This window comes from Monodelphis domestica, chromosome 3, assembly GCF_027887165.1.
Source record: "Monodelphis domestica isolate mMonDom1 chromosome 3, mMonDom1.pri, whole genome shotgun sequence".
Taxonomy (NCBI): Eukaryota; Metazoa; Chordata; class Mammalia; order Didelphimorphia; family Didelphidae; genus Monodelphis; species Monodelphis domestica.
The window spans coordinates 344,056-486,723 of record NC_077229.1 but is presented as its reverse complement, the minus strand read 5'-3'; the positions used below and the strand labels follow the sequence as shown (position 1 = coordinate 486,723).

Genomic DNA, 142,668 nt, shown 5'->3' with positions numbered 1-142,668 from the left:
CTCTTTTCTTCCCCCCACGTTTGTAGAAAAGAAATGTGGGCGTGGCCAGGCTCGAACAGCAAGCCTGTGCCGCCTCCTTTGGCCACGCCCCCTGTGGGCCGCCCTCTGGCCACGCCCCTCTCGCTCCGCCCACGCTCCAACTCGCTCCAGGACCAGAGAGAGTAGTTGTCAGCGAGGAAGGACCGAGAGCGAAACTGGGAAGGAAGGAACGCGCTAGTCCTGAAGGGCTTCGAGCACCGAACGGCATTTTGTCTTTGACCGCGGAGGCAATAGGGAGCCAAGGAGGGGGGGAGGAGGCCAGCCTTGCTGTCATACAGAGTCCCTTTGGGGGCTGAAGAGGGCGGGGCGAGCCTGGCGAGGGGCGGACCTTCCAGCAGCTCCTGTCCCAGTCCGGGGGTCACGTGGGGGCCCTGCTGCAAAGGGGGCGTGGAAGGCCTTGGCCGCAGCTTGGGGAGGGAGTCCCGGCATCCTCTCCTCTAAGCAGGACAGAGAGCGGAGTGCGAGGGGGTCTCAGCCCCGGAATGGGAGGCCCCACTGGCCCTCCGTCCCGAAAGCAGGAGAGGAGCGCTTTGGGCGTGGAAGGGCGGAAGGGCCTCGGGGGCTGCTGGGATCCGGCTTGCCTAGCTATGGAGGCCCGGATTCCCAGAGCCCTGGGTGGCCCCGTTAGGGCCGGGAAGTCTCACTGCCCCTCTGGGACGCCTTCATCCAGGGGGACGGCAGGAAGGTACCATGTGAACAGTGCAAGCGGCCATGAGCAATTGTGAACAGAGGTAAACTGAGGCACAAAGCGGCCTGACCGGTCTGAACTAAGGCACTGACCATCGTGACCCCGAAAATGTGGGTTTCAAGGCTGTGAATTGCCCAAACTGTGAAGCTTTCGGCCAAACTGTAAAGATAATGTTTAGTCTTGATTTAAATCAAAAATAAGTGGTCGCCATGGGAAAACTTCCCAAATATGAAAATAGCCAAGTCAGCTGGGTTTTTATTGAGATTTTAATTAATGAAAATGAAGGAATGAAGGGAAGGGATAGAGACAGAGCAAGAGGAAATAGTAGGAAGGGCCTCGGCCTGAGCTTTAAGAGAGACTAGTCAGTCTTTGATCCACTCACCACAAGATTTTGTCCTAAGGAAAACTCCAGCTGAGTTCAGAGAGCTCCTTTTAAAGAGAATTTTCTAGTATGTCAGCTCCCTGTTCATATCTACCAATCACAGAGATGTATCTCCTGTGTCGCCTCCCCTAAACGTTCACATCTACCAATCACAGAGATGTATCTCCTGTGTCGCCTCCCCTAAACGTTCACATCTACCAATCACAGAGATGTATCTCCTGTGTCGCCTCCCCTAAATGTTCATATCTACCAATCACAGTAGAAGGTTTCCCCAGGACTGTCCATTCTTAGTTCTCACCTTCTCTGAGTAGACAAACTTCACAGCTCTGGCTGAGCTCGCCCTGTGTTAGTTGTTTGACCATTTAGTGATTCATTCACCTTCATAGGTACTGAGCACCCTTTTGTATTAGTCCTAAAAATAGGCCCAGCTCAAGAGCTTTTGCCTTATTGTAAGTGTGGGTTTAAGTACTTCTCATTGTTCCATCAGGAGTTCACAACTTTATCTTCCCCTAAATTATGCTTAAGTAGGGGTGGAGTAGAGTTCCCACATTCCTGGTCAAGTACTTTCATTGTTTAAATGGGGAATGGTCTTCACCAAGTGTTCTGAGGTAGAGTCTGAAAAATTTTAACATTCACAGTACCTTCCTCAATGGAAATAAACTTCTACCCAAATTATCTAGAGTTCCTGCTTCTAGGCTTCTTGCTCCGTTTTCAATGGGGTAGCTAAGAGAAGGGAAAGGGTTGGGATGTTTGGGTGTCGGAGCAAGGGGGTTGGGGATGGGAGCATGAGTCTGGGGAGGGCTGAGGGGGCAACTTAAAAGGTATGGATGGGAGGGACTGGGACTGAGGGGGGGAAACAGGGGGTGGGATATGGGGCAGGAACAGGGGGCAGGGGGCTGCCATTTGGTCAGCTGAGGGAGTGGGTATCCGACAAGCAGGGCCCACAAGAAGGGGTTCTCCTTTGCGGTAGGGACCTCAGGAGAGGCAGGGAATCAGAGAACCAGGGTGAAGAATGACAGACACAGACAAAAAATAGGGCAGACAAAACCCCTATGATATTCTCCTTGGAAGGAAAATATGAGAATCAATGGAACACGAGGTAGAGGAAGAGATTAAGTCAGAGAATGCAAAACTGAGAGAGGCTCGGGTCCAAGAGAGGAGAAGGTTTTCTAGAGAGATTCCTAGAGCAGAGAGGTTTCCAAAGAGGGGAGAGGTTCCAAGAGAACAATCATGGGGCCGCCTTCTGTTTTAATTGCAGCATGGCTTGGGAGGCACTCTCAAGCACGTAGCAATCACATAACAAGGCATAGACAATTCAGATTGGATGGTAATATAAAGGTAACACCTTTTTGGGCACATTTTTTATCTAAGTAGAGTTCTCACATTTTAGATCTAAGTAGCTTCACTGTTTAAAATGGGGAATAGTCCCAATAAAAAATTCCCCAATGGGGAATTTTAACATTCACAAGTATGAGAAATTTCAAGATTCACAATGAGGGATGGCATATGCTACACTGGAGCTGCCGTAGTCTCAGAATTTGCCACTGAATGGTCAGCTTCACTACCTTCTAACATTAGCGCTCAAGGAGCAGAACTCATAGCTCTAACACAAGCTTGTATAATTGCCAGGGATAAAAAGGCAACAATTTATATGGATTCTAGATATGCTTTCGGCATTTGTCACTCAGTCGGGATGCTATGGCTCCAGAGAGGATTTTTAACCTCAGCTGGAAAATCCATAGCTAATGCAGAAATTATTAATGAAGTCCTTTCTGCTCTCAAACTGCCTGAAGCCCTAGCTGTAGTTCATTGCTCTGCCCATACAGGTGGCTCTGACCCTGTCTCTAGAGGAAATGACCGAGCAGATGCAGCTGCAAAACTAGCAGCCATAGAAGGACCTGGATTAATTTTAACATTAACAACCACTGATAATTTAAATTTATCACTTTCCTATAATGAAAAGGAAGTGGAAAAATGGAAACAAAAATTTAAAGCAAAACAGATTAATGGAGTATGGGTGTCACCTGAAGGAAAACCCCTGCTCCCTAGAAGTTTCTATCACCAAATTTGCCCATGTGTTCATAATAATAGCCACTTTGGTATCCAGGGCATTGTGGACTCAGCCTGCTCTACCTGCCAGGCATATAACCAACACGCCTCTCGTAGCAAAGCCTTTGGGGGACGTCCTCTGGCTTTCACACCTTTTGAGCACCTGCAGATAGATTTCATAATGATGCCAAAAGCTGGACAATATGAATTTTGTCTGGTCATAGTAGACCAACTGATCAGATGGCCAGAAGTATTTCCTATAGCCCAAGCCACAGCGGCTTTTGTTGCTAAGGTGCTTTTAAAATAAATTATACCTCGCTTTGGCCTACCAGCACGTATTGATTCCAATAGGGGGAGTCATTTTACTGATTCTGTCCTAAATCAGATATATTCTTGCTTGGGGATAACTCCCAAATTCCATGTTCTATATCATCCCCAGAGTTTAGGCCAAGTTGAGAGGATGAACAAAGAACTTAAAACTATGATTGGAAAATTATGCACTGAGACCCATTTAAAATGGCCTGAAATTCTCCCTTTGGCCCTATTTTATCTTAGAAGCAGGCCTAGAGGAGACTTACACATCTCACCATTTGAGATGCTTTTTGGACATCCGCCTATACAGGCTAAGCCTTTCTCCCCAGCTTATACATCACTATTAGGGGGAGATACTACTATTGCTTCCTATATACAGGAATTACAGCACAAACTACGAGAACTACATGAATCCGGAGCTGCAGTATAAGCCGGACCACTAGACTTCTCACTTCATGACCTGAACCCAGGAGACAACGTATATATAAAGAACTTCCAGCGTATGGGAGCAACCCAGCCTTCCTGGGAAGGACCATTCCAAATATTAACTACTCCAAGATCTATAAAGGTTGGAGAAAAGGACTCTTGGATTCACTGCTCACATGTAAAGAGAGCATCTTCTGTTGAGACTGATTGACTGTATCCTGTACATGCATTGGAGATAACTACCCATTGACAAGTGGAACTGTTTTATTCTGCTTTTCACACATTGAATTCCTAAATTTATTTTTTTCCTTTTTCTCTTTTCCTTATTTTATTATTATTATTCTTTTATTAAAATATTTTATTTTTTAATTTTTCCCCTTTTTCTCATTTCTATGTACTTAAGGGACATACAATCAATATTAATTTTTATTCTACAATAATATTAGTTTAAATATATATACTTGCTATTATTATTAATACGCACCCAAATAGCTTTAGACTATGGGAACCTGCCATTTATTGATAATTGTTGTGGGACTATGATTAATGTTTGTGTCTGATTCTAGGAACGGGATCAAACAAGGAGCACAGAGATAACCTGGATAATGCCAAAAGAGCTCACAGGTCTAAAAATCAAAGACCAATCCAGGTAGGATTAATGCACTTCTAAGCTAATACTAAGGACTTGAACCTAGTGTGAGACTCGGGGTTGCAACACTTAACATACATTAAGATGTAGACCTTCCCTGTATCCACACTCTTTGTGAATATACCTATAGACAAGTACCAAAGGTTGGCTACCATCCTGACTCCCTCCATCCCTGAGAATGAAGGAAAAATCAGATGAGGGAATGACACTTCCCTATGTCCTTTATTCTCTCCTATAGTATGGCAACTTCCTGTAGCCTTGGCTGCAAATGGGTAAGTGAAATTTGCTGCATTCTATCCTACAGACTTGTGGGATTAGAAATTACTTAATTGGACCCTAGTATAGGGGCCTGTGAGAAAATTTTATTCTTGCTTTCTTAAAATCTTGTACACATAGATTTTTTTGATAGTTTGATATTGATTTTGAATTCTTCTTTAATATATGTATATGTATATATAAAGGGTTTATATTTTTTCCCTTAATTTTTCCTTTTTTTCCCTTTCTTTTGTTATTTTGGTTTTTTATTTCATTTTCATTTTGTTTTTGTTTTCCTTTTGAATTAACTCACACCCCCCCACAACTAAACCTTGCATCCTCAGCTGGACTCAGTGTTTTTTCAACACTTTCTTTAGGGGGGATTGTATTTCATAAAAACCAAGATTTAAATTTTGTTCGAGATAGATCTTCAGAGAAGAAGCTGCTAACTCCTAAATCCAGAGAATGAACTGTTTGCAGAAAGATATCTAAACCTTTTCACTACAGGAAGATCCAGAATGAACCTTGGGGTGTGGTTGATTGAACATCTTTTGAATGTACACTCTTATGCCAAAGGGGACTGCCCCCTAATTGGCTTTTGTCAATGCGCCCAGCAAAACATTGGTTTGCTGTCTTTCTCTCTCCTCTATTTCCCCATATCTACAACTATTATAGTTTTCCTCTTAGAGTGAAAAATTTTGTATACACTTACAGTTAGAATTTTTTGGGGTGCAGTATGCTTATATTAGTGATCAATTGGGGAGACTAGTTCCCCAATCATCATCAGGGGGGATTGTGAATTTTAAAATCTCCATCTTGCTTGGTCTAGCACCCAAAATTGTGCACAGCCACACTACACAGGCATGTGCTAGTCAATGACAAATCAAAAATAACTAACTGCCCACCTGGGCTGTCCTAAGCCAAGCTTGAGCCACCACTGGCACTTGTGAGGCACAGGAAGTGAAGGAAAAAGCAGCCTCTGGAATTTGCTCACTTCCTGTGGACAGGGCTAGACGGCAGTTCGTGCTAGGAGCTTGAGCAGGGTGGAGGCCCACAGACAGCTTCCCTTCAGATTGGTCACGTGAGTCAAGGACTGATTCCTTCTCTATCTTGGCCTTTTTTGGGCCTAACTCCCTCTGGCTCCCTGCCAGAGGTTGAGTAACCCCTTTCCCTTTTCTCCTTTCTCCTTCTCTCCTTCTCCCTTTTCTTACTCCCATTGTGATTAAACCACCATAAATTCCATTCTGACTTGAGTGTTTCATTTTAGGAATTTCATTAGTAAATTCCTTGGCGGTCATAGTTTTAATATTGTAACAATCTTCAAAGGTGAAATTTTCACTACAACAGAGGATGGGTCACCTGGGCTGCACCCTGAGTCCCCGAGCTCTGTAGAGCACCTTCTCTCCTTTGTTGTGTCTTCTACAGTGTTATAAGTAAAGGCTGATCTGGGGGCTCATTACCAGATTGGAGAATATTTATTAGGAGAGAGAGAAGGAGGGCAGGGGGAGGGGGAGAGGGGCCTTTCTAGATCTCCTTTTCCATTCAGCTTGCTCAGGCTGGGCTTGCCAGAGATCATTGATCCTGGAAGCTCAGAGACAATCCCCCATCCCAGAGAGCCAGTTAGTTCTGGGGAGGTACAAAAGCCCGTCTCCTCCCCTCTCCTGCCTTTGCCTTCCTCCCAACTCCTCCCTCCATGGCTCAGGCTCTGAGAAGTTGGTGTCTCCCACACTGACATTGGCAGGGATTACCCTGGAGCTGTCTATGGATCACTAATGGCTAATAAGTCAAGATGTTCCCTACCCTCTTCCTCCCTTCACCTCCCAGGTTTCAGCCAGCTATTTTGCCATGCTTTTCCCCTCCCCCGGTCTTTGTTAGCCATCTTCTAAGTAACTCAGAGGAAATATGAGACTTAAGAGAAATATTCTTTACTCTCCTATTCTCAGGTAAAGCGGTTTATTGGGAACAACAGGATGAGGACTGAAAGTGAGGTAAGAGGGATGAGGTTGTCCCTAATCTACAAGGAGAACTAGGAGGGCTTAGGAAATGTCAGTCTAGTCACAGTTGTGACTCAGAGACAGCCAGAGAGATGGAGGACAAGTATTTTTCTTCTTTTCTTCTTTCTTCAGTCAGATAATCTCTGCTCAAATAACTCAAATCCAGACTCTGTCAAAACCATGAAGGTCTCTCTCTCTGCCCAAGTCAGGAAAAGGCCAGTCTCTTTTTGTCAGGAATCCAGAGAAGAGGTTTCTTTCCTGCACAGTAAACCCAGAGCCAAAAGTCCCAGTGTCTTCTCCTCTGGCCAGGCTCTCTTATGATTAAAATTTAGCCAAAATGTAGCAGTTATTATTAGTTTCTCTGCTAGAAGTATTATATTTTTATGAGGTTTATTAAAGGTTAAGAAATAAAGAAAATACAAAATAAGAAAGCATGTGGCTAGGCCGAGCGAGAGGGAGGCAGAGACTGCCAATTAAATATTTGTTCTGATCTCTCCAAGGTGGAGACTCAGGTGAGATTATAGGGGATTCTGGGAAATACCAAGGACTTCTGGAGATTGATGTCTGGGGTTCAAAATCTCAATTTTTACAGCACTAACTTACAATTCTCATCCTAGGAGCCAACCATGGCTATCTTTTTTGCCAGGGGGCCAGTCCATGGGGCACTGCAGGGACATCACCCTGTTGTTGTCTCCTGATCTCTCAACTCTATTGCTGACTTTTTCTAGTTGCCATTCTATCCTCACTCAATGGTTTCTATCACAATCCTCACTGGAGTTAAGTTCAGGCTCACACAAGGTGTATACTGCTCCAGAAAGGGGGAGGTTAAATTTCCTTCACACAATAGCCAGATTGGAGCTGCATGTGAACATGTTTCCACATAGCTCTTATTATTAAGGTTTCTCCCCCGAGTGGATTCTCTGATGTACAGAAAGATTGCAGCTCTGACTGAATGACTTTCCACATTGGTCGCATTCATAAGGTGTCTTCCCAGAGTGGATTCTCTGATATACAGCAAGACTGGGCCTCTGACTGAATATCTTCCCACATAGCTTTTATTATTAAGGTTTCTCCCTTGTGTGGATTCTCTGATGTCTAGTTAGACTGGAGTAATGTGTGAATGTCTTTCCACATTGCTTACATTCACAAGATTTCTCCCCAGTGTGAATTCTGTGAAACTTGAAATTTCTCAGACTTGTGAATGTTAAAAATTTCCCCTTTGGGGATTTCTCCATTGGAACAATTCCCTACTGGGAATATTCCCCATTTGGACAGTGAGAACTCTACTTGGATTAGAAATGGGAGGACCTCTACTCCACCCATACTTAAGACTGATTTAGGGGAGAAAACTCCTTGCTAAACAATGAAAGTACTTAAACCCATACTTATAATGAGGCAAAAAGTTCTTTAAGCCATGCCTATTTTTAGAATTAATACAATGGGGTGCTAAGTACCTATTAAAGGTCAGGCAACTTGTAAACTTGCCAGGAGCAAAGAGGTGAAAACTTATTCAGAAGTTTTTTCTGGTTCAAACTTACTAAAGGGATTAGTCGACTCAGCTGTGAATTCAGAATGGGCTGTCCTTTGGAAAATGTCTACTGTGACTGGTAGATGTAAGAACTTAGGGGAGGTGACATAAGAGAAAACACCCTATATAAGAAAAGGCCTGCTAAGAAGAGGATCTTTTGAGATCACTTGGGAAGGAGCTCTTGAGAGACAGGCTCTAAGGAGGGTCTCTTGAGAAAGAATATTTTGGAGGAAATCTCTAAGGAGGTCTCTCAAGGGAGGTTGACTCTGGCTGTAACTCCCTCTGGGGAGACTGTCCCCCAGAATCCACGCTTGAGCAGATCTTATGGTGAGTGATAACTGAATAACTGATCCTTTCTTTTAGGACTTAGGCCTGGGTTGGCCAGGGCTACCCTGGGCCGGTCTATCTTTTTCTCATTAATTCCTTTTCTCTCTCCTTCTCTTTTTCTTTAATTCCTCATTGTATTATTAATTTAAAATCTCTATAAAACCCAGTTGACTTGGGTATATTCATAATTGGGAATATTTCCCTGGCAACCACTTTATATTTGATTTAAAACCAAGACACTGTAGTGAAACATATTTTCTGTGGTCACAAATTTACTCACCCACTCTTATATCTACTATAATTTATATCTTCCACTATTTTACTCACTACAGTTTATAACCTCAACCATTTTAACTCTTACAGTTTATGATCTTCAATGGCCATAGTTTATCGCAGACAACTACTTTTAAATGTTACAATTCTCTAAAGTCAAGCAAGAAGAAAACTGTGACTGAATATCTTTACACACTGACTACATTCATAAGGTTTCTCCCCAGTGTGGACTCTCTGATGTACAACAAGATTTGAGCTCTGACTGAATGTCGTTCCAAACTGACTACATTCATAAGGTTTCTCCCCAGAGTGGATTCTCTGATGTACAGCAAGACTGGAGTGATGTATGAATGTCTTCCCACATTCCTTGCATTCATAAGGTTTCTCCTCAAAGTGAATTCTCTGATGTATAGCAAGACCAGAGCTCAGTCTGAATGCCTTCCCACATTCCTTGCATTCATAAGATTTTTCCCCATTGTGGATTCTCTGATGTTGAGGAAGAGGAACACTGTGACTGAATGTCTTTCCACACTGACTACATTCATAAGGTTTCTCCCCAGAGTGGATTCTCTGATATACAGCAAGATTGCAGCTCTGGCTGAATGTCTTTCCACATTCTTTGCATTCATAATGTTTCTCGCCAGTGTGGATTCTCTGATGTCTAGCAAGATGGGAGCGCAGAGTGAATGTCTTTCCACACTGCTTGCATTCATAAGGTTTCTTAAGAGACTGCCTTCTCTGATGTCCCACACAAATGGCCCTATGCATAAAAGTCTTTCTGCACTGATACCTTCACTAGACTTTTCACCAGCTTCAATTCCTTGATGTTCAATATGAGATGAATTTTGAGGTGCAACACAGAATTCTCTGAAAGTAAAGTTATCGGGACCATCACTAATAAATCTTTGTAGGTTCATTTCTTCCACAGAGAGGCTCACCTCTGTTGCCGTCAGCTACTTTTCAGGTCTGATCTCTCTTTCTAAAAGAAACAAACAGTAAAACATATAGAGCAACATATATATACATATATAACTCTTATCTCCTTTCCTCAACTGTCAGAAAATACTCTGCTTTATGTCCTATTTTCTCAGGTCACAAAGCTTCCAACTCAAATGGGCACAATCCATCCTTTGAAAATACCATTGCCTCAAAGCTAAAGAACAATTTAAATAATAAGGAGGCTCTCATGTGATCTCACAGGCTCTTCATAACAAATCTGGGATTTGGGACAGGCTAGCTTTATTACATTCCTATCTCAGACCATAACCTCGGAAAGGTTGGATAAATGACTTGACTCAGAATCCTGGCAGCTGAGACCAAATCCTGTGGCTAGCCATGCTCTGTCCACAGTACTAGACAATTCACTTTCAATCTTTTTGCTTTCATTTTCATTGTCTATACATTCAATCCTCTCATTCTAGGTATTCATCACTAGGTACATGCAGAATTATTATTTCCATTTCATCATCTAGCTTCTCTGTAAGCATTGTGGAATCCCTTTGTGATTGCTTTTGACCTTATTATTTGTTCCAGTATCTGAGATCAGATGAAGAAATTCAGCACTTTTTTTGCATTCATTCAACGTACAAAAGATTTTGTTCTCTTCCCTACTCATTGAGAGTAGCCATTACTTTTTTAAAAACAAACTCCTACTAAATACAATTTAAACAAAAACATGGGATTTTCCATGTATAAAAATGTCTCATAGAATAAGTTGAGTCCTCGATCCATTTATAAGGAAACGGGCAAGAAAACTCCTACAATTCTCCTTTTCTTTCCCTCCTTATACAGATGCTGGCACTTTCATGATATTCTTCTTAAGAATCCCAATACGGGTGGTGCTGTGCTCCCATACCTCAGAAAGTTGCCAGGACTTTTAAGCCTGGCAAGTCACAGCAGCTCGGCTGGTCTCAGGCTCCGCAACTATAACATGAACGTAATAATATCAAGTGACTCCTGGGGTTCCTATGAGGATTTAATGATAATATTTATCAAGTATATGACACATAACAGGGCCCATATTCAAATGGTGTTTATGTTTATCTTTAGGATTTGGATTATTTCCTTCTTAGATTGCTTTTCTCCTTTAACTATCAATCTCTTCACTCCTCTAGTTCCTGATTTCCCTGTTGAACTAAATAGATTTCCATTCCCCAACACTTCTTCATCCCTGGATCCTCTCAGAGTGAAACTAGACCTCTCTAGTGCTCCTTCCCTTCAGAGCCTTCCCTCTTGTGATTGGTTTCCTTGCAGGTGGGATATAGTGATAATTCTGAAGGGAAGTGATAGGAAATGGAATCCAATAGCATCATCTTACAGAGAGGGAAACTGAGGCACAGGGGTTCAGTGACTTGCCCAGGAAGAATTCCAAGTCGGGTCCTCCTGCCCCTAAATCTAGCCCTGGCTTCACCAGAGCATACAGAAGCCTCTGGTCACCCTGGATCTCCCACAGCTAGTTTCCCCTCCCATATCTGAGCAGCAGCTACTCAGGTCATCTTGCTCCAGCATCCACAAGGATTCCCTCTGATCCAAAAGAGAACATGTCTTCTGGGGGTGTTGGAAGCCCTGAGCAAGGGAGAATCAGTCAGGGAGGAGGATGAGTTGTCTTTAGAGAAAGGCTGGAGAGTTCAGTGACTCCACTCAGAGACTCTGTCCATGAGGTTGCTGCAGGAGTCTGCCCTTACCTCTCAGGGTCTCTGATGCAAGAGCCCAGAGTAGGATGTGCCCGTTATCCTCCTGGGGGACCTGGAATGAGCAGTAGCCCCCCTCCCACCTTGTTCAAGTCCATTCTGGAAGAAACTCCTGAACTCCCAAAATGGGTCCAAGGGTCAGTGTTCTGCTTCAGTATGAAGCCCCAGACATAGGGACCTCAAGAATCAGCTCTCGTCCCATCACCCTGCCTGCTCTTCCCTCCTTGACACCTCTCTGAGCCTCCTGGACTCTTCTCTTGGGGAGTCTCTACCTCCTCTCCTGGGGAACTCAACAATCCTCCTTGGATTCAATGCTGTCTCTCAGGCAGTCCATTCATGTTGACAATCACAGAGAAGGGCAAGCAGGGCCTACAGGAGGCTAATAAGGACTCCTAGAGGACAGTCTCCCCAGCATTTAGGGAAGGGAGAGGAAAGGGGAAGACGTTCAGGGAACCAATCTAGAACCACAGTGGTAGGTTTTAGGGGATTTGCTTCAGAGAAGCCTGGACTCAGTCCATAGTTTTCCATTAGCAGGAAATGAGAGGCAGCCAGAAGGAGAGGGCTGAGGAGCTGGGAATCAGAGGCAGGAAGGCCTCAGTTTCCATTTCGCCACAAGCAGCTCCTATGTGGGTGTTTCAGAACAAGCCACCCAATTGAATCTATTTTCTCATCTGTAAAATGGGGTAATTGTGGCACTGAATGAGGAAGAGGAAAGTGAGGAAGAAGAGCCAGAAAATTACCGAGAAAACCCTTGTCAGAACCCCAGGCCAAGAGCAGGTCATTATAAATGCTTTGGCCTTTGCCTCCCTTCCTTACTGGCTCTGCTGGAGCCTGAGGGCAAAGGAAGGAAGACTAAGGACAAATCATGTCTCCTGGGGACACCGAGGGGCTGAGAGCTACGAGTTTATGCTGTTTGAAGAGAAAAAGAGCCCCAATAGTAGATCCACCCTAGAGGGGAAGAAGGTGGGAGGAACATCCTCCAGAACAGCTTTCCCAGAGGGGTTTGGGAGACAAATTCCGGCCCAGGGAGGGATGAGATGGATTCAACGCTGAGAATACTTCTGCGTCTGAGACTCTCCAACACGCATCTGATCTCGGACTTCAGGAGCACCAAAGGGAGCCCCAAAGTCCCATTACACCATGCAAAGTCCTTTTACAGGAGAAGCAGGCAGCAGGAGGGCCCTGGCTGGGGACCCACCTTACCAGCCCTCGTCCCTTCCTCATGTCTGAAAACTCCCCCCCCCCCCCCCCCCCCCCCCCCCCCCGCCTGCTGCTGAGGGCGACATTCCCTTGGATGGCAGACTCGGGCAGCAGGGAGAGGCTCCTTACCCACAGAGAGCAGGTTCCGGGCATTCTCCAGCATCACCTCCCTGTACAGCTCCTTCTGAGGAGGGGACAAGAGGCACCACTCCTCCCGTGTGAAGTCCACAGCCACATCCTGGAATGTCACCACCTCCTAGAGCAGCCCAAGAGAGAGCACAGAGGGCTGAAAGTCACATGACAAGGAAGAGCCCACCTCTGGTCAGTTACAGGAGGAAACTGACCCACAGAGGAGGGAGGGGCCCAAAGTCCCGCCCATTGTCAGTGTCAGAGGCAGCACTAGAAGCTGAGTCTGTAAGAGCCAAAAGGAGGCTTGAGAAGAGCAGCTCTAGGAGGCTGCGGAGGGAAGCCGAGGAGTTTGTAGTGTGTGAAGGGAAACCTCGAGGGGACCTCCAGGGCAGCCTGGATCCCAGGGCCCCAGGGTGGGATGGAGGAGTCAGTCACGTGTCTGTGGCCCTGTTGCTGTGTCCCAGGAGAGTCAGCGTCAGTGTGAGAGTTACCAACATGCCAGAGCCTGAGCCATGGAGGGGGGAGCTGAGGGGAAGGTAAAAGGCAGGAGAGGGAGGGAGAGGGGGCTTTTGTACCTCCCCGGAACTGACTGGCTCTCTGGGCTGGGGGTTTGTCTCTGAGCTTCCCTTATCTCTTGAACTCTGGCAGGCCCAGCCTGAGCAAGCTGAATGGAGGAGATCTAGAAAGGCCGAGATCTCTCTCTCCCTCTCTCCTCTCTCTCTGTCTCTGTCTCTGTCTGTCTCTGTCTCTCTCCCTCTCTGTCTGTCTCTCTCTCTGTCTCTTTCTCTGTCTCTCTCTCTGTCTCTCTCTATCTCTCTCCCTCTCTGTCTCTCTCTGTCTCTCTCTGTCTCTCTCTGTGTCTCTCTGTGTCTCTCTCTGTGTCTCTCTCTGTGTCTCTGTCTCTCTCTCTGTCTCTCTCTGTCTCTGTCTCTGTCTCTCTCTGTCTCTGTCTCTCTGTCTTTCTCTCTCCCTCTCTCTCTCTCCGTCTCTCTCTCTGTCTCTCTCTCTCTCCCTCTCTGTCTCTCTGTCTCTGTCTCTCTCTCTCTCTCTCTCTCTCCCTCTCTGTCTGTCTCTCTCTCTGTCTCTTTCTCTGTCTCCCTCTCTCTCTCTCTCTCTCTCTTTCTCTCTCTCTCTCTCCTTCTCTCTCTCCCAATAAATGCTCTCCAATCTGGTAATGAGCCCCCAGATCAGCCTTTACTTATAACTCTGTGGAAGGCACGACAAAGGAGAGAAGGTGCTCCACAGAGATCGGGGACTCAGGGTGCAGCCCGGGTGACCCATCCTCAGAGAAGGCTGAGCTGATCTCGCATCATTGACTCATTGATCCTCCTGACCAGTAACTGCTTTTGTCTGGTAACTGCCCGAGTCCTGCTTCTCTGCCTCCTGGCTCAGCTCCACACTCAGCCAGCCTGTAATGGGGGAAGTGCAGAATCCAGCTCTTGGGCACCTCATCACTGTTCCAGCCTCATTTCGAGGCATTTGCCGGCCTTGGAAGGTTCAGGCGAGCCCCAGGGAGTCCGTTTAGCCTTTCCACACCCCCGATCCACCTCAGACAGGGCTGGTTCCTGCCCCAAATCGGGGTCCTGACCTTGCCCTGGACGCACACCAGGATCTCTGCTTAGTCTGAGGACAGAAGGAGGGCTGGGGCGCTGCTGGCCCTTATTACGGATTATTCCCCTCAGTCACATGTCCCTGATCATCCCAGCTCCATAACCATTCTAGGACAGACATCACTTACCATGTCTGTTCTTGGTTCTTTGCTCCCCCAAACCTATCAAAGCGATCGAGCCTTCGGCTTAGGGAGCATTAACAGAGGGGAGCCTCTGACCTCTTTTGTTGACAGGCAGCATTCCCCTGCTTGTCGTCCTTGGAGAGCTGCCTCAGTTTACCCTTTGGTTAAATTTCTCTCCCAACACCTGTAAATGGGAGCTTCCCAATGCTGGACAGAACAGCAGATGTTCCCTAGTGAAGGGGAGTCTGCAGAGCTTTTCGGAAGACCCCGAAGGGAAGAGATCATTTGCTTCTTGAACACCCTGAGCAGCAGAAGTGCAGGAGGAGTGAATGAAGACTAGAGCAGCAGCAGCAGCACAGCAGAGACCAGGAAGAGGCTTCTTGTAGGAACAACAGACAAGGAGAAAGGGAAGAAGGAGGAAACTCTGGGGGGCTAAAGTTGAAGGCAAAGGCAGAGAGGATCCTGGGAAGATCCCTGTGGCCTCCCTTCTGCTCCAGGAGGATGCTGCTTGTGTTGGACTGCAGAACCACAGGGGAGAAGAGGAGGCAGATACAGAGAAGATGGGGTCACCCAGGGGCACCTCCAGGACCAGAGACTGTCCTTTCCTTCCCCTCTACATTCAGCACTTGTTCTGCCCTTCTGGGGATTCCCCAAGAGGCAAAGGTCAGTCCTTGTCCTCCAGGAGCTCTCAGTGCAGGGGGAGACAAGACACAGACACAGGGACACCCAGCCAGCTCTGCCTAGGAGAAACGGGGAAGAAAGGAAAGAATGGAGGCACCCTGAGCGAGAGGGACCCGGGAAGGTTTCCTGCAGAGTTTCTAGGCGTTAGCTGGGACTTGGAGGAAGTGCAAAGGGACCAGTGATATGAAATGTGGAGGGAAAATATTCTAGACATGAGGTAAAGCCATGGAAAATGCCTGGAACTAGAGCCAGCCAGATCACACGGTGGATAGTGCCACATCTGGAGTCAGGAAGACCTGGGTTCAAATGTGACCTCAGTCACTTCTAAGCTGTGTGACACTGGGTAAGTCACTAACTGACTGCCTGACCCTCATCAGTCATACTTATCTTAGAACTGATCCCAAGATGGCAGGTAAGAGTTAGCCCTTCCCCCCCCTCCCCCAATATTTTCCATTCTGGGGCAGTTAGGTGACTGTGAATAGAGAACTAGAACTAGAGAGATGGTCCTGGGTTCAAATGTGACCTCAGTCACTTCCTAGCTGTGTGATCCTGGGTAAGTAATTTAACTCTAACTGCCTAGCACTCATCACTCCTGTATCTTAGAACTGATCGTAAGATGGAAGGTAAAGGTTAAAAAAACAAACCACTGTTTCCATTTTGGGGTGTGTCAAGGAAGCTCATCCCCTCCCCCTTTCTGAGTAACTTTGCCTGTCCATCAAGCATTCCTAACACATCATAGTTGCACCAGGTTTGTGTCAGGATACATTCTGTATGCCAATAAAATTAAGGTTTAGGGCAGGAGAGGGAGACCAATGAGAGAATGGGGGAGACCAAGAAGAGAAAGGAAGAGATGGAAGAGAAGACCATGAGGGAACCCTGAGGAGAAGGGACAGTGCAGGAGGTGAAGAAAAATGAGAGAGGAATTGGCAGGCTAGCCTCCATGCGGCCAGGTCACTTAGGAAGGATTGTCTACCCTTCCTAATAAACGTCATCAAATATACACCTCTGGGGAGCAAGAAATATGATTTAATTTTAATTATTACAGTGGCAATTAGGTGACTCAGTGAAGAGAGAACTAGAACTAGAGACAGGAGGTCCTGTGTTCTGTAAGATGGTCATTTGACCAGTGACTGGGTTGAGACCAAGTCTGTTGATGGTGATTCCTCCCTGGCACATAGAGCAACATGGATACTCCATGTCCTAGGCCTCTTTGACCCACAATCTGACTCTAGTGTTCAAATAGAAACAGGTTTATTATAGATGATAAAATGGTTAGGTAAGGACTGAGGGCTAGGAAATTCCCTAACACTAGTCAAGTCCTACCTTTCCCAGACCATTGATCTTGCAAAAGGTTGGTTCGGTCCTCAACAGAGTTGGGACTATACTGACTCCCTCTCTGCCTCAAATCCCCAGTCCTGTCTAGCTACTGTAAAGATTAAAATATAGGAAACTGAGGCAGGTAGAAATTAGTTCTCTCTGCAAGGGGTATTATTTTTATGAGGTTTATTAAAGGTTAAGGATTCAAAGAAATACAGACTAAGAAAGCACATGTCTAGGCCCAGGGGCCTAGTGTAAGAATTAAAATAGTGGAAGACTTAAACTGTAATGATTAAAATAGTGGAAGACTTAAACTGTTACAGTGTAAAAGAGTGGTTGGTTAGAATTGTGACCACAGAAAATAAGGTTTCAAGACAGTGTCTTGTTTTAAATCAAATATAAGGTGGTCGCCAGGGAAAAATTCCCAATTATTAAATATACACAAGTCAGCTGGGTTTTATAGAGATTTTAATTAATACAAATGAGGAATTAAAGAAAGAGAGAGAGAGAAAAAAGAAATAATGAGAAAAGGGCTATACCAGCCCAGGCCAGCATGAGCCAGCCTCGGCTGAAAACCCATAAGAGAGGGATCAGTCAGTCTTTTATCAACTCACCACAAGATCTCTGATAGGAAGCCCTGAGAGAGTCCTTCAAGGCAGCTTTTCCCAGCTAAATCCTAAATGTGAATGCCAGAGCCCTTTCTCAGCTCCTTTTTAAAGTGAATTTTCTCCTATTTCACCTTCCCTAAGTTCTCACATCTACCAATCACAGTAGACGTTTTCCAAAGGACAGACCATTCGTAATTCACACCTAAGTAGACTTAAACTTTTGATTAAGTTCACACCTGAAAAAAACTCTGAGTAAGTTTCTCACCTCTTTGCTCCTTGTAAATTCACAAGTTGCCTGACCTTTATAGGTACTTAGCACCCTTTTGTATTAGATCTAAAAATAGGCACAGCTTAAGAACTTTTGCCTTACTATAAGTATGGGTTTAAGTATTTTCCATTGTTCAGCAAGGAGTTTACAACTTTATCTTCCCCTAAAGTATGCTTAAGTAGGGGTGGAGTAGAGTTCCCACATTCCTGATCTAAGTCCCTTCATTGTTTAAATGGGGAATGGTCTTAACCAAACCTTATGAAGTAGGGTCTGAGAATTTTTAAGGTTCACAATCCCCTCTCATGATCATTGGGAGACTAGTTTCCCCATTGATCATTTAACATAATCATCTTGTAATCTTAAATGTACTTCTAACTACACATGCATACAATATTCAATTTTTCTAAGAGTAAATTAGAGTAGTGAGGGAGGAAATAGAAAAGAAAGCAAGCAAAACCAATGTTTTGCTAGGTGCATTGACAGAAAGCCAAATTAGGGGCAGTCCCTTTTTGGCATAAATGTGTACATTTACAATAATTGTTCAATCAAAGTTCAGTTCAATCAACCATATCCAAAGTTCATTCTTGATCTTCTTGACGTAGTGTAGGTTTTCCTGGCATCTTTCTGCAACAGTTCATTCTCTGGATATAGAAATTAGCAAGCTTCTTCCTTGAAGATCTTTTCTCAAACAAAAAATCAAAATCTTGGATTTTAAACTAAAATACAACCCCCCCTGAATTAGGTGTTAAAAAACATCCAGTTCAGCTCAATGTTGAGTTATGGGGGTGTATGAGTCAATTATCACAAGAAGAAAAAAACACAACCAAAAACAAAAGTGAAAAAACTTCAAAATAGGCCCTTGTTTAGGTCCAATTTAAAGTAATTTCTATCCCACAAGTCTGTAGGACACAATGCAGTAATATTTCACTTATCCATTTGCAGCAAAGACTACAGGAAGTTGCCATAATATAAGAAGGAAAGAATAAGAATTTTTTTGATAGGGAAGCGTCTAATTTTTGTCATTTTCAGGGATATGGGGAGGCAGCATGATAGTCAAACTTTGTACTTGTCTGAGTACTTCACAAAAAATGTAGATACAAGGAAGTCCTACGACTTAACATATGTCAAACATTGCAACCTCGAGCCTCACATTAGTATTTCCTGTGTGCTCTTTTTGACACTTTTCAGGTTAAGTATGTGCTCCTTGTTTTTTATCCCTTTTTTGGAATCATACATAAACATTAATCACAGTCCCATAACATTTTATCAATAAATGGCAGGTTCCCATAGTTTAAAGCTTTTGGGTATGCATTGACATTATAGCAAGTATATATACATATATATGTATATATATATGTATTAACCTTCTATTACTGCAGAAAAATATTAATTATATGTACCTTTTGTACAAGAAACGAGAAAAAATCAAATATTCTAATCAAAATAAAAGAAAAGCAATAATAAAAATAAGGAAAAAATCAGTAATTCAATGTGTCTTTGAAAAATAGCATCCATTTGTCTATGGATTATTATCTCCAATTCATATGAAAGGATCCAGTCAATCAGTCTCAACAGAAGATGCTTTCTTCACATGTGAGCAATGAATCCAAGAGTCCTTTTCTCCAACCTTTATGGATGTTGGAGTAGTTAACAATATTTGGAATGGTCCTTCCCACGAAGGCTGAGTTGCTCCAGGACACTTGAAATTCTTATTATACACTTTGTCTCCTGGGTTCAGGTTGTGAAGTGAGAAGTCTAGTGGTCCGGCTTGTATTACAGCACAGAAAGCAATAGTAATATCTACCCCTAATAGTGATGTATATGCAGGGGGAAAAGGTTTAGCCTGTATAGGCGGATGTCGAAAAAGCATCTCAAATGGTGAGACGTGTCGGTCTCCTCTAGGCCTGCTTATGAGATAAAATAGGGCCAGAGGGAAAATTTCAGGCCATTTTAAATGTGTCTCAGTGCATAATTTTCCAATCATAGTTTTAAGTTCTTTGTTCATCCTTTCCACTTGGCCTGAACTCTGGAGATGATATGGAACATGGAATTTGGGAGTTATCCCCAAGCAAGAATATATCTGATTTAGGACAGAATCAGTAAAATGACTTCCTCTATCTGAATCAATATGTGCTGGCAGTCTAAAGTGAGGAATATTTTTTTTTTAAAGTATCTTAGCAACAAAATCCACTGTGGCTTGGGTCGCAGGAAATGCTTCCAGTCATCTGGTTAGTTGATCTACCATGACTAGACACAATTTATAACGTCCAGCCTTTGGAATTGTTATGAAATCTATCTGTAGATGTTCAAAAGGTGTGTAAGCCAGAGGACGTCCACCAAAGGCTTTTCCACGAAATGCATGTTGGTTATATGCTTGGCAGGTAGAGCAGGCTGAACACACTTTAGAGGCTATAGTAGTTATACCAGGGGTTATCCATACTCTCTTGACAGAGTCCACGATGCCCTGGGTGCCAAAATGACCATTTTTATGAATAGATTGGCAAATTTGGTAATAGAAACTTCTAGGGAGCAGGGGTATTCCTTCAGATGACACCCATACTCCATTAATCTGTTTTGCTTTGAATTTTTGTTTCCATTTTTCCACTTCCTTTTCATTATAGGAAAGTGACAAATTTAAATCATCGGTGGTTGTTAATGTTAAAATTAATTCAGTTCCTTCTATGGCTGCTAGCTTTGCAGCGGCATCTGCTCGATCGTTTCCCTTAGAGACAGGATCTGTGCCACCTGTATGGGCAGAGCAATGAACTACAGCTAGGGCTTCAGGAAGCTGTAGAGCAGAAAATACTTCATTAATAATTTCTGCATTAGCTATGGATTTTCCAGCTGAGGCTTAAAATCCTCTCTGGAGCCATAGCATTCCAACTGAGTGACAAATGCCAAAAGCATATCTAGAATCTGTATAAATTGTTGCCTTTTTTCTTTGGCAATTATGCAAGCGTGCTTCAGAGCTATGAGTTCTGCTTCTTGAGCGCTAATGTTAGAGGGTAATGAAGCTAACCATTCAGTGGCAAATTCTGAGACTACGGCAGCTCCAGTGTAGAGTATGCCATTCCTCATAAAAGAGGAACCATTGGTAAATAAAATCAGATCTGCATTGTCTAAGGGAGTGTCCAATAGATTATCTCGAGGCTTTTCTGACATGGACACTAATGTTCCACAATTGTGTAATGGTTTTCCTGAAGTTGGTAAATCTGGAAGCAAGGTGGCAGGATTAAGGGTTGTACAGCTTTTCAAGGTAATGTTTTCACTATTTAACAAGGTTATTTCATACCTTGTAATTCTCTGATCCGAGAATGCCTGTGTTCTATGCTTTATCAACAATGCTTCTACCTCATGTGTGCACATAATTGTTAATGGGCATCCCAAAACTAGATCAACAGTTTTTGTCACTAGTAAGGCTGTAGCAGCTACTCCTTTAAGACATAGAAGTGCTCCTGCTGCTACTGAGTCCAGTTGAGCAGAATAGTAAGCAATTGGGCGCTGAGAAGGTCCCAAAGTCTGCGTTAAAACACCAGAAGCTACTCCTCTTCGCTCATGCACATACAAAGTAAATGGCTTGTTGTAATCTGGGATGCCTAGAGCAGGGGCAGACATGATAGCCTTTTTTAGATCTGATAGAGCTGACAAGTGTTCAGGCTCTAATTTGAGGGGTTCAGGAACCGAATCCTTTGTTAATGCTATAAGGGGTTTAGTGATTTCCCCATAGCAAGGAATCCATTGTCTACAAAACCCTGTTGCTCCTAAAATTGGTCTCAGCTGTTTCTTAGTGGTAGGAGCACTCAATTTTTAAATATTCTCAATTCGTTTTGGAGAAATATAATGAGCATCTGCAGTCAGGACGAATCCCAAATATTCTACTTTAGGGAGACACCACTGAACCTTATCCTTCGAGATTTTATGTCCTTTTTTGTGCAATTCCAAAAGACGGTGTTTACTATCTTCCTGACATGTTTCTGCATCTGTTGAAGCCAAGTGTAGATCATCTACATATTTGATTAATTTGCTATTTTTAAATGTTATATTGTCTGTCTTGGCTCAAAATTTGTTCCAATAAATTCAGACTTTCTACATAACGCTGTGGCAGACAACTCCATGTATACTGTGAGCCCTTCCAGGTAAAAGCAAAAATATCCCTGGAGTTCTCATGTATGGGTATGGAAAAGAAAGCTGAGCACAAGTCTACTACTGTAAAGTATGTAGCTGTGCTAGGAATAGAGGAAATTTTAGTATTTATGTTAGAAACTACGGAGTGTCTCTTTATAACATGATTATTCATTGCCCTCAGATCCTGTACGAATCTATAGAGGTGCTTGCCATCGGGCCCTCTTTTTGGTTTTTTAATTGGCAGGATGGGCGTGTTGTATTCAGATTTGCAAGGGATTATTATTCTTTAATTAATGAGTTAATAACTGGTGTAATACCCTCAATTGCCTCCTTTGAGAGGGGATACTGAGGAATGGAAGGAGGTGGGCTAGATTTAGTTTTTATCTGCACAGGAACAGCAGATTTAAGTAAGCCTACATAGGAAGAAGATGTGGCCCAAAGAGACTCCGGTATATCCTTAGGTATTTCAAAAGTGGGAGGCTCTTTTGCCTCCTGGCTCTCTGAGAGAAGTACAGGGAGTAAATTTAAGGATTCTTCTGGTACTTCCAATGTTAAGGAACCATCTGGGGAGCAAGTTATTGTGGCTTTGAGTTTGCATAGAAGGTCCCTCCCTAGCAAATTTAAAGGGGAGTCAGGCATTAAAAGAAAGGAATGTTGTTCCTCTAGGGGTCCTACAGACACAATTCTAGGGGCAAGTTTTTTTAACTCTTTGGGGTATTCCTGATACTCCCACTACACTTTGTGAGTCAATGGAATAACAATTTAAATTGGATACATTCTTTAATACAGACCTGGTAGCTCCAGTGTCTAAGAGACAATCATAATAAGTGTTACCCACCTTTAAGGTAACATGGGGTTCATTAGTATGGGGAGGGCAGTGGATAGGGACAATGGGTAGTAGGACATAAGGGTCCAGAAAATCAAAGGTTGTATCCTCTGATTCCTGTGCCCCAGCCCCCCCCCAGACACCTTCATTGTGTTTGGGATGTTCCTTGAGCACCCCCCTGAAGGGCACCCCTCTGAGTGTCATTAGCACCTCGACTATTTTTTGGACGAGCACCATTTCTTATATATTATTGTTGAGTATTATCATTTTCTTAATTTGGAGCACTGTCATTATTTTACCAATTCCTATTTCTAAAATTCTTGTTTCTAAAGTTCTTATTTCTATATTCATTATAGTTATTTCTATAATCAATATTATAATTTCTAAATGTCTTGTTTCTATGATTATTATCATCATTTCTATAGTTATTATTTCTAAAGTTGTTATTAAACTGTGTATTCCTTCCAATCATCTTAAGAAAGGTTCTACATTCCATCATTTCGTGGCCCTTCTTCTCACGGAAGTGGCAGGTTACTGATTTATTCGTGAATTCCTGCAAAGGGGCTATAGTCTCCCCCTTATTTTTCTTTTTTTTAAATTTTATAATATTTTATTTGATCATTTCCAAGCATTATTCATTAAAGACAAAGATCATTTTCTTTTCTTCCTCCCTCCACCTGTAAACCTTAAAATTTCCCAGACCCTACTTTATAAGATTGGATTAAGACCATTCCCCATTTGGGCAGTGAACTCTACTTAAAGCAGGAATGTGAGAATTCTACTTTACCTACTTGGGTCTGCCCTAGGAGAAGATAAAGTTGTAAACTCTTTTCTGAACAATGAAAAGTACTTAAACCCATACTTTTCTTAAGCTAAGTACCTATAAAGGTCAAGCAACTTGTGAATTTACAAGGAACAAAGAACTGGAAAACTTACTCAGAGCTTTCCTGGTGTGAATTACTCAAAAATCCACACCTTCTTAGGTGTGGACTAAAAATGGGCGGTCCTTTAGAAACATCTACAGTGATTGGTAGATGTAGGGACTTAGGGGAGGTGACATGGGAGAAAAACCCGTATATAAGAAAAAGCAGAATCTCTTGAGGATATAGCCTTTTGGAGGATCTCTGATGAGGACCGCTTGGGAAGAATCTCTTGAGAGAGGCCTTTTGGAACAGTCTCTGGCTGGAAGGCTCTCTGGTGAAGTCATTCTGAAACATTCAGATTGGAGAGACTCATTCTGAGGAGACTGATTCTGAAACATTCAGATGGAGGAGGGAGCTGGTGAAAGCAGCTGAGATGCTGCTGGCCTGGTGTCATTAGAATCCTTACTTAGACAGATCTTATGGTGAGTGATAAAAAAAACTGACTGATTTCTCTTTTAAGACTCAGGTCTAGGCCATATTGGCTTGAGGCCCTTCATACTTATTCCTTTCTTACCCTCTCTCTTTCTTTGATTACTCATTGTATTGTTAATTAAAATCTCTATAAAACCCAATTGACTTGGGTATTTGAATAATTGGGAATACTTCCCTGGTGACCACCTTATATTTGATTTAAAAACCAAGACACTGTAGTGAAACATATTTTCTGCGGTCAAATTTACTCACCCTCCCTTATATCTATCACAATTTATATCTTCCACTATTTTAATCACTACAGTTTAAGACCTCAACCATTTTAAATCTCACACACCCCCCATAGCCGACGCGTGATTCCACTGGGTATCACATGTGTTCTTGATTCGAACCCATTGCCATGTTGTTAATATTTGTATTAAAGTGTTCGTTTACAGTCTCTCCTCTGTCATGTCCCCTCAGCCACTGTATTCAGGCAGTTGCTTTTCCTCGGTGTTTCTACTCCCATAGTTTATCCTTTGCTTATGAATAGTGTTTTTTTCTCCTGGATCCCTGCAGATTGTTCAGGGACATTACACCGCCCCTAATGGAGAAGTCATTACGTTCGATTATACCACAGTGTGTTTGTCTCTGTGTACAATGTTCTCCTGGTTCTGCTCCTTTTGCTCTGCATCACTTCCTGGAGGTCGTTCCAGTCTCCATGGAATTCCTCCACTTTATTATTCCTTTTTGCACAATAGTATTCCATCACCAACATATACCACAATGTGTTCAGCCATTCCCCAATTGATGGGCATCCCCTCGTTTTCCAATTTTTGGCCACCACAAAGAGCAGCTATGAATATTCTTGTACAAGTTTTTTTCCTTATTATCTCTTTGGGGTACAAACCCAGCAGTGCTATGGCTGGATCAAAGGGCACCCTTTGGGCATAGTTCCAAATTGCCCTCCAGAATGGTTGGATCAATTCACAACTCCACCAGCAATGAATTAATGTCCCAACTTTGCCACATCCCCTCCAGCATTCATTACTTTCCTTTGCTGTCATGTTAGCCAATCTGCTTGGTGTGAGGTGATACCTCAGAGTGGTTTTGAATTGCATCTCTCTGATTATTAGAGACTTAGAACACTTTTTCATGTGCTTATTAATTGTTTTCATTTCTTTGACTGAGAACTGCCTTTTCATGTCCCTTGCCCATTTATCAATTGGAGAATGGCTTGATTTTTTGTACAATTGATTTAGCGCTTTATAAATTTGAGTAATTAAACCTTTGTCAGAGGTTTTTATGAAGATTGCTTCCCAATTTGTTGCTTCCTTTCTGATTTTAGTTACATTGGTTTTGTTTGTACAAAAACTTTTTAATTTGATGTATTCCAGATTATTTATTTTACATTTTGTAACTCTTTCTAAGTCTTGCTTGGTTTTGAAGTCTTTCCCTTCCCAAAGGTCTGACATGTATGCTATTCTGTGTTCACCTAATTTTCTTATAGTTTCCTTCTTTATGTTCAAGTCATTCACCCATTTTGAATTTATCTCAGTGTAGGATGTGAAGTGTTGATCTAAACCTAATCTTTCCCACACTGTCCTCCAATTTTCCCAGCAGTTTTTATCAAATAGTGGGTTTTTGTCCCAAAAGCTGGGGTCTTTGGGTTTGTCATAGACTGTCATGCTGAGGTCATTTACCCCAAGTCTATTCCACTGATCCTCCTTTCTGTCTCTTAGCCAGTACCAAATCAACTCCCCCTTTTTGTTTAGCTGGAACAACTGTTTCTGATGAGTTATCTCAGAGGCCAATTTTGTGAAATTAGTACCGAATATCCTAATTAGGCCAGAAAGGCACATTAGTATAGTGCCTGGAATTAACAAGATTATAGCTATTAAGTCATGTCTGACAGCAGAGAAAAATCCTTTGGTATTTTGCAACCAATTAAAGAAATTATCAGCAATATGTTGAGGTTCAGGATTATCTTTTAGAGAATCTCCCATATTCTGTAAGAGTAGCCTGAAGTCAGTTATCTCCTCAGAAATATTGGTAGATACCCACAACCCTTGCATTCGTGCCTGAAATTTTCTAATTCTTGGGTATCCTTCCCCGATGTTATTGGCAATAGACAAAAATGAACATACCTATAATCATATCTCATCTGAGATTTGACATCCATATATTCCAATTCCAATGTTAAATCAATAATACCTTTCTGCAATGTCGAAATACTTTTATAAAAGGTTACATCTATTTGTCTCTGTTTTTCCAATGCTTTTGAGACATTTATGGCTGAGGCTTTCAAGTAGTGGTAGTCTCTCGGTGACCGAGAATGATGATTGTCTTTGTGCATTATCATCTATTGATGTACCCTCATGTGGCTTTGGAGTCCAAAGGCTGAGGCGCAGAGTTTGTGGCACTTGGGGCCTGGGACGCCAGTTGTTACGGGAGGTGCGGTTACGGCCTGGTGTCGGCGTTCACGCGCAGCGGCAAGACGTCGACGTCGCTCATCTTCAAAGGTGGTGGCGGCATGGTTAATGTGGGTTCGCCAGCAGCTTCTGACAGAGGCAGCGAGTTCTAGTTGCTCTGGTGTCATGCCAGCCCACTTCAAGTTGGACTTTAGCTGATCCTTGAATCTTTTCTTTGGTCGGCCTTGTTTCCTGAGTCCAGCTGACAGTTCACCATAGACTACCTGTCTTGGTATTCCGGGTGGGTCCATGCGGATGACGTGTCCAGACCATTGTAGCTGGGTTTTGAGGACCAGGACTTCGATGCTGGTGGAGTTGGCTCTGTCGAGGACTTCCTGGTTGGTGATTCGGTCCTGCCATCGGATCCTCATGACTGACTGGAGGGAGCGTTGGTGGAATTGCTCCAGCTGCTTCATGTGCTTCCAGTACAGTGTCCATGTCTCACACCGTACAGGAGCGAGCTGAGGACCCTGTGTTGTACACTTTGAGCTTCGTCGCAGTGCTTACACCGCTGAGTTGGAGGACTTTGCAGCGCAGCCGCCTGAGTGCCTGGCTGGCCTTTTGGATCCTGGCATTAATCTCGTGGTCTAGGGACCCGTCGTTGGCGATGGTGCTGCCCAGGTACTTGAAAGTGTTGATGTTAGAAAGCTGCGTGCTGTCGATTGTAATGCACGGCTGGTTCATTGGCCTCCCTGGTGCAGGTTGGAACAGCACCTCTGTTTTGCTGAGGCTGATAGTCAGGCCAAACAGTTTTGTTGTGGTCGAGAACCTGCCCACAATGGTTTGGAGATGATTTTCTTGGTGGGCCATGAAAGCACAGTCATCTGCGAAGAGAGCTTCCAGGATGAGTCTCTCTGTTGTCTTTGTTTTTGCAGTCAGGCAGCGAAGGTCGAATAGTGAGCCATCCAGTCGGTATTTGATGTAGACGCCCAGGTCTAGATCCATCACAGCATGTCATAATACTTGGGTGAAAAATAGGTTGAATAGCACTGAAGCAAGGATGCAGCCTTGTTTCACGCCATTGGAGATGTTGAAGCAACCGGAAGTCTCTCCACCAGATAGGACTTCCCCTGTCATGTCGACATGAAAGATCTGGATCAGTTTGACGAAATTTGCTGGGCAACTGAGCTTGCTGAGGATCACCCACAATGCGTCCCTGTTCACTGTGTCGAATGCCTTTGTCAGGTCTATGAAGACAATGCAGAGACTCAGGTTCTGCTCAAGGCATTTTTCCTGCATTTGCCTCACCGTGAAGACCATGTCGATGGTGCTGCGATCTGGTCGGAAGCCACATTGTGATTCAGGCAGGTTCTGCTCTGAAACAGATGACAGGAGTCTGTTGAGTATAACACGGGAGAGGATCTTTCCAGCAGTGGAGAGTAGTGAGATGGCTCTAGTTGTCACAGGCTGCTCGTGAGCCTTTGTTCTTGTATAGGGCTACAATGGAGGCATCTCTGAGTTCTGGGGGCATGTCTTCCTCTTCCCATATGCTGGTCAGCACTATGTGGAATGTCTGGAGCACCTTTCCCTTTAAGGCCTTGTACACCTCAGTTGGGATCCCATCTTTACCGGGTGCCTTGCCTGCACTCATTTGTTTAATGGCTTTTTGGACTTCCTCTATTGAAGGAGGGACATCAAATTGTTCAATGGAGTGGTTTTGGGGGATCTGGTCAAGGGCACTTTGGTCGACTGAAGAGGGTTGGTTGAGAAGCTGACTGAAGTGTTCTTTCCACCTGTTGCTGATGCCTTTTTTATCTTTTATGAGAGTGTCACCGTCAGAGGATAGCAAGGGAGTGGTGGTAGGTTTTGATGGCCCATAGACAGTCTTGAGGGCACTGAAAAATTGCTTGTAGTTTTTTGTATCAGCAAATTGCTGGATTTCTTCTGCCTTTTTTTCCCCACCGACAGTCTTGCATCTTCCTGATCTCACGCTGCGCCGTGGCTTGGAGAGACTTGAATCTGTCCTTTTTAGGAGCAGAGTTTGGGTTATTTTGTCACTCCATAAAGGCTTTGTTCTTTTTGCTCAATAGGTCTTCAATAGCAGTGTTGTTCTCATCGAACCAGTCCTGGTGGTTGTGTTGTTTGGGGCCTAGGACTGCCTTTGATGTTTCCTTCACTGCGTCTCTGAACTGGTTCCATTTCTTGGTTGAGCTTCCAGTGAGTGGTCCCTTGGCAGACACCTTGTGGTCCAGGCAGGACTGGAATGTTTGAAAATAAGATGGATCTCTAAGACGACTTATGTTGTAAAATGCGCTAACTGTCTGGGCGTGTTTTGGATGGTGAGGCGCAATGTGCATTTGAAGAGTCGCTCTAACCAATCGGTGGTCTGTCCAGCATTCAGCTCCTCTCATGGCTCTGGTGATCTGTACATCCTGGATGTCTCGCCGGCATACAATGATGTAGTCAATGAGATGCCACTGTTTTGATTGTGGGGGCATCCATGTTGTTTTATATTTGTTCGCCATTCTGAACAGTGTTTGTGATGGCGAGTTCGAACTCTGAGCATTTGCTGAGTAGCAGTAGGCCATTGTTGTTCATTTTGCCCACGTCGTGTTTGCCGAGCACTCCTTTCCATCTTTCATGGTCCTGGCCAACGTGGGCATTGAAGTCTCCCAGTAGTATCAGCTTGTCATTGGTGGGCACTGAGTGCAGGGCGGCACTCAGGTCAGAGTAGAACTGCTCGATGGTCTCCTCTGTGCTGGTCAGTGTTGGGGCATATGAGCTGATGATTGTGGCAAACTGGTCTTTGCTGAGAGGCAAACGGATCTTCATGAGCCTCTCGCTGATGCCCACAGGCAAGTCTGGCAGCTGTTTGAGCAAACTGGTCTTGATAGCCAGGCCAACACCGTGGATTCTGTCTTCATTTGAGGCTCTACCTTTCCAGAAGAAGGTGTATCCAGTGGTGGGTTCGCTGAGTGATCCCTCTTCTGGTAAGCGTGTTTCGCTTAGGGCTGCGATGTCGATGTTATATTGCGCCAGTTCTTTACCGATTAGAGCTGTTCTTCTCTCAGGTCTTGGGGTATTCTCTCTGTCAAGTAATGTCCTGATGTTCCATGCTCCTAGTAGGAGTTTCTTTGTATTTTTTCTTTGATTTCGACCTCTTAAAGGGATGACCCGCCAGCCGCGGTGTGCTGACCGGGTGTTTGTAGGGCAGGCAATGTTTGGGACACCTTTTCTAGTCCCCTCCCTTGAGTAGGGTGAGCCGTGCTGTCCTAGAGAGAGCTGCTCAGTCGCCCAGAATGCTGCCGAACGTCTCTGCTGCCCACAGGGCCGAACGACCACTGGTCCGTGGGCCGCCTACGTGCAGGATCGTGACTACAACTGCCAGTGGTCACCCCCACCTGTTGCGTCGCCCCTCCCCCATTGCCGCAGGTCCTGAAGAGGGTGGATGGGGTCAGGATAGATGAGTGCACAAAGACACTTGTGCGTGACGGAGATTTAAGTGGAAAAGCCGATGCACAGAGACAGTCCCCCTCTCTTGGCCTTGGAAGCCTGGGTCCAGTGGCACGAAAAGTCGTCACACCTGGAGACTTCCTCAGCTGCATTGGATGGCCGTGTTGTCTTTTGTGCTCCAACACGCCCTGAGCACTCCACAGTGCTTTGCTGCGTCGCCCTCTCAGCCGTTGAACCTTCTTATTGGTTTCTTCCGTCTGTTCGGCCCAAACAGTCTTCACATGCTGGGTGAGCAAAGCCCTGGTTCACCAGGGGTCAACGATGACCCGATGGCTGCCCTCACAAGGTTTGGCCGGCCTGTCGAAGCCGTAGCCTGGGGTGTGGCCGCTGCCACATGCTAGCAGCTACTGGGAGCGTATGGGGTGTATGGGGTGCTCAGGGAGGGGTAGTATCTCTGGTATGGAGGGCTTGTCGTGCCCTCCTAGGGCATCTCTCCAGCCTCTGACCCCCACCTGACACCCAGCTCTCACGTGTGGCTCCTCTGAAATACTTATTTTAATTATTACATGGGTAAGTAAGTCACTTAACCTTTCCTGCTTCAGCTCCTCATCTTTAATATGGGCTGGAGGTTTGGCCCTACAAAATCAGACAACTACTACTAGAGTTCTAATACTTAGGGCAACTGATAGGGTGATGGAGAACTCTGCACTTAAGCCCTCCTGAGGGCCACTATGGTCTCAACAAAGACCCCAACCCTGGAAGGGAATTGCTGGGACTTTGCACTGATCTTCAGATAGTGGGGGCTGCAGAGCTTTAGGACATGGTGGAGGGGATAACACCTTATTGAATACCCTGAAGCCCCTGGGCTGGGGTGGGTGGGAGTGGCCAAGATACAACAGCAGCTCAAGTGGCCAAAGAGGTGCTTCTGGGTTAAATGTCTTCCTGGGGTTCATCCTGGTGAAGAAAGCAAAGGTAGAGCCAAGTTCCTTCAGTCTCTGTGTAGGAGGAACTGGGCTGGCTGGGAGGAGATCTCTGCTTCTTCAGCTTCGATTGTCCTTCCAGTTCAGGCTTCCACGTTCTGGGAAGGAGACAAGACCAGATCCTGCTCACCTTAGGGAGCTCTGAGTTCTTGGTTTGACCTCTGGGAGATTCAGGCAGAGGATTAATTCAGATGGCTCAAGGAAATGGCAAAGAGCTCCTGTCTCTGCCCAGAAAACCCCAAAGCAGGGAAAGAAGAGTTACCAAAGCAAGAACAGGTGGGTTCATCATGGAGGTGGGTACCAGGAGGGCAGAGCTCTGCCTCAGCTTCGTCTTGGGAAGAGAAGGGAAAACCTCTGCCCCTTTGGGTCCTTTTTCCCTCCCTACCTCAGGGTGCAAAGGCCCAGGACCTGACCCCAGGAGGGATTGGTCTGATTCAGATCCCAAGCTGGGAGGGAGATCAGGGAGGCTTTCTTGAGTCCAACTAAAAGCAATTGGCCCAGAGAGTGAGCCCAAAGGTAGAGAGGAAGATGGGCTTTTCTACACTGGGGAAAGAGGAGATTGACTGTCCCAGGGGCTCCAGGCCATCTCTTGCTGCTCCAAAGGGCAGAGAAGGAAGACATTCCCTGGGCCAAGGGATTCCTGTTTGGAAGAGCTTTGGCTGGAACTCCATTCATAGGGTCATAAAGTGGGGTGAGGTGGGGACAGGAAGGCAGGGTCCTAAGTGGGGAGAGAAGGCCCAGGAAAAATGGAGAAGCTTCATCCGATGGACTCACTGGGGCTACTTTGCTGCCTCTACAGGGAGCCTGGAGTCCCAGGGAATGGCCTTGGAGAGGGACAGACTCCCAGCCCAGGTAAGTGCATTCCAGCCCCAGATCGGATTCCCATCAGCCACGGAGGCCCTCTCTGGGTCTGACACAAGATGGGCTGGGAAGCTGCTTCCTCCTTCCTGTTGGACCATTTTTATACTTGTATTGAAGGCAGGAGGAACAGCATTTCCTGACATTTCTCGGTGTTGGCCAATGATTCCTTGGTCCTTGGGCATGAATTTAGGTCAGGTCAGACCCCAAGAGCTCCCCCCAGGCGCTGCTTCCCTTGTTGGATTTCTCCCCATCACAAGTGAGTGCCAAGTACGACCGTTCACGCCTTCATCTTTCCTGCCAAGGGATGGAGTCTTTGCTCTCCCTCTGCTTGCCTGGCAACACACAGACACACGCGTGTGCACACACACACACACACACACCCTCTTCCTCTGTTTCTTTTCACCAACCTGTTTCCACTTGAGCCTTGTCTGGCCAGGCCTGGGCAGGCCTGGGTGTCCCAAGGTCTGTGCTGTCGTCCTCAGAGAGGAAATTGTCCCCCTGGTGCTGCTCACTTGCTTCTGCCTCGAGTCCTCCGAGTCTTCCCAAGTCAGCCGATCCGGAGGAACACCCCAGTCTGTGCTGGGTACTGCCTAGCCCAGCCGGGTACTGCTGAGCACAAAGAAAAGGAAAACCATCGGCCACCCCACCAACGTTCTGACCGGGGAGACCCGTCAGCAACTGTGTCCAAAGAACACTCTGCAGGTGTGGTGGAGGGAGGCATTCTGGGAGGGAAGGCTGTAAGGGTTCTGGGAGCACAGAAATCATTGGTTCCCAAGGGGAGGATTTAGCTGGGACTTGAAGGAAGCTCAGGCCAGAGGGAGGAGGGTAATCATTCCCTGCAGAGAGACAGCCCCTGGAAAGGCCCAGAATCGGGTCGTGGAAGGTCTTGGCCAAGGATCATCCTGGAGACCTGTGTCCCTGAGTCTGAGGAGGAGGAGGAAGGTGTGAGGAGATGGGAAGGGGCTGGAAGGTCATATGCCATTGGACCCTGTTGTGGGAATGGTCGGGGTCCTTGGCAGTGATAGCCAGAATCGGGCCGCTGGGGGGAGCCCAGGAACGGCCCTCACACAGAAAATGGGGCCTTTTTTTTTTTCAGAAGAGGAGCTTCGAGGGTTCAGCAGAGCTATTTGTCCCAGACCCAGGAGCTGGGTAGATGCCTTCTCTGGTCAGTAGAATGCCTCACTAGTCTAGTCCTTCCCCTTGTTAAGACAGGCTGAAGAGAAAGAGGTTTCTGGAAGGCCTGGGAATTTTCTTTGCAAAGAGGGTTAGAGAGGTCCTGAGGGAGACCTCCTGGCCTTGTCAAAAAGGCATGTCGCCCGCTCGACATCAAAGAGTGGGAGACAGACAGACTGGAGTTCTTCATGCTCTTCTGAAAACCTGCTTTCAGCCATTTATAGAATCACCCTCTGAGGTCAGTGTTCTTATTTTCATTATTTCCCAGTTGAGGAAACGGAGGCAAACAGGTTATGTGAACTTACAGTCATGCAGCATGTAAGGATCTGGCAGGATTGCAAAGCAGATTTTTAGGAATATCCTTTTGTAACGACTATCACTATGTTTGTGAGCCTACCTCAAAATCTCCATTTATACACCCCCCCCCCCATGATCCTGTGGGGAAACCAGTTTCCCCCAAAGGATCATGGAAACATCTTCAACTTAAAGATTGTAATCATGTGTGGATAAAAGGGAAAGAGAAACCCCGTGATGACTAGGTTGACAAGAAGCCAATTTGGGGGCAGTCCCCTTTGGCATAAGCGTCTCTATTCAAAACAAAGGCATTTCAGCCCCTCATAGTTCACTTCCCATCCCTCTGGATCTTCTGGTGCAGCATGTGGTCTCTGCAGGCCTCCATCTAAATGGCACATTCTGGATCCTGGGAGGGAGCAAGTTTCTTATCCTAAAATTGCTTCAATTTAAATCCTAGTTCACAGCAATAACTCCCCCCCCCCCCCCTGAATAATAACAAACATGGGGATCACTCAGGGATGCATGGCTGAGTTAGGAGGTACAGGAAGCCATTTGCAAAAGAAAATCAAGAACATGAAAAGATCCAAATAAAAGAGGAAAGTCACTTGTGAATGAAATACAAAATGTAAAAGTCTTATGTCTAAAAAATCCAAGTAAAGGAAAAACAAACCGATAACAGGCCCTTGAATCAGGGCCCAATGAAGATGATTGAAGCAATGATTCATCGACCCAATCCGTAGCCAGGACGATAGAACGTTTGCCACACCATGAAAGACGGACATGGTGACTAGGGTAGTGAGCTCATCAACTCCCTATGTCCTTCCTCTATTCCCCTCTTCACTCTCACCGCCGTGGTGCAATAAAGCTCCTAGCAGCTTCATGACTCAGTTTGAACTATTACACCCACATACCCAGCATGGCACCCAAACCTGTCCGTTTCCCCTTTGTAACATTTCTCGAAGACGCCCCATTCTGATCATCCCGGTGGAGGCCCAAAGCACCTCCTGCTCGCACTCTTCAGACAATGGGTGGCAGGTCGGCTCCCCTCGAGAGTCTCCGCTACAAATCATTGTCCATTCAGTCCCTGGAGTGATTTTTCTGTAGTGCAGTTCTGAGGGTGCCACTCCTCTACTCCATAGGCTCCAGGGGCTCCCTGTTGTCTCCAGGATCAGATACATCATGTTCTATTAGCCATTCAAAGATGACCGTCACAGTCTTTTCCTTATTCCCCAAGTGGTACTCTTCCCTCCAGTGATCCTGACCTGGATTCTTTCAACTGCAGAGTTACCTTCTCTCCTATAATGGATTCTAAGTATTGATTCAAAGGCAGAAGAGTGGTAAGGGTTAGGCAGTAGAGGTGAAGGGACTTGCCCAGGGTCACCTAACTAGGAAGTGTCTGAGGTCAGATTTGAAACCAGGACCAAGTCTTTCTTTCTAGATCTACTTCTGTATCCATTGAACAACCTAACAGCGCCCACCCTCACCTTCCACCTTAGTATTCATTCTAAGATAGAAGAACAAGGACGAAGCAATCGGGGTTAAGTGACTTGCCCTGAGGTTAAATTTGAACTCGGGTCCTTCTGACTCCACCTCTGATCCTCTGTCTACTGTGTGATCTCGCTGCCTCTGGCTCCAATGTTACAAGGGAATCACTTTAAAAGACTGATATATATTAATTTAAGGTCGCCAAGGAATTCAGCTATGTAATTCCTAAATGAAAACTCAAGTCAGCTGTCAACCTTTTATGGAGTTTAATTACAAATAGGAGGAAGAAAGGAATTAGAGATAGAGAGAGAGAAAAAGGGAGAGAAGGGAATAGGGCTTAAATACCCCTTCTGTTTAGGCTGGGCCAAAAGGCCCAAGCCCTTAGATAGCTGGGGCAAAGAAAAAAAGATCAGTCCCTATTACTCACGTGACCAAAATGGAGAAACAGTCTCAGAGGCCCCCACCTTCAGCTTCCTTCAGAGCAAGCTTCTCAGAGCACACCGCCACTACTTCCACAAACTCCTCAACCACCACGAGTCTTCAGACCCCCTCATCTTTAAGGAAAACCATCCAAGTTGCCTCCCCTCAGTTCTCACATCTACCAATCACTGTCCATCAATTTCCCTGTGCCAATGGAGGATCTAGCTTAACCCAGGACCGCCCAGAGGGCTTTGCACATGTCTGTTGAAGGTCATATTTTCAAATGATTAAATCTTTGCTCCTTTGCTACAGCCCTTTCTAAATCCTGTTAACCTGAGTAGGGTAGAGATTGGAATAATTAAATTTTGATCTAGGCTGCAGCCCTTACTCAATCCTGTTAGGACTGAATAGGGTGGAGATTGATTCCAAGTATCTCCATTGTATCAATTCTAAAATCAATCATGACTCGAAGAAATTCCTGTTCTATGCTTAAGCATAGGTCAAAGCCTTTCCATTGTTCAGCAAAAGGTTTCTGTCCTAAAGTAATCTTAAGAAGGGAAGAGAAGGAACCTCCCATGCCAATGGGGTTCCCATTCCAATAGACTATCAGTAAGAAATTTTCAAAGTATGAAATATCCCAATGGTGAAATTTCTAACATTTATAAGTCTAAGGAATTTTTAGGTTTACACCAAGCATGTTCAATGGCTGTCTCCCATTCCTGGAATATTTCTTTCTTTCCAGTTCAGAATGCTGACCCCACTTCCCTTAAATCCTAATGAAAACCCTTCTACACGAACTCTAACCCCAACCCCATGAAATTCGAGTGCCTTCATTCTCTTCATTATTTCCCATTTCTCCTAGGTAGACCTTGCTTGATGTATTTATTTTTTGCCTATGGTCTTCCTCCCTCATTGAATTGTCAGCTCCTTGAGGACAAGAGTTGTCTTTTGCCTTTTGGGGAATCCCCTGGGCTGAGCACAGGGCCCCGTATATAAAAGACATTGAATGTCGATGGAATGGAATCGAACATTTCTGGTCCTTATGAAAACCTGAGTATGTCGCTCTCTTGTTTGTCTTCTCCCATTTGGTTCTAAAAGATGCATTCACTTGTAGATGGGACATCACAAGAGTCTTTCCATGACACCCTGTGTCTTTGGCTTCACCCTAACCCTACCAGGTTTCTCTCCTTCTATTGTTATTCTGCTACGATTGTGGTCTGGAGTGACTCACTCCTCCTTTGTACGGTGTGGAGTTTTCCACAAACACATTTCAGGTTTTCATTCTAAAAGTAGGTCAGGCTACTTTTCATGGGTGAGCATTGACTTTTTGGGCCATGATGGTAGGGCTCCCATTGGCAGGGGTTGGGAGTGACATTTCACAAAAAGGTCAACGGAGGCCGTTCTCCAAACAAGATGAATGGGCATTCTGCCTGTCCATGAAGAAGTCGATGGCGTTACGTCCTCTACAAAGAACAGAATAGGTGCCAGAGAATGGAGGGCAACGAAACTGGTTTGGAGCGAGGATGTAGAAACAGTATGATTGATTGGAAGTTGAGTAAACGGGCGCCAGCCAGCCTTTGAGTTCAAATGCAAAGGCAAAGCCCTGACTTTGGACAGCAAAAGAAACCTCTTTGAGGGATTCTTGGATGGTGAAAGAATGCTACAGCGGAGAGGATGTTTTGGCAGAAGAAACGTGTCTGCAAGGAAATACCCAGGAGTGCCGTGGAGCAGTGATTGACAGGAGAGAACTTGCTTCGAGTCTTAGAACCTTGGAGGAGGGGGAGCTTGGAAGTTCAACAAGGGGAGTTACGAGGGAACTCCGAGACCCTTACTCCAGCCTTTGGCAGAGAACCCCACGGCGGCCAAGGATTTCCTCCTCGAACCTGACATCCACAGAGTCTAGACAGGTTTCCTGTCCCTAGAAGAAGAAGAAGACCAACGAGGGAGCAGAGTGGAACGGCCGAGTTTACCCTGAGGTAGACAGACTTGCTCACCAGCGTCACCTAATGTCTGGAGACTTATTCCCTCTGTGGATGAGCCTCCAGTGAGACAGCGTCCCCAAACCCCTAGGCAGAGAGGAGATTTCAAATGGGCCTTGGCTCTAGCCGAGGGCTGACAAGACCGGACATCGAAAACGACTTCTTTAGTTTAGGGAAAACGACACCCCTCTTTCCTGATCCTGCCCGTGTTTGCTGTACACAAATACATGTTAACACCCGAGAAGCCGTCACATTCATCGAAGAGAATCCTTATTCTTATGAATAAACTCATGCCACAAATTAATTCCTGTTTTTTGATTGAATGAGCTCCCTTCTCCATCAGAGCCACGCATTTTTGTGTCACGAAACATAAATAAGAAATAGAGGCCATATACAAATGGAAGGAATCGTGAAGCAAAAGGTTTTCCCTGTGACCCACCCTACCAAGAACCTCAAGGCCTGAATGTAACCACAGACAATTCTCCTTCGCTTGACTGAAAACCCTCCCAGATCACTCCTATCTCTTTAGAAACCTCCTCCTGTGTTCGCCCACATAAGACTCGGTTTTAGTCATGCCCCAAACAAACCGCATCTTTTCTTGAACTATGTTTCCTTTGGAGGCATCCCGTAAAACTCTTCCCTCCAGAATGCCCCTCACTTGCAAAATTCTTCCCAGATTTCAGGTGAGAATGTATCACTTATAAGTTTTGGTAAGAAAGAACTTTGCTCTCTCTTCTCCTCCACCGATCCACACAATTCCCAGAGAGAGCACAGACCCTCTCCATGATTTCATAGGGAGACGCCTGTTGTTAGACACTCCTCAGCGTTATTCCAATAAGAGCTATCTTCTTAAAATTCTTTGGGTCAGGGGCAGCTGGGTAGCTCAGTGGATGGACAGCCAGGCCTAGAGAGGGGAGGTCCTGGGTTCCAATCTGTCCTCAGACACTTCCCAGCTGGGTGACCCTGGGCAAGTCACTTGACCCCCCTTGCCTAGCCCTTCCCACTCTTCTGCCTTGGAGCCAATACACAGTATTGAGTACTCTAAGATGGAAGGTAACAGTTTAAAAAAAGAAATTCTAAACCCTTACCTTCCGTCTTGGAGTCAATCCTGTGTATTGGTTCCAAGGCAGAAGAGTGGGAAGGGCTAGGCAAGGGGGGTCAAGTGACTTGCCCAGGGTCACCCAGCTGGGAAGTGTCTGAGGACAGATTGGAACCCAGGACCTCCCCTCTCTAGGCCTGGTTCTCCATCCACTGAGCTACCCAGCTGCCCCCAAGACTATGTTTTTAAGGGCTGACCCTGACACTCCTAAAAGGTTGGGGGTCAGACCTTCTGTGTGCTTCATTTTTAATCCTGACATGGCTTTCAGCCCGCTGTCCTATGACTTTTGATGCTCTAGGAGGTGGTGACACTCAAGGATGTGGCTGTGGACTTCACACGGGAGGAGTGGGCCCTCTTGGCCCCTCCCCAGAAGGAGCTGTACAAGGAGGTGATGCAGGAGAATGCCCAGAACCTGCTCTCTGTGGGTAAGGAGCCTCTCCCTGCTGCCCGAGTCTGCCATCCAAGGGAGTCTCTTCATTAGGAGTTGGCAGGATTTGGACTATTTACCAGTGATGAAGAAAGGAAAAGCGCTAGTTTAGTCGGGTCCAAGAGAGGCCCCTCTGCTGCCTGGTTTTCCTACAGAGGACTTTGCATGGTGCCATGGGACCTTGGGGCTTCCCTTCGGTGCTCCTCAAGTCCGAGATCCAATCCAGGCACGGAAGTCATCTCAGAGTGGATTCCGTCTCCTCTCCCAGCCTGGAATGGTGTGTCCTAAACCCCTCTCGGGAGATGGTTCAGGCAGGTTTCCCTCTCGAGGGTGCAGCTCCTATTTGAGCTCTTTTTCTCCTCAAAGAACATAAACGTGTAGCTCAGCTCCTAGGTGTCTTTGTCCTTCATCTTCCTTCCTCTTGCCTTCCACCTTCAGCACACACAGCTCATGAGAAAGGGAAGGCAGGGAATACGCATTTCTAATGACCTGCTCCTTGCCAGATGCTCTGCCAACGTTGTTCTTTAAATGATGTCCCTTCTTCCTCCCCTTAATCTTCCCGCACGATTCTACCCATTTTACAGCTGAGGAAATAGAGAGGAGATGAAGTGACTTGTTCTGAGGCACACGCTTAGTACTCGTATGTGGCCAGATTGAAACGGAGGCCTTGTGGACGCTCCCCTCAGCTCTGTCCGCTCCACTTCTGGCTGCCTCTCATTTTGTGAGAATTGAAAACTATGGAGCGAGTGCACCCTGCTACAAAGAAAATGCCCCAGCTTTCCAAACTGGCTGATGATCTTGTCCCCCTTCCTCTCCCCCAAATGAATGCTTTGGAAACTTCTTCAGGAGTCCTTGTCAACAGCCTGTCGTCACTGCCTGCCTCTTCTGTTGCTGTCAGCACTGACTGACTGGCAGAGAAACAGAGTTGGGAACCACGAGGAGGGGTTGAGTTCCACAGCAGGAGAGGCACAGACGAACCAAAGTCCCATGAAAGGTCTATAGGAGGTTCAGGGAGTGAGGAGCAGGTAGGGCGGTGGGACAGGAGCCGATCCCTTTTCCCCAGCCAGAAGGGAACGTGACAGGATTGGCCACCAGGAGTGGGGGGAGGAGATTTGGCTGCTGCTCATGACATGCTCGCGGCACAGGAACAGGCACCCCCTAGCCTAGCATTGCAGACACTTAGGGTGAGTGCAGACCCATGTGGGGACCCCGTGAACCCCTCTCTAAATGGAGTCCCTGGATTCCCTTGGCTCTCCCAAAAGAGAACTCAATGACAAGTTTCTTTCCATCCTCTTCCCTAACTGATTCCTCATGCCCAGGGCTTGCCGTTCCCAGAGATGTGATCTCTTACGTGGAGCCAAGGGAAGCCCCGTGGAGGCTGGAGCAGGAAGGCCTGAGGAGCTGCCGTCCAGGTGAGTGAGGTGAAAAGTGGTGTGTGAGAGCCGTGGTGAGCAGATGTTTCTCTGCTGGGGTGAAGCCTGAGAGGGAAGGAGCCCTGGAGAGCTCTAAAGGGGCTTCAGGAGAGCCAGACTGAGGATGCTGGGGGAAAGCATGGCGGAGAAAACAAGGGAAAGGCATCGGCACAGCTCACCGCCAATGGCCTTCGCTAGCAGTTTAGCCCAGAATCTGAGGACGGACATTGGACAGTATCTCACGGCATGTAGAGATCAAGGGAGAGTGTGTGGAGGATCAAAGAGAAATGGCTGATTGGCTACAATAAGAAAAGAGCCATTATTTCATTAGTGTGGGAAAGACTGAAAAGTAAAGAAAAATATGAAGACTAGAGGAAAGAAGGAGCAGAATTGAGATGAGGGATGGGATGGGATTCTTTGCCCATGGAAAGAGATTTTCTTTAGCTAGGAGAGGAAGGACCTTTTCCTCTGATCCTGAGGCCAAAAAGGAAAAGGAGGCAGCTAAGTTGGGTGAGATGTGGAGGACAAGAGAGCTCTGCAGAGGTCCAGCTTTTGTGTCTAAATCATCAGCCTCAGACCCTTTCCCAGTCTCTGGACATCAATCTTTGTCCTGTTCTTGGAGAAGCAGGTGACCACTCGACTTCAATTTAGGGAGACGAGAGCCTAGAAAAAAGCCTCTGAGATCTTCAGGATTGGGTGTGCTCAGGTTCCCACAGACTTACTGTTGAATGCTGAGAAATGAGGGCCAGAAACAGAGAAACATGGCTGAGGCCGGAGCATGCATTTGCCTACCAGGAGAGAGACCAGAATGCAAGGACTCTGGTAGAGCCTGGGCCCAGCCAGTAAACATGGATTGAATATAAAATAGGTTCTAGGAACTGTGCTAAGGCCTGAGAGGATTCTAAGGAAGGACCAAAACAGTCTGGGCTGTCCTGGAGCTCCCAGTCTAGGATCTCAACATGGAGGTGGTTTAAAAAGATGATTGAGTGAGAAGATTGTTTTGGGGAATGGAGATGTATTTATTTGGAAGGGAGATCAGGAAATAGAGCAATAAAGAAAAATAATCAAAGGAAGAAGTAGTCAGAATTATAAGGATAAAACCACCATTTGCCGATGGCACCTACTATGTGTCACACACTTTGTAAATATTTTCTCACTTGATCCTCATGGGAACCCTAGGAGTGACTTTATCTTATTATGCCCATGTTATAGTTGAGGAGAGGGAGACAGAGCCCCTAGGAAGTACTAGCAAGTTTCTGAGGTAGAATGAGAATGCACCACCACCTGTATGTGATTTTTGAGAAGAATATCATGAAAATGTTGGCATCTGTATGAGGTGGAAAATAGGAAGAGAATTGTACAAGCTTTCTTGCTGAGGGATGAAAATTCTTTGGTTTTTTTTTTTTTGGTTTTACCTTTCTAACCAGTTAACAACATGCATTGCTAACTATCCTATGAAAGATTTGTTTTTCCTAAATGATAACTGTTCTTGGCAATCAATGGCACATATCACTTTTTTTTTGAAAAACAGTGTTTATATACAAAACCCCCTAGGTAAGGGTAGGTTTTTTCCTACCACTGGCAAATTGGCTACACTCTCACTGAAACCACTTACCTTAGTTACCAAACAATTCTTTTAAGAAACTCCCAGAGAGAAGAATGATCATATAAATGTAGGAAAGTTCAAATCAGAAAACAACCACAGCATTGCAGTGAGTGGTCAGTGAAGGACTGTTTTTGTAAAAATGTTGTCGATGAAAAAAAGCCTGTACTCTGCCTGTCTAGTGACCTGCATTTCCAAAGACTGCTGTCTGTGCTGCAAGAATGCAAACCCAAATAACATCTCGATTTTGTGATTATAAACTTGATGAGATGCAATTGGAGGGTAACCCAGGAAAGGGACTATTACTCATGTGTAGTGACAACCAAGGTCTCTGGATGCCTGTGAGCATGAATGAACAAAATTCCTGGGAGTTTGGAAATAATTTGATGTCAAATTGAAAAACTAAAAGAATATGTTACACTTAGAAGCAGTCAATTTAAGGTTGTCATTGAATGTACCCCAAAATATTCCCGGTTATAATTTGGAATCTCTGCAGGGAAAAAACCCAATATTTTGTTTGAAATACTTGTTGTCAAAGAGGAAAAATATTGTTACAACAAAATTAGGTTCCCATTTACTGCTTAAGGTGACAGTATCTAATTTTTAGCTCAAGTCTCTTTGAACATGATCTCACATATGCAAAGGGCTTATGAATCACTAAATGGGAAGGGCATGAAAGGACAAATAATGAAGCATGCAGTCCATTTCCTCATAAAAGGGTGATGGACTCAACTTACTATATAAACATTTTTTAAAATGGGAAATACCATTTCTTTGCTTAAATTTTATTTAGCAGAAGAATTTTATTTTAGTGAAAAGAGGCATCTTTTCTTTTATGACTTGTGTAAATACAAAAAAGAGCACTGATTTTCTTCATTTGATTTCAGATAATACAACAAAAACATAAGTTTGAATGCTAGATTATGAAATAATGAGAATATGTTGTATCCATGCACCCTGTGGTATCATACCTATGAAGAAAGGCAATGAAAATAAAAGCAAAAAGGAAAGATTGAAAGTGAATTGTTTAGTCCTAATGGCAGAGCATACCCAATCACAAGGTTGGTCTCAGCTACCAGGATTTGGGTCAAGTCACTCAGCCACCATTCTGAGGTCATAGTCTGAGTTAGGAATGTAATAATGCCAGCCTTGCCAAAATCACAGTTTTGTTATGAAGAGCCAATGTGGTCCTATAAGAGGCCCTTTGTTAATTAAATTGTTCTTTAGATTTGAGGTAATCGCATTTTCACAGTATGGATTGTGCCCAATTAAGTTGGAAGGTTTTTCTTCTTATCTGTAAAAGGGAATTCTTAATCCCTTTTTCTAATTTAACTGGGGACCTGGAGGTCCTTTTTACCATAGAGATGTGTAGGGATTAACCAGTTCACAGTGAAAGGAGGTAGAAATTAGAGAGACAGGAAGTGAGGTAAGAAGGGGATGGAAAGGGTCCAGTGTCAGTTGATCAGGAGAAAAGTCAGTGGCTGATGGGTGCTGGCAGTTGTGGGGAAGTTGGCTGTTGTGAGTGTGTTGGGTTGGTGGTTGGTCTTTGTTGATAGATGTAATTGGGGTTGGATTAAACACTGATTGGGTGGCTTTGATTGTGTGAATTGGTTTGGACCTTTTTGGGATGGTTATTAGCAGTAGATATATAGGCAGTTTTAGTTAGTAATTATAGGCAGTTGTAGAGCAGCTAGTTAAATATTAGATAATTTCTCTATCTCTTTCCTATATTTCCCTCATCTACTATATTCTTTTACTATCTCTATTAATAAAACTAAATTAGAAGTTTTCCTTTCTCTGGCTTAAAGGGTTCATATTAATTTACAACTCTACTATATTCTCATTAAAACTTAGCAACTATATTCTCATGAATAACTTAGTTATTAAAAGCTGCTCTTTTATTTTTGTCAAACCCCCAATTTAACCATTACATTTTTAGTTGGCAAGCCAGCCAGGAGTTTGACTAATCCTTTTTAAATCTTCTGATCACTTTCCTTACTTTTTTACTGAAACTATTCCCAATTCAAGTTCCTATCAGTTAATTCTGTTACAGCTGTTGATCCTTTATGTTAAAACAGTGTCATCTACTGACAGAAAGTAGAACTGCAAACAAAATGAACAGATTAAATATGATATTTAGTAGTCTGGTTCAGATTGGAATGCTGTTTCTTCTATATCTAAAGTGGTTATCCCATTATCCAACAGAAGATCACACAGTGGTTTTATATAGCCCTGTTCCTAGCTGTACTTATAGTGATAGGAGGCTTGGCATTCTGCCTATTCCTCCTCAGGAAGAGACAGAATAATTGTTTGACCGCAAAGCTGAACTAAAAGCTCACCTGGAAGAAAAACTAGTAACCTTGAAACGAAGCTGGAAGAGAGTCTGGGGGATCTCAAGGCTTATATAAAAAGCATTGAGAAAAGCCTGAGAAATCCCCAGAGTAAAAAAGAGAGATTTATTATCTCTCAACACTCCCTCATCATTATAGCCAACTCAGTTTCTGTTCAGTCCTGCTCCACGCATTTCTTCCCATACTTAAACCACCTCAACTTCTGGTCCTGTTCTAACGATCTCTGAATCCTCATCCTATTCTAACTATCTTAAAATGCCAAACCTACACTATTGCCACACAGACTCCCCAAATTTCTCTCACCAGAGTTATTTTCCCACCTACACCCATTACTTGCTTTATGGCAACCCAAACATCAAGCCAAGAGACAGAAACGGAAAATAATACAATAACAATTCTATTCCCCTTAAAAGAAGTACCCACCTTTAGTAAGAGTGGAGATGTAACTTACCTCCCAAGATATTGAGATTCAAGCAAAATACCTCTTGTTTTGAGGATAAGCCAGTTGTGATTGTTAAAGAGCTACAGAGCATTTATTGCACATATGATCCTGAATGGATTGATATTGAAAATTTGCTCCAAGCTTTTTTGACAGAAAGAAAAATAAAATTGTCTCTTGTCAATCGGGCTCAGGGAAGGGGAACAGTTCATTGGCCTACACAAGATCCAAAATGGAACCCCAACAATGAGCAAGATTGCACAAGACTATGCCAGGTTATAGAGTCATTATTAATCACGTGAGAGCTTGCTCTGATAGGCCTGGTACATGGACAAAATTTGAAAATCTTCAACAAAAATCCGATGAAAATTTGTCTCAATTTATGGATAGACTTATTGAACTGGGAGGTAGATATATAGACCTGGATCTTGCCAGAGAAAGGATTGTCAGATAAATAAGGAGACAGTTTGTGAAAAACTGTTGTAAAGTGGTCAAAGATTATTTTAAGACCAATTGTCCAAATTGGGCTAGTATGGACCTTGAAGAATTGAGGAGAGTAGCAGTTTATCTATTTAATGGCCATGAAAGGAAAGATGAGGAGAAGACTTTAATAGAGACATTAAGGAGAGAAATTAAAAGTTTAAAGGAGGAAATTGAAAGAGAAAAAGCAAATTGAACAGTGGTCTTAGCCCCTTTGCAAGAATACACATAAAGGTGTTACTTCTGTGGAAAAAGGTGTCATGTAACTGTAGAAACTGGAACCAGGAACTCAACATAAATTTTAGAAATAATGGGAACTCTAGGAATAACAACTTTAGAAATAATAACAATTATAGAAATAACAACAAAAGAAACACATTTAGAAATACTAATCCAAATGAGGCAAATGATAGTTTACAACAATATATCTGAAATGAGGCTCACCCATGCTATACTCAGAGCAGAAATCCCCCTCAATGAGAGGAAACTCAGAGAGGGGAGAAAGGACTCTGGTATCAGTGAAACCTTTGATTTCCCAGACACTGATATCTTAACACCTGGTATCCCAGTTCATACTCTCCCTCATAATAATGAACTACATGTGACCCTGAAAGTTGGAAACGCTTATGATTGCCTCTTAGATACTGGTGCTTCTCGATCAGTGTTGATGAATACACCTGGTTCTGATTGTGATTCCATTGGTTCTTTAAATGTAGTAGGGGGTGTTAGGAGCAACTCTGAAGGTCACAAAGCTGTCCCTTTGAATGGTATCTGGGACCCTTCTTACTAGAACATTCTTTTCTATTAATGCTCAATTCCCCTATAAATTTATTAGGGAGAGACCTTTGATGTAAACTTAGAGCCACAATAACATACTCTCAAGACAGTGCTAGAATTCTGAGGAATCTTTAAAATCTGTTCCCTGTACTTCTTTTAGACAGTCAGTAGGTGGACAAACCTCCCACCTGATATACCTGAATCTCTCAGGGCCACATCTTCATCCAATGTAGGCCTACTCAAACGACTATTCCTGTGCAAATCAAAACAAAAGGTGGCCTACCTCCTTCCATTCCTAAATATCCCGTATCAAAAGAGGAAATTGAGGGAATTACTGCAGCGATAAATTCCCTAATTGAGCAAAAAATTCCATGTAAATATGAATATAATATACCTATCTTGTCTGTTAAAAAGCCAAAAATAGATATGACTGTGAAAAAGCAAAGGGTAACAGGAAAGACCAAGGTGGATTAATGGTGAAAATCCACCTAGGAAACTTTCTTGGGCCAGTTAGCACAAACAAAAGAGACTCTCTTCAGAAAAACACACTTTTTGTTTATTTATAGATTAAGGATAGAAAATTGATAAGGTTTCTCTGATACTAAGATCTAACTCTCCAACCTAGCCGTCTGTGCCTCTCTCATGAGAGAGCTCTTCAAGTCTTCCAAAACTTCCTACCAGCTCCCTGTTTGTGGCTTTCTCAGCCAGCGAGAAGCCACAAGGTAGAAAGATAGAAAAAGGATAGAAGTTTTGGATACCCCGAGGGGCGTGGTGGAGCCAAGTTATAAATATGAGGTGGCAGAAATGAGTCAGAAACCAGGCCTTATTGATTATAATGGGGCCACAGCAGAAGCCCGATCTTAGGATGTCGCAGAGGCATGATCCATCCTGAGATCCACAATTAATACCACACAGGTCGGAGACATGATAGAGAAAAGAGAGTGCCTGGCCAAAAGCCAGGGCCCAGGTGGGAGAGGTAGATAAGGAAAGGAATTAAAGATGGAGCTTGGCCAGAGCTCCAGCAAGGACAGACATCAGTGAGAGCTAAGATCCAAGAGAGGGCGGAGCTTTCTGTGGCCCTGTATTTAATCTCTTTGATATGCAAATATACACAATACATAGGGATGATTATCATTGGTTAATGACAAGGTATAGGTGTGGTTTCTCTTAGCCAGGTGAACACAAAGAAACCTATTTTCCCGCCTAACCTGGGGGAAGCTGGGGTCAAGGGTCAGAGGCTTTCTCAGCCATGCGCAAGACTGAGCATGCCCTCTTCTAAGACAATCTTTACATTCTGTTTCCCTTGTCCCTAGATAGGTGTGGACTGCTACACTGTTCTAGCTAAGAAATCCAAAATCTATCAAGCTCTCTAGACTTAATTCCCAGACTGCTGTAAAAACCCCAATGTCCAAATGCTAGAATCTTTGAATTATCTTGGCCAAATTGTTAAACAGTAGGGAAGCTAGATCACTTTCACAATGTTATCCAGTAGCTGGAACCTCCAACTCTCTAAACAGATAGGTAAAGGATAGCAAACCAGAGGTGCTGCTTAGTTTTAGCTTAGAGGCAAGCAACTACAAAAACAATTTTTTCTCATAAATTCTTTCTCAGCACCTCTCAAATTCCAGAATCTTTTTCAGGGTCCCTGGCTAAACTTGTCCTCAAATTTTTTTGGAGACAATTTGCACTTTCTCTTATCCTCTTATCCCCTTATTCCTACAAATGGAAAACCTGTCTCGTTTTGTACAAGATTTAAAGGCTGTAAACAATCATGTCATCAAAAGACATCCTGTGGTTCCAAAGCCCATCCAAATTTATGTCCTCTATTCCTAGCCTGGTTTCATATTTTACAGTAGCAGATTTGTGTTCAGCCTTTTCCTCAATACCCATTCATGAAGATTCCAGAAATATATTTGCCTTCACCTGGAAAGGTTCTCAGTGGACATGGATTCATTTGCCCCAAGGGTATGTGGAAAGTTCCACTTTATTTTCACAGATTTTAGCACAAGATTTAGAAAATATTGAGAGCTGTTTGATATGCTTTGTAGATGATTTACTCTTGAACTCACCAAATGCCACAACATGCCAAGAAGATAATGTAAGGATAATTTTAGTGTTTTGACTTAAATCTAAATGATGGGTCACCAGGGAAAATTCCCAAATAATAAAATACCCAAGTCAGCTGGGAATTATGGAGATTTTAATTAATATAGAGAGAAGGAATTAAGGAAAAGAGAGAGAGAGAGAATTAATTTAATCTGCCTGGCTCAGGCTGAGCCAGGAAGTAGTTAAAGGCCTTGGCCAAAGTGGCCTCTCTGAGCTTAAGGTAAGGGAGTCAGTCTTATCACTCACCACGAGACTGTCTTCAAGCTGGGCTCCAGTACTCCACTGAACTCAATCTCTTGAACTGAGTTCAGAATCCTCTGAACTGAATTGCCTCCACTGACTTTTTACCCCTACCCTTTAAAGACATTTTTTCTTGTCACCTCCCCTACATTTTTACGTCTACCAATCACAGTAGACACTTTCCCCCCAGTACTGCCCATTCTTAGTTCTCAGCACTCTTTAGTTCTCACCTTCTCTGGTTAGATTATATCTTCTGAGGTACTTCACACTTCTTTGTTAAGCTTGCCTTTTGTGATTAATTTAATCTTTACAGGTACTTAACACCTTTTTGTATTAGATCTAAAAATAGACCTAGCTTAAGGTTCTAGTTTCACTATAAGGTTAAGTACCTTCATTGTTCAATCAGGAGTTTACAACTTTATCTTCCTCTAAAGTATGTCTAAGTATGGGTGGAATAATGTAAAGTACCCAAGACATTCCTGATTCTTGTTAGACCAAGTATCTCCATTGTTACAATAAGGAAATAGCTAAATAAAATCTTCTAAAGTATAGTCTGAGTAATTTTTAAGATTCACAATAGCAACCATCTTCTTTTGGAACTATAAAGGGAGACCACAAGATTTCAAAGGAAAAGATTCAGTGGTATCTTTGCAAAGGGAAGTATTTAGGGTTTATTTTAACTGTTGGTGCCCACTTCATTTTTTCCTAAGTACATCTAAGATATTAAAAAATTAAGTGCTCCCTTCACTAAGAAACACTTGAGAACAATTCCAGGAGCAACAGGATTTTGTAGACAGTGGATTCCTTGCTATTGGGAAATCAGTAAACCCCTTATAGCACTGACAAAAATTTTGGTCACTGAACCACTTAGGTTAGAGGTAGGATAGCCCTTTCTAAGTTAAAACAAGCTATCCTTTTTGGCCCTGCTTTAGTCATCCCAGATTATAAAAAGCCATTCACTTTATATGTACATGAATGGAGGAGTAGCTTCAGGTGTTTCAACGTAAACTTTAGAACCTGTTCAATGTCCACCTGCTTATTACTTGGCACATCTGGACCCATTAGCTTCAGGAGCACCATCATGTCTTAGAGGCATAGCTGCAACAGCTTTATTAGTAACTAAATCTTCTGATTTAGTATTGGGATGCCCACTAACCATAATGTGTCCACATGAAATCGAAGCATTGTTGCTAAGGTATAGAACACAGGCATTTTTTGACTAAAGACTCTTTAAGGTACGAAGTGACCTTGTTAGGCAATGAAAATATCTTAAAAAGCTGCACAACACTTAACCCTGCCACCTTGCTTCCAGATTTACCATTTACAGGAGAATCATTACATAATTGTGAATCTTTAGTGTCCATGACTGAAAAACCTTGAGATAATCTGGACACACCTTTAGACAACCCAGGTCTAGTCTTATTCACTGAAGGTTCTTCTTTCATGAGGAATGGCAATTTGCCACTCTGTGGTCATCTTCACTCCCCTCAAAGATAATAGCTCAAGGGGCAGAACTCAGCTTTAAAACATGCCTATATAATTGATAAAGATGATAAAGCTTCGTGGATTCCAGCAACTAAATGCCAACCACCAACCCAACACACTCCTAGCAGCCAAGTTCCCTACAACTGCCAACACCTGTCAGCCACTGACTTCCTCTCCTGATCAACTGTCTGCCCCTTTATTTCCCCTTCTTACCTCACTTCCTGTCTCTCTGGTTTCTACTTCCTTTAATTGTGGACTGGTTAATCCCTACACATCTCTATGGTAAAAGGACCTCTAGGTCCCCTGTTAAATTAGAGAGCGTGATTAAGAATTCCTCTTTACATATCCAAGGAAATAGAATATAAAGCAGTTTATATTCTGACAGCGGAGGAAAGGAAATATGGTTATATATGTGGGTATGTGATTACGAAGTATTTATTTTTTTCAGGAGAGGTCAGACCTGAAATGACAGTGACTCCAACCGATGCGAGCCTTTTTGTGGAAGAAAGTGACCAACAAAGATTCATGAGTGATGGTCCCAATAAATTACCTTGGAGAGAATTCTCTGTTGGATCTCAAAATTCATCCCTTATTGAACATCAAAGAATGCACACTGAGCAAAAATCTAGTGAATGTAATCAGTGTGGAAAGAATTTTATGCACAGGGCCTGTCTTGTTGGACATCAGATAATCCACAGTGGGGAGAAGCCTTATGAATGCAAGCAATGTGGAAAGCCATTCAGATACAGCTACTCTCTTGTTCGACATCAGAGAATCCACAGTGGGGAGAAACCTTATGAATGCAAGCAATGTAGAAAGACATTCAGTGGGATCCTCAGTCTTGTTCTACATCAGAGAATGCACACTGGGGAGAAACCTTATGAATGCAAACAATGTGGAAAGACATTCATTTGGAGAGCCAGTCTTGTCCAACATCAGAGAATACACACAGAGAAGCTTTATCAATGCAAGCAATGTGGAAAGACATTCAGTCAGAGCTCCCTTCTTGTTCGACATCAGAGAATCCACACTGGGGAGAAACCTTATGAATGTAAGCACTGTGGAAAGACATTCAGTCAGAGCTCCCTTCTTGTTCGACATCAGAGAATCCACACTGGGGAGAAACCTTATGAATGTAAGCACTGTGGAAAGACATTCAGTCAGAGCTCCCTTCTTGTTCGACATCAGAGAATCCACACTGGGGAGAAACCTTATGAATGTAAGCACTGTGGAAAGACATTCAGTCAGAGCTCCCTTCATGTTCGACATCAGAGAATCCACACTGGGGAGAAACCTTATGAATGTAAGCAATGTAAAAAGACATTCAGTCAGAGCTCCCTTCTTGTTCAGCATCAGAGAATCCACACTGGGGAGAAACCCTATGAATGCAGGCAATGTGGAAAGGCATTCAATAGGATCTATAATCTTACTATACATAAGAGAATCCACACTGGGGAGAAACCTTATGAGTGCAAGCAATGTGGAAAGGCATTTGGTAGGATCTCTAGTCTTGCTATACATGAGAGAATGCACACTGGAGAGAAACCTTATGAATGCAAGCAATGTGGAAAGGCATTCAGTCAGAACGTCTCTCTTGCAGCACATCAGAGAATTCATACTGGAGAGAGACCTTATGAATGCAAGCAATGTGGAAAGACATTCAGTAGGATCACTTATCTTGCTATACATCAGCGAGTGCACACTGGGGAGAAACCTTATGAATGCAAGCAATGTGGAAAGGCATTCACATGGAGAGCCAGTCTTATTCGACATCAGAGAATTCACACAGAGAAGCCTTATCAATGTAAGCAATGTGGAAAGGCATTCATTAGGATCCCTAGTCTTGCCAAACATCAGAGAATCCACACTGGGGAGAAACCTTATGAATGTAAGCAATGTGGAAAGACATTCCGTTATAGCTCCCGTCTTGTTCAACATCAGAGAATCCATACTGGGGAGAAACATTATAAATGCAAGCAATGTGGAAAGGCATTCAGTTATAGCTCCCATCTTGTTCGACATCAGAGAAGCCACACTGGGGAGAAACCTTATGAATGCAAGCAATGTGGAAAGGCATTCAGTAGTATCCATAATCTTGCTATACATCAGAGAATCCACACTGGGGAGAAGCCTTATGAGTGCAAGCAATGTGGAAAGGCATTCAGTAGGCTCCCTAGTCTTGCTATACATCAGAGAATCCACACTGGGGAGAAACCATATGAATGCAAGCAATGTGGAAAGACATTCACTCAGAACTCCTCTCTTAAAGCACATCAGAGAATCCATACTGGGGAGAGACCTTATGAGTGCAAGCAATGTGGAAAGACATTCAGTAGGATCCCTAGTCTTGCTATACATCAGAGAATCCACACTGGGGAGAGACCTTATGAATGCAAGCAATGTGGAAAGACATTCATAAACAGTTCTGGTCTTACAGTGCATGAGAGAATCCACACTGGGGAGAAACCTTATGAATGCAAGCAATGTGGAAAGACATTCATAAACAGTTCTGGTCTTACAGTGCATGAGAGAATCCACACTGGGGAGGAACCTTATGAATGCAAGCAGTGTGGAAAGACATTCAAAAGCAGTTCTGCTCTTGCTCGACATCAGAGAACTCACACTGGGGAGAAACTTTATGAATGTACTTAATGTGTAAAGACATTCAGTCAGAGTACCAGTCTTGCAGTACATCACAAAGTACACACTGTGGAGTGTATAATTGAAAATATATTACCCTAAAGAGAACTACATTTCCCAGGAGCCCACTGACTTCCTGTCCTTACATACTTCTTATAGATAGGGGATATTAGGCAGGGACGTGGAAGGTCCCAGGTCTTTACTTCCTGTCCTGAGCTTGGTGGTGGTAAGGCAAGTGTTTGAACTGGCTGATCAGCCATGGGCACACATTCTTTATTCCTTGATTTCTAATGATCATTAATAAATCTCTTAAAATATTTTTTATTAGATTTAATTTTTACATTTGGTGACAAAAAGGGACAAGAAACTCAATTTTTTAAAGATAGCCTAGATAATTTTTTAAGCCACGTTTCTCCTGCCAAGACCTTTTTGCCCACCCCACCCACCCTTGAACACTCCAACTCTTTTTGGAGCTTCTGCATTTTTCTTTTCCTACTTTTTGCCTGGTTGCTTGCTCTCCCTACTGACCAGGCTATTTTTAGCTGGGGGACTCTTGGTGAAGAAGAGATAAACCACTTCTCTTGCCCAACTACTTGAGTCTGTTCCTCATTCCTCCTGTAAAGGATAATTTTAGCGTTATAACCTAAATTATACCAATTCTTGGTTGCCTTGGATATCTCAAAACAATAAAACAAAAATATCCAAGTCAGTCTGAAATTTTATGGTGATTTAATTAATATAGTGGGAAGAAATTAGGAAGAAGGGAGAAGGAAAGGGTATAGGATTTTTTCCCTCCTGGCTCGTACTGGGCAGGAAGATTAGGGGATCTAGAAAGTATGCGTTTGGAGTGTGAAAGAGGAAGGAATCAACCTGTACTCCAAGAGGGCTCAGACAAGATGCCTGAACCTGAATTAGCTCAAGGGAAAACTCACCGCCAAAACCCAGACAAATAGCTGCCAGCATGCCAAGATGTCAGAATGCTTAGCATGTTGCCAGCCAGAGACATCTCTCTGGGAAAAGAGCCCGAAGAGAGCAAGTAACTTGTCCTATATAGACGGTTTTATGTCACTTTCCTGCATCTCATTTGTACCAATGTTAGCTTAGCTTGACTGAGGACAGCCCAGGGGTCTGGCCACTGTTTCTGCACATATCTGTTGAAGGCCATTTTCTCAAATACTTATATGGTGCAGACATTCCTGACCTTCTTAAACTAAGTAGGGTGGAGAAATGTAGAGTTCCCAAGACTTGGTTCTCTTAAACCAAGTATCTCCATTGTTACTAATCAGGAGATAGCTAAATCAGATGTTCTAAAGTACAATCTGAGTAGGGTGGAGTAGTTTTGAAATTCACAGTTCCTCATCTCTTGCTGCTGATACTGTTTGCTCCAGCCTCTTACCCTAATCGCTCATCTGGCTCTCAGTCCCAGGCCCCCCAGCAGCTCTACTCCTAAAACTGACCTCTGAACAGACCTGGAACCCTACTGCTGTTGCTGATTGCTGCCACCAAGAAACTAGGAGCCAGGGCATATGGTAAAAAACTGGGGTGTTCTTTCCTTAGGCAACAATTAGCCTCCAGGTGGCAGGGTACCTGGGGTGGTGGTGATAGAAGACGATGAGAAGGAAGAGACTTCCAAACATGAAGTTGATTACAAGCATGGCATATTTTATGAGAGAGCAGTGCATTGCCTATTTCAAACAGCTTCCAGCTTTAGGATGTTTTTTTCATGAGTACACTGATCCTTTTACTTTTCTTCCCTGAGATTCAGGCTCTAAGATTCATTCAATTTGGGATTCCTTCTCAGCAAGGAGTTCTCCCTCACTATGGGAGACCCAAGAGCACTGATAATAGGGATCTGAATGGATAGAAAAAGGAACTTTATCTTTGTGTGAGAACAATTATTATATTTGGTCTTTCTTTTCCCCCTATTTACACATTACATTTTCCCCACATGTTAGTATACATAGATTGATATAAATGTAGTCCTTATAGAAGAGAGTTTGAGTAAAAGAAGATAACATTTTTCTCCTTTTCCCTTTCCTTCATATTTACCTTTTCAGGTATTCCATGCTCTTTGATTTTTGATATCAAACTTTCCACAGAGCTCTGGTCTTTTCATTGCAAAAAGTTGGAAATCTTCTATTTTGTTGAATGCCCATACTTTCCCTTGGAAGTATATAGTCACTTTTGCTGGATAGCTGATTCTTGGTTGAAGACCCAGCTCTCTTGCCTTTCTGAAGATCATGTTCCATGCCTTACGATCATTTAGAGTAGAACTTGCAAGGTCTTGTGTGACCCTGATTGGCATTCCTTTATATCTAAATTGTCTTTTTCTGGCTTCTTGCAGGATTTTTTTCTTTTGTTTGAGAGTTTTGGAATTTGGCAATTACATTCCTGGGAGTTGTCTTTTGGGGGTTTAGTGTAGAGGGTGTTCTGTGAGCTCTGTCAGTGGCTGAATTGCCCCCTTGTTCTAGAATCTCTGGGCAATTTTCTTTGATTATCTCTTGTATTACGATGTTGAGTTTGCTGTTTATTTCTGGCTTTTCTGGAAGTCTAATTATTCTTAAATTATCTCTTCTCCCTCTATTTTCAAAATCCGTCACTTTGTCAGTGAGATATTTTATGTTCTCTTCTAATTTCTTGGTCTTTTGGCTTTGCTTTATTAGTTCTTGCTTTAAAGCCTGGTTTTCTTTTACAGTTTGATCAAACTGGTTTTGTAGATGCATGAATTTCTTTTGCATTATTTCCCACTTTTCCTCCCAGAAGGCTTCCATCTTTTTGATCATTTCCAATTCAAATTCTTCATGGGTTTGTGGAGAGTTTCCATTTCCTTTGGAAGGTTTCAGAGCACTTGCTTGTGTTTCCTCTTCTATCTCCTCTGTGTTTTGTATTTTTGCTCCATAAAATGTGTCCAAAGTTGCCCCCTTCTTCTTGTTTTTTTTTTTAATTTTGGGACTTTTGTGTTTCTGTGGAGTTTGCCATCTCTATCTGAGTGGGGGGGGGGGGGTTAGCTTTTCTTATCTCTGTCTGGTGTTCAGAGGTTTTAGCCCTAGGCAGATTGTCCGTTCTATGCAGTTGTTGTTCTGTCTTCCCGGGAAGCCAGGAGTTGCTGGTGTGTCCCTGTTACTGCCCTCCTCTCCTCGGCACCCTCCTGATGCTTCTCCTTTGCCTTACTTCCACACTCTAAGCCTAGCTTGGCCCTTGTTCCTGTGCCTTAGACGGCCAGCGCCTGCACTCTGCTGGGGGAGGGGCCGCGGCTTCCCGGAGCTCTGAGGGCTCCTAATGAGATTAGCTTTCCCTGGGTTGAATTTAGTATGCCTTGAGGCAGGGACTTTTTTCGTGAGACTCCGATGGAAGGATCCAGCCATGGGGTTACAAGCTCCCCCCCCCCTGTTTCCCTGCTGTCTGGGTGCCCCCTCGACTGGGTTAGGTTCTTTTCAGGATGTGGCCTTCAGAATAGCTGGCTCCCAAGGTCCTTTTGCCAGTCCTGAGGGTTGCTGTTCTTTCAGAAGACCCTGCTCTCTGAGGGGGAGGGGCCGCGGCTTCCCAGGGCTCCGAGGGCTCCTCCCAGGAGGTTACGAGCTCCCCCTGTCTCTCTGTTTCCCTGCTGTCTGGGTGCCCCCTCGACTGGGTCAGGTTGTTTTCAGGATGTGGCCTTCAGAATAGCCGGCTCCTGAGGCCCTTTTGCCAGTCCTGAGGGTTGCTGTTGTTTCAGAAGATCCTGCTCTCTGAAGGAGAGGGGCCACAGCTTCCTGGAGCTCCGAGGGCTCCTCCCAGGGGGTTACGAGTTCCCCCATCTCTCTCTGTTTCCCTGCTGTCTGGGTGCCCCCTCAACTGGGTTAGGTTGTTTTCAGGAAGTGGCCTTCAGAATAGCAGGCTGTGGGGCTCTGAGGTTGCCTCTGCTGCCTCGGACTCGGACTCGGTGCTCTGGGTTGGGGGGGATGGGTCCTAGGACCTTCCTTCTGCCTCCCCCTTAGGTCCGAGTGGTCTCGGGTTCTGGCTTTTGGGGTGGGGCGTACCTTTTGATCCAGGTCCAGGTCCAGGAGGAGGACTCCCGGGGTCTATGCTGTTAATCGTTTTGAATTTCGGTGCCCTAGGAGCATTCGGTTTGAGATCGGTAAGGAAGGGTTTCAGGAGATCTGAACTTTAGCTTTCTCTAAGCCGCCATCTTGACCCGAAAAAGGAACTTTAAAGAGATTGGATGTTATAATTTAAAGACTTTTCAGACTCCAATGTTTTATAAAAGCCTCTGCATTTTATTGTATTTTGCTGATTGTTTTAAGATTTAGTTTTGTTGTTTTAAGTTCACATATCAATGTATTTGATACTGTTCTGTTACACTGAAACATTTTCATCTACTGTGTTTTAAGTATTAGATACATTCTGTTACCTTTCTCCTATGGCTACTGAACAAAATATTATAAAATATTTTAAAAGCCCATAAACAGTTTTTTCTTCCTTTTTTTATTTGCTAATTGTCACATATTAGATGATGGATGGACTCAACCTGGTTAACAACCTTTAGAGAATTTAATACACTAAGAATTTAATGGTGATTCTAAGGGGTCTTCAGAAATAATTTTAATTAACTGGTGGTTTCTGAATGGATGGGGTTTTTAATATTCAGATTTTAAAGAATGCTGTTGTTATAGTGATAATCACCTTGAAGATTGTTATAATATTAAATTATGGTTGTCAAGGAATTTACCTATGAAATTCCTAAAATGAAATACCCAAGTCAGAATGGTGTTTATGGTGGTTTAATTGCAATGGGAGTAGGAAAAGGAGAGAGAGAGGAGGAAAAAGGAAAAACATTAACTCAACCTTCTGGCAGAGCCAGAGGGAGTTTAGGCCCAAAGGCCAAGGTAGAGAAGAGAATCAGTCCTTGACTCACGTGACTGATCTGAAGGAGAGCTGTCTGCGGGCCTCCTCCCTGCTCAAGCTCCTAGCATGAACTGCTGCCTAGCCCTGTCCACAGGATGTGAGCGAATTCTAGAGGCTGTTCCCTACCTCACTTCCTGTGCCTCACAAGTGCCAATGGTGACTCAAGCTTGACTTAGAACAGCCCAGGTGGGCAGTTATCCGGGCCTGCCGGACTGCAACGGTGGGGTTCGGGGAGCAGCCACCTAAAAGGCCATAGGGGGAGAGAGAGGAGACCGAGCACGGAAAAAGGACAGAGAGTCTGTCTGATAGCAGCAAAGCTCGGCTCGTTTATTGCAGGCGCAAGGCAAGAATATATACACTTAAGGTAGCAGGGGGATGGTGGTGATTAAGGACGGTTTGTACCAGGAGGGAACATGAAGAATTGTCATGGTTTGTGGCCATTGGACTTAGCGACGCCAGTTTCCAAGAGATAACCTATTTGATCATGTTCTCAGAAACCCTTATCTCATTCCTGGTCATAAGTTTGTCTCCACACATAGTCTCTGATAATTATCTTATTTTTGGTCATAAGTTTTTGCCCCATACATGGTCTCTGACAATTCCCCCTTTCTTTTTTATTAGAGGGAAAATTATTAAGTCAGGACCGCAGCGACGGCCCCTGTCTTAGGCTACACAGGGGGAGTTACTCGATCATCAGGGGTCGAGGACCTGTGCTATTCCCGTCATTGGGTTACCGCCCTGCTAGTAAATTGGAGACGATCAGTATCAAACGGGGTGTTTGGTTGGTCAACGTCTGCTATTTCAATACGATGGTACTGGACCGTAGGGAACTTGACAAGGGCTGAGTCAATGTTTGATTTGATAAATCCTTTGATAAATCCAGTCAGGCGTTGGAAAGCCCAAGGGCCAAAGGTGAGGATTAGGAGGAAGATAATAAAGGGAACTATTATTGTGGGAATTAGAGTAGAAAGCCAAGGGGAACCTCTCAAAAGGTTGTTGTACCATCCTTCTTGGGCCTCGGCCTCCTTTTTTCTAAGGGCTAGGCGTTCTCTCAATTTTGCCATTGATTCTCTGACCATGCCCGTGTGGTCAGCATAAAAGCAGCATTCTTCTTTAAGGGCTGCACACAGTCCCCCTTCTTTTAAAAAAAGCAGGTCGAGGCCGCGTCTGTTCTGCAGTACAACTTCTGAGAGGGAGGATAGGGATTTCTCTAAAGCAGAGACAGACTTTTCTAGGACCTCAAGGTCAGATGTCATAGCAGAATGTAGAGCTGCGATGTGTTGGGTCTGTAGGAGAGGGGTGGTGCCGGTACCAATGCCGGCAGCAAGACCCCCAATACCTAGAATGACGGCAAGAGTAGAGAGGGGTTCCCGTTTAACCCGAGGGAATGGAGACAAAAGTTTACCCAAGGTGGTGTCTGAGTGATAGGTAATTCTGGGCCATAATTGTATAAGCACACAGAATTCGGAGGCGGTATTAAAAACCTGAAGGGAGATGCAGGGGGTGAGGCCGGTGTTGCAGGCCCAAAAGGTGTTATTGGGGGCTTCCAAATAATGAGGGGAGTGGGAGATGGGAAAGGTAACATTACAAAGATGGGAGTGAGAGGAAGGGGGGTGACCTAGGCAGAGGCCTTTTCCGGAAACTTCGGCAAGGGAGAGGCGGTGGGGGGACAGGGCGCAGCGAGGGGAAGGGGCAGAGGTGTTGTGAGGGTGATCAGTAAAGGCGATTCCTTCATAGAATGGGGGCTGCGGGTGGAGACATAGCCAACAGCTGATCATAAGGTTCGGGGCGGTAGCATTCAGAGCCAAATAGGAGCTATCGATGAGGTTGAGGAGTCTATCAGCGGTCCCAGGAGGTACTCTGGGAGTAGAGGTAAGTGAGAGAGTAGAGGAGGGGAATCGGGTGGGGGAGAGGGGTCGGGGGGGCTGAGGGTACCGATATGAGGGGCGGCGTTGGTCGGTAGGAACAAAATTAGGACCCATGGGAGTGGTAACAGGGGTCACACGCAGTCGGAGAGTAAAGAGAAGGACATCATCGGGGCCCCTTTTATAAAGGCGCAGTCCCCAGGTGAGTCCATCCGTCCAACAGGGATCCGTTTTACCCTTGTTGGTGAATTTAATAATAAGAGGGTTGCAATTGGGCAGGTTGAAAGAACAGTGTTTGGGCTTGGAGCCTTTGTGGAGTGTGATAAGGTCCTTGTTTTGGGGAATCCAATGGGCTGTGCCAATTGTTTCGCATCCCCAAGTGGCACAGAATCCATCTGAGTGACCCCCACAGTGAGCGGGCTGTCCAAAGCCAGGGCACCCGTATAGTGGGAATTGGGTATGCTGGGCCCATTGATCCTGAATCTGGGTGCCAGGCACAAGGGGAGAACAATGATGAAGTGACGAGATGTAGGGAATGCCGAGGGTACAAAGATCAGCTGTGCTATCGGGGAACCAGCGTCCACGCGGCCAATGTGAGGAAGAGACGGAGGTGATGGTGAGTTGATTAATAGGGTTAATGAGTTCCCATGTTTGGTGTACGAGAAGATGAGGACTCTCAGGGCTCGTTGACGAGGGGCAGATGCTCAGGAACAGGATCAAGCAGATCGGGATCATTCTGCACTTTCCTGAAAACAAACAAAAGAAGTCTCAGGGGCAGACCCCTGAAGAGTGTGTGTTAGGGGAAGGGGCAGGGGAGTCAAAGGTCTTTATCAGACGGGAGGGGACCCAGCGGGCGTTGTTTGCTTTGGCATCAAAGATACAAGCTGAGCCTTTTCCCCAAGTGAGGACAGGGTCAGGGCCTTGCCAACGCCCAGTGAGGGGGTCTCGCCAAAGGACTCTTGCCAGATCAGATGTGGTGTGCGGATGCCAGTGGCGATCAGCAGCGGAGCGCCCTTCCGCATCCAGTGTGAGGAAGTTGAGAACAAAAAGGGCATGTGCGAGGAGCAGGGTCTGGTTGCCACACAGTGGGTAAAGGGTCTCCTGGGACTTAAGTTTGAAGAGGGTGTTCTTGAGGGTTTGGTGAGCTCGTTCGACAATGCCTTGTCCCTGTGGGTTGTAGGGATGCCCGTGACATGTTTTATGCCTAACTGGGGACAGAATTGTTTAAAGGCCTGGCTGGTGTAGCCGGGGCCATTATGTCTTGATGGAGAAGGGTTTCCCCATCATGGACACAGCAAGGAACACATGTTTGATGACGTGCTTTGTGGCTTCGCCGGGTTGCGCAGATGCAAAAAGAAAGCCGCTAAACGTATCGATGGAGACATGGACGTACTTGAGTCTGGCGAAGGAGGGGACGTGGGTAACGTCCATCTGCCATAGGCGGCCGGGGAGAAGCCCTCGGGGGTTGGTCCCCAGATGGGGTTCAGGCAAGAGAGTAACACAGTTCTTGCAACCTTTAACGATTGACCTGGCCTGTTCCCTGGTGATTTTGTAGGCCAGGCGAAGGGTTTGAGAGTTGAGGTGCTGCAGTCTATGTGCCTCCGTAGTGAGGGAGACAGGGTCAGTTGAGGGATGGGGAGAGGGGGTGGTCGCAGTAACCACGGCAGCTAAGCGAGTGTGTTGATCCGCAAGATCGTTCCCGAAGGACAAAGGGCCTGGGAGGCCGGAGTGGGCACGTATGTGACCCGCGAAAAAGGGACGAGACCGCCGTCTGATGGCTTGTTGAAGCTGGGAAAAAAGGGAAAAGGTGGCGGTTGTTGGCTGAACAGAGGGAACAATCGCGAGTCGGAGCAGGGATTGAACAACGTATCTGCTATCCGAGTAGAGGTTGAAGGGGGTATCGGGCAGGGAATGGAAGACAGTCAGAGCAGCATAAAGCTCTACCAGCTGTGCGGACTCATAAGGGGTTTTGATAGAGCGGGGGCGGTTATTCATAACTATGGCGGCAAGGCTGGTCCTGGAGCCGTCCACGAAGACCGTGGGTGCCCCCGGGATAGGTGAGGATCGGGTTTGGCGTGAGAGTATGAAGGGGGTAAGAGAGAAAAACTGCAACAATTTATTGCTGGGCATGTGGTTGTCCAAGATGCCCTGGTAGGTAGAGATGAGTACAGCCCAATTATCATTTTGAGATCTGAGCCAGTCAAGTTGCTCCTTGTTATAGGGGGAAACCACATGGTCAGGGGGGCGGCCGAAATGCCGGGTGGAGAGACGGATGCCCATCATTGCTAATCGGGCACTCAGGTCAGGATAAGGGGCGAGAATCTTCCGGTTATACATAGGGAGGTGGACCCAGATGAGGGGAGAGGGATCTTGCCATAGAAGTCCCGTGGGGGAGAATTCAGTGGGAAAGATGAGAAGGTAAAGGGGAAGGTGGGGAGAAAAATACCCAATGTTCTGTGTAGCTATAGCTTGCTCTACTTTCCTAAGGGAAGCTTCGCCTGCTGGGGTTAGGGAGCGAGGGGAGGAGGGGTCAGCATCCCCTCGAAGGATGTCCTCCAGAGGGCGAAGGTCCGCCTTGGCGAGTTGCAAATAGGGGCGGAGCCAATTAATGTCCCCTAGAAGTTTCTGGAAATCATTAAGGGTTCTGAGAGTGGAGCGTGTCAGTGAAACCTTATGTGAAAATAAGGAGTCAAGCTCAAGGCGGAATCCCAGGAAGGTGAAGGGGTACTGGGTCTGGACCTTGTCAGGGGCTATTCTGAAGCCGCGGGCCTGAAGTGCGCATATGATGGTCTGAGCTATAGTTTGTGTTAAGGGGGGAGATGGAGCTGCTATCAGGAGGTCATCCATGTAATGAATGATGTAAGCTGAAGGGTATCGTGTCCTTACAGGGTCAATGGACTGAGCTACAAACTTTTGACATAAGGTGGGGGAGTTAGCCATGCCCTGGGGGAGAACACGCCATTGGAATCGAGGGTTGGGCCCAATGTGATTAACTACGGGGATAGAAAATGCAAAGCGGGGACTGTCGGCTGGGTCAAGGGGAATGGAAAAGAAACAGTCCTTGATATCGATGACTATTTTACTAAAACCTTTTGGGATGGCAGTTGGAGATGGAAGGCCTGGTTGTAAAGCCCCCATGGGAAGCATAGTTTTATTGACCTCTCTTAGGTCCTGCAAGAGTCTCCATCCCCCAGATTTCTTTTTGATGACGAAAATGGGTGTGTTCCAAGGGGAGGTAGAAGGTTTGAGGTGACCCAAGGAAAGTTGCTCCTGCACCAACGTTATGGCAGCCTGAACCTTTTCAGATGTTAAAGGCCACTGATCAATCCAGACAGGGGAGTCAGATTTCCATGTAATTTTATCAGCCTGGAGTGCAGGAGGATCAGTGGCCCTTATGAAAAATTCTGCAGCCCCAGACCTTTCCTGTTCTTATGAGGTTGAAAGGAAATGGGGTGGGGGAGGCCTTGTTCCCTTTTTCCGAGGCCCTTCCCTGGGAGGTATCCAGATTTTAACATCATGGTGGTGACAGGATCGCTAGGGCTAACCAAGAGAAGTCGCATTTGGGCTAGGATGTCTCTGCCCCAGAGATTGACAGGAAGTCCTGCGACTACATATGGGCGAGTGGTGCCACTGTTGCCCTCGGTGTCCTGCCAATTAAGGACCTTAGAGCTCTGAAGGGTATCTTGGACTTGGCCTATTCCTGATAGATGGGTGGATGAAGGTTGAAGGGGCCAGGAGCGGGGCCAGTGAGCCTGAGAGATAACAGTGGAATCCGCCCCTGTGTCCAGTAGCCCAGTAAAGGTTTTTCCTTCAATGTTTAATCGGAGAATGGGTCGGGACTCAGTAAGTTGCTGCACCCAGTAAATATTGGAGGAGCCTGGAGAGGAAGGGCCCCGTGTGTGGGTTATTGCAGGGAAATTGCCAATCATAGGGAGGGGGAGGGCTTGAGCTAAGCGTTTGCCTGCAGGGATGGTAACAGGGCCATGTGAGGATTCTATGATAATTTTTATTTCCCCTGTGTAATCATTATCGACAAGGGTAGGATGTACTACGACACCTTGCAAAGTGGTGAGTGCTCTACCGATGACCAAGAAAAACATATCAGGGGGTGGTGGTCCAAATTTGCCAGTAGGGAGGACTATTGGGCCCTCCTCTGGTGTCAGTATTCTGGTGGTGGAGGCACAGAGGTCCAAGCCTGCGCTACCTGCTGTGGCTCGAGTAAGGGAGCTGGACAGGGGCTCCCGAAGGAGCCCCGCATCCCGTTTCCCTGAACCGGGGGAAGAATTTGCCCATCCAATGTAATTCTGGATCGGCAGTCTCGGGCCCAGTGCCGGCCCTTCCTACACTTTGGGCAAATGCTAGGCGGTGGTTTGTGAGGGGCTATTATTGGTGCAGGGGTCTGCCTAGGATTTTGTCCAGAAGGGCATTGACGTGCAAAGTGACCAAGTTGTCCACATTTAAAGCAATTGCGGGGGGTGTTGGGGTGAGAAGCCTGGATGGCTGCCCCAATGGCTAAAGAGATGGACTTGTTTATTTTGTGATCATAAGCATCAATATCATTGCATAAGCGGATCATCCCATCTAGATCAAGATCTCTTGCTTTTCCTCTTAGGGCGGCCTTACAGGCAGAATTAGCATTTTCGATTGCCAAATGTCTCAGCATTGGGTGATCTGCTCCATCCTGGCCCAAGACCCTTTCGGCGGTTTCTAAAAGTTTTGCAACAAATTGAGCGTAAGGCTCATTGGGTCCCTGGAGAATTTTTGAGAGGGGTGCCGTGACAGACCCGGCGGCAGGAACTGCCCGCCAAGCAGCCGTAGCGGCATGCGCAGTTTGCATGAGCAAGCCAGGGGGCAATCTCATCTGCTGGTTTTCTAATGCAAAGTGGTTACGGCCAACGATTTTGTCAATCATCCAGGCGGTTGTCTTGTCATTTTTCGAGTTAAGTTTAGCCTGATTTTCTGCCCTTTCAAGGAATTCTGCCTTCCAAATTAAAAATTGTCCCCTGGAGAGGACGGACTGTACTACTTTGGACCATTCGGAGGGGAGCATGTGTCCTTCTCCTCCAAGCCCCTCCAGAATGGAGAGTGTAAAAGGAGCGTTGAGGCCATAATTTTTAACAGCTGAATGGAGGTCTTTAATGTGTTTGAATTTTAATTTTTTATAGATCGGGTTACCGAATTGTGGTGGGGTTGAAATATCAGCCCCTCTAGGATTTTTCCCCTCTGTATCATTTTCTTCTGCTCCCTCAGAGTCAGAGGATTCAGCAGAAGGAGGGAGGGAGATGTCCTCGGGTAGAATCTGAGCGGCTTGTTGTTGCCTAGTAACAACCGGGAAGGCAAGAGCGGTCTTATCTTTTAATCGAGGTGGCTTGGACTTAGGGATCAGAGGCCGAAAAATATCTATTTGCAGCTCATGTAATTGGTTGGTTAATGTATGCACCTCCTTTTGAAGTCCTAGGAAATTTTTAAGTTCAGTAACTTGCTGGCTGAGTTGTTTTGTGGCCTCTTTAAGATTCTCAGAGCCAGGAAGTACGGAAAAAATAGGAGGAGTGAGGCTGCCACAGAGATCGTGCGGGAAAGATTTGTTTTTATACTGCAGGGGGGGCCTGTTTTCCAGGCGATTGCTGTCCTGATAGCGGGCGGCCTCTTCTTCTAGCTCTGTCTGATAATTGGGTTTAAGTATGTTCTCTGATTCGGGGTTTGTATATAGAACAGGATAAAGGTGGGGTTTGGAAGGGACAAGGGGTTCCCTAAGGGAGGAATTTTCAATTGGTTCATCTAAGAGGGAAGGAGGGCGTTTGTCTTTTTCTGGTGGTATTTCCTCCTTCTCAATTTTTGTTTTATGGTCTAAGATAGCCTCTTCAGCTAAGCTAAGGAGGTGGGACACCTGTTTATTAGTGTTGGCTTCTTTAAGAATATCACGGATTAGTCCGTAGTAAGAAAAATATTCATCGGAGATCTCTTGGCCTGATTTTATTAGGCTATTCAATTCTTTACCCACTTTGTTCCAAGTAAGGGGGTGAATTCCCGGGCCATGTAGAATGAGCCAGGGGCATTGTTCCCCTATGAAGCAGAAGAACTTAAATAAATTTTTCTTTTTTACCCTAATACCTCTCTCCCTGAGACTATTTTTTAATTCTTTAACAAATAGAGTTTCCTTTGAGAGTGTCTTCCCCATCTCAGTCACACAATTATTACACACAGTCACATACAGTCACTCTGGGGTAATTACTCTCAACTTCTTATGCCTATGGAGGATGGGACGACTTACCCTTATCTCAAGGCTGTCCGTTCAGCCTCTACCGTTTACTTTGTCCGCGGAATCTGTTTCTCAGTCGTCCGGTAAGCTGTCTTACTCAAATCCCAACACGTTGGGCGCCATCTATCCGGGCCTGCCGGACTTCAACGGTGGGGTTCGGGGAGCAGCCACCTAAAAAGAACCCATAGGGGGAGAGAGGGGGAGACCAAGCACGCAATAGGGAGACAGAGTCAATCTGGTAGTGTCAAGGCTCCGTTTATTGCAGGTGTAAGGTAGAATATATATGCTTGAGGTAAAGGGGGGGGGGTGGTGGTGACTAAAGACTGCTTGTACCAGGAGGGAACATGAAGAATGGTTATTGTTATGTTTTGTGGCTGTTGGTCTTGGCGACGCCTGGGAGGTAACTTGTTTGTTCAGTTTCCCTAGGATCATAAATCTTGTTTCAGGTCAAGTTGTCCCTGAATATGGTCTCTGACATCATCTCATTTACAATTGCAACTATGATTACCATCTCTGTATTCCCTTCCATCTTATTTTCCTCTTTCAATCCTACGATATCTCCTTTCACTGTCTGTCCGCACAGTTCTCCTTTAATCACCACCCCCATTTTCCCTCCCTTATATTATTCCCTTCCCTACACCACCCATATTATTCTCCTCCTACTTCTGTATAGGGTCTTTTAATCATTCCCCCTATTCCATCTCTCTTATATTATTTCCCTTCCTCCACAACTTTTCTTATTTTTCTTCCATAGCTGTATAGAGTAAGATAAGATTCTATACCCCAATGAGTCTATTATTCCCAATGAGAATGTTTTACTGATTGCCTGTCACCTCCCTCATTGTCCCCTCCACTGTAATAGTTTTTCTTCCCATGCCTCTTTATTTAATATAATTTACCCCATGTTATTTCTCTCTTCTTTTTTCTCTCAGTGCTATCCTTTTTCACCTCTTGATTTTTTTTTCATATCTTCCTAAACAGTTTAGTCTATGTATACACACTTTGTCTATGTACACTACTTCTAACTACTATAAGGAGAGCAATTTTAAGAGTTAGAAATATCATCTTTCCACTAGGCATACAAATAATTTGATCTTCTTGAGTTTTATAAATTTTCTCTTTCTTGGATTTGCCTCCTCTATTAATACTTAATAACAAGAAATCTTTTCTAAAGACCAGACCCAGCCCAAAGGGGAAGGAGCTGCCTTGGAAGGTAGAGGGTTCCCATCAATATCCATCTTCACAGAAAAGATTTCTGGGTATAAAAAGAATTTGCACACAAATTTCAGGTCTAATTAGCGGCTGAACTAGATGATTTCTGAGATTAGCTTCATGAATGTAAATCTGTAACACTGGTTTAATTTTTCACCTGAAGCTATTGAAAACAGAAGAGAAATAATTTCAAGGGCAAGAAAGTAAAATCCCAGCCTCCTATCACATAATTCAAAGACTTTTAAAATAAAAAGCAGAAAGGAGGGTTCCGTGGGCAGAGATCAGTACATTTCCTTTTTTAATCATTGACAAAGGTTCAAAATCCTGTACATTTGGCTTGGAATGAAGACATTCCCTTAATGGCAGATTCAGAGACAATAGAGAAAATGGTCCTTACCCACAGAGAATAGATTCTGCATGTTCTCCAGCACAACTTCCAGGTACAGCTCTTTTTGAGAATGGTCCAATAGGCACCACTCCTCCTGGGTAAAGTTCACAGCCACATCCTTGAATGTTATTGACCCCTAAATCAGCAAAAAACACAAGATTTAGGGCTGAACCTTCAAATTTCATCCCTTATCCACTGACTGGAGGAAACTGAAACACCCAGGGGATTTACCCAAACTCCTAACCTTGAAGGGTATCAGAGCCAGCACTGAAGACCAGTCATTCAGGTTCCAATGGAATACTGACAAAGGCATTTTGTGAATCATGTTGTGAAGGACAAAACCTGGAGAAGTATCTTTGAAATGCTTTTCCCTGTGGAATCAGGGAGATGAGAAGTACTCTCTGGGTGAAGTATGAGATGCTGTGGAGGAGAAAGAGAGAAGATGATCTAAAATTCCTTCTCATCACAAGAGTCAGAGTTGATCTGATAAGAACAGTTTTTTGAAGAGTTTCTGAGAAGGTAGCATGTACTGTGTATTCTAGGGGGAAAATATTACTAGTGATCAATGAGGGAAAAAAACAAAGAAAAAGGAATTCTCTACTTAATTTCCTAAATGGCTGAAATATTCTTATCTAGGTGAAAGCATGAAGAGGATTCCGTAGAATTATAAGGATGCAGTCTCTGATTTCAGCTAAGTGAAGAAGAGCAGTCTTGTGTCAAACTGACTTTCCAGAACCACTGGGTATGATCGATCTGTCATAGCCAAAACATTCTGTCTTTGCTTTATGATGCATGCTATTTGTTACTGGAATGTAAAGTATAATATGTTGTTGATAGAGCTAACTCAAAAGAAAGACACTGACAGGGTAATGATTGAATTTGCAAGAGGCACCATTTCTTCATTTTAAATAATTTATTAACTGACTCTTCATTTCATGTGGTCAGTTGACCCTCTCCAAAATCCAAAAGGAAGAAAAACAGGTAAGACAAGCTAATATAATAAAAATGACAATCGTACCTACATTAATTTACTTATTCAGTGCCATCCCTATCAAACTACCAAAAAACTTTTTTAAAGAATTAGAAAAAAATTATAACAAAGTTCATCTGGAAGAAGGAAAATATCAAGAATATTAAGAGAACAAATGGAAAAAAAAAGTGACTGATGGTGGCCTAGCAGTACCAGATCTTAAACTTCACTATAAAGCAGTAATCGTCAAAACAATACATAAATATCCTAAAATCCAAAGTTTAAAATCTTTTGGAGAAATTTTTCAGAAAAGAAACTTGCCAATATCCCAAATCAAGAAAGCAGATCTTTTGGAGAAGGTACCATAAGGTTACCTGCAGAAATCACACGCTGCATCAAAAGATCCACAGTGAACTTTGGGATATAATGAATTGAACTGAAGGGAGTTGAACATACTTATTCTGAATGTAAACTCTTCTGCCAAGGGGGGATGCCCCCTAATTGGTATTTTGTCAATGCATCTATCAATAATTTTTTTTCTTTCTCTTTTCTTTCCCTCTTATTGTTGTTAAGTACAACATGTTATACACCTCTAGCCAGAAGATCTTTAGAGATATAAACTAGTTATGTGAAATGAGGAGACTAGACATGTAAATCTGGGAGATTTCGACATGCTCATCTCCCAATAGAATCACAGGGGGAGATTGTATTAAGGGAATTTTATCCCCTCCCCCTCCTGGATTGTTGGCTGACTGCATCCTGTATTGCGTTCCTACATTGCGTGTTGTGTGATGTGGGGACAGGGAGGAATATAGGAAGGCTGTGGGACATGCTGAGGTCTCTCTACTTCCTTGAACATGGCACACGAGGCAGACAGGGAGCCACGCAGGAGGATCAACATGTGGTTTGACTTAGAGTAGAAAATTAAGACTTTAAGCCTTTATTTCTTTCTTTGTTTCAAATGATTGTTAATCAACTATGGAAAATAAGAACCTGGAGCTATTAATTTGAATCTAACAACAATATAGTACTGGCTAAGAAATAGAAGAGTAGGTAAATGGAATGAAGACTATGGGCAAATGACGTAGAAGAAAGAAAAATGACAGTTCTCTCCTCCAGCACAAGTCTTTTGTCTTCATCTCTCTCTTTCTCTGCCTCTTGTTCTTGTCCTTACCTCTCCCCTGGACATCCCCTGAGATCTCAGACTCATAAATAACCACTGAGGAGGGGGGATTAGGAGATCTCAACTCCTCCCTCATTACTTCATCACAGGAGAAGCAGGTCCTTGTCCATATAAGAAAAGTGTCAGTTCAAGCTTTCCCCGGCCTTGTGGCTGGCCCAGCACACTCTCAGGATATGCCAAGGTTCACCATGGTTTCCTAGCCCTTTTAGCTTAACAAATGAAGGGAGATTCTCCCTTAGTTTCATAACCGGGGAGGAAGAGGACAGCAAACAGGATCTAAGGCAGGCTGTAACTATGAAAATCTGGGGATTGAAGGCCAAGAGAAGTAGTTAAGGGCTGACGGAGGAATAGCTGCCAAGGCAGAGGCCAGACCTGACAATATCATACTTCTGGCAGGGCTCTTCCACTTTTCCCACCTGCTCCATGGAAAACACAGGGTAGACGTGGTCCTGGATATCCTTTCATCTCACCCCTTCCTGCCCCATTCCCTATTTTTCATCCTGGAGCGCCCCATGGACGTCCAGGGGAGAATAGTCTGCGGGAAGGTTGAGTTTCTAAGCATGCAGAAGCACAATTCCCCAGATGCTCAATACGGATAGGACTACTTTGGCAGACTTCTGATGACTCCAGTGCTGGAAGACTGAGCAGAGAATGTTCAGCGGATGCCTTTTCCAGGCTGTCTCTGGGTTAAGCTGGTCCGAGATGAGTCGCTGAGACACAAACGGGATACACAGACTCTGATGCCCGGCGGGAACGCTGCGTTGTGACGTCTTCACAAGCAGAAGGCCTAGAGCACACACGGGCTCCATTCCCGGCAGGGCGAGATAAGTAGAAGGCCGAATTCAAACGCAGAGCACTGCTGGGCCTCTGGGGGCCAAGAACGTTCTGGGCGAGGAGGCTCACTGGGAACACAGCGTGTATCTCACGACGCAAAGGAGGCGCCTCTGGCCCACACGGATGGGACTTAACTGACGGGTCGGAATGAGCAAACCCGAGGGAGAGACTGAGGGCGGATCTCTCGTGGCCCTGCACAGAACCTGGGCTGAGGAGGGTCTTGGTGCCCCGGATGGGTGTGTGAACCTGGCCATTCCCTTCACCATCAAGTGTCTGAATCAGAGCCAGGACGAAGGAAGGAAAGGCAGAAGAGATGCCCCTTGGGGCTCAAGTGATCCTTCAGGGTCCTGGATATTATTGGGGTACCCAGAGGGGTCCCACAGAAGTTCAAGGCTAGAAATGAGATCACTGCTGGGGTGGAATCTCTATTCTGGTGGGTAACTGTGTGAACTGGATTGAATTTGCTACAACCCACAGAGATTCATAAACTAATCTACAGAAGCGATCATGGGTTAACTCAGCACCTGGATGCAAGCAGTTGGGTGACGCCTCGGACATGGCCCTTGGAAAGGAGGAGTTTGTGCTATGATGGGAGGATTGCGCTGCGTGTATACACCTAACAGTACATCCCCCGATGGCTGTGCTAAGTGGCCTCTCAGGAGAACTGAAGAGACTTTGCCTTTCACCCAAATGTTTCTACTTATTTCTTCAACCTTCAAAGACACGGACTTAATCTCTTCTCTAACAGGTGTTTCATTCACATTATAAATTCTACCCTACAAAGAAGCCATCATTTCTATCTCTTTTTGGATCAGACACATCTATATTTTTCTCTACTGCTGCCATGAGCAGAATGATGTTTAAAACATAGTACTGACCCGGGGGCAGCTGGGTAGCTCAGTGGATGGAGAGCCAGGCCTAGAGACGGGAGGTCCTGGGTTCAAATCTGGCCTCAGCCACTTCCCAGCGGTGTGACCCTGGGCAAGTCACTTGACCCCCATTGCCCAGCCCTGACCACTCTTCTGCCTTGGAGCCAATACACAGTATTGACTCCAAGACGGAAGGTGAGGGTTAAAAAAAAAAAAACATAGTACTGACCCAAGAAAGATGGTCAGAAATCCAAAATTTAACCACAGAATCATCACACTCAGAGATGCTTATTGATAAAATTTAATTATGAGTGAACTTATTAAAAAACATGATTTTAAGAACCCCTGAGGATGCGAATTCAACATCCCACAGATGAAAATTCAATCTTAAATCATAAAACCTTATATAGTGCCTGGAAAGGCTTAAGTTTACAATATCGTCAGGCCTCAAAATGTCACAATTTGCAAGCAAGAGTTGACAAGGTCTTCCAATCAAGCATTTTAAAGATGTTCATAAGGAGATTCATAGATTGTATTGAGGGTACAAATAAGGAAGCCAGGAGGAGTTTTCAGAGTCACGATTTCTAATAACTGATCCTGCCGCCAGGATGAATTCTAACTAAAAGAAAATCAAACAAAACTTGCGGGATGAAATAGATTCTCTGCGTGTGAATCCGGAATAATTTTCTGCTCTGAACTGTGATCAGTAAGACTGGCCATTTGAGGGGAGTTTTGGGGACGGCCACTAGCGTGATTCTGAGTCTTGAGTGCAGTGATGGCTGCCTGATGGCTCCTTGATCACCAAGTCGGCAATCCACCGTTCCAGAGAAAAGCCACAAGTTACACACAAGGAATGTGATCCGGAACAGTCACAGGAGGGCAGCTTTGTCCGGCTACTCTTTTTCCTACTCTTTCAATGGGTACTTTTGGAATGTTCTCCTGCTTTGTCTTGCTCACAAATCTCCCTTGAGTGACCTGAACAATCTGAACCATCTGAAACTTCCTCATTAAGAACTGAGGGGTTTTCTCCAAGTCTGCAGAGTCATATTCTTCTTTCTGCTTTGTTCGCTGAAGGACACAATTAAAAAAAAAACAACCCAGGGGGCAGCTGGGTGGCTCAGTGGATAGAGAGCCAGGCCTACATACAGGAGCTCCTGGATGCAAATCAGGCTTCAAAAATTTCCCAGCTGTGTGACCCTGGGCAAGTCACTTGACCCCCATTGCCCAGCCCTGACCACTCTTCTGCCTTGGAGCCAATACACAGTATTGATTCCAAGACGGAAAGTGAGGGTTTAACAAAAAAAGAAAGAAAGAAATGTATTCAATTAGGAATGTCCAGGGTTCCAGAGCCTGTGGGGCGCATTATTGATAAATGGGGCCCTGGAGCCATTTCCAATTCTTGAAAGTTTCAAAAAACTTAAAAAAGGTGAACAAGACTCTACAAAACCCTCGAGCATCAGCCAAAGGCAGCTCAATCGCTATATCCAGCCATGAACCAAAACAGGCCATTAACAGGAGGTGGACTTGAACTCAAAGGCCTGGCAAGGCTGAGGCACTGCCTGACCCAGGAAGCAGCCCCATGGCTGGTCCTCTGGCCTGGAGGAGGAGCCTGGCTGGAGCCCTTCTCAGCAGCTCTTCCAGCCCTGCCCGCCTCACCCAGCGCTTTCCTTGGGCTAAAAACGCTCCTTTTCCCGGCTGGGCCTCACCTGATCTCCCCCAAACTCCTTCCGAAGCCCCCCCCCCCCCCCCCCCCCGGCAAGGCCTGACTGAGCCGCCCAAGCCCGGGGCCTGGAGGGCAGGAGCAGAGCCTGTCCCTGGGCCATCCCTGGAGCTGGGGGACCCCCGGCCACCCCGCTGAAGGAGGGGGTCACACGGGGGGGGGCGAGGAAGGAATGGCAGCGCCTGGGCCTGACTGGTGGAAGCTGGGGGGCTCATCCAGGCAGGGGCTACCAAGGCTGGGAAGAACAGGGTGGATGGGGGGCAGCCAGGGCGGACCCTGGAGCTCCCCCTGAGCACAAGCAGTGACGGCGCCCCTGGAGGCCTGGCAGGGACCCAGCTCTGAGTTCTGCTGGATCCCAGCCTGGCCGGGGGAGGGGCTGCACTCACCTGGGAGGGGGGCCTCGGGGTCCCGGGGGCCATTCCTCTGGCTGCGGGCTCTCTGCGGGGCCACCCTGGGGTCCTTCCGGGGGTGGCAGCCCCGAGGCCGGGAGACTTCCTCCGGGTGCGCCTGGGGGGCGGGCTCAGGAGGGCTCCCAGGCCCTCCCGCATCCCGTCACTGCACCCCCAGCTGCCTCCGGAGTCCGGGGCTGGCGGCCCCTTCTCTCTCCCCTGCGGAAGGGCAAAGCCCCGCCATGGCTCCGGGTGCAGTCAGAGGCCTGAAGCGGGCCCTTCCCAGTTTGTCCCTTTTCTATACTCAGAAACCGAGCCCTACAGAGACAGCCGCCGCCGCCCCCGCCCCCGCCCCGCCCCCAGCATTCACCCCCGGCTCCGGGCTCCAGTCCCGCCTCTCAGCTCAAAAACCCGGAACGGGTCCACCCGGGTCTGCCCCAGGAATTTGGGAAGAGAAAGCCTCAGCGGCACTGCAGGGAGCCCCGACGCCGCCCCTCCCCCCTCCCCCAACAAAGGTCCAAGAAGCACAGCTGTGCACCTTCCAACAGCTGAGCCCACCCGCAGGAGGTGCCCAGCAAGCCCGGAGGCGGCCACCGGGAGGAGGGGCCAAGACTAGGGAGGAATCAGGGAACCGGCATTCTGGGAAATGGAGTCCTGCCCAGGGGAGAGTCAAGACTTCTATGATGTCATGACAGGGCATTCTGGGAAATGAAGTCGTCCTGCCGGGGCTCCTGGCTGTAGAGGCTTAGTGGGGGAGGGATGTAAAGGAATTGTTCCCCACCCTGGGGGGCTGCAGCCTTCTCCTCCCAACCCCACTTGCCCTTCCTGACCTGCCAGCTGCTTCTTTAGGCTGGAAGCTGCCTAAGGCAAGAGCCTGGCACACAGTAGGTGCCTAATTAGTGTCTACTGATTGACTGACTGACTGACTGACCAATCCATGAATCTCTGCTCCCCAGGGCCGGGGGATATAGTGCTAGGATCCCCCCTTCTGACAGAGAAGGAAACTGCAGAAAGCAGCAGCTGACAGCCCAGGCCCCCCTCCCAGATTCCCCTCCTCCAGGGATCTCTCTGAACATCCTGCTGCTCCTGCTTTGCGAGGACCCCAGGGGCTCCCTCAAAGGAGGGGCCTGTCCTCTCCCCAGGGGGAAGAATGGGGTGACTCGGGGGCTGCCCTCTTGGGCCTGGAATCAAACGTGGCCTCAGACACTGCCCTGCAGGGGGAAGCCTGGCCAAGGCCCTCCCCAGCCTTTGCCTCAGTTTCCCCACTGTGGAATCCAGAGAATCAGAGGCTGAGCCCAGGGGCTGTGGGGAAGCTGGTCCAGAGAGGATCTGGGGGGAAACAGCTGCTTCCTCGGGGTCTCCTGGGCTCTGGGCCAGCTGAGGAGGGTCTCCTTCAGTCCCTCCCCCAGTCCACAAGGCCCAGAGACCCTTTAGATGGCTGGGGAAGGCCTAGGAACCCCCTCCTGCCCTTTGGGAAGCCACAGAAGGCAGCAGCAGCCCCTGAGCCCAGGCTCTGAGCCCTGATGGACAGAGGACAGTCTGGGGGTGTCTGTGTGTCTCAGGGCGGCTGGGCTCAGGCTGCTCAGGCCTGGCTGCTTCTCCCCTCCTTTGGGGCTTTCTGGGCAGAGGCTGGGCGGCTTTGCCTCTCCTCCTGCAGCCCACTGGACAGGGGAGGAAACTGAGGCAAGCACCAGGGTCCTGCAGGGGGAGATCTCAGGCCTCCCTGACTCCAGGCCCTGAGCTCTAGCAGGCCCTGAGGGGCTAAAGGCCCTGGAAGGGCTTCTCTCCCTGGAGGATTCTTCCCTTGCTGGCCTCAGGCCCGGGGCTGCTGCTCTGAATTCCTCTCTGCTGTCTCTGGGGCTCAGGAGGGGAGAATACACAGGCCTGGGCTGGGCATGGCCTGCCCTCCCCTGGGATGGGGGCGTTGGGGGCCCCCCAGGCCCTTCCCTGGACTCCAGCCTCTTCTTCCAGGCTTTGGGCCTGTCCAGGCTGAGCTGGGAGGCAGCCCTAAAGGGAGGCCCAGAGGGGGAGGCAGCAGGGGGGGTCCAGCACCCTGGGGGGGCCCTCCGAGGCCTGCCAGGCCCCAGGAGGACCTCTTTCCTGCAGGCACCCCCCAGAAGCCTGGCTCTGCCCCTCCCCCAGCTCCCCCCTGGGTCTCATCCCAGCTGGGTTTCCCAGCCCGGACCTCCCCGACGAGCCCCGACTCCCCCGCCCCGCCACTGCCGCTGGGAAGAAAAAGGGCTTTTTGTGAGCCACGAAGGCCCTGCTGGGAGTCCCGCAGGGATTCCGCCATTGTGGAGCGCGATCTGGAGTGACGACGCTCAACGGGCTCGGAGAGCCTCCACAGGCTTCGGGCAGCGACGCCACTCCGGGCTCTGCATCCCGGGCGAGGAAAAGGACGCATCCGGGGACAAAGCGCTCCGCTGCGGCTCGGGGTGGGGGTGAGAGGCCGGGCGGGAGGGTGTCTGCCCCTACGGGGGCCTGGAGGGGTCCGTCCGGCTCTCCTGGAGAGGGGATGCTGGGAGGAAGGACGAGCGGGAGGAATTCTGGGAAACCTGCCACGCCTGAGCCGGCCTGATGCAGTGTGACGGGAGCAGAACCCGCAGAACGTCCGCCACAGCCTCGATACCGTCCCGGGGAGGACCAGGGCCATGATGGAGCTGTTTGGGGCACTGCAATGGCCCAAACCATCGCACAGGAGTCGGGACGGAAAGGGCCGCCTGCTCCCGAGAAGGGCCGGTGGAGGCCGAGGATCCTCCGCGTCACTCGCGTTCTTCCCGTTTCCTCCACAAGGGGGCGGAGGAGGGAAAGGATTCAGGGCTCCGCATTCTTTTTCAGAGTTCTGGAGCTGGAGTCGGGAAGACCCGAGTTCCAACCTCAGATGCTTCCTGGCTGTGTGACCCTGGACAAGTCATTGAATGTATGCTTGCCTCAGTTTCCCCTCCTATGAAATGGGAATACCTCCGTCCCAGGGTTCTGGGGAGAGCCAATGAAATGATCATTGGACATCCCTTGGCACAATAACTGGCACATGATTAGTGCTGTATAAATGCTAGCGATTATTATCAATATGATCACGATTAATGCTGGGGAATTAGCAGCGAGCACCCATGCAGTGGGAGAATGGAGAGGCTAAGGAACCATTTTCTTCAACTGTGAAAGAAAAATACTGAGGGATAACATCATGTGGGGCAGTGAGGGGGATCAATGGTTAGAAAGCCTGGCCTGCAAAAAAGGAGGTCCTGGGTTCAAATCTAGACTCAGACTGCCTTGCTGTGTGACCCTGGAAAAGTCACTTCACCACAATTGCCTCTCCCTTACTGCTCTTAGGTCTTGGATCGGATGCTCGGTAGTGATTTTAAGACAGAAATAAGGCGATCAACAATGTCTAAATTATAAAGGGTTTTGGCCCCACGTGCTCTTGTGTGTACGACTCGCGGGGCACCTTCCGCCCTCTGGTCAGAGCTGGTCTGGGCGTTTCCGTGTCAGGGAAGGAGAATGTGGAACATAAAACAACGAGGTGTTTCTTGAACCCTCCAGATAGGGAGTGCCACCAAGATGAGCATCCCAATAAGGAGAGGGATCGCCGCCTCCCCACAGTATCACCTTCCTGGATATCGAAGAACCTCTGGGAACGGCTCTGGCCTTCGGGGCGCCTTTCTTCTCTGTGTTGCCAGCTCTGATTCTTGGGGTGTTTGTGAAGATCCCCCCTAGTGAAAGCCAATAACCGGCCCTCAGCTACACTCTCCTCGTCTTCCTCACCTTGTTTCCTCTGCTCCTGGCTCTTCCTTGGTGGCCCCACTGCAGCCACCTGCCTCCTCCAAGACACGACATTTGGGCTTGTGTTCACTGGGGCTGTTTCTTCCGCTTTAGCCCAAAGCCTTGTGGTCATTGTGGCCTCTGAGGCTGCAGCCCCAGGGAGCAGGAGTAAGAGATGGCTACCACCCGGAGCTCCCAGCAGTGCTGTGCTCCTTTGCTCTGGGGTCCGAGTGACTCCCTGTCCCGGCACAGACACACATCCCCAACCTGATGAGATCCTCATTGCATGTGATGAGGGCTCCGTCCTGGGTTTCTACCGCGTCTTGGGCTACGTTGGACTCTTAGCCCCGGGGAGCTTCACGGTGGCTTTCCTGGCAGGAGCCGGCCCGACACCATCAGTGAAGCCAGGTTCATTCGTTTCTGCCCTGTGTGGGCCTCCTTCCTGCCCACCTACCAGAGCACCAAGGGCAAAGCCGTGGTGGTGGGGGAGATCTTCTCCATCCTGGCCTCCGGCGCTGGCTTACTGGGCTGCATCTTCATTCCCAAGTGTTGGGTGATCTTGCTGAGGCCAGATGGGAACACCCAGAAGTGCGGGAAGAATGTCAGAGCGCCAGAGGGGAAAGGCCAAGCCTGTGAGTTCCTCATTCAGCACGAGGCATGTTTCAGCAAAGCTTGCCAGAGGGACCATCTACCCTTAGTAATGGCATGGCCTGAGGTCACGAATGCCTCCATAATGCCAAATGTGCCAAAAATAACTGGCCAAAGGAGCCAAGCAGTAGGAGGAAGAGGCATTCCTGACCATCTTAAGGGAATTATGGGATTTGTTATGGTTCGTTCCCATAACAAACACTGGGGCATCCGCAGAAGGGGCAGGCATAAGGACCCACTCTTCACGTAAGCCCGGACATTTTCCATGATGCTAAGATAGACTCAGTTCCAGCAGCTCCCCATTTATTATTTGTGGGATCCCTCTCCTGGAATATGGTAAGGATGTTTCCATCGGTCAGCCACTTTCCACTCTCAGCCTTGATTGTGCCCTTGCACCTGCCATAGATGAACTATTTGAACATAATGTGGTTGACTTTCATGAAGGCATCATTGATGGCCTCAATGTCTATTGCTGTGGTGTTGAAAGCATCCAAACTAGCCAAATCCATTGCTGATGACCTTCACCGTCATGTCTCAGCAATGTGACTACAACAGCGGCTCATGGCACTGAGCTTGGAGGAAGAGCAGAGCGCCAGTGATTTCTGGATAAAAGGAGAGCAATACATACTTCCAGTTTCCTCAATGCCGATTCATCCTGGTTAGGAAGCCGGCCCTAGCCTCCTGCCTGGAATCCTGGCTTCAGTGTCACCATGACTCCAACTCCTTGGAAGTTCAATGGTGATGACCCCTTGAACGTTAAACTGAGAACAAATGAGACAAAAAAGAAATAGAAACACCCCTGGACAATTTCTCAAAGCCATGGGATAAAAGGAGAGAGAAGAGGGAAACTTTCTTCTTTCCATTTCAATTCCCGGCTCCTTCAATGGGGATGAATTACAACTGATCTTCGTCCTCTGGAAATAATGGGAAAGATACTGACTCTCAGTTTGGCATGGAGGCAGCTGGGTGGCTTAGTGGATGGAGAGCCAAGCTTAGAGATGGGAGGTCCTAGGTCCAAATCTGGCCTAAGACACTTCCTAGCTCATTGCCTAGCCCTTACCACATTGTGGCCTTGGAACCAATACACAATCTTAATTCCAAGACAGAAGGTAAGGGTTTAAATTAAAAAAAAAAATGACAAAGCATGCTCTGGCTACTCAGCCAGTCAAAGGAGGCCACTTCCACTTGTATCAGGGGAGAATTCAGGATGCAGGGTGCCTCCATGTTAGGTGGTTTCTATCAAATCCGCTTCTTGGACTCATTAGGACCCATCACCTTTTAGGAGAAAGCACAAAGATCTCTCAATAAAGGCCAATATTCCCGTCCCAGGCAGCTGGGATCAAAGGGTCTCCATGGCCACCACTTCTTACTACAAGGCTCTGAGCTCTAGCATTCCTTCAGGGCAGTTTCCAGGGAGAGAGAACTTAGGGCCATCTCCCAGGTGGGAAAGCTGCATCCCAGGGCGGCCTCCATGCTCATTACCAGAGAAGGAAAAAGGGTCAAAACTTGTCTTTGTCATAATACATGAATTTTCATAGCTCTCAACAAGAGTGCTGTGGCCATTCTACTCAAAGCCTCTCTCGAACCCGCAAGAGCCTGTTCTTTCTTTTCCCATTCTTCTGTCTCTATTTCTGTTTTTCTTCTTATACAGAGCTGGCCTCCTTATAAGCTGACTCTCTGTGTGGGTTCTGCCCCAACACCTGGCCCTCACATTCCAGTCTTTCTTCACCCGACAAGTAAAAATTGCTCACTTTATCTTCTGCAACCCTCCCCCCCTGGGCGGAGGAATTCTTCCCCTCTCATGGCTCCTGATTGTTTGAAGTGATCTCTCATCTCTCAGGCCCGCATCCTGGGGAATGAGTCCTGCTCCTCGGGGAGAGATTCTGGTCCTTCTCGTCCACCCTGTCTGTGGCAAGGCCTGAGGGTCTGAGGAAGCGTCTCCTAATCACGCATTCAGCAGGTACAGACGTCTTGGGGTGTTCAAAGGAGGGGCTGAATAATGAGCTCCTCAAAAGATTTGTTCAACTGCCTGAGCAAGATCGGGGTCTCTGGTCATTCCAGAGGGCCGCTGACCTCCCTGTGACTTCATATGGGTGACGCCTGTCTGACCGATAAACTGGCACAATCAATGAACGGAGACTTCCGACCCCAAATCCATCTCGACATTCCAGTATAAGAGCAGGAAGCCCCTGAGGCCGTGTGCGCAGCCCTGTTGGCCCCACTTCTCAGCCCAGCAGATCCCTCCCAGCTCCTGCCTTCCTCTACTCTTCCCTGAATATCAGTTTGAATGAAAAAGGAGGCCCCTACAGTGTCTGTGTCCTCTACTGTCTTTCCTAGGTCACGTGTGCTCCAAGGAGGAATCCTCACAGCAAAGCCAGCATTTCCACAGGACTGAAGGCTCGCACAGCGTCTTACATTCTCTCATGGAATCCACCCCCAACCCTGAGAGGCAGCTGCTCTCAACACCCCATTGTAGACAGGGAAGACCAGAGAGAAGCAGGTTAAGTGACTGGCCCAGGGCCACTGAGATGGTCATGGTGAAGCCCTGAGCATGGTACCTGGAACCCAGGAAGTCTTCTCTAAATGTTTGCTCAGCTTGGAGATGGAGTCCAACCCCCTCCTTGGTCTGGAAGAGATGTGAACCCCTCTGAAGGTGGGGGAGTGGAGGAAGGACCTACCTGGGGAGGAGGAACAGTGTAGAGGGAGGGGGCAGCTCCCTGAGGATAGGGGCAAAGGGGGCCTGCGGATGCACTCAGAGGAGCTCCAGGGTAGGGGAGAGAGTGGGACACATGGCAGGGGCTGAGGGGAGAAAGGGCAAGGACAGGGAGTCTGGTGAGGGGACCATGAGGAAAGGTATCAGGGAGAGGGCCAGCAGGTCACCCCAAACCCTCCCCTCCTCTGGCTCAGCCCCTGACCTCAGGCTACTGGTCACTGCCTTGGAGTCTGCTCCTTCCTGGTCCTGAGCAGCCCTGCCCAGCTTGGCCCTCTGTCTACACCCTCCTTTTAGAGCCCAACTTCATTCTACCTCTCTTCTCTCCCGGTTTCAGGAAGCATTTTTGTATGTTTTATTCCACAGGAAAGAAATCATCACAGCCAGCATTTCTAGGGCCCTCAGGGATTCATCACTAGCACCTTGCTGGGTAGATGCACAAATGGGGAAAGTGAGGCAAAGATGAAATGACTCTTCCAAGGTCACATAGCCACCAAGTATCTCAGGGGCGATTCCAACTTGGATCTTGATTCAATCCGTGTTTCCCTTCTAGGGGTTTAGATGCAGTCCCTGAGGACTCCAATTCACTCTTCCTAGTGCAGCAGGGGTTAACCCTGGAAGGGATGTTGGATGTCACCTGGGCTGACTCCTGTGTTTCACAGAACACACTGAGGCCCCAGAAGAGACAGACATGTGTCAGAGGCAGAATCTGAACCCAGGGCCTCTGAAAGAATCCCTCATGGGGAAAAGCAGGGAGGGGAATGCCTGGCCTTCAGGATGACCAGCCACCTCCTTTCCTCCCTCAACAGAGGACCTCAGAGGGGATCTAGGATGAGCCACTTCCTGTGTAACTGTGTCTGAGGATCCCACCCAGGAGGCTGGACTGGGAGGGCTGAGAGAGGAGGGAAAGAGGAGGCAGAGGGGAGAGGATGGGGAAGGGGTCTGGACCTTTTCTGCCTAGAAATCACTGAGGAGATTCTTCCTCATGCCCAGGCCAGAGCTAAGGAAAATACAAACAGCACAGCTACATCCATCCCAAAGTAAGACATTCCCTGTGCTCAGCAGCTGAGCTTCCACAGATGAGAGGTATAGAGGGAGCTTTGGGTGGGAAAAGTTCTTGGTCAAGAGATGGGGGGGGAGGGGGAAGTGCCTGAAGGCAGAGACTGACATCCCTCATCAGGACCAGGAACAAGGTGGTTTGTTCTTAGTTGTGAGCTGATCTGGAGAAAAGAGAGAAAGGGCTGGAGGGCAAAGGAAGCCCAAACCAGTACTGGGCTGGGGAGGATGGGTGGCAGAAAGGTCCTGAGAGTGGTGAATGAAGTGATGGTTCCTGAGGCTTTCCTGCACCAGTGACTTCGGAGATGTGGACACTAGGGAGCCCTGCAGAGTCTCAGGAAGCCAAGGCTGTGGGCAGGACTTCCCTGTAGTTACTTGTCTTCCTAGGTTTGATTAATTTAAGAGAAGACACTTTGCCCTCTGTCTAAAATCCAGGGGGGAGGGGCGGGGGGGGGAGGAAAGAGGGAGAGACACAAAGACAGACAGAAGGACAAGAGACAGAGAGAGAGACCAGAGGCAGAAAAAGAGAGATAAAGAAAAGAAACGGAAAAACAAGAAACAGAAGAGAGAAAAACAAACGAGAGAGATAAAGACCAGAAATAAAGACAGAGGAGAGAGATAAAGACAAGAAAGAGATAAAGATCAGAAATGGAGAGATAAAGGGAGGAGAGAGTTAGCTCTTAATAATTGGAAATTCTGAATACAAGTTTCAGCATGGACTGAGGCAACTAGATCCCCTGCTATTTGGAATAGAAACAGGGTGTTAGGGAGGCAGTTAGGAGGTTCAGAGGTTTGAGTCAGGCTTACAGGTGGGAAGTCCTGGGTTCAAATCTGTTTTCAGAAACTTCCCAGCTGGATCATCCTGGGCAAGGTACTGAAATTCCATTGTCTAACCCTAATTCTTCTTTTCCCTTGCAATCACTATATAGGATTGATTCTAAAATGGAAAGCAAGTGTTTTGAAAACAAAATAAACACAAACAAATCAAGATGTTAGGTAAAATTACCTCGGTTAACTAACTTTTTAGTCTAACAAAAATATGATAATTCCTTGTATTGGGAAATATTTGGGACCAAATCACAAAGGAAAGGACCATGTGCCTCTCATCTTCTAGTAACGCAATTCTGTAACATCTGCCCAATTTGGGTTATATGTCCTAAATAGACTTTCAAACTTTTTCATCACCACCATAGGTGCCTCCAAAGGCAGGAGTTTTTTCAATGAATCTCTCAAATCTTGTGGAGAAAAAAGTGTAAGATGTCTAGTATTGACTAATGATCTCATTAATAATAAATGAGAACATCCCTGGGGGAAAGGACTGTATTGGACTTGTCTGTGGTTCCTGGTGCTTAGCTTGTTGTTTTCGGGAGGGGGCAAGCACAATGTTGGGGTGTGGTGGGGAAGGGGGAGGAGAGGTAGTGAGAGAGGTCCAGGGGGAGGAGGGGTTGGGCAGGGAAAGGAGAGAAAGAGAGGGAGAAGTTGGTTAAAGTGGAGGTTGGTCAGGGAGGGGGAGAAACTGGAGAAAGGGGAGAAGGGGAGACTAAGTGGCAGGAGTGGGAGGCTGGGCCGTGGGGAGGGAAAAGCTGGGCAAGGAATGGCACAGGCTGGGCATGGCAAGAGCAAGGGTAGATAGTACATGAGTTAGCCAGTAAGGGGAGGCAAAGAGATGGTACCAAAGGTGGGCTGCCAGGTGAGAGGGGCATGTCGGGGGTGGTAGGGGTGGTGCCGAAGGAGTCAGGATGGCTTGGATCTCGAGATGGAGTAGCCTCTTGTCAGGTGAGAAGCCAGGGGGGTCAGTTTTTTCAGATTTAACCAAGAGGTTATTGCTAGTACTCGGCTTGGTTGAACCATCAAGGTGATATGCCCAGAGCCACAAGTTGGAATATCCTCTGGAATCCTTGCTGCCAATGATTGCTTTCAATTCTTTTAGAATTTTAAAGTCAGAAGAGTCAAAGAGGGGCCTGGTAAAAGGCTTCAGTGTCCAGACTTTGCACAGCCTCTGTTTCCTTCCTTGACATCCAGTGCTTCTTGGGAAATCCTGGTTCATCCCAACTTCTTAGTAATTTATACAATGGCAAGTCCTGGGGAATATTACTTGACTTCTTCATAGCAATATCCCCCATAATATAAGAAGGACTTAGTAGATTATCTGGTCAGAAGTTACTGCTTTTGTTCCCCAAATTGAGAAAAATACCTTGTCTTTCTTCACTATATGTTTGGGGTACCTGCTATGGCTGTTGCTGCTTAGGAAAAGAAACCCTAATTTAGGAGAGGGGGGAGTTAAGTTATGGACCCGGCAGTAGCTATGTGGTCCTGGGCCTAGGGTTCAGCAAGGAGCTCTACAAAATCCAATAATTTAATAGCCAAAACATTTGAATACTTAAAAATGTAGACACAACTTCCTTTAAGTTTATTTTAAAAGACAACAAAGTTGGACGTTGGTGTTAGGGCTAAATAAGAAATGAATGCAAGGCATTAACTTTTGAAATGATGGATTACAGAACTGGTATATCCAATTAATTAATTTTATGTATTTTATTGATTATATTTAATTTTATTAATTTTTCTTTTATTTAACTTTATGTTTAATTTTTTAAATTTTATTTTGCCTTGTTTATTTATTTTTAACTTGCCTATATTTTTGTTGTTAGCCCGTAGGAGGCAATGTGCTGGCCTGTGGACTCCTTGACCAGGGAGTAGGGTCTCTGAGGACTAGGGGCAGTGATGGGGAGAAAATCTTGTACTGGGGATGACAGTGTAAGCATGAGCAGTGGCCTTGTGGCTTCCCCTTTTGTCTTGGGGCCTCAAAAAAGAGGGATGGAAAGGAAAGAGAGATATGTTACTTTCGTGGTTGCTCCATTTAGCTTGCTATTCTGTGGCCACCATTAGGGCCCCATAGCCATGCTCACAGGGAAGTCTAGCTAGCAACAAAACCAGAAAAGAGCAAAATCCACTCTTGCCTCAGTTTATCAAACATTTTCTTTGCCTACTAATTCCATCACAGCATGTCTCAGGAGGCAACTGTGACTTCCGGTTTTGCCAGGACCACTCAGAGGGGCGGTCCTAGGGGGCAGTACCAGGGGAAATCCCCCTGCCCCATGACTCGACGCCATTGCTGCCTTTTTCCTGCTGGGATTCTATTCTTGTGCACCAATACACTCAATGATTTTCTTCACAGGATCAGAATTTAATGTCTTAATCCATAATAAAAAAATGGGGGGGGGGGTTTTGGCCACATTAAAAAAATGAATTAAAGGTGTATATTTATGTATATATTAAAAGTTGCGGGGGCAGCTGGGTAGCTCAGTGGATTGAGAGCTAGCCCTAGAGACGGGAGGTCCTAGGTTCAAATCTGGCCTCAGACACTTCCCAGCTGTGTGACCCTGGGCAAGTCACTTGACCCCCATTGCCTAGCCCTTACCACTCTTCTGCCTTGGAGCCAATACACAGTATTGACTCTAAGACAGAAGGTAAGGGTTTAAAAAAAAAAAAAGTTGCTTGTGGAGGGGAATTTATCTACTCTTCTTGTCACCCTTCTAAAGGGCACCTAATGATTACTAATTTGTTGCAGGAAGTTGCCAATCAAAAATAACTAATATTAATTAATGTATACTAGAGGATAATGCATGATTTTATCCCATACAATAAGGTTTTTCTCTGGTGTGGATACTCTGATGTTTAGCAACAGATTCCTTCCATGTAAAAGCCTTTCCACACTGATTACATTCATAAGGTTTCTCTCCAGTATGGATTCTCTGATGTGCAGCAAGAGAGCTCCTCTCTGTGAAAGCCTTTCCACATTGATTACATTCATAAGGTTTCTCTCCTGTGTGGATTGTCTGATGTGCAAAAAGATTGCCCCTCTCTGTGAAAGTCTTTGCACATTGTGTACACTCATAAGGTTTCTCTCCTGTGTGAATTGTCTGATGTCTGGCAAGATGGCCCCTCTGTGTGAAAGCCTTTCCACATTGATTACATTCATAAGGTTTCTCTCTAGTGTGGATTCTCTGATGTGCAGCAAGTTGGCCACTCCCTGTAAAAGCTTTTCCACACTGTTTACATTCATAAGGTTTATCTCGAGTGTGGAACCTCTGATGTGCAACAAGATGGGCCCTCTGTGTAAAAGCCTTTGCACATTGCTTACATTCATAAGGTTTCTCCCCAGTGTGGATTCTCTGATGTGCAGCAAGACTGTCACTCTGTGTAAAACCCTTTCCACATTGTTTACATTCATAAGGTTTCTCTCCAGTATGGATTCTCTGGTGTTTAGCAAGATTGCTCCTCACTGTGAAAGCTTTTCCGCAGTGTTCACATTCATAAGGTTTCTCTCCTGTGTGGATTCTCTGATGTATATCAAGATTGCCCCTACGTGTGAAAGCCTTTCCACAGTGTTTACATTCATAAGGTTTCTCTCCAGAGTGGATTCTCTGATGTTTAGCAAGATTGCTCTTCATTGTGAAAGCCTTTCCACAGTGTTTGCATTCATAAGGTTTCTCTCCAGTGTGGACAGTCTGATGTGCAGCAAGATGGCCTCTCCGTTTAAATGCCTTTCCACAGTGTTTACATTCATAAGGTTTCTCTCTAGTGTGGATTCTCTGATGTGCGGCAAGTTCAGAGTTCTGATTCAAAGGTCTCCCACCTTTATCACTTACTGAAACTATCTCAACATGTTTAATTTTTGGATGTCTAATGAGGTTTAAACTCCAGCCAAAGGCCATTCCTCCTAGGTTACCTTGATACGTAGGCATTTCCAGTTCCTTGGGTGACTGAACAAGTTCTACTTCTTCAGGAAAGCTTTTCCTATATTCGCTATCCTGACAACAGTCATTTCCTAAGGTCAATTTCATGTACTGATTTAGGGCTGAATATTGGCTGAATTTCTCAACAGTTTCATCAAATTCATTGTCACTCTTTGGATTTTTATTTACCTTGATATTAGGGGCACAGATTTCTCTCAAAATAAAGTCATGGAGCTCCTTAGTCATGCATCTTTTGGGGCCAGATCCTTTCACAAAAAGGCTCAGCTTTGTAGACATCTCCTTCACTTCAAAATTATTCTCTGCCTCTGAAGAAAAGAAATAATAATATAAGCAAAGAAGGAAGGAACACACAGAGAAATGTAGTTCTTTCCTCTGATGGCAGCAAGTAAACTGATTTTTATTCTATTTTCCCAGGCAAAAAGGAGCTTTTAGAAGAACTAGTCTTTGGATACACCATTTGGTCATATCTGCATGATGGATGATTTTAAAAAGACTTTCATATACAATAAAAATGAATGGTCCACAATGGACCAGTGACATAAGCAGGCCCAAGATTCTCCTCATACTTCCCAAATGTCATAAAAATGGAGAAATGACTTGAACAACTTCCTTGCAGCTAGACTAAAACTCAAACTCTATGCATAAGCATGTTTTGTCCACAGTATTACACAATCTTCCTCCATTGCCTTTCTATCTTTCCTAAAAAGTCACTCGTCCCTCATTCTTCTAATTTTGTGAATCTTGGGTAACCTTCCAGATATTCTGTTCTCATCATTTTGGATGCACTATCACATGGTCATTCTTGATAAATGTTGTATGGTAAGCAGAGAAACAACTTTACTCTTTTTTAACTCTTAGGCAGTAATTTTCAAAGAGGAATAGAAGTTTTCTTCTTTTCTCTATAGCTGCAAAGATTGCATGCCATTAAGGGCCAACATACTAAAGATTCATCTTTTTTTACAATCTACCATAAATTATGTCTCATGCCATATTCATTGAAGGGTTTCAGTAATGATGAATTATGAAGGTGTTAAAATGTATTCAAAAGCTGATGCCAATGAACAAAGTGTTCCTGGATCAGACTTGTCTGGATATATTGTTAATATTTCACATGGTTGATTTTACTGGATCCTCTAATTTGGTCAAAAGACTTGGCTTGGATTAAAACTTTAAATTTCTATTACCATTCTAGTAGCTGTGCCTGGAGTTGTGAAAGGCTCAGACAGACTGAAAGAAATCACAATAGTTCACCTTTAACATCTGAATTAGTGTTGACCAGGATTCTGGGAAGAGAGAAGTTTTACACTGGTCAGGAAGGAGATTCAAATTACATTTCCCTTGGCACTTGGCTGAACAATTGTGTTACTACCTCTTTCATCATTTTTGTAATTGGACTTGTAATATTATGTAGAACCTTTTGCCTTTTCCTATGTTTGAAGGATATCCTGCAACCCCCAATGATGTAAAATGATGTAATAAACAGATCAGAGACAAACTCACTCACTCTCTCTGACTTGCCACTCTGACACCACACTGCATCTTTCTCCATGTCCTTTGTCTGTCATATACTCTATGCATATCCACTCTTTTTAAAAATTTTATTTAATTAGATGTTTAGAATAATTTTCCATGGTTACAAGACTCATGTTTCTTCCTTCCCCTCCCCTTACCCCCCTCCCTTATCTGACATGTAATTCCACCAGGTTTAACATGTGCCATTGATCAAGATCCATTTCCTTATTATTAATATTTGTACTAGGATGATCTTTTAGAGTCTACTTTCCCATTCATAGCCCCATTGACCCATGTGATCAAGCAGTTATTTTTCTTGTGTTTCTTTTCCCACACTTCTTCCTCTGGATGTGGATTGCGTTCTTTCTCATATGTCCCTCAGAATTGCTCTGGATCATTGCATTGCTACTAGTAGAGAAGTTGATTTTACTATGTCTCCACTCTTAAACCCCTTCTCATTTGTTTCCCCAGTTTTTGGCTTCCTTCCCTAGGTGATTAGAATCCACATAAGATTTTTGGAGAGGCTGGACCTCTTTAACCACCTTTCAGGAAATGAAAAGCATGATTTAGTATTGGTCTGCCAGTCCCCAAGTCATTCTTCACCACAGATAAAAAGTCTTTTTGAATAACTGCCTTTATACACCTGCTTTCAACTCACTCACCTGCACAGCAGCTCCTTGGGCCTTTTCGATCTAGTAGCCATGCCATACATTCCCTTGCTGAAAACAGGAGATAAAATTTTCTCTAGGAACTGGAAGCCCTGGGCATAAGGAGAAAGGGATCATGAGAGAAAAATAAAAAATAGGGTCCTCTTAAAGGAAAGGGGGCATGCAAGTAAGGCCTACAGAATGGTTTTTGTTGTATTCACTATTGGAATATTTGCAGGAGGGCAGAGATCATGGAAATAATTTGCAATCAGAAAATTCCATCTTTTTTTACTTCTTGTAATAGAAGGATAGAAACATTCCACAACCTCCATTATATAGAAATTAAAGGTAGATGGTAGTGAAGGGATATGAGATCAGAAAAGTAAATTTAATATAACCTTAGAAAGATGGTACATAGGTACCCCTGGGAAAGTTATTTACCATGTTTGCCTCAGTTGACTCAACTATGAATTGAAGACAATAAGATTATCAAACTCACAGGGATGTTGTGAAATTAATGATAATTATGAACTTTACCCAGCAAAGGGCATAGAGTAGGTATTTTGAAATGCTTGTTCCTTTTCTTTCCATTCCTATTATCTAGCCTGGGATTTGAGGAAAGAATGAAGGAGGAATAAGAATAAACTCACAAGACTAGGCATAATGTGAGGTATAGTTTTAGACTTCTTTTTAAATGTTATTCCCATATTATTGAAATAACAATTACTTTTACCTTTATTCTCTTTATGTCTACTTGTGTATGTCAAATGTGTTTCTTCTAAACAATATACCACAAGATTCAGGTTTTCAATTCACTTTGTTATCTGCTTCCATTTTATGGGTGAGTTCATCTCATTTACAATTGCAATTATGATTACCATTTCTATATTCCCCTTCATCTTGTTTTCCTCTCTTAATCCTACGCTATCTCCTTTCACTGTCTGTCCAAAAGTTCCCCTTTAATCACCCCTCCCCCATTTCCCTTATATTATTGCCCTCCCTCCACCACCTTTCTTATTCTCCTTCTATTTCTCTATAATAGCAGGAGTCCCCAAACTGAAGCCCCCTGAGACCATTTATCTGGCCCCTACCGCACTTCCAAAAGGGGCACCTTTTCCATTGGTGGTCAGTGAGAGGAGCACTGTATGTGGTAGTGTCACAAAGCGCAAAACACAGCATTGCTCATGTATAGTACTACTTCTAGCGACATAATCCTTTGTGTGTTGCCTTGTTCTGAGTGACGAAAAGGATTATGTGGCTGCACAATGGAAGACATCAGCTTCGATCTGGGGGAGAGGATTCCACACTGTGTATACTGCTGGCACTGATGGGCCTGTGCAAGGTGTGACAGGCCCATCACAGCCAGCGCTGCAGTCTCCACTATCCCAGATAGTGGTACACAGATTTGTTCAGTTTTTTTTTTTAATAGTCCAGCCCTCCAATGGTCTGAGAGACAATGAACTGGCCCCCTGTGTAAAAAGTTTGGGGACCCCTGCTCTATAAAGTAAGATTCTGTACCTCAATGAGTCTGTCTGTTATTCCCAACAAGAATAAGTTATACTGATTGCCTTTCACCACTTCCATCATCCCCTCCACTATCATAGTTTTTCTGCCCATGTCTCTTTGATATAATTTACCCCATGTTACTTCTCTCTTCTTTTTTCTCTCAGTGCTATCCTCTTTTTTTACCCCCTTGGTTTTTGTTTTTGTTTTGCATATCTCCCTAAACACTTTGGTACCATACCTCTTTCTATCATCATTCCACTAGACATATAAACAATTTGACCTCCTTGAGTCTTGTTAATTTTCTTTCTACCTTTTTATGCTTCACTTGAATTGTATATAGGGACATCAACTTTTCTGTTTTGCTCTGCTCTTTTTATCAGGAATACTTGGACAACCCCTTTGTTATTAAATGATGACTTCTGTCCCTGAAAGAATAGTCAGTCTTGATGGGTGGATGATTCATGGCTGTAAACCCTATTTCCTTACTTTCCAGAATATCATATTTCAAACACTTAGATCCTTTCATATAAAAGCTCCCAGATCTTATGTAATCAACACTGGGGCTCCATATTTGAATTGTTTCTTTCTGACAATGCAATACTTTCTCCTTAGCATGGGATTTCTACAAATTGGTTAAAAAATTCCTGGGAGTTGTCATTTCGGGATTATTGTAGGAGGTGTGAAAAATAGACTCGAATACAGGACTACAATCCCCATGAGCCTTTGCTCCACTTCCCCAGAATGCCTTGTAATCTCACCTGGGCCGAGATCGAGAAGAGATTTAAGCAAAGGCTTTTGAAGGCTCTTGCCTTTTGGACTTCCGTTTTGGAGCAGGCAGGCTCTTCCATGATGTGAGGTTATTTTGTCTAGGCCTCTGGCCTAGGCACATGTTTCTTACTTGTATGTTCTTTAATCTTTAGCCTTTAATAAACCTCTAAAAAAATATAATACTCCTTGCAGAGAGAAACAAATTTCTACCTGCCTCAGTCTCCCTATCTCCCCTAAATTTTAATCTTTACAGAGGTGATCTGTGGATTCTTTCAATCTCTCTTTTAACCTATGACTAAAGAATATTGGCAGTTTTCTTTGATAATTTCTAGTAATATATTAGACTTTTTAAAAAGTCTAATAAACTATTGATTGTCTATTGGATCTATATTCCAGGTTGTTTTTTTCAGTAAGATATTTCATATTTTCTTTTGATTTTGTTTTATTGTTTCTTGATATTTCATGAAGTCATTAGCTTCTATATGCTCAATTCTAATTTAAAAAGAATGATTTCCTTCCATGACCTCTTGATCCTCTTTTTCCATTTGGTCCATTTTACTTCTTCTGCCACTTGACCAATTTTATTTTTTCATGTCTAATTTTCTTTTTGCATTACTTTTATTTCTTTTCCCCATTTTCTTTCCACTTCTCTCATTTGATTTCTCAATTCCTTTTTGAACTCATCTAGTAACTGAGTCCAATTTCCATTATTATTTGAAGATTTGCATATGGAGGCTTTTGTATTCAATCCCCACCTGAATCTGTGCCTTGCTCTTTTTTGCCTCATTAAGTGGAAAGGAAAACTGAATCAAGCTTTGGGCCTTTCTGCCACTCAGGCGGGACAGACAGCAGTGGAATGTTGGAGAGAAGATATTGACAATGATGACAGTTAGAGGGTGGAGGGGCGAGTTGGAGAGTGACAGTTGCTCTGAGGACGCACTCTTTTCTGGCCTGGGACTGGAAGGAGCACTCTCTCCTAGTCTCTGGATAGAAGTACCTCTATTCCTGGATTTTTCCCAACTGTGTACTCTACCTGGATTCCTGTGATTGTGTCATCAAACAAAAGAATTTAAGGGGAACGTTTGAACTTAAGGCCGGTCTTTAGGGAGCTAGTCTGAAGAGACAGGCCCAACCAGCTCATGAGGTCAGAACCTTTTCTACCTTGTGCTATCTACTGCTAAAGACTTTAAACTTAAGAAAGCTAGCATAGATTAGCATGGTCACGAATAAAACAGCCTGAGGCCTGGCCTCAGCTCAAAAGCTGAGAGAGACTCAAACCCAATCTGGGAAAAAGTATAGAAAACCCCTCTTCCCTCTACCCTGGTACCTCCCCAATCCAAACTTGTTATTAAAGTCATCTTAAGTTAAATAACCTGCAGTCAGAAAAGAGAACTATCATTTCAGGGGAACATAGAGGAAGGACCTAAGGACAGCCATTCAACCATAAATAGTCCTTATCGGACCCCTGGTAGGCGACCTTGGGTGGGTGTGGGGGAGGCTTGTCCCCTCAGGAGGGTTTGTGCTTATCTGCCCTGGGGTATCTTCAACATCAATCAATAGAGAAGACATCTCCTCAGGCTATCATAGTTGGCCCATTTCTTGGGAACCCCATTTTTCAAAAATAGCCTCTCAGCAGGGGTTATCTCTCTCCTTTTACCTCACCAGCATCTATATTCCCTCTATCCCTTTAACTCCTCCATTCCCTGTTACAAAACCTTTCTTATTCCTTATACCTCTTCAATCTTAGACAATTTCTTTAACTATTAGACATTTTCTATGGTTAGATGTTTCTTTTGTTATTTGCTCATTTTTCCAGACTTCTTTTTTTTTTTACACTTTGCCATCTATCTCAGTTCTCAGGGTAGAGGGGGTATTCTCTTAAACTTCAGTTTTTCCTTGCTGCTCCCCTTAGCTATAGTTCTGGTTTTCTGTAACTTTCATTTCTTCCAAGGTAGCACCATGGCCTGTGGGATGGATGCTCTGAAAGCTACTAATTTAGTCTCCTCTAGGGACAGCTGATGGCTTACAGGGCTTAGAGGACTGGGAGCTACTTTGCCCTGGGGCTACAGGCTTTACCATAGGCTTGAACTGGCCAAGTGACTTTGGGACCTCATTCAGCCTTGTGCCAAGTCTTTATATTCCAAGGGGTGGGCTTAGGACATTCTAATAATACAGACTTAAGAAGGGTTCTGGTTCTTTGGCTTCTGTCCAGGTTCTGAACCTGGAGCAATAGATATGGGTTAGATTGTCTGCACTCCTCTGTGTGCAGTTTTACTTCCAGTTCCCCCATTATTTCCCAAAATAGACCCTTTCTGCCCAACTTTCAACTTGTTTTCCTCAGGAGAGCCAATAACCATGTTTGTTCTGTGACTACTCATTTAAAAACACATTTTAAGGTTGCTTTGACATTTTCAGGGCAGGTCTAGTTTTTGCTTCTGCTATGTTGTCTGGGTATAAACAGAGAATTTACACACAAATTTGAAGTCAAATAACTGGATGGACTAGATGACTTCTGAGATTAGTTTGAGGAATATAAATCTGTAACACTGGTTTAAGTTTTCACCTGAAGCTATCTAAAACTGAGAAGAAACAAATTCAGGGGTAAAAAAAGGAAAGTCCCACATTCAGCACTTCTGCTTTAAAAAAGAAAAAAAGAAAAAACAAACCTTACCTTCCATCTTAGAATCAATATTGGGTATTGGTTCCAAGGCAGAAGATGTTAAGTGACTTGCCTGGGGTCACACAGCTAGGAAGTGTCTGAGGCCAGATTTGAACCTAGGACCTCCCATCTCTGGGCCTGGCTCTCAATTCAAAGCCACCCAGTTGCACCCAGCACTTTTGCTTTTTTAATAATTGACAAAGGTTCAAAATCCTGTGTATCTGCCTTAGAATAAAGACATTCTCTTTATGGCAGATTCAGAGTTAACAGAGGAAATGATCCTTACCCACAGAGAGTAGATTCTGCACATTCTCCAGCAAGACCTCCAGGTACAGCTCTTTCTGAGAATGGGCCAATAGGCACCACTCTTCCTGGGTGAAGTCCACAGCCACATCCTTGAATGCTATTGACGCCTAAACCAGCAAGAGTCACAAGATTTAGAGCTCAGAATTCATCTGGTACAGCCCTGATCCATTGACTGGGGGAAACTGAAGCACACGAGGGAATTTACCCAAAGTCAGCAGGAAGACTAGTCTCAGAGCACAGTGGAATATTGACAAAGGCATTTTGTATCTAAAGTGAGAATCATGTCGTGAAGAGTAAAACCTGGAGAAATATCTTACTCTTAAATACTTTTCCCTCTGGGGAATCATGGAGATGGGATGTGCTCTCTGAGTGAAGTATGAGATTCTGTGGAGGAGAAAGAGAGAAGGTGATCTGAAACTCCTCCTCATCACAAGAGTCAAGAGTTGATCTGGTAAGAATATTTTTCTGAAGAGTTTCTGAGAAGGTAGCATGTACTGTGTATTCTAGGGGGAAATATTACCAGTAATCAATGAGGAGAAAACAAAGAAAAAGGAATTCTCTATGTAATTTCCTAAAATTCCTAAAAGGCTGAAATACTCTTATCTAGATAAAATCATAAAGACGATTCCATACAGTTATATGGGATCAGACTCTGATTTAAGCTGAATGAAGAAAAGCATTCTCATGGTAGATTGAGTTTGGTGAACCACTGGGTATGATGTGCCATAGCCAAAACATTCTATCTTTGCTTTATGATGAACGGAATGGGTGAATGGAACATATTTAGTCATTTTATATTTAGTTACATGGAAAGAAGAATGAGTATGATGAGGAAAAGAAGGGATGTTCCATCTTTTTAAAATATAAAATTTTGGCGATTAAATTAATTCAAAAGAAAGATAACGACAGTGTAATGATTGGAATTCTCAAGAGGCACAATTTTTTCATTTTAAATAATTTATTAATTGGTCAGTTGACACTACAAAATCTAAAAGAAAGAAAAATGGGTAGGGCAAATTAATATAATAAAAATAACAATCTTACCTAAATTAATTTACTTATTCAGTGCTGTACCTATCAAACTACCCCAAAAATGTTTTTATAGAATTAGAAAAAATTATAACAAAGTTCACCTGGAAAAACAAAAGATCAAGAATATCAAAGAAATTAATGAAAAAAAAAGTGAACAATGGTGGCCTAGCAGTACCAGATCTTAAACTGTACAATAAAGCAGTAATCATTAAAATATGATACTGGATAGAAGAGTGGATCAATGGAATAGACTAGGGGTAAATGGCCTATAAGAAAAAAAAAATATGGTAGTTCTCTCCTCCAGCACAGGTTGTTTCTCTCTCTCTCTCTCTCTCTCTCTTATATATTTTATACTTGGTATTGGATACTCTTCTAATTCACCCCTTCCTGACCCATTCCCTATTGTTCAGCCTGGAAAGCCCCTGAGATATCCAGGGGAAAAATAGTCTGAGGAAAGTCTGAATTTCCAAGCATATGAAAACACAGTTCCTCAGATCCTGAATACAATCTAAAAACTAGAAACTCTAGAAGGACCATTCCATTGTCTTCTTCACCACACAGGGCTATTCTACTCCACTATAATGACTTTCTCCATCCCCAAGGTGACACTATACAGCATATCCTTCAATGGACACCATCATGTCTTGGGAGGAACACGTCTGAGCTACAGTTCTTTGGGCCAGCACCAGTATTCCCTCTCCCACAACTGTAGCAGGGGCAGAAAGCAGTCTCTGCAGCCAGAACTTGCAGGAAGAATTGCTTTTGATACAGCTAAAGGACATTCAGAGAGGAAGGATGAGGTCCAGAGAGAAAGGGCAGCCACCACCTCTAGCAGGGACAGCAAAAAGTTCTCATTCAGATATACTTAGTACCAGAAGGCAGAAAGAATTCCGGCCCAAAGGAAAGCAGAGAAATCTGGGCTCAAAGGGAAGAATGCAGCGAGACTTGTTCTAAGGAAAGAAGGCAGCTTTGTTTGGAACTCATCTACTCTGGGTGGTTCCTGGTAGGCCTCACTGCTTTAAATGCCCTGCCTCTGAAGTCCTAAGATCAATGATGTCCTCAAGTGGCACCCAAGGAGAGGACCTCAGGACCCTGCTTGTCTTTCCACGCTGAGACTTGCCCTCAATTATTTGGAATGCCACTGCCACCAGTTCCTAAGCATCTAAACCACCTCAGGGCTTGATATTCCACCTGGGCAGCCACCTACAAGGTTGGTCACCCTAAGAACTTCCCCCTCACTCTCCTTCCCTCTCCCCTTAGTCCCTCCCATACTCTTTTAGTACCGGAGCAACACTGGGCTCTTTCTAGTTCCTCACAGGAGACTCTCCATCTCCTGACCTAGTTCCGGGACTCCTCTCCCTCCTCCCCAACTTTCACTACTGTCCACACTAGTCTCTGCCTCCTCAGTGCTGGATTCCTTCAGGTCTGGATGATAATCTCATCTGCTGCAAGAAACCTTTTTTGACCCACCTTTTGTTTGACTTCCTACAATTTATTTCATACATATTGAAGGGAAAATTGTTTTATGGCCTTTATACGATCGATCCGGAAACAAGGGATCACCCAGAATCCTTTAGATAAGTAACTGCAGGGACAGTTAAAGAGTTAGACCCGGTTATTCCATTAATCGTGTACAAGATATCAAGTATAATAGAATGCCGGCCACAGTATCGGGAGGGATGCAGTTTGGTGGGTCATCAGCGTATTACAGCAATGAATGATACTGAAGACTTTCTGTGGGAAGAATAAAAGCTTTAGGTCTGGGCAGTTATCTAGGGAAGCTGAGAGCCAAGCAGAGCAGCTGGGCTCACTGGGACTGGGGAGTCTACAGCTGCCCTGAGGAGATCCCAGGAAAGCAAACTGGGCATGTTCAGGTCCTGTTGGATCCTTTGAAGATTGAGGCCAACTAGAAGCTGCCCAAACCATTGTGGCCCAGAAAGGTTCCTGTGACCCAAGTGGTAGGAAAGTTCTGGAGGATTCGGGAAATTCTCTCCTCTGAAGTTGGGACTTTGAGTCAAAGGCTCCAAACCTTTGTTACCAAACACACTGCGTGTTCCTTAACATCCTCCGTACCTTCTGCTGCTTATCTGTCAGAAACCCACAGAACACAGTGCTGGACGCCTCTATGGGACCTTTGCTGGGTGGAGTGACATCTCCAGCTGTCACTGACCACAATTAGGTTTGGATCTTCAGCTCGGAATTATGGCCGGGACATTTCTTTGTAGTTTGTCAATGTGAGGAGATTAAGGGAAGGATTCAGGATTCTGAGATCCCTCAGGAAGAAGTTCTGGAGATGCTCAGCAGCTTTTCTTTTAGGGCTCTTTGTTTTCGGACTCCCCATTAAAGACCCACGTTGAGCTGAGCTGTGCCCCATCTCAGGAGGGTGATGTTTCTCGTGGGCTATTTTGTGTGGTCTGGTCTTGTCAGGGTGTAGTGTGGTTCCTGTCCTTTTCTTTACAATTTCTAGTGAGCCAAGAGCACAGTCACAGAGAGAGGCCCACAGGGCTGGTCTTGTGCCCCCACCAGAGTTGGGTGGTCTCTGGCTGTGCCCGGGTGCTTTCTATTCCTTCTCAGAGGAGAAAACTTCTGCAGGACCTTCTCCAAGTGTGTCAAGTGTTTGTTTTCATGAGCTGGAAATCATTTGCCTTTGAGGGAAGATTAAAGTTGTTCATTTGATAAAGTTGCCTCAAAAGAAGTCTGTAAATTTCACATTATTCTTACATAAACTAGCTAGTCCAAAGGATTCACCTTTCTTAAGAAAAAACTCAGGGAGCAGCTGGGTAGCTCAGTGGATTGAGAGCCAAGCCTAGAGATGGGAGGTCCTGGGTTCAAATCTGGCCTTAGGCACTTCCCAGCTGTGTGACCCTGGACAAGTCACTTGGCCCCCATTGCCTAGCCCTTACCACTCTTCTGCCTTGGAACAAATATACAATATTGATTCCAAGACGGAAGGTAAAGGTTTAAAAAAACAACCCAGTTAAGGACTTCGATTTTGATAATATGGAAATTAAATTATCTTAACCACAGGCTACATATATAGGTATATATATTTATAAATACTTACAAACATTTTTAAAAGATGAGCTAGCTTTATGATCCAGTAGTTAGAAATATAGTGTATATAAATTTCCTAATAATTCTCTTAAGGAACAGGAAAGAAACCTTCAGGAATTTCTGCTACTGAGCTGTGAAGCCTGTCATAAATTCCCAAGCCATGAAACAACTGTTTTGGTCAAATACTTCACTTAAAGTGATTAAGCGTTAAAATCCGGGGCTGAATTCCTTGAAATGTCCTCCCACATGGGCTAAAACCACAAAGCTCCATTATCTATTTCAAGTTCTTCTACCTGCCAAAAGCCAGAGCCCATATTCAGCTTTTCAGTCTAAATGAAAGAAACAGTCCTGTAAACGGCTCCCCACAAAAAAGAACGGAGAGAAGACTGCAGCAGATGATCAAGTCCAGCGATTTTGTCCAGAAGAACCGTTTTGGTGAAAAGCTGCTGCTTTTGTTCTGTGTCCTGAAGAGGAGCTTAAGAGACAGGAATCGCAGTGGTGGTGCCGGCTTAACCAATGAGAGCGAATGAAGGGAATGCGCTCATTTACTGTAGTTTTTGTGCTTGGTACCAGCATGGTTGAGTATATCTGTCTTATTCATTACTCTTAGCATCTTCCTGGTCTGATTAGCTGTTTTGGCTATTAACAATTAATAAAAATAATAAAAATATCTGCTGGCCACATTAAAAAGACCAGAAACAAGGAAAATATTTATATAAAACTAAATTGAAACTAATCAGATGGCAAGGACAGAAATGCTTAATTTCTCAATTTCTAAGTGGTGTTTATTTCAAAATTACAATGTGTGTTTGTTCTTTTGGAGTAGTATCTTAAATCTTAATTGTGCTAAACTTAATACATTTCCAGATTCTTTTTTTTTTTAATCCTTACCTGTGTATTGGTTCCAAGGCAGAAGAGTGGTAAGGGCTAGGCAATGGAGGTTAAGTGACTTGCCCAGGGTCACACAGCTGGGAAGTGCCTGGAGCCAGATTTGACATCCTGATTCTAAATATGAAATCAGGACTATGTATTTGCAAACTGTCCATCAGATTTTATAGGGATACAGATGCTGCCTGTATTGCTATTATTATACAAGTTTCAATAATGTCATGTCATTGATGATCATAGACTTGGTAAGTATTAAGTATAAAATTATACTTCTTAAATGATTCTTTTGAGGGGTTCTACTTCTAAATTTTTTTTGGTACAAATTATTTTAACTCATTAATTAATTGGATATAATTTGACCTACCTAATTTGGTACTGACCTCAAACATAAAATATTGATGCTCTTCATAGCTTCAAAACACAAGAAGAATTGTTTGATCTTATTAATAGTAAAATATTCACACCTTTTACAATCACCTGCTCTGTTTACTCAATTAATGGAAATGGGCTATATAACTTTTAAAAAACTTTCTTCACTCCTCTCATATCTATATACTTAAAATGACTCTCTAAACAGTTTAGTCCTCCCTTGGAATTTGGATTAAAATCCCTCACTAAACTGCACCTGAATTATCTCTTTCCTATTTAGATCCAACATTCCTGGTCCCCCCCCCCCATCATTCCAAATAGTCTGGAAGCCACCCAAACTATCACTAGAATTCCTAATCAATAACCCCAAAGGTTCCAGGCTTTAAAAAAGCCGGAGCCATTTCAACACTGTATCTGAGCATGTTGCTTTATCCAATGGATGTCAGACATTACTTAAGACCATTGTACAAATCAAACAGGGTTTAAATGTTTTCTAACTTGAAAACCCTACCACATCTCTTATCAACAGACTGGATATTTTACTAAAATTACTAAATTAGTAAATTTAATAAAATGATTTAGTTTAGAAAACTTAGAAAATTATTTTAAAAGTTAAAACATGGGTCAAGAATTATTTTAATTCACCAAGAGGGAAACCAATCAAGATATGTTTAAGAATTGAAAACCCTTTTCTAAAAGGCCGGGGTTAACAGATTCTTTGAAGATATTAAGTCTATCAATTTCTGTCTTTTAATTCATTCAACTAAATGTCAACAATAAAAGCATCCCGCACAATACTAAACAAGAGACTTCTTTGGGTAGGTATGAACACACTACATCAAAAAGATAATATTTTTGTATTGGAAGAAATTTCAAATATTTTACCTTTCATCTACTTTTATTTATTTCTTCAACCTTCAAAGGCATAGATTTAATCTCTTCTCTAACAGGTGTAAAATTGAGATTTGAACTCTGGACTCCATTCCCCAGGAGTCCTTGCTAGCTCCCAGAATGCCCTCTAATCTCACTGAATTCTCAAATGGGCCAAGAGCAAAAGGATTATTTAGAGGGTCTCCACCCACGGCAGGCTCTCTTTACTTCCTGTCTCTGCTGGCAAACAGACTCGTCTCATGACGTGAGTGAAATTTTACCACCTGACACCTGGCCTTTTCTTACTTGTATATTCTCAATCCTTAGCCTTTAATAAACCTCTAAAAATATAATACTCCTTGCAGAGAGAAACCAATTTCTACCTGCCTCAGTCTCCCCGAATTTTAATCTTTACACAGGTATTTCATTCATGTTACTAATTCTATCATATGAAGAAACCATCACTTAAATCTCTTTTTGGATCAGACTCCCATTATTTTTCTCTACTTTTGTCATCATCAGATTGATGTTTAAAATAAGAGTAAATAGGAGTGTGATGTGTAACTATGGTCAAGTGTATAGAAAATGCACAATAGTTAAAGTGACTATATAACACTTCCTAAGATAATTAACAGAAAAAATTATTCCTCAACTGCATCAAAACAGAAATTTGAACATAGTACTGACCCAAGAAAGATGATCCGAAATGTAAAATATAATCACAGAATCAGTACAAGTAGGGATGGTAACTGGTAATTATGAGTCAACTTATTAAAAAGCAGGATCTTAAGAAACTCTTGAGAATGTAAAATCAAAATTCCACGAATGAAAATTCAATCTTAGATCATAAAACCTTTTGTAATGCCTGGGAAGGCTTAAGTTTATAAAATTGCCTAGTCTTAGTATGTCACAATTTGCTAGCAAAAGTTGACAAGTTCTAACAATCAAGCATTTTAAGGAATTGATTAAAGAGTTTCAGTGTATTAAAGGCATACACTAGTTTTTCAATGAAATAACAAGGAAACCAGAAAGAGTTTTCAGAGCCATGATTTCTAACAACTGATCCTTATACCAGGATGAATTCTAAATTAAAAAAAATTAAATAAAACTTATGGAATGACATACATTGTCTGTGTGTGAATCCTGGAAAATTGCTCTAGCCTGTGATTGGCAAGATTTGCCATTTGAGGTAACAGTTTTGGGGCTGTCACTACTAATATTTTGAGTCTTGAGTTCACTTACAGTTGTATGATGAGTCCTTGGTCATGAAGTTGTAAACCTTAAAATTTCTTAGACTTATAAATGTTGGAAATTTCACCATTGGGAAATTTCATACTTGAAAAATTCCCTATTGATAGTGGGTCTTGGCTATTGGAATGTGAACCCCATTGGCATGGGAGGTTCCTCCTCCTCCCTTCTTAAGATTACTTTAGGACAGAAACCTTTTGCTGAACAATGGAAAGGACTTTGACCTATGCTTAAGCATAGAACAGGAATTTCTTTGAGTCATGATTGATTTTAGAATTGATACAATGGAGATACTTGGAATGACAGAACCAAGTCTTGGAAATTGCAATCTCCACCCTACTCAGGGTAACAGGATTTAGGAAGGGCTGCAGCATAGATCAAAATTTAATTATTCCAATCTCTACCCTACTCAGGGTAACAGGATTTAGGAAGGGCTGTAGCAAAAGATCAAGATTTAATTATTTGAGAATATGACCTCCAACAGACATGTGCAAAGCCACAGACCTCTGGGCGGTCCTGGGTTAAGCTAGAGCCACCATTGGCACAGGGAAAATGATGGACAGTGATTGGTAGATGTGAGAACTGAGGGGAGGGAACTTGGATGGTTTCCTTAAAGATAGAGGGGTCTGAGGACTGAGGGGGTTGGTTGGAGAGTTTTGGCTCTGAGTGGTTGGAGAGGTGCTCTGAGAAGCTTGCTCTGAAGGAAGCTGGAGGTGGAGGCCTCTGAGACTGTTTCTCCATTTTGGTCATGTGAGTAATAGGGACTGATCTCCTTTCTTTGCCCCAGCTATCTAAGGGCTTGGGCCTTTTGGCCCAGCCTAAACAGAAGGGGTATTTAAGCCCTATTCCCTTTTCTCCCCTTTCTCTCTCTCTCTCTCTCTCTAATTCCTTTCTTCCTCCTGTTTGTAATTAAACTCTATAAAAGGTTGACGGCTGACTTGAGTTTTCATTTAGGAATTACATAGCTGAATTCCTTGGCGACCTTAAATTAATATATATCAGTCTTTTAAAGTGATTTCCTTGTCACAAAGTCAATAACCCACCATTCCAGAGAAACGTATTCAACTAGGAACGTCCTGGATTACAGAGCCTGTGGGACATGTTATTGATAAATGGGGCCCTGAAGTCACATTCAATGCTTTAAAGGTTGAAAAATTTTTTAAAAAGAAGAATAAGACTCTCTACAAAACACTTGAGGATCAGCCAAAGGCAGCTCAATCATTATATCCAGCCATGAATCAAAACACACCTTTAATAGAAGAGAAGGGAATGACACTTCCCTATCAAAATAGAATTCTAGTTCTTTTTCCTTCTTATATTATGGCAACTTCCTGTAGTCTTGGCTGCAAATGGATAAGTGAAATATTACTGCATTCTGTCCTACAGACTTGTGGGATACAAATTACTTTAAATTGGACCTATACAAAGGCCTATTTTGAATTTTTTTCCTTATATTTTTTGTTGTTTTTCTCTTCTTTTGATAATTGACTCATACACCCCCATAACTGAACATTGCATCCTGAGCTAAACTGGATGTCTTTTAACACCTACTTCAGGGGGGATTGTATTTTAATTTAAAATGCAAAATTTTTTATTTTTTTGTTTGAGATTGTATTTTTATAAAAATCCAAGATTTTGATTTTGTTCGAGAAAAGATATTCAAGGAAGAAGCTTGTTAACTCCTGAATTCAGAGAATGAATGAACTGTTGCAGAAAGATGCCAGAAAACCTACACAACAGCAAGAAGATCAAGAATGAACTTTGGATATGGTTGATTGAACTGAAGTTTGATTGAACATTTATTGTAAATGTACACATTTATGCCAAAAAGGACTGCCCCTCATTTGGCCTTCTGTCAATGTGCCTAGCAAAACATTGGTTTTGCTTGCTTGCTTTCTTTTCTATTCCTCCCTCACTACTGTAATTTCCTCTTAAGAAAACTGAATATTGCATACATCTGTAGTTAGAAGTGTGTTTAGAACTACAAGATGATGATGTTAAATGATCAATGGGGAGACCAATCTCCAAATGATCATCAGGGGGGATTGTGAATCTTAAACTTTCTCAGACTCTACCTTGGAACAGTTGGTTAAGGCTATTCCCCACTTTAAACAATGGAGGTACTTGATCAGGAATGCATTGGGAACTTTAACATTACTTCCACCCATACTTAGACAGTGCCTTAGGGGAAGATAAAAGTTGTAAACTCCTGATGGAACAATGAAAAAGTCCCTAACTCATACTTATCGTGAGGTCAAAACCTGAAGCTAGGTCTATTTTTAGATCTAATACAAAAGGGTGCTAAGTACCTATGAAAGTCAAATTAATCATTAAAAGGTCAAGCAATTTACAAAGGGCAAGCTTAGCAAAGAGGTGTGAAGTACTCAGAAAATATAATCTACCCAGAGAAGGTAAGAACTAAATAGTGGTGAAAACTAAGAATGGGCAGTCCTAGGAAAAGCGTCTACTGTGATTGGTAGATGTGAAAATTTAGGGGACTTGACACAAGAGAAAATTTTCTTTAAAAGGAAGGAGCTTGAGGCCTCTGAACTTAGTTCAGCTTTGGAAGCTGATTTGTAGGTCAGGAGTTCAGAAGTTGAGGGTTTCAGTGAAGGACTGGAGTTTTACTTGGGACAAATCTTGTGGTGAGTTGATAAAAGACTGACTAGTCTCTCTTAAAAGAGAAAGGCCTAGGCCAATGTCCTAGGCCCTTTCCTACTATTTCCTCTTACTCTGTCTCTCTCCCTTCCCTTAATTCCTTCATTTGTATTAATTAAAATCTCCATGAAACCCAGCTGACTTGGGTATTTCATATTTGGGAATTTTTCCCATGACGACCATTTATTTTTGATTTAACTCAAGACACTAAAAATTATCTTTACAGTTTTGGCAATTCAAAGTCTTGAAAACCACATTTTCTCGGTCACATGGATTTGACTCCAAAGTAACATAATCTGACATCATTATTGATTGTGTATTTGTGTTCTGGATCCTGATAAGAGAATGCCTGTCCTGGATTGCACCTATTTCATACTGCTGGGTAAGGAAATTCTCATTGAGGCTCTTCTGAAGGTCTTCTCAACAGGCTGGTCAAGGGGGAATCATTCATCGCCTCCATATCACTGATCATGAACCACGTGATCACGTAGGATCCTTTAGAGAAGTCACCGTGAGGGCCATTTTAGGGAGAGTGAGGCCCAGGTAGGCCACTAACTGTGCCATAGACATCCATTATGATAGTAGAACATGGGCCGTAGTACTGGAAGAGATGGAGTTTGGGGTATCAGAATATTCAACAATTCAGGACATCAAAGACTTCTGTGGAAGGAATCAGAGCTCAGGTGTGTGTCCTCATCTGAGGAAGCGGAAGGCCCTGCAGGAGGAGCCGGGCTCCCTGGGAATGGCGGGGGACTCACTGGCCTGAGGAGATCCAGGAAACAAGCTCGGCCCGTCCAGGGGCCCTTTGAGCCTGGCAAGATTCATGCCAACTCCGGGCTCCCCGAGGACTGTGGCCCAGAGAGCCTCCTGTGGCCTCGGGAGTCAGAGAGCTCTGGAGGATTCAGTCCATTTTCTTCTCTTAACCTCCTGCTGAACTCAGGCCGTGGGATCAAAGGTTCCAACCCTCTGACCAAACCCCAATGCCTGTTTGCTGCGTCCTCAGTGCCTTCCAGCCTGGTAATGACTCTGCTAAAGGTCTGTCAGACACCCAGGAAACTCCTGCCCCACGTCTGGGGGGGATCTTGGCTCTAGGAGGGCTGGGGGCACCTGCAGCTTCCTCTGATCACAACTAGTTTGGATCTTCAGCTCAGAGACGACTCTGATCCTCACAATATTTTCCATGGAGGGAACAACACAGATGAACTGCAGGATCCCACCAGGCCGGGCAGAGCCAGGGGTCTCCCGGGTCAGATGGCCGCCCTGGCCCTGACGGGCCTTCAGGAACCAGAAGTGCTCTTTGATGCCACCTTCATGCCAGGCTCCTGCCTCACTCCCTTCCCAGCTCCCACCAGGGCCTGCTCTCCTCCCTGGGGCCGCTCTCCTCAGCCAGCCCAGCCCACTCCCCTGGCACCCCTCTGCCCATCCTGGTGCCAGCCCTGCCAGGCTCTTTCCTCCTGGGGCTGGGGAAGCCCAATGCTGTCTGTCACCCCCCATTCCCCAGCTCCTCCCACTGAGGCCCTCCTGTGGCCAGGGGGGAAGGGCTGTCAGCAGGGCATGTGGGGGAGAAGCTCAGGGCCTGCCCTGGAGGCTGCCTTTGCTGTGAGGACAGAACAAGGTGCTGGATGTGCTCAGCAGTGCTCGCCCCTCCCCCACTTCTTCTTACTGTCTAATAAGGCCCAAAGGCCTGGCGAAGGCTGACCCACTGCCTGACCCAGGAAGCAGCCCATGGCTGGTCCTCTGGCCTGGAGGAGGAGCCTGGCTGGAGCCCTTCTCAGCTGACCTTCCAGCCCTGTCTGCAAGCAGTGAGGGCGCCCCTGGAGGCCTGGCAGGGACCCAGCTCTGAGTTCTGCTGGATTCCAGCCTAGCCCGGGGAGGGGCTGCACTCACCTGGGAGGGGGGCCTCGGGGTCCCGGGGGCCATTCCTCTGGCTGCGGGCTCTCTGCGGGGCCACACGGGGGTCCTTCAGGGGGTGGCAGCCTGAGGGGGAGAGACTTCCTCTGTGTGCGCTTGGGGGGGAAAGAAAGAGGGGGAGGGTCAGAGGGGCTCCCAGGCCCTTCCCTGGCCTCAGGGCAGACTCTCCCCTACAGGGGGCAACAGGGAGCCTCCGGCTGGGAGAGGGCCTCAGACTGGCCAGGAAGAAGCCCCGGCCGGTCTGCCGCCTTCTCTGGCCTCATTCCATTCAGAAACTGCACAGGGTGCACTGGGGAAGCCTGCTGGGGGGAGGGGTTACTGGGGAATGGGGGGGCTGGAGGGGGAGAGAAGGGCATCAGGTAAGGGAGGGAGAGAGCGGGCTGGTATTTCTTCAGCGCCCAAGACCAGGGCACCTCCCGTGGCATGTAGGCACGGGCAGCTCCCACCCCTAAAGCACCATGACCAGGCTCAGACTGGCTGCTTCTCCCCTTGGCGGGTTAAGACCAGGACATACCCCGGGGGCAGGAGCCGGACTAGCATCTCCCCCATCCTGGGAATGCACCCCCTCCCACAGCTGGTTCCTGGCTCTGGGGCCAGCTGCCCCTTCTCTCCCCTGCGGGAGGAACAAAGTCCCGCTATGGCCCCGGATCCAGTCAGAGCCGCTCAGACTTCCATGTTTGTTCCTTTTTTGTGGGCCTTTAAAGCGAAGGATATACACTGAGACAGCCCCTCCCCCCACTAGGAGCATATACACTGAGGCTCCAGGCTTCAGCCCCGCCTCACGTGTTGCACATGCGCAGATCATAAATGAGGGCCTGGTCCACCGGGGTCTTCCCCAGCCACAGGAGTTTCTGACCAGAAAGTCCTAACTGCCACAGCAGGGAGCCCCGGCCCCGCCCCTCCCCCTCTCACCTAGCAAAGGTCCAAGAAGCAGCGATACACCTTCCGGGAGCTGAGACCACTCAAATGAAGTTCTCAGCATGCCCCGAGGCTGCCACAGGGAGGAGCCAAAAATAGGGAGGAGTCAGGGAACCAGCATTCTGGGAAATGGAGTCATCTACTGAGGAGGGCTAGGGCTTGCATGATGTCATGACAGGGGCATTCTGGGAAATGGAGTCGTCCTACCTGGGCGCCTGGGTGTAGAGGGCTGGTGGGGGAGGGGTATATATATGTATTGTGCCCCATCCTGGGGGCTGCAGCCCTTTTCTCCCACCCTCATTTCGTCTTCCTGCCCTGCCGGCTGCTTTTTTCTTAGCCCAGAATCTGCCTCAGGATGCAGCCTGGCACACAGCAGGTGCCTAATAAGTGTCTCTTGACTGGCTGATCAACCCATGGGTCTCTGCTCCCCAGGGCCTGCGGAGGGGGCGCTAGGATCCCCCCTTCTGATGGCATGGGCATCGTAGCCCCAAACTCAGGCGAAGTGTAAGCAGGGCAGTCCTTGGCTCCCTTCTGTCCTCGTGACTCCTAACCCAGAGCATCTGACAACTCCTGAGAGGACTCTCCTCCTTGGACCCTCCTTTAGATTTGAGATGGGCAGAGAGAAGCACCTCCAGGCTGCACCTCGCCTCCGTCAGACTGTGTCTCAGACATCCATCTGCCCCCTACACTGTGAGGGCGACCCCAATGTCTCCAGGCAGAGCCCTGAGTGTTTACCTCACTGGGGTCACCATGACTCGGCAGCCCTTCTACACTGTTGTAGAGTCTCAAATCCCCAGAACTGATGTCCTCCCAAGGAACGGCTCCCGCTCTGGCAGCCCACCCTGCTACCCTCCTGGCCATGCGCAACATTACTTTCTAAATTAATAAATTTCTCCTTTTGTTTTTAAGCTAAGTTTCGGCGCTTGCATTCTTGCAAAGGATATCCCTCCTGAACCCCAGCGGTTCAACTTTAGTACCCTAAAACACTGACAGAAAAGGAAACTGAGGCAGAGGGCAGCAACTGACAACCCAGACCCCTTCCCACAGGTTCCCCTCCTTCAGGAATCTCTCTGATCATCCTGCTACTCCTGCTTTGGGGAGACCCCAGAGGCTCCCCAAAGGAGGGGCCAAAACTCTCCCTAGGTGGAGGAATGGGGTGACTCAGGGGCTGACCTCCGGGCATGGAACCCCCAAGATCTGTACTCAAACCTGGCCTCAGACACTGTCCAGCAGGGGAAGCCTGGCCAAGAACCTTTCCCAGCCTTTACCTCAGTTTCCCCCATTGTGAGAACCAGAGAATAAGAGCCTGAGCCCAGGGGCTGTGGGGAAGGTGGTCCAGAGAGGATCTGGGGGGAAGCAGATGCTTCCTCGGGGTCTTCTGAGGCTCTGGGATGCTGAGGAGGGTCTCCTTTGGCAGGGGCATGGCAGCCCCAGAAACCCAGGCAAACTATTATTAGGGAAATTCCTTTGTCCTTGGGCCCTGGACTCCAAACCCAAAACATCAGACCTGGAGGATCAGCCCCCCCTGATTGTCCCATGGACTTGTCTCCTTGAGCCCCTCCCCCAGTCCACAAGGCCCAGAGACCCTTTAGATGGCTGGGGAAGGCCTAGGAACCCCCTCCTGCCCTTTGGGAAGCCACAGAAGGCAGCAGCAGCCCCTGAGCCCAGGCTCTGAGCCCTGATGGACAGAGGACAGTCTGGGGGTGTCTGTGTGTCTCAGGGCGGCTGGGCTCAGGCTGCTCAGGCCTGGCTGCTTCTCCCCTCCTTTGGGGCTTTCTGGGCAGAGGCTGGGAGGCTTTGCCCTCCCCTCCTGCAGCCCACTGGACAGGAGAGGAAACTGAGGCAAGCACCAGGGTCCTGCAGGGGGAGATCTCAGGCCTCCCTGACTCCAGGCCTTGAGCTCTAGCAGGCCCTGAGGGGCTAAAAGGCCTGGAAGGGCTTCTCTCCCTGGAGGATTCTTCCCTTGCTGGCCTCAGGCCTGGGGCTGCTGCTCTGAATTCCTCTCTGCTGTCTCTGGGGCTCAGGAGGGGAGAATACACAGGCCTGGGCTGGGCATGGCCTGCCCTCCCCTGGGATGGGGGCGTTGGGGGCCCCCCAGGCCCTTCCCTGGACTCCAGACTCTCCTTCCAGGCTTTGGGCCCGACCAGGCTGAGCTGAGAGGGAGCCTGAAAGGGAGGCCCATCGGAGGAGGCAGCAGGGGGGGTCCAGCACCCTCTGGGGGCCCTCCGAGGCCTGCCAGCCCCCAAGAGCCCAGGAGGAGCTCTTTCCTGCAGGCCCCCCAGGCCCGGCCCCCAGAAAAACAGAGCCACCAAGGCAGGCCCCGGGACAGGCCTCGGAGCCTGGGACACCCTGGGGCTGGGGGGAGCCCGTGCCTGGGGATGCCCGCAGAACCGAAGAGCTCAGGCTCTCCTCCCCCGCCTGAGGGAGGAGGACCGGAGAAAGCGGGGACGGGCGCCCCAGGGGGCCGGCAAAGGGGCTGGGAGAGGCCTCAGTCCCAGAAGAGAAGCCCAGAAACCCGGAGAGGGTCCTTCTGGCGAGCCGGCTCTCCCAGCTCCCTCCTGGGAGCTCGGGGGGACTGGGCGGCCTCGGCTTCCCTCGGGGCCCGGGGCCAGGCTGGGAGCTTCCGGAAGACGAGCTCCCCCGAGAGGAAGCCAGGCCGGCACAGCCCCGTCGGGTCACGGGGATTCTGCCGCGGAAAGGAACAGGGGCCAGAAGGCGGGTCCTGGGAAGAGGCTGAGGGGGCCCCGCTTTGCCCACAGCGGGAGGAGTCGAGGCTACCAGGGTACAATTAGCCTCTCTGGCACCCTCCCCACCGGCAGAGGCCGGGACAGCGCGCCGGAAGACAGCACTCGGAAGACGGCGCGGTGGAGGCTGGGGGAGGGGCAGGGTAAGAAACCCCAGCATAGGAGCACTCAGCCTGGAGGAACAGCAGAGAAAGAGGGAGGAAATTCTCTCGCCTGGGGCGGGGCCCGTGTCGGTGTGGCTAAACGGGCTCCATCTGGGGGTGTGGCCTGGGCAGGGGGCGGGGCTGGCTTGGGGGCGGGCTCTGAGGATTTTAAACTAGGCTTTTCCGGGTTCTTTACCTTGGCTTTCCCCGTCCCGGATTCCGGTGGCGCTGGGCTCCTGCACAGTTTGTCCTATCCCCAAGGAGGTGAGGCCCCTGTTCCTGTGGGCGGGCTCTGGAAAGGAGCCGCCCCGCCCCCACCCGAACTCTATTCTTTCCACCCCTCCTCCCCTTCACTTCCTCCTTCTCTCCCTCGCTCCATCCCTCTCCCGCTCCCCAAGTCGCTGCTCTCACTTGCCTGCCCCCAGAGAACCACAGTTCCCCCACTTGCCCCTCCCCTAAGCCCCATCCTGTCCCACTCTTCCCTCTCCCTTCCTCCTTCTGTTTCCCGCTCCCCAAATCCTTGTTCTCATGTGGCTACCACCAGGGACTCCCCCTTCCTCCAGACCCCTCCCCTGCCTCCCTACATTTCTGGGGCTTCTCCCCCTGCACAAGAGCCTCTGACGCTAGCACAGTTCAGCTCCTCTTTCCCATGAGCCTCTCTGGCACCCAGAACCCAGAAGGTCACCCTCTGGGCGCTTCAGGGCTTCTGGGGCTGACCTGAGAGCAGGGAGCAAAGGAGCTCCCCCACCCCCATTGGGGGTGGTTCTGGGATCTTCCTGGAAGGAGGGGCTGAGCCCCCTCATCCATATCTTTTCCCTTCCAGCTGCCTTCTGGGAACCCTCAGATCTGTGATGGAGAGCCTGGAGGAGTGTGGAGAGGGCACCGGGCTAGAGCCCTGCAAGACCCCCATGTAAGCAGCAGCCTCTCCCCTGGCCTCAGGCCCCAGGTGTAGACACTCCTCTCTCCTGACAAGGAGGCTCAGGCCCCAGGTGTAGACGCTCTGCAGCTCCTTCCTGGTTGGCCGCATTTTCCCTGTGGATGGCAGGTTCCGCCCCCCCCCCCTCCCATTCTCCTGGGCCGAGAAGTCGGGTCTCTTTTGGGCCCAGCACGTGCCCAGGCCCAGTTGGGAGGCTTCAGGCCAGGCTGGGGAAGCCAGAATGGCGAGGCCCAGAGGAAGGAGGACGTCCAGGAAGCAGGAGCAGCTGATCTCGAGGCCGGGTTCTGGGTTCTGGGCTCCACCGAGGGCCAGGCTAGGACAGCCCACCGTCAGCTGGCATCGAGGCCTTGAAGGCCAGAATCAGGCCCGAGTGCAGGACACGGACAAGAAGGGCTCCTGAGCAGATGCAGAGGACACACTTCCAGGCAGGACGGGATCCCCCATGGCTGCTCCAGCCCACTCTGGCTCCAGCCATTGTCCTAAAATGGCGCCTGACCCTGTTTCCCCCTCAGCCTGGGTTCTGCTCTCTCGACAGCCCAACAGAGACTCCTTTGGGCCTTCACAGGCCTCCACAGCCTGGCTGCCTCCCCATGGCCAGGCCTCCATCACCTCCTCCTCCTGTATTCTTCCAGGCAGCCTGAGGCCTTGGTGGAGGCCCTCCATCACCCCCTGTCCCATCTCTTGTTCCTCAGTGCCTGGCATGTGCTTGGCCCCTCACAAGTGCCTGTTGCTGGTTCTGCTGCCTTTGGGAGATGTCCAAAGGAGAAGCTGAGCTGTTGAGTGGGAGGCAGCATGGCCTGCTGGGAAGGGCTGTGGACGGGCCTGGAGTCAGGGAGGGGACCAGCTCTGACCCTGTCTGTGTGACCATGAACAACCCCCCCCACCCTTCTGAGCCTCAGTTTGCTCATCTGTAAATAGGGACAAGAGAGGACTTGCCTTCCCGAGGGGGTGGTGAGAAAAGTGTTGGCCAGACCTTGGCTGTCACCAGTCATGTGCATGGCGTCTCCCCATTAGACTGGGGGCTCCTTGAGGCCAGGCTCTGTGTTGGCCCTTCTTTTTATGCCCAGGGCTTGGCCCAGAGCCTGGCACAGGACAGACTCTCCCTCAGTGCTGGCTGACTGATCAGTGGCTGTTCTGTGTGTCCTGACTCAGAATCCAGGCCAGCCTGAGGGTGGGAGCCCAGGCTGGGGTCCGAATCAGCCCTTGTCCTTCCTGCCCACTTCCCTTCCCCTCCCAGGGCCCTCTGGGCTGTGGTCCCGGGCTGAGCCCATTTATATGTTGTTTCAGGCCTCCGTGACATTCAAGGATGTGGCCGTGGACTTCACCTGGGAGGAGTGGAGGCTCCTGGACCCTCCCCAGAAGGAGCTGTTCTGGGAGGTGATGCTGGAGAACTACAGGAACCTGGTCTGCCTGGGTGAGGAGGGCTCTTCTGGGCCTTGGGATCTGCCCATGGAAGGGGATCTGCTTCCTTCTCCTGGGCCCTGTCCAGGGTGCAGCTGGGATTCTCTGGCCTGTAATGGCCTGAGCACTTCTTATGCTAACCAGGCCAAAAGCCAGGCTGAAAGGCTCTCGTTTTGTTTGTCTAGCAATGTAGGGCTTTACTGCGTGGTCCCAGCCCAGCTCTGCTCCCTCAGGCCACAGGGACCTTCTCAAGGCTCAGGGGAAGTACTTGAAGTCAGCCAAGCTCCCAATACCTCAGTATTGAATGGATCGAATGAACCCTTGTCTTTCAGAACCCCCCTCCATTCCTTGTTCCAGTCCTGTGTCTTCCCAGGAAAACAAACCAGAGCAGCCTTGAGATGTTTTCTCTAAGCAGCTCCATGGCACCCAGGCTCTATACTAGCTTGTTCCTAAGGGCCTGGGAGATCATCCTCCCTCTTCATCTCTTTGTCCTTTCCCATAACTAGGCCTTGCTGATTCAAACAAGGATGTGAGGATCTCTGAGCTGGAGTCAGGGGAACCACATTGGATTCCAACTGGTGGTGTCCTAAGAAGCTGCTGGCCAGGTGAGTGAGGGAGTGGATGAGTGCCTGACCCTGGTGAGGACGCAACAACCCATACACAGCTCTGCTGGTCATTCATCTCTCAGCCCACCAAGAATGGGCTCCTGGGTGATCCCCTCAGTGACCTTCTGGGCCAGGAACTCCTCTCTCTGCCACAGACCCCACATAGAATTCCTTCCTGCCCCCTCCACTTTGAAGATTTTGCCTCAAGGTATGGATACAAATGACCAGGTTCTGCTGGTACCTTCATAGTATGGGAAAGAAATTCCACTGTGGGTGGAGCTCTGGGTTGTCTTAATCTTTTGTGGAAAGCAAAATGGAATTCTTCAGTGTCAGAGCTACACATGAATTCTTTTACTTAGACCCCCTGATCATATTCTCATGACTCCTTCCAGAGGTCTAATTCAGGTGAAGATTTTGCCAGGTTTGTGTGTCCTTTTACAGCCCTTCCTTGTTGGCCTTGAGAGCTTTTCCTGACCCGGCCCTTCCTTGGGCTCTTCTTTTTAAATCCTTACCTTGTGTCTTAAATTGTTGCTATGTACTGCTTCTGAGGCAGTCTTGTGTGTCCATGTCTTTGTCTATAATGGATAACAATAGTATACATAAACATGTATAGACACATATATTCCAGGTTACATTCATACATGGTGTAGGGCAGTCAGCAGTCATCCCCACCTGTAATGATTCTGAGGTCCCTGCATCAGTTTTCCCACCTTCAGCTAATTTAATATTATTGACCCATATCAAAGGATAAGCTTGGTGAATGCAAAGAAATTTTAGAAGACACGTAAACTGATTTCCATTTACATGAATACAAGGACAGTGTTTGTAGCAGCCTGATTATTGGGTCAAATGACGCCTAGACAAAAGCTGATTCATCCAAGGAAAAGCTCTGTTCATATTCTTTCTTTCAGGTTGGGAATCGAGGCTGCAGACCAAGGAGTCGGCTCCCAAGATGAGTATTTCTGTGAAAGTCTTATCCCAGGAAAAGTCCTTGGAGGATGATCTAAGAATCTGCAAGATGGAGAAAGCCTGGGAGTGTGATGGCAGGTTGAAGAAAAAGGAGAGCATGGAGGGGAAACCTTCTAGAGGAATAAAAATAATCCAAGCAGAACCTCCCAATGAGGCTGGAGGCTCTGCATATGATAAATACAGTCAGACCTCTAGCCCAGAGCCAGGCCTTTTTCCACAACAGGGAGCATCTGTAGTTATGCAGGGCCAGAAAGGAGATAACCAGAGAGGGCGTTCCACCATGTATTTGAACCAAGGACAAAGTGATCAAATCCATTCCAGGAAGAAACGTCGTAATAAGGTTACAAAATGTCAGAAAGTGCTGGGCCATGATTTGGGCTCCATAAAAAACGTGGAATTCTTTCTGAAGAGAAAGTTCATGAAAGGGAGAATTCATTCCCTCGTATTAATGAATGTGGTCCACACCAGACAACTGATAGGGGGAAAGAGTGTAATGAGTTAACTAAATGGAGGAAGACAGGTCGTGCTAAACTTTACTCTCGTTGTCAGAGTAGAGAGAGACGGTACAAATGCAGTGAATGTGGAAGGGCCTTCCAGCAAAAGGGGGATCTTAAAAGACATTACAGAATTCATACTGGAGAGAAACCTTTTAAATGCAGTGAATGTGGGAAAGCCTTTTCTAGGAGCACAAGCCTAACATTACATCAGAGATCTCATACTGGAGAGAAACCATATGAATGCAATGAATGTGGGAAGACATTCCGGTCAAGCTCTCACCTTTCAGGACACAGGAGGAGAACTCATGAAGGATTAAGACTTCATGAATGCAGTGTATGTGGGACAGCATTCTCTGGGAAGTATGATCTTAGTAATCACAGTAGAATTCATACTGGCGAGAGACCTTTCAAATGCAGTGAATGTGGGAAGGCCTTTTACAGTAACTCAGATCTTACCAGGCATAATAGGATTCATACTAGAAAGAAATCTTTTCAATGTAACATTTGTGGGGAAGGTTTTCTCTGGAGAAGCTGACTGACCCTACACCAGACAATTCACACTGGAGAGATGAGAGAGACTGGCTCTACCAAATAATTGAAGGGACCCCAGTATGGGGTGGGGGAGATGAGAAAATAGGTTTGGGTTAAGGAGGGCCAGAGATAAGCTGGTAGCTAATCAAGGCAAAGTTTATTGATTATGGTTTCCATTATATGGAGAGTCTGAAACAAGCTTAGGTAAGCTTTTCACATTCACAATGGAAGGTAATGATGTACAGGTTTGGTACAAAGGGTTTGGTTTATCTCATTGAATCTAGACAGTTTTCTGTAAGCTGATAAATGTGGCTTAATTAAGTGGCTTAGTTAAGACTCATCAGTCTTGAGGAGGCTTGCCAACTCCAGGAATTGTTCTGACATGAACTGTTCTTTTGGCTTGTCCCCAAGTCATGGATTCTGTGGCTTGGGCTCTCAGGGTGGTCCTTTGTGTTCTTCATGCTCCATTGTTCACAAGGGTCCTCTACCACATATGTCTGTTGCTTCTGGCTTGATGACTAGGTGTGGATCTACAACCCTTCATTTACTGTGTAAATAAAGGGAAAAGCCTCAACCCCCATGTTATATAATTCTATAAAAAACTGATAGTTCTGGGATGGATGATGTTCCTTTCAAATGCAGTATGGTATAGAAATAGAATGGTATTTCTTTTTTTTTTTTCTGATCAGTTTGCCTAGTCTCTGTTTACTCTAAAAAGAATAATTTTCCCAGCTTTGTTAGTGACTTGGAAGAGAACCAACATTATCGTCATAGGTAACATTTTTTTTTACACTGTCATAACCAATTTACCTTAAGCTTTTAGTTCATAGTAAAAATCATAAAACGTATTTTCAGTTTTTGTAGACTCATGCTTGCACAAAGTACGTGTTTTGGTAATACTCAATATATTACTAGTTAGTAAAAAATTTTATTTTTTTAAGTAATTATACATATGACACGTGAACTGGAGATTAATCAGAGTCTTGGTGGTCTAAAGTCATTGTTAAAATAGTTTTTGAGTCTGCTTTGTCTAAAAATTTGGAAATGTTTACAATTTGCATTTGGTGTACAGACACATTCTAGATTTTTTCCATAAAATGTATAATCTTTCATTAATGATATTTCTATCTAGGCATTTGAGTAGTTTATTCAATTGCTATTGTTTATTTAAATTATTCTCTTTTATAGATATGTACCATTTTAAAAATATCTATTTACTTTTGGCTTTGGTTGGAGTATTTTTTAATACCAGATCAAAATTTTATGAAGCTACCTTAGGTTTTAATTTTCTGTTAACTGTGAAGAACGGATTAATGTTTGTAGAAAATTCTAAGTCTTATAAAGATTAACTCTCCCCTGATTGTGAAAATGAAATTAACTCCCCTGCCCACTTTTAGATTTAATCACCAAAAGTGTAAACACCCTACTTAAAGTTGAGTGGAGATATCTGCCCATTTTTAGACTTAATCACCAAAACTTATAAACATCCTACTTAATCATTTAGTGGGAAAGTCTGAGACCCACGTGTGCAATAGTAGGTGACAAATCAGAATCAAACTGACAGCCCCTGGGCTGTCCTAAAGCAAAGCTTCAGCTGTGATTGGTAGATGTAAAATTAGAGGAAGGCACAGGAAGTAACACAAAAGGAAGTGTCTTTTAAAGGGAGCTATAACTTCCTGTGGAAGAGATTCATCTGAGATTCGAGAGGAGAATGGTCTTGAGATCCTCAGAGAGGACTTCAACTTCTTCTGAGTTCGAGTTAGAGGTTGAAGAAGATTCCGCTAAGTGGACCCGAGACCCTGTTCCTGGTGAGGCTGTCCTTCAATCTTTTCTTTTGGACTGACATGTGGTGAGTGAAAAAACTGAATCCTTACCTGGATTTTCTGAAGAGACTAGCCTCAAGAGTGACCCACCTCTTGAGAGAGACATCCCCAGTTCCTCAGGACTAACTCTCCCTGCTTGGGTTGAGGCAGGGACCAGGAGCAAAATACATAGTGCTTAGGCTTAGATATCTTACCCTATCCTCTCTCTCACTTCCTAACTTCATTCTTTCTATATTTTGTAAATAAATCTCTTTGGAATTAATAAAATTCCTGGTGACCTTATTCTCAAATAATTCAGTCCAACCTTTTTTATAAAGTAACTTCTTTCACCCATACAGTCTTTAGCAATATTATCTAAATTTTGTCCTGCTGGTGATTTTATCTTGGCTTCATATCCCAGTTGTAAACATTAAATTTAATGGTTGGACTTAAATTATATGAAATAATATGGTCGCTGAAATTATGAAATCTTAAGTCAGAAATTTATTTACCAAAATAGAGGGGAAACAATGAAGTAGAGAAATGTGAAAGAGGTTAGAGAAAATAGCTATACTAGTCCTCAGCCAGGAGGGCCAGTAGTGAGTAACCACAAGGCCTCCTCCAAGATGGAAGCTAGTCTCTAGGAAGGGAGTCTGCCTTTTAATCACCCAACAAAGTAGTCCAGGAGCCACAATCTAGGATGAAGTTCCCTTGAAGACTATCTCCAGGAGACTCAACTTCAGGAGACTGCTCCAGCCCAAGGATTTCCTGGCTTTTTTGGTGGTTTCCTGGCCCACAGGGACCAATCACAATTTCCAAATTGTGCAGCCCTGCCTAGGGGCAGTGTCTGTGGTATTGACTTCTCACCTCTAAAGGTGTTACCTCTCCTCCTATGTAGTAGTTAAAGGAATTGTAGAGGATTGAAGAGATACAGGGGATAAGGAATGTTTTTTTAACAGGGAATGGAGGAGTTGAAGGGATAGAGAGAATATGGATACTAGTGAGGTAAAAGGAGAGAAATAGCCCTTGTTGAGAAGCTCTCAGAAAAATGGGATTCCAGAAAATGGGCCAACTATGATAGCTTGAGGGGATGTCTTCTCTATTGATTGATGTTGAAGATACCCCAGGGCAGATAAGCATGGACCTTCCTGAGTGACAAGCTCCCCTCCCCCAAGGTTGCCTAACAGGGGTCCAATAAGGACTGTTTATGGTTGAATGGCTGACCTTAGACTCTGCTCCCTCTATGTCCCCCTGAAATGATAGTTCTCCTCTTATCTGACTGCAGGTTATTTAACTCAAGATGAATTTAATAACAAATTTGGATTGGGAAGGTATCAGTAGAAGGAATAGAATTCACATGTTTCTGAGTTGTCACCCAGTTTGTGGGTTGCAAACCTCCCACCACTTAAGGTTAAGTAGGGGTTAGGGTTTCATGAATCAGGAAGATATTAAAGACGTATTCAATGGCTGACTCTATGGAGCAAAGTGTTCATGGACCACACATGGATATATTTCTAATATTTCATAAGATCGATTTCTGAATCCTTAAATTCACTGGGTATTAAATTTTCCTGAACCTAGAAATCAAGCCTTTACTGTGATCTGCAGTATAATGTCAAAGACCTGTACTCAGCATCTGAATGAGAGGGCGCCAGTGCTCCGAAGGAAGAATGACTTTCAAAGGAGCATTGTGTTGGTATCTGTTCCTTTATCTTGTTGTTGATGGCCAATATGATGCTAATATTACTGCCATGACACCTGTTTGATTGACATGCCGCAACCCCCATTCCTACTTTCCTGAATAAAGGCAGTTCAGCTGAGTCACTCTTGAACCTCTGACCATCTGAGGAGAAGCTGACAGGCTGACCTGATGACACCACACTTATGTCTAGTCTCTGTGTTTCTTGTTTCTCTGATTCTTCTATGTCTCATTCTGTCTAACCTATAAGTTTAATCTGTTACTTTCCAGCTACCAACCTCCTTCCACCCACACAAGAATTCTACGTATGAGCTGGACTCTACGAAAACCAAAATAAGCATATGATTTAAATATAAAAAGTGATATAAGTAAATTAGGGGAACATAAAATAGCTTACTATTTATATCTGTGGAGAAGAGGAGAATAGAGATCATTACAATATGTAAAATGGATAATTTTGATTATCATTATTTTGATAAGATTTTGTACAAACAACCAATGCAACCAAGATTAGAAGGGAAATATCAAACTGTGGGAACATTATAATTTCTCTGATGAATGTCTCATTTCTCAACTATATAAAGAACTAAGTCAATTTTATAAGAATCTAAATCATTCCTCAGTTGATAATTGATCAAAGGATATAAATAGGCAGTTTTCAGATTAAGAAATCAAAGCTATCAATAATCATATGAAAAAAATGTTTGAAATCCCTCTTGATTTGAGAAATGCAAACTAAAACAACTCTGAAGTACCACCTCACACCTATCAGATTAACCAATATGACAGTGAAGGACAATGATTAATGTTGGAGGGCATGTGGCAAAATTGGGACACTAATACAATGCTGTTGTAGTTGTGAACTGATCCACCATTCTGGAGGACAATTTTGAATTATACCTCCCCAAAAATGAATACTTTTTGATCCAGTCATACCACTAATAGGTTAATATGCCAAAGAGATTTTTTAAAAAAATGGGTGTGTACCAAGTATTTATAGCTGCTCTTTTTGTGATGGCAAAAAATTGAAAACTAAAGAGATGTCCCTCAATTGTGAAATGATTGAAGAAACTGGTATGTGATGGTGATGGAATACTACTGAGCTATAAGGAATGATGAACAGGATGGTTTCAGAAAAAGCTAGGAATACCTAAGTGAAATAAGCAGAACCAGGAGAACATTATACTCAGCAACTTCAATATTATGTTCCAATATCAAATGTGATACTGTGAACTTTAAAATTAATCCACCCTACTTAGACATACTTTAGGGGAAGATAAAGTTCTAATCTCCTGATTGAATAATGAAAGTACTTAGTTCTCACCTTATAGTTGTAAATCTTGAAATCTCTCAGACTTGTGAATGTTAAAAATTTCCCCATCAGGGAATTCTTAATTGGAACAAATTTCCCTACTGAGAAATGTACTTAAGACTGCTTTAGGGGGAAAAAAAAAACTCCTTGCTAAACAAGGAAAGTACTTGGATCCATGCTTATGGTGGGGCAAGGAGTTCTTTGAGCCAGGCCTGTTTTTAGAATTGATACAATGAGATGCTAGGTACCTAAAAGGGGCGGGCAAGTTTTGTCTTAATGAGATTAGTTGACTCAGCTGTGTTTTCACTGGTTCAGATTTACTGAGGATCTTGGTTGACTTAGCAGGAATTTAGATGGGCAGTCCTTTGGAAAGCGTCTACAGTGATTAGTAGATGTAGGGACTTAGGGGAGGTGACATGGGAGAAAAACCACTATATAAGAAAAAGCAGAATCTCTTGAAGAGAGATATCCTTTTGGAGGATCTCTGATGAGTACCGCTTGGGAAGAATCTCTTGAGAGAGGCTCTGGAGAAGGGAAGCTCTTGGAGGACAATCTCTAAGGAGGTCTCCCTGGAGCTCCTCTAAGGGGACTCTGTCCCTCTGGAGGCTCTGGAGAGAGGCCCTTTGGAACAGTCTCTGGTGGGAAGGTGAAGTCAGCTGAGATGGCACTGGCCTGGTGTCAGTAAAATCCTTGTTTAGTCAGACCTTGTGGTGAGTATTAAAAAACTGACTGATTTCTCTTTTAAGACTCAGGTCTAGGACATATTGACTTGAGGCCCTTCATACTTATTCCTTTCTTACTCTCTCTTTCTTTGATTACTCATTGTATTGTTAATTAAAATCTCTATAAAACCCAATTGACTTGGGTATTTGAATAATTGGGAATATTTCCCTGGTGACCACCTTATATTTGATTTTAAAACCCAAGACACAGTAGTGAAACCTATTTCTGCGGTCAAATTTACTCACCCTCTCTTATATCTATCACAATTTATATCTTCCACTATTTTAATCACTACAGTTTAAGACCTCAACCATTTTTAAATCTCACATAGTGAAGCTAGAACTTTAAGCTAAGTCTATTTTTAGGTCTTAATACAAAAAGGTCTTAAGTAACTATAAAGATAAATTAATTGCAAAAGGTCAAGTATCTTAATACAAAAAAGATGTTAAGTAACTATAAAGTTTAAATTAGTCACAAAAAGTTCAATTAACTAACAAAAGGTGAACTTAACAAAGAAGTGTGAAGTAGCTCAAAAGATATAATCTAATCAAAGAAGATGAGAACTAAAAGTATGGGCAGTCCTGGAGAAATATTTTGATGTGATTGGTAGATATGAACATTTAGAGGTGGAGACACAAGGGTGAATATATTTGGGATTTTTTCGTCTCTGTTTCTCTTTCCCTGATTGGCGGTGAAGAGTTAGTTGAGAGCTGCATGCTGAGCCTTTCGGCATCTTAGCGTGGCTACAAGCTATTGTCCAGTTCGGTGGTGAGTTTCTGGCTGAATTTTCCTCCTTTACTTTTCAACTTTTTCCTCTCAGAAGCCTCTAATCTTCCTCAGAGACCTAGATGCAGGGAGTTTAAAACTCTCCCTGGCATAGGCCAGGTAGGATAAATCCTATATCCTCTTTCCTCTGTATTAATTATATTACCATAAATTTCCAGACTAACTTGGGAATTTTATTAGGCAACCATTTAAATCTAGATTTAAAGTCACAACCCTAAAATTATGTTGACAGTCTGGCTAATCCACAAAGGTTGTGAAAAGGACCCTCAAATTTCTGTGAAATTGCTTTCCTTTCTTTATTACTTACTCAAGTCTGTCTTTTAAACAGTTTGAAACACAGCTGCGAGACCTGGTGAGTATAAAACATTTTTATTTCTCTCGCTTCTCCTTCATTTGAATTGAATGAATGAATATATATATATATGAATACTACATTCTTTGACATTTATATGGCGGTTGAAGAATTAGGGACATTGAGGAATTCAGGATACCTCCAATTTTTTGTTATTAGGTAATGTCATTTTTATACTCCTCAGTAATGTGTTACGAGATACTAACATAAAAAAATTTGAAGCTGAAATGCAAAAATCTGAAGATAAAACACAGGAAAACAAAAAACATGCAAGAGAACATGCAAGCCCAATTAGACATTTTAAAATGCTTATTACAGGATCAATTGGCAAATATCCACCCCACCAAAAACAGGTCTGAACCTGACAGACCTGTTTCTGAACCTCTAAATGAGGAAATTTCCTTCCCTGAAATAGAGATGGAAAACACCTTCCCTATAGCTCAGCTAACAGACTGGATCTCTCATGGTCTGCAAATCTTGGCTGAACTTAATCCCCAAGACCCTTCTCCTGAAATCCCAGTTTCTTATGTTCCTTCTCCTACACAAAACCCAATTCTAGCCCAAAGGTAATCTCGCGTTCTAAAGAAACTCATTCTAGTCAAACTGACCCACAGGTACCAAATTAAACTAGAGGTCTTTTTCCTCTAAGAGATGTACCTGAAATAGGATGCAATGGAGATATGGTGACTCTAAGGCACAATATACCATTTACTCCCAAAGAAATAAATGAATTTACATGAAATATTCCCACATATGAAAAAGATTCCTTCCTGGTAACAAAAAAGATGAAAGATATATTTTTTCAACATAATTTGTCTTACAAAGACGTTGAGAACTTGCTACAGGCTTTTTTAACTGAACATGAGAAAAATAAAATAATTGCTCATGTCAACAAAACCCGGGGGCCCAACGCAGCACACTGGCCACCTGAGGATCCCTAATGGGAATATAACAACTCTGAGGATTATCTACAACTATACTGTTGTAGAGAGATCACCTTACCAGCAAAGAGAGAGTGTGCAGACAGTACAGATATGTGGACAGAATTTGAAAGAAATAAACAAAATGAGGAAGAGACACCCTCCAGATTCATGGACAGAATAATTGAGTTTGGGGGTAGATAACTGGATTTTGACCTATCTAAAGAAAATTGCATAAGATAAGTTAGAAGGCACTTTGTCAATAACTCTTGCAAAGTGATTAGGGATTATTTTAGAACACATTGCCCAAGATGGCTGGAGATGGACCTTGAAGAATTGCGGGAAAAGCTCTATATGTTTCAAAGAGAATCAAAGAAAAAGAGGAAGAAAGTAATATTCTCATGGAGGAAATGAAGAAAAAATTGAGATATTTAAAAGATATGATTACTAAACTGAAGAGTGGGCATGATACTCAACCAATGGCACTTGCCCCTCTCCAGGAATCTAATTATGGTCTGTTACCTGCCAATTCTGTGAGAAGAAGGGCCACAGAATGGTAGAGTGTAGAACTTTACTCAGGGCACTCAGAAGGAATATGTAGTTTAATAACAACTATAGAAGTGATGGGGTGTATGGGTACTCAGGGAGGGGTAGTATCTCTGGTATGGAGGGCTTGTTGTGCCCTTCTAGGGCAGCTCTCCAGCCTCTGACCCTCACCTGACACCCAGCTCTCACTTGTGGCTCCTAGTAGTTGCTAGCATGTGGCAGCGGCCACACCCCGGGCAACTGCTTCGACAGACCGGCAAAACCTTGTGAGAGTAGCCATTGGGTCTTCGACCCCTGGTCAACCAAGGCTTTGCTCACCCAGCATGTGAAGACTGCTTCAGCTGAACAGATGGAAGAAACCAACAAGAAGGTTCAATGGCTGAGATGGCGATGCAGCAAAGCACTGTGGAGTGCTCAGGGCGTGTTGGAGCACCAAAGACAACACGGCCACCCAATGCAGCTGAGGACATCTCCAGGCGTAACGACCTTTCGTGCCACTGGACTCAGGCTTCCAATGCCAAGAAAGTGGGACTGTCTCTGTGCATCGGTTTTTCCACTTAAATGTCCTTCACGCACAAGTGTCTTTGTGCACACTCACCTGTTGTAACAGTTAAAATTTAGGGGAGACTGAGGCAGGTAGAAATTAGTTTATCTCTGCAAGGAGTATTATATTTTTTAGAGGTTTATTAAGGATTAAGGATTAAAGAATATACAAGTAAGAAACATGTGCCTAGGCCAGAGGCCTAGACAAAATAACCTCACATCATAGAAGAGACGCCTCTGCTCCAAAACGGAAGTCCAAAAAAAGAGAGAGCCTCAAAAGCCTTTGCAATCAGCTTAAGTACCTTCTTGATCTCGCCCACCTCAGATTACAAAGCATTTTGGGGAAGTGGAGCAAAGGTTTGTGGGGATTGTAGTCCTGTATTCGAGTCTATTTTTTACAACCCCCGTTTGATCCTCTGGGAAGAAGTCCTTCCCCAAAGGATCATAAAAACATGATCAATTTAAAGATTACAATAATTTGAGGATAAGAGAAAAAAAAACAAAACCAATAATTACTGGATGCATTGACAGCCAGTTAGGGGGCAGTCCCCTTTGGCATAAAAGCATACATACAAATAAATGTTCAATCAACCATACCCAAAGTTCAATTTTGTGCAACTTGTGGTCTGGAGGCTTCTTCATTGTGGCTTCTCCAACAGTTCAGTTCTGGATTCAGAGAGGTAGCATCTTCTTTACCTAAAATTCTTCTCAAAAGGAATTTAAATGGGTCCAAGTACTTTCATTGTTTAGCAAGGAATTTTCTCCCCTAAAGGAGTCTTAAGTACCGGTGGAGTAGAGGTCCTTCCATTGCAAGGAGTTTTCTCATCAAAATGGGGAATGTTCCCAGTCCAATGGGGAAATTTTTAACATTCACAAGTCTGAGAAATTTCAAGGTTTACACTATACACCATAGATGAAAACGCACAAAGGCAATCGTCATCCTCGGTTACTGAGAGACTACTACTACTACTACAGAAGTGATAATTATAGAAATAACTATAATAATGATAATGGAAACCACAACTTTAAGAATGATAACTATAGGAATAGATATTAGGAAATGATAACTCAAACCAAATGACTACACAACAATATAATTTAAGTGGTGCTCATTCAAAAAGTACTCAGGGTGCTACTGCCCCTCAGGGGGTGCCCTTCAGGGGGGTGCCCAAGGAACTTCCCAAATACAACAAATGTGTCTGGGGGAAGGAGGCTGGGGCACAGGAATCAGAGGATACAACCTTTGATTTTCTGGACCCTGATGTCCTACTATCCATTGTCCCTATCCACTGCCCCCCCTATACTAATGAACCCCATGTTACCTTAAAGGTGGGTAACTCCTATGATTGTCTTTTAGACGCTAGAGCTTCCAGATCTGTATTAAAGAGCACACCTGATTTACATTGTTATTCCGTTGGTTCCGAAAGTGTACTGGGAGTGTCAGGAATACCCCCAAAGAGTTAAAAAACTTTCCCCTAGAATGGCATCTGTAGGACCCCTAGAGGTACAACATTCCTTCCTTTTGATGCCTGTCTCCCCTTTAAATTTGCTGGGGAGGGACCTTCTATGCAAACTTAGAGCCACAATAACTTGTTCCCCAGATGGTTCCTTATCATTGGAAGTACCTGAGGAATCTTTAAATTTACTCCTTATAATTCTCTCAGAGAGTCAGGGGGGGAAAGAGCATCCCACCTTTGTAATACCTGCAGATATACCAGAATCTCTTTGGGCCACATCTTCTTCCAATGCAGGCTTACTTAAGTTGGCTGTTCCTGTGCAGATAAAAACTAAATCTTCCTTCCCACTTCCTTCCATTCCTCAGTATCCCCTCTCAAAAAAGGCAATTGAGGGTATTACCCCAGTAATTAACTCATTAATCGAACAGGGAAAAATAATCCCTTCTAAATCTGAATACAACACGTCCATCCTGTCCGTTAAAAAACAAAAATGGGGCCTGATGGCAAGCACCTCTATAGATTCATACAGGGTCTGAGGGGTGTGAACAACCATGTTATAGACACTCTGTAGTTTCCAACATACATACAAGTATTTCTTCTATTCCTAGAACAGCTACATACCTTTGTAATACTTAAAAATAAATAATATTTCTTGCTACCCAGAGGTAGATATTTTATAAAGTTTATTAGGATGGTTAGACAATAATTCCTAAGTAACCTGGCTGCATGGCGCCTAGTTCCTTTCTCATTTCCCCCTCACCTCCTGCACTGTCCCATCTCCTTAGGCTTCCCTCATGGTCTTCTCGTCCATCTCTTCTTTTCCTCATGAATCTCCCCCATCCTGCCCCAAACCTTAACTTTTATTGATGTACCAAACATACGCCGATGCAAACCTGGTGCAACTGTGGTATGTGTAAGAGTGAAAATAGTTGAGACCATAAACTGTGGCAGATAATAGTGGTTGCCTTAAATTGTGACCACAGAAAATATGGTTTCAAGACTGTCTTGTTTTAAAATCAAATATAAGGTGGTTGCCAGGGAAAAATTTCCAATTATTAAATATACCCAAGTCAACTGGGTTTTATAGATTTTAATTAATACAAAAGAGGAATCAAAGAAAGGGAGAGAGAGAGAGAAAATGAAATAATGAGAAAAGGATAGGTTGGCCCAGGCCAGCCCTGGCCAACCCAGGCCCAAGCCCTAAGAGAAAGATCAGTCAGTCCTTTATCCACTCACCACAAGATCTCTGAAAGGGAGCCCCGAGAGAGACCCTTCAAGGCAGCTTTGGCCAGCTGCCTCCTCCAATTCAGCCTTTCCCAGCTCACTCTCCCAAGAGAGAGACCCCAGAGGGACAGTCTCCTCAGAGGGAGCTCCAGCAAGAGTCCTTGAGCCTCCTTGAGACTGTCTTTCCTCTCCTTTTAAAGGGAATTTTCTCCTATGTCTCCTCCTCTAAGTCCTCATATCTACCAATCACAGTAGACATTTTCCAAAGGACAGACCATTCTTAATTCACACCTAAGAAAGCTAGAACTTTTGATTAAGTTCAGACCTGAAAAAACCTCTGAATAAGTTTCTCACCTCTTTGCTCCTTGTAAATTCACAAGTTGCCTGACCTTTATAGGTACTTAGCACCCTTTTGTATTAGATCTAACAATAGGCACAGCTTAACTTTTGCCTTACTATAAGTATGGGTTTAAGTATTTTTCATTGTTTAGCAAGGAGTTTCTTCCCCCTAAAGCAGGCTTAAGTAGGGGTGGAGTAGACTTCCCACATTCCTGGTCAAGTATCTTCACTGCCCAAATGGGGAATGGTCTTAACTAAAGCTTATGAAGTAGGGTCTGAGAATTTTTAAGGTTCACAAGTCTGAGAAATTTCAAGATTCACATATGTCTGGAATGTTTGAGGGACATGTAAAGTTACTCTGGAAGGGGGAGGGGATAAGCTTCCTTGACACACTTTACAGTAGTAGACTTGTGCTCAGATACATGAGAACTCCAGGCTTATCTTTGCTTTTACCTGGAAGGGCTCAAAGATACATGGAATTGCCTGCCAAAAGGGTTCGTGGAAAGCCCAAGTTTATTTGCACAAATTTTGAGCCAAGGCATAAATAATATAACATTTAAAAATAGTAAATTAATCAAATACATAAATGATCTACTCTTGGCTTCAACAGGTGCACAAGCATATCAGGAAGATAGTAAACACCTTCTTTTGGAATTGCACAAAAGAGGGCATAAGATGTCGAAGGATAAAGTTCAGTGGTGTCTCCCTAAAGTAGAATATTTGGAGTTCATCCTGACTGTGGGTGGCTGCTCTATTTCTCCCAAGCAAAGTGCTCCTAGTATTAAGAAACAGTTGAGAGCAATTTTAGGAGCAACAGGGTTTTGCAGACAATGGATTCCTTCTTGGGGAAATTACTAAACTCCTTATACCACTAACATGGGATTTGGTTCCTGAACCACTGAAATTAGAGCCAGAACATGTCAGCTCTATCAGATCTAAAATAGGCTATCCTGTCTGCCCCTGCTCTAGGCATCCCAGATTACCAGCCATTTATTTTGTATGTACATGAGTGAAAAGGGGTAGTTTCAGGGGTTTTAACTCAGACTTTGGGCCTTCTCAGCACCCAATTGCTTATTATTCTGACCAACTGGACCCAGTAGCATCAGGAGCACCACCATGTCTTAGAGGAGTAGCTGCTACAGCCTTACTAGTGACAAAAACTGTTGATCTAGTATTAGGATGCCCATTAACAATAATGTGCCCACATGAGGTAGAAGCATTGTTGCTAAGGCATAGAACACAGGCATTCTCGAATCAGCAAATTACAAAGTATGAAATAACCTTGTTAAATAGCAAAAACATTACCTTGAAACTCTGTACAACCCTTAACCCTTCCACCTTGCTTCCAGATTTACCATCTTCAGGAGAACCACTACACACTTGTGAAACACTGATGTCCATGGCAGAAAAGCCTCGAGACAATCTCTTGGACATTCCCTTAGACAATCCAGATCTGGTCTTATTTACTGATGGTTCCTCTTTTTGGAGGGATGGCATACGCTACACTGGAGCTGTTTTAGTTACAGAATTTGTCACTGAGTGGTCAGTTTCACTGCTCTCTACTATTAGCATTCAAGGGGCAGAACTCATAGCTCTGAAACATGCCTGTATAATTGCCAAGGATAAAAAGGCAACAATTTATACGGATTCTAGATATGCTTTTGGCATTTGTCACTCGGTCGGGATGCTATGGCTCCAGAGAGGATTTTTAACCTCAGCTGGAAAATCTATAGCTAATGGAGAAATTATTAACGAAGTTCTTTCTGCTCTCCAGCTGCCTGAAGCCCTAGCTGTAGTTCATTGCTCTGCCCATACAGTTGGCACTGACCTTGTCTCTAGGGAAAATGATCAAGCAGATGTTGCTGCAAAGCTAGCAGCCATAGAAGGGTCTGAATTAACTTTAACATTAACAATCACTGATGACTTAAATTTGTCACTTTCCTATAATGAAAAGGAAGTGGGAAAATGGAAGCAAAAATTCAAAGCAAAACAGATTAATGGAGTATGGGTGTCATCTGAAGGAAAAACCCCTGGTCCCTAGAAGTTTCTATCACCAAATTTGCCAATCTATTCATAAAAATGGTCACTTTGGCACCCAGGGCATCATGGACTCTGTTAAGAGAGTATCGATAGCCCCTGGTATAACTACTATAGCCTCTAAAGTGTGTACAGCCTGCTCTACATGTCAAGCATATAACCAACATGCATTTCGTGGAAAAGTCTTTGGTGGGTATCCTCTGGCTTACACACCTTTTGAACACCTACAGATAGATTTCATAACAATGCCTAAGGCTGGACATTATAAATTTTGTCTAGTCATGGTAGATCAACTGACCAGATGGCCAGAAGCATTTCCTGCTACCCCAGCCACAGCGGCTTTTGTTGCTAAGGTACTTTTAAAAGAAATTATTCCTCACTTTGGCCTGCCAGCACATATTGATTTAGATAGAGGAAGTCAATTTACTGATTCTATCCTAAATCAAATTTATTCTTGCTTGGGGATAACTCCCAAATTCCATGTTCCATATCATCCCCAGAGCTCAGGCCAAGTTGAAAGAATGAACAGAGAACTTAAAAATATGATTGGAAAATTCTGCACTGAGACATTTAAAATGGCCTGAAATTCTCCCTCTGGTCCTATTTTATCTTAGAAGCAGGTCTAGAGGAGACCTATGCATCTCACCAATTGAGATGCTTTTTGGACATGTACCTATACAAGCTAAATCTTTCTCCCCTGCATATACCTCAGTATTAGGGGGAGATACTACTATTGCTTCCTATATACAGGAATTACAGCACAAACTGCGTGAACTCCATGAATCCGGAGCTGCAGTACCACCTGGACTACTAGACTTTTCACTTCATGACCTGAACCCCGGAGACAAGGTATATATTAAGAATTTCAAGCATACTGGAGCAACTCAGCCTTCCTGGGAAGGGCCATTCAGAATAATGTTAACGACTCCAACATCTATAAAGATTGGAGAGAAAGACTCTAGGATTCATTGCTCACATGTGAAGAGAGCATCTTCTGTTAAGACCGATTGACTGCATCCTATCACATGCATTGGAGATAATAATCCATAGACAAGTAGATACTATTTTCAGGAACACATTGAATGCCTGATTCCCAAACCCCTTATTTTTATTATTGCTTTCCTTTTATTTTGATTAGAATATTTGATTTCCCCCCTTTATTTTTCTCATTTCTTGAACTAAAGGTACATACAATTAACATTATTTTTCTGCAGTAATATAAGTTTAATACTTGCTATAATATCAATGCATACCTATAAAGTTTTAAACTGTGGAAACCTGCCATTTATTGATAAAATGTTATTGGACTATGATTAATGTTTGTGTCTGATTCCAGGAAATGGAATAAAACAAGGAGTACAGACTTAACCTGAATAGTGCCAAAAAGAGCACACAGAAAAAAAGTAGTGTGACTCGAGGTGGCAACATTTGACATATGTTAAGTTGTAGGACTTCCTTGTATCTAAACTCTTTGTGAAGTACTCAGGCAAGTACCAAAGTTTGACTATCATCCTGGCTCCCCATATCCCTGAGAATAACAAAAAATAAAACCAGGAAGTGACACTTCCCTATCAAAATAAAATTCTAGTTCCTTTTCTTCATATTTTATGGCAACTTCCTGTAGTCCTGGTTACACATGGGTAAGTGAAATATTACTGCATTCTGTCATACAGACTTGTGGGATAGAAACTACTTTAAATTGGACCTTTACAAGGACCAGTTAGAAATTTATTAAACCCAAATAAGGGCCTATTTTGAATTTTTTTCTTTTTTCTTTAAAATTTTTTCTCTTTCCTTATGTTTTTGGTTGTTATTCTCTACTTTTGATAATTGACTCATATACCCCCATAACTCAACATTGCATCCTGAGCTGAATTGGATGTTTTTAAAAACCCACTTCAGGGGGAGATTGTATTTTAATAAAAATCCAATTTTGAAATTTTTGTTCGAGAAAAGATCTTCAAGGAAGAAGCCTGCTAACTCCTAAATCCAGAGAATGAACTGTTGCAGAAAGATGCCAGAAAAACATACACTACATCATGAAGATCAAGAATGAACTTTGGGTGTGGTTGATTGAACTGAAGTTTGATTGAACATTTATTTGAATGTATATTCTTATGCCAAAAGGGGACTGCCCCCTTATTGGGTTTTGTCAATGCACCTAGCAAACATTGGTTTTGCTGTCTGTCTTTCTTCTATTTCCTTCTTCTATGTAACTATTTTAAATTTCCTCTTAGAAACTGAATATTGTATACATCTGTAGTTAGAAGTGCTTTAGGACTGCAAGATGATTATGTTAAATGATCAATGGGGAGACTAGTCTCCCAATGATCATCAGGGGTGATTTTGAACTTTAAAATTCTCCCTACTTAGACATACTTTAGGGGAAGATAAAGTTTTAATCTCCTGATTGAACAATGAAGGGACTTAGTTCTCACCTTATAGTGAAGCTAGAACTTAAGCTAAGTCTATTTTTAGGTCTTAATACAAAAACACGTCTTAAGTAACTATAAAGATAAATTAATTGCAAAAGGTCAAGTATCTTAATACAAAAAAGATGTTAAGTAACTATAAAGTTTAAATTAGTCACAAAAAGTTCAATTAACTAACAAAAGGTGAACTTAACAAAGAAGTGTGAAGTAGCTCAAAAGATATAATCTAATCAAAGAAGATGAGAACTAAAAGTATGGGCAGTCCTGGAGAAATATTTTGATGTGATTGGTAGATATGAACATTTAGAGGTGGAGACACAAGGGTAAATATATTTGGGATTTTTTTCGTCTCTCTTTCTCTCTCTCTCTCTTTCTCTGATTGGTGGTGAAGAGTTAGTTGAGAGCTGTGTGCTGAGCCTTTCGGCATCTTAGCATGACTACAAGCTATTGTTCGGTTCGGTGGTGAGTTTCTGGCTGAATTTCCCCCCTTTACTTTTCAACTTTTTCCTCCGAGTTAGCTGTTAAAAGGACTGACTGAGTGAAGAGGAAATAGACTAAGAGGCAAGAAAATTCAGGACTTTTTTGTTTTTGTTTTTGAGGGGATTCATTAATGCTTTGTGGTCAGTCAAACTGTCATATGGAAATCACTTTTAAAGACTGATATATATTAATTTATCATTGCCAAGGAATTCACTTATGAAATTCTTAAATGAAACACTCAAGTCAGAATGGATTTTTATGGTAATTTAATTACAATGGGAATAAGAAATTATTAGAGGGAGAGAAGGAAGAGGTTAACTCAATCTCCTGGCCAAGCCAGAGGGAGTTTTAGGCCTTGGAGGGCCAAGGCAAGGAAGGGAGTCAATCCTTTCACTCACGTGATCGATTTGAAGGAAAGCTGTCTGTGGGCCTCCTCCGACCCCGAGCTCCAGGATCAAACTGAGTCTAGCCCCTGTCCACAGGAAGTGATCGAACTCCAGAGGCTGTTCTCTACCTCACTTCCTGTCCCTCACACGTGCCAATGATGGCTCAAGCTTGGCTTAGGGCAGCCCAGGGGGGCAGTTAGTTATTTCTCATTTGTCATTAATTAGCACATTCCCGTGTAGTGTGGGGGTGCACATTCTTGGGTGTGAGACCAAGCAAGATGGAGGAAATTTAAAAATTACACTATACAACGCCAAGTTGTACGAGGTCAAAAAAGACCAAATCTGATTCAAGGAGGATCGTTGAACTTCTATGCCAATACAAAAGGACTTGAACCTAGTGTGCAAATTGAGGTTGTGGCACTTGACATATGTTAAGTTGCAGAACTTCCCTGAACCCCACTTACATGTGCACTTCTTTGAGTCAGGTTGGCTATCATCCTGGCTCCCCTTATGTCTGACAGTGATGGTAAAATCAGACCAGGGAATGAATTTTCCCATTTGGTGCTGAAATTTCATCCTTTCTCTCTTATAGTTTGGCAATTTTTGGTAATTCCCTCAATTGCCTCTTTTGAGAGGAGATACTGAGGAATGGAAGGAGGTGGGCTACATTTAGTTTTTATCTGCACAGGAACAGCTGACTTGAGTAAGCCTACATTGGAAGAAGATGTGGCCCAAAAAGACTCTGGTATATCTTCACGTATTACAAAGGTGGGATGCTCTTTTTCCACATTACCCTCTGAGAGAATTACAGGGAGTAAATTTAAAGATTCCTCAGGTACTTCCAATGATAAGGAACCATCTGGGGAGCAAATTATTATGGTTCTGAGTTTGCATAGAAGGTCCTCCTCCAGCAAATCTAAAGGGGAGTCAGGCATCAAAAGGAAGGAATGTTGTACCTCTAGAGGCCCTACAGACACCATCCTAGGGGAAAGTTTTTAAACTCTTTGGGGTATTCCTGACACTCCCAATACACTTTTTGAACCAACAGAATAACAACATAAATCAGTTGTACTCTTTAATACAGACCTAGAAGCTCTAGCATCTAAAAGACAATCATAACAGGTGTTACCCACTTTTAAAGTAACACAGGGTTCATTAGTATGGGGGGTAATGGATAGGAACAACGGGTAGTAGGATATTAGGGTCTGGAAAATCAAAGGTTGTATCCTCTGATTCCTGTGCCCCAGCCCCCCCTTCATTGTGTTTGCAATGTTCCTTGGGCACCCCCCAGAGGGGCATTAGAACCTCAAGCATTTTTTGGATGAGCACCACTTTAGTTATATTGTTGTGGAATAATTTGGTTTGAGTTATCATTTTCCCAATATCTATTCCTATAGTTGTGGTTTCCATTGTCATAATTATAGTTATTCCTATAATTATCACTTTTGTAGTTGTTATTAAACTGAGTATTCCTTCCAATAATCTTGAGAAAAACTCTACACTCTACCATTCTGTGGCCCTTCTTCTCACAGAAGTGGCAGGTACTGGATCACTAATTATATTTCTGGAAAGGGGCAAGTTATCATGCCCACTTTCTATTTTAGCTATCTTATCTTTTAAACATCTCAATTCTTTCTTTATTTCCTCTATGACATCATTATTTTCTTCCTCCTTTTCTTTGTTTCCCTTAAAAACATATATAGCTGTTTTTCGCAATTCTTCAAGGTCCATCTGTGGTCCTCTTGGATAATGGGTTCTAAAATAATCCTTAATCACTTTGCAAGAGTTTTTGACAAAGATCCTTCTAACTTGTCTTAAGCTATTCTCTTTAGTTAGGTCCCAATCCAGGTATCTACCCCCTAAACTCCATTATTCTATCCATGAATCTGGAGGGTGTTTCTTCCTCATTTTGCTTCATTTTTTCAAGTTCCATCCACTTATCTGTATTGGCTGCACATTCCCTCATTGCTGTTAGGATGGCCTCTCTACACCGGTATAGTTGTAAAAGATCCTCAGATTCATTATAGTCCCATTTGCGATCCTGAGGTGGCCAATGTGCTGCATTGCACCCCTGGGTTTTGTTGACATGAGCAATTATTCTATTTTCCTCGCATTCAGTAAAAAAAAGCCTGTAGCAAGTTTTCAATGTCTTTGTAAGAGAGATTATATTGAAAGAATATGTCTGTCATCTTTTATGTTACCAGAATGGGATCTTGTTCATATGTGGGGATATTTCATGTAAATTCATATATTTCTTGGGGAATAACTGGTATCTTGTGTCTTAAAGTATGAACCTTAAAAATTCCCAGACCCTACTTCATAAGATTGGATTAAGACCATTCCCCATTTGGGCAGTGAACTCTACTTAGATCAAAAATGTGAAGACCTCTACTCCACCCTTACTTAAGCCTGCTTTAGGGGGAAAACTCCTTGCTGAACAATGAAAAGTACTTAAACCCATACTTAAGCCATGTCTATTTTTAGAATGAATACAAAGGGGTGCTAAGTACCTATAAAGGTCAGGCAACTTGTGAACTTACAAGGAGCAAAGGGGTGGAAACTTACTCAGAGCTTTCCTGGTGTAAATTACTCAAAAGATTAGTCTACTCGGTTGTGAGCTAAGAATGGTCTGTCCTTTAAACGTCTACTGTGATTGGTAGATATAAGGACTTAGGGGAGGTGACATAGGAGAAAATGCCGTTTAAAAGGAGACGAAAAGCTCTCTCTACAGACAGTCAGCTGGGAAAGGCTGCCTTGAAGGGTCTCTCTCGAGACTCTTAGGGACATTTCAGATTGAGGATTGAGCTGGTGAAGTCAGCTGAGATGGAGCTGGCTTGGTGTCACTAGAATCCTTGCTTGGACAGATCTTGTGGTGAGTGATTAAGGACTGACTGATCTCTCTCTCTTAAGACTCAGGTCTAGGCCATGTTGGCTTAAGGCCCTTCATACTTATTCCTTTCTTATTCTTTCTCTCTCTCATTAATTCCTCATTTGTATTAATTAAAATCTCTATAAAACCCAGTTGACTTGGGTATATTTGAATAATTGGGAATATTTCCCTGGTGACCACCTTATATTTGATTTAAAAACAAAACACTGTAGTGAAAACATATTTCCTGCGGTCACAACTTACTCATCCACTCTTATATCTATCACAATTTATATCTTCCACTATTTTATTCACTATAGTTTATGACACCAAACCATTTTAATTATTACAGTTTATGGCTCCCACTCTTTTAAATCTTACAAAAGTCACCACATCCCCATTCTGTCCTATTTCAGGTACTTCTCCTAGAAGAAACAGGCCTCTAGTTGAATTGTATAACTGGGTCAGTTTAACTAGGACAAGTTTCTCTAGGAGGATAGGATCTCCTTTGTTCTGGAATTTGGTTTTCTGTAGGAGAGGGAACATGAAAAACTGGGATTGCAGGGGAAGGGTTTGGGGCATTAAATTCAGCCAAAATTTGCAGACCACGATAGGACCAATCTGTTTGCTGAGAGAAGCAGTCTGTTAGCTGAACTATAGGGAAAGTGTTTTCCATCTGTATTTTGGGGAAGAAAATTTCCTCATTCAAAGGTTCAGAAACAAGTCTGTTTCTTGTAGAGTGGATGTTTGCCAATTGATTCTGTAATAAATGTTTTAAATTTTCTAATTAAGCTTGCATGTTCTTTATGTTCTCCTGCTTTTTATTCTCATTTTTTAATGTTAGCATCTCTAAACACAGTATTGAGGAGTACAAAAATGATATTACCTATTAATATAAAAAATTGGAGGTATGCTGTATTCCTGAATGTCCCTAATTCTTCAACCGCCATATAAATGTCAAAGAATGTAGTATTCATTTATATATATATATGTACATATACATACATACATACATATGTGTATCTTGTAATTATTTTTCTAACGGTCTTCACAAAACATGTGGGGAACAGGATGAAGCCAAAACTTTCTACAGGTTTTTTTCCACTCCTAATCTAGGCAGTTGTTCCCTAAGGGAAAGGAGATTTAGAAACAGCTCTCCTCTAGGACCTTAGGGCCCTATTGCTAAGATTTAAAACAGCTGTGTTCTATCTAATTTAAGGAGAGAGGGAGAAAAGAAAATTAAATCCAATTTTACTTACCTTTATAGTTGATGAAAATAAGAAAGTTAAGAAACTTGAGGGTATTTCATCACAACCGACGTGGTAGGCCAAACTGTAAAGGGTGAAATTATGGTTGAGACTGAAAAAAATCTAAATTTAAGTGATTGCCAAGGGAAATCCCAAATAATAAAATACCCAAGTCGGCTGCCAAATTTATGGTGATTTAATTGATATAGTACAGAAGATTTTAAGAAGAAGAAGAAGGAAGGAAGGGGCTAGTGCTGGGCAGGAAGATAGGTGATCTAGAAAGTAAGGTTTTGAGTGTGAAGGAGGAAGGAATCAGCTTGACCTCCAAAGAGGCTTAGCTAAGATGCCTGAACCTGAAATCAGCTCCAGGGAAAAACTCACCTCCCAACACTCCAAGATGTTGGAATGCTTAGCACGCCTTCAGCCAGAGTCGTTTCTCCAGGGAAAGAGAGAGAGGCAGCCCGTGCCGTGTCTTATATGGACGTTTTTACATCACTTTTTTGTGTCTCATCTGTACCAGTGAGGACTTAGCTTGACTTAGGACAGCCTAGAGGCTGTAAACCTCAAATTTCCTTAGACTTATAATTGTTGAAAATTTCACCATTGGGATATTTCATACTTGGAAAATTTCTTACTGATAGTCTATTGGAATGGGAACTCCATTGGCATGGGAGGTTCCTTCTCTTCCCTTCTTAAGATTACTTTAGGACAGAAACCCTTTGCTAAACAATGGAAAGGACTTTGACCTATGCTTGAGCATAGAACAGGAATTTCTTTGAGTCTTGATTGATTTTAGAATTGATACAATGGAGATACTTGGAATAAATCTCCACCCTATTCAGTCCTAATAGGATTGAGTAAGGGCTGCAGCCTAGATCAAAATTTAATTATTCCAATCTCTACCATACTCAAGTTAACAGGATTTAGAAAGGGCTGGAACAAAGGAGTAAAGATTTAATCATTTGAAAAATATGACCTTCAACAGACATGTGCAAAAGCCAGAAACCTCTGGGCGGTCCTGGGTTAAGCGAGAGCCTCCATTGACAGGGAAATTGATGAAGAGTGATTGGTAGATGTGAGGACTGAGGAGAGGCAACTTGGATGGTGTCCTTAAAGATAGGAGGGTCTGGAGACTGAAGAGAGAGAGGATTGAGTTTTTGGTCGGTGTGGTTCCTGGGCTCTGAGGAAGCTTGCTCTGAAGGAAGCTGAAGGTGGGGGCCTCTGAGACTGTTTCTCCATTTTGGACACGTGAGTAATAGGGACTGGTCTCTTTTCTTTGCCCCAGCTATCTAAGGGCTTGGGCCTTTTGGCCCAGCCTAAACAGAAGGGGTATTGAAGCCCTATTCCCTTCTCTCCCCTTTCTCTCTCTATATATATCTCTAATTCTTTTCTTGCTCCTATTGTAATTAAATTCCAAAAAAAGGCTGACGGCTGACTTGAGTTTTCATTTAGGAATTACATAGCTGATTCCTTGGCGACCTTAAATTAATATATATCAGTCTTTTAAAGTGATTCCCTTGTAACATTGTGGCTGACCACACGAGAGTCTAAAGAATCCTCTCAATAAAACTTTTTCCTTGCCTTTTTACTATACTGTTTCACCACTTAGTCCTTTTTTTTTTAAAAAAAAAAAACTTGGCTTAAAGACACAGCTGCTAGAACACGTGAGTATAAAAAACTTTTTCTCTTTTCTCCTTAAGTTAAATTGGAATCAGCAGTTTTTTCTTTTTCTTCCCTTTAATCTTAAGGGACAGCTGGGTAGCTCAGCGGATTGAGAGCCAGCCCTAGAGGCAGAAGGTCCTGGGTTCAAATCGGACCTCAGATACTTCCCAGCTGTGTGACTCTGATAGACAGAAAACAGCTGTTTTTAAATCTCAGCAACAGGACTCTAAAGTCCTGGCTGGAAGAACTGTTTCTAAATATCCTTTCCCTTAAGGAACAACTTCCTGGAAAAAAAAAAACCCTGTGGAAAGTTTGTTGCTTTGCCCTGCTCCCCACGTGTTTTGTGAAATTACAAAATATACATATAAAAATGAGTACTACATTCTTTGACAATTATATGGCAGCTGAAGAAGTAGGGGCATTGAGGAATGAAGGATACCTCCAAATTTTTATATTAATAGGTACTGTCATTTTTGTACTCCTCAATACTATATTTAGAGATGAAAAAATAAAAAATATTGAGGATAAAATAAAACAAAATGAGGATAAAATAAAACAATATGAGGATAAAATAAAACAAAATGAGGATAAAATAAAACAAAATGAGGATAAAATAGAAAATATTGAGGATAAAATAGAAAATGTTGAGGATAAAATAGAAAAAAATGAGGATAAAATAGAAAATATTGAGGATAAAATAGAAAAAATTGAGGATACAATAGAAAAAATTGAGGATACAATAGAAAAAATTGAGGATACAATAGAAAAAACTTGAGGATAAAATAGGAAATATTGAGAATAAAATAGGAAATATTGAGGATAAAATGGGAGATATGGAAGATAAAATAGGAAAAATTGAGGAAAAAATGCAAGCCCAATTAGAAGATCTAAAATGTTTCTTACAGGATCAATGGGCAAACACCCACTCTACCAGAAACAGACCTGTTTCTGAACCTTTGAATGAGGAAATTTCCTTCCCTGAAATAGAGATGGAAAACACCTTCCCTATAGCCCAGTTAACAGACTGCTTCTCTCGTGCAGTGCAAATCTTGTCTGAATTTAATCCCCAAAACCCTTCCCCTGCAATCCCAGCTTCTCATGTTCCTTCTCCTACAGAAAACCAAATTCCAATGCAAGGGAGATCTTGTCCTCCTAGAGAAACCTGTCCTTGTCAAACTGACCCACAGGTGCAAAATTCAACTAGAGGCCTGTTTCCTCTAAGAGAAGTACCTGAAATAGGACGAAATGGGGATGTGGTGACTTTAAGACATAGGATACCGTTTACTCCCCAAGAAATAAATGAATTTACACGAAATATCCCCACATATGAACAAGATCCTTTTCTAGTAACAAAAAAGATGGGAGACATATTTTTTCAATATAATCCGTCTTACAAGGACGTTGAGAGCTTACTACAGGCTTTTTTAAGTGAACGTGAAAAAAATAAAATAATTGCTCATGTCAACAAAACCCGGGGGCGTAATGCAGCACATTGGCCATCTCAGGATCCCGAATGGGACTATAATAATCCTGAGGACTATCTACAACTATACCGTTGTAGAGAGGCCATCCTCACGGCCATGAAGGAATGTGCGGACAGTACAGATAAGTGGATGGAACTGGAAAAAATTAAGCAAAAGGAAAACGAAACACCCTCCAGATTTATGGACAGAATTATCGAGTTTGGGGACAGATACTTAGATTGGGACTTAAATAAAGAGAATAGTTTAAGATAAGTTAGAAGAATCTTTGTAAATAATTCTTGCAAAGTAATTAAAAATTATTTTAAAACACAATGCCCAAGATGGTCAGATATGGACCTTGAAGAATTGCGAAAAACAGCTATATATGTTTTTAAGGGAAACGAAGAAAAGGAGAAAGAGAATAATGATGACATGGAGGAAATGAAGAAAAAAATGAGATGTGTAATAGATAGGATAACTAAATTAGAAAGTGGGCATGATAATGAACCAACGACAATTGCCCCTCTCCAGAAATCCAATTATCAATCCATTACTTGCCACTTCTGTGAGAAGAAGGGCCACAAAATGATGGAATGTAGAACCTTTCTTAAGATGTTTGGAAGGAATACACAGTTTAATAATGGTTTTAGAAATAATAACTATAGAAATTATGATAATGGTTATAGAAACCAAAATTCTAGAAATTATAATAATGACTATGGAAATAACTATAATGAATATAGAAATAAGAGCTTTAGAAACCAGAATTATAGAAATAGGAATTGGGAATTTAATGACAATGCTCAAATTGAAGAAAATTTTAATGATAATACTCAACAATATATGAGAAATGGCGCTCGTCCAAAAATTACTCGAGGTACTAATGACCCTCAGAGAGGTGCCCTTCAGGGGGGTGCCCAAGGAATATCCCAAACACAATGATGGTGCCCGGGGGGGGGGGCTGGGGCACAGGAATCAGAGGATACAACCTTTGATTTCCCAGACCCTGATGTCCTACTACCCGTTGTCCCTATCCACTGCCCTCCCCATACTAATGAACCCCATGTTACCTTAAAAGTGGGTAACACCTATTATGATTGTCTATTAGACACCGGAGCTTCCTGGTCTGTATTAAAGAGAACACCTGATTTACAATGTTATTCTATTGGCTCAGAGAATGTAATGGGAGTATCAGGAATAACCCAAAGAGTTAAAAGACTTCCTCCTAGAATGGTGTCTGTAGGACCCCTAGAGGTACAACACTCCTTCCTTTTGATGCCTGACTCCCCTTTAAATTTGCTGGGGAGGGACCTTCTATGCAAACTCAGAGCCACAATAACCTGCTCCCCAGATGGCTCATTATCATTAGAAGTACCAGAGGAATCTTTAAATTTACTCCCTGTACTTCTCTCGGAAAACCAGGAGGCAAAAGAACCTTCCATTTTTGAAATACCTAAAGATATACCGGAGTCTCTTTGGGCCACATCTTCTTCTGATGTAGGCTTACTTAAATCTGCTGTTCCTGTGCAGATAAAAACTAAATCTAGCCCACCTCCTTCTATCCCTCAGTATCCCCTCTCAAAGGAGGCAATTGAGGGTATTACACCAGTTATTAACTCATTAATAGAACAGGGAATAATAATCCCTTGCAAATCTGAATACAACACGCCCATCCTGCCAATTAAAAAACCAAAAAAAGGACCCGATGGCAAACACATCTATAGATTCGTACAGGATCTAAGGGCAGTGAATAATCACGTTATAAAGAGACACTCCGTAGTTTCTAACATACATACTATTATTTCATCTATTCCTAGCACAGCTACATACTTTACAGTAGTAGACTTGTGTTCAGCTTTCTTTTCCATACCAATACATGAAAACTCCAGGCATATTTTTGCTTTCACCTGGAAGGGCTCACAATATACCTGGTGTCGGCTGCCACAGGGTTATGTCGAAAGTCCGAGCTTATTTGAGCAAATTTTGAGCCAAGACACAGACAATATAACATTTAAAAATAGCAAATTAATCAAATATGTAGATGATATACTCTTGGCTTCAACAGATGCAGAAACATGTCAAGAAGATAGCAAACACCTTCTTTTGGAATTGCACAAAAGAGGACATAAAATCTCTAAGGATAAAGTTCAATGGTGTCTCCAAAAAGTAGAATATTTGGGATTCATCTTGACTGCGGGTGCTCGTTATATTTCTCCAAAACGAATTGAGAACATTCAAAAATTGAGTGCTCCTACCACTAAGAAACAGCTGAGAGCAATTTTAGGAGCAACAGGGTTTTGTAGACAGTGGATTCCTTGCTATGGGGAAATCACTAAACCCCTTATAGCATTAACAAAGGATTCGGTTCCTGAACCCCTCAAATTAGAGCCTGAACACTTGTCAGCTCTAACAGATCTGAAAAAGGCTATCATGTCTGCCCCTGCTCTAGGCATCCCAGATTACAACAAGCCATTTACTTTATATGTGCATGAGCGAAGAGGAGTAGCCTCTGGTGTGTTAACTCAGACTTTGGGACCTTCTCAGCGCCCAATTGCTTATTATTCTGCCCAACTAGACCCAGTAGCAGCAGGAGCACCACCATGCCTTAGAGGAGTAGCTGCTACAGCCTTACTAGTAACAAAAACCGTTGATTTAGTATTGGGATGTCCATTAACAATAATGTGCCCACATGAGATTGAAACATTATTGGTAAAACATAGAACACAGGCATTCTCGGATCAGAGAATTACAAGGTATGAAATAACCTTATTAAATAGTGAAAATATTACCTTGAAACGCTGTTCAACTCTTAACCCTGCCACCTTGCTTCCAGATTTACCCACTTCAGGAGAACCACTACATAACTGTGAAACATTAGTGTCCATGGCAGAAAAGCCTCGAGATAATCTCTTGGACACTCCCTTAGAAAATGCAGATCTGATTTTATTTACCGATGGTTCCTCTTTTATGAGGGATGGCATACGTTACACTGGAGCTGCCGTAGTCTCAGAATTTGCCACTGAATGGTCAGCTTCACTACCTTCTAACATTAGCGCTCAAGGAGCAGAACTCATAGCTCTAAAACAAGCTTGTATAATTGCCAAGGATAAAAAGGCAACAATTTATATGGATTCTAGATATGCTTTCGGCATTTGTCACTCAGTCGGGATGCTATGGCTCCAAAGAGGATTTTTAACCTCAGCTGGAAAATCCATAGCTAATGCAGAAATTATTAATGAAGTTCTTTCTGCTCTCAAACTGCCTAAAGCCCTAGCTGTAGTTCATTGCTCTGCCCATACAGGTGGCTCTGACCCTGTCTCTAGAGGAAGTGACCGAGCAGATGCCGCTGCAAAACTAGCAGCCATAGAAGGACCTGGATTAATTTTAACATTAACAACCACTGATAATTTAAATTTATCACTCTCCTATAATGAAAAGGAAGTGGAAAAATGGAAACAAAAATTTAAAGCAAAACAAATTAATGGAGTATGGGTGTCACCTGAAGGAAAACCCCTGCTCCCTAGAAGTTTCTATAACCAAATTTGCCAATCTATTCATAAAAATGGTCATTTTGGCACCCAGGGCATCGTGGACTCTGTCAAGAGAGTATGGATAGCCCCTGGTATAACTACTGTAGCCTCTAAAGTATGTTCAGCCTGCCCTATTTGCCAGGCATATAACCAACATGCATATCGTGGAAAAGCCTTTGGGGGACGTCCTCTGGCTTACACACCTTTTGAACATCTACAGATAGATTTCATTACAATGCCAAAAGCTGGACGTTATAAATTTTGTCTAGTAATTGTAGATCAACTAACCAGATGGCCGGAAGCATTTCCTGCGACCCGAGCCACAGCAGATTTTGTTGCAAAGATACTTTTAAAAGAAATTATTCCTCGTTTTGGCCTACCAGCACGTATTGATTCTGATAGAGGGAGTCATTTTACCGATTCTGTCTTAAATCAAATATATTCTTGCTTGGGGATAACTCCAAAATTCCATGTTCCATATCACCCCCAGAGCTCAGGCCAAGTGGAGAGGATGAATAAAGAACTTAAGACTATGATTGGCAAATTATGCACTGAGACCCATTTAAAATGGCCTGAAATTCTCCCTCTGGCCCTATTTTATCTTAGAAGCAGGCCTAGAGGAGACTTACATATTTCACCATTTGAGATGCTTTTTGGACATCCGCCTATACAGGCTAAGCCTTTCTCCCCGGCTTATACATCGCTATTAGGGGGAGATATTACTATTGCTTCCTATATACAGGAGTTACAGCACAAACTACGTGAACTTCATGAATCCGGAGCTGCAGTACAAGCTGGACCATTAGACTTTTCTCTGCATGACCTGAACCCAGGAGATAAAGTTTATATCAAGAATTTTAAGCGAACTGGAGCAACTCAACCTTCATGGGAAGGACCATTCCAAATATTATTAACTACTCCAACATCTATAAAGATTGGAGAAAGAGACTCTTGGATTCACTGCTCACATGTGAAGAAAGCATCTTCTGCTGAGACTGATTAACTCTATCTTATCATATGAATTGTGACTCTATCTTATCATAAGAATTGGAGATAATAATCCATAGACAAATGGATATTTTTTTTCAAGAATATATTGAATTACTGATTTTTTTCTTATTTTTTCTTATTTCTTTTCTTTTATTTTTTTTATCAGAATATTTGATTTTTTTCTCATTTTTTGTACTGAAGGTACACATAATTAATATTAATATTTTTTTTCCCTGCAGTAATACA

General features: G+C 44.4%; 3 protein-coding genes, 1 long non-coding RNA gene and 1 pseudogene across 10 annotated transcripts; 3 read left to right on the top strand and 2 right to left on the bottom strand.

The window, feature by feature from the left end:
• Positions 1–6,709: 6,709 nt before the first annotated feature.
• On the bottom strand, positions 6,710–13,493 carry LOC107650450 (uncharacterized). The gene is made up of 2 exons (XR_001625832.2): positions 12,942–13,493; positions 6,710–9,901 (listed from the first exon to the last, which is right to left on the bottom strand). It is a non-coding gene; the product is annotated as an uncharacterized LOC107650450 (long non-coding RNA).
• Positions 13,494–30,154: 16,661 nt separating this feature from the next.
• On the top strand, positions 30,155–55,646 carry LOC130458140 (zinc finger protein 420-like). Of its 2 annotated transcripts, XM_056821126.1 has the most exons (5): positions 30,155–30,952; positions 31,476–31,528; positions 38,286–38,412; positions 39,734–39,826; positions 49,756–55,646. In XM_056821126.1, exons 1-5 carry the CDS (start codon positions 30,868–30,870, stop codon positions 51,957–51,959), a joined length of 2,562 nt encoding a protein of 853 aa, XP_056677104.1. In that variant the 5' UTR covers positions 30,155–30,867; the 3' UTR covers positions 51,960–55,646. The 2 variants fall into 2 exon arrangements, 1 of the variants encoding a protein (XP_056677104.1); XR_008917230.1 differs by lacking the exons at positions 38,286–38,412; positions 39,734–39,826; positions 49,756–55,646 and adding an exon at positions 32,634–35,010 and having other exon boundaries at positions 30,857–30,952; positions 31,476–32,239.
• Positions 76,110–76,964, top strand: VN2R523P (vomeronasal 2 receptor 523 pseudogene; annotated as a pseudogene).
• On the bottom strand, positions 81,683–108,978 carry LOC130458141 (zinc finger protein 501-like). 6 transcript variants are annotated; one of them, XM_056821134.1, is made up of 5 exons: positions 108,880–108,978; positions 104,855–104,973; positions 92,829–92,955; positions 87,625–87,722; positions 81,683–85,755 (listed from the first exon to the last, which is right to left on the bottom strand). In XM_056821134.1, exons 4-5 carry the CDS (start codon positions 87,668–87,670, stop codon positions 84,323–84,325), a joined length of 1,479 nt encoding a protein of 492 aa, XP_056677112.1. In that variant the 5' UTR covers positions 87,671–87,722; positions 92,829–92,955; positions 104,855–104,973; positions 108,880–108,978; the 3' UTR covers positions 81,683–84,322. The 6 variants fall into 6 exon arrangements, with proteins under 6 accessions (XP_056677112.1, XP_056677111.1, XP_056677113.1 ...); XM_056821133.1 differs by lacking the exon at positions 108,880–108,978 and adding an exon at positions 105,393–105,742; XM_056821136.1 differs by lacking the exon at positions 108,880–108,978 and adding an exon at positions 105,791–108,847 and having other exon boundaries at positions 85,589–85,755.
• Positions 108,865–117,306, top strand: LOC103100036 (zinc finger protein 184-like). The gene is made up of 5 exons (XM_056821140.1): positions 108,865–108,947; positions 109,507–109,593; positions 110,908–111,034; positions 111,528–111,626; positions 112,538–117,306. The coding sequence occupies exons 3-5, from the start codon at positions 111,001–111,003 to the stop codon at positions 113,095–113,097; spliced, it is 693 nt and encodes a 230-aa protein (XP_056677118.1). The 5' UTR covers positions 108,865–108,947; positions 109,507–109,593; positions 110,908–111,000; the 3' UTR covers positions 113,098–117,306.
• The last annotated feature ends 25,362 nt before the right edge of the window (positions 117,307–142,668 follow it).

Bases quoted from the DNA above. Each gene is read 5' to 3' on its own strand.
- LOC130458140 (XM_056821126.1), top strand. From the start codon at position 30,868: ATGGCTCAAGGAAATGGCAAAGAGCTCCTGTCTCTGCCCAGAAAACCC. The intron at 31,529-38,285 runs GTAAGTGCATTC...TTGATGCTCTAG, and splicing joins GGGACAGACTCCCAGCCCAG to GAGGTGGTGACACTCAAGGA. The intron at 39,827-49,755 runs GTGAGTGAGGTG...TATTTTTTTCAG, and splicing joins CCTGAGGAGCTGCCGTCCAG to GAGAGGTCAGACCTGAAATG.
- LOC130458141 (XM_056821134.1), bottom strand. From the start codon at position 87,670: ATGGCATGGCTACTAGATCGAAAAGGCCCAAGGAGCTGCTGTGCAG. The intron at 85,756-87,624 runs GTGAGTGAGTTG...TCTTTTCTTCAG, and splicing joins CCCAAGGAGCTGCTGTGCAG to AGGCAGAGAATAATTTTGAA.
- LOC103100036 (XM_056821140.1), top strand. From the start codon at position 111,001: ATGCTGGAGAACTACAGGAACCTGGTCTGCCTGG. The intron at 111,035-111,527 runs GTGAGGAGGGCT...TCCCATAACTAG, and splicing joins CAGGAACCTGGTCTGCCTGG to GCCTTGCTGATTCAAACAAG. The intron at 111,627-112,537 runs GTGAGTGAGGGA...TCTTTCTTTCAG, and splicing joins CCTAAGAAGCTGCTGGCCAG to GTTGGGAATCGAGGCTGCAG.